The following is a 144,179-nucleotide window of genomic DNA, read 5'->3' on the forward strand; positions in this document are numbered from 1 at the left end:
ATGCACTCTATGTTTGTCTATGATCCTTACTTTGTGAAATAAACCAGTTGAACATAATTTCAATGATTCTAATTTCACACTCCCAAATCCTTATCGAAAAATGTGAGAATTTCAAATTCCTATCATTTATCGAAATCTGTTTAGATTTTAAACTTAGATGCACTGACCCTCCTGTAATGAATATGTACAAAGTCACAATGACTTGCCAACAATCATTATAAGGTATTCCAATGGAGATCAACTCCATGGAAACTAAGTCTCATATTCGAAGTACATTGCTTTGGACATGCTTCTTGCATTAAGTTTTCTAATCTTACACATATAACTTCCACCTATGGAGACAACTCCATATTCTCATTTTTACTATCACTTTTGAATAAGAGATGCCTCTTTTCAGAATATGTCAATATGGTCCTTCCAAAATTAGCACTATACTTCCAACTGTCCCTGAGCAACCAATCTTTGGTAAACCTCAGACTGTCCTCGACAATTGCTTAATCATTTTAGTCATATCCAATTCTAGACCTTTTCCCTTCTTAATGCCTCTGGGCATTTGGAAAAATTTAGAAATGACAAATATTATAGCACATGCAATCGATCCTGTACCCAAAGCAAATGGTACACGATTCATGATGTCTCACATAAAGACATGATTCCAGACCAGTCTTTTGCTACAATATTTTTATTTGCCATGTTTTCAAAATTTGACTATGAAGAGGGATGCTGTAATCATAATCGAATTTTGAGAACGCAATATATAGAATTTCCTTAAGTTGAACCAATCCAACATGAAATTCATATATATATATTCTTGACTAAGGATGATTAAGGTCTCAATCTAAGCCTTTAGAACTGAAATGAAGTATATCCTCTCCCTTAATTATAGCAAAACAACTTTTTCAATCCCTGCAGCCTCACGAATTGAAACTTTTGTTTTTCATAATTAACATTGCTAACTTGCAACACTAACAATAATTATCATGCTCCCACTAATATGATGATTATTAGCATAACACTTATGCTCCCACTAGCTTTGACATGTACTCAGAAATCAGCTAGACTTCTAGAAATCAATACTTTATTGACTTTCTTACCAAAGTTCAGATTTCTGATATGAGACGCTTTGATAAAACTTTATCAAAAGCATACACCTTTCCTTAGATAGCATGCATGTGTGTCTAAACAATTTCAGAACTATGAAAAGGGATGCCGTAATCATAGTCTCAATTGTTTAGACCTTTTGCCATCTGCTTCAAATCTACTTGGTGGAAGTGTTTCCTCACCATCATTTTCATGAATCGGAGAGAAACCTTATGACCCTTAGATTTTATGGTGTATGTGTTCTTATCCATGTGAATCGTCAAAATCATAGTCACAAGACAAGGATAATGACAAATCCAAACTCATATGGACTGAACTTATGCAATCTTAACTTCTTGCCACCTGGCAGTACAGGGCCTGCCATTGCTTCCAAGTTGTTATGCAACCAATTGAGAACTTTCAGAACTCCTATGCAAAGCCAACTTTAACTGGAATGGGCACAGAATATGTCAACACGATGGGTTATAAACCTTAAGTCGTGTGCTAGTGAAGAACCTCAGGTTTTATTCTTGATTAGTTCTTGAAATTCTTTTTAGGATCTTTAAGACTCCCACTATCCTCTTGACATATAAGACTATCTTGCCAAATATTCAAGAGATAGTGCAGATTCTTTATCAAGACAAACACTTCACACAATTGGCCTTAGTTGGTCTTTGTTTTATCCAAAACATCACAACTTACCAATTTCAAATGTACAAGAGTAGGACACTTTTACTCTTACATTTGACAAGTGTTTTAAACCTTTCTTTAAGATATGTCACTCAAGCTACAATCTTGGAGTATGACTCTAAGAATTGTTTTGGAACGAAGTATGACTCATCTTCCTGATCTAACCATTTCAACAATTCATGACTCCTCTTCTTAGTCATAAGAATGCACTAAGATGACCTTTAGAGGACTAATTGTGATATGATTTCTAAATCATTAAGATGATCACAAACATGATACTAAAGTACTCTCCCTTCTTTTCAGATTTGAGAAACTTTTATCTTTCTGCCTAATTTGATTCTTCCCATTCGTTCTGCCATACATTGAGACTTTTCCAATGTTTCAGAATTATACTTAAACTTGTAAGTATAACCATATTTACTAAACTTTAGTAAATCAAATAGTATTAACGAGCTTTGTGGTGGACATGACCAGTGCACTAGAATGTGTACTCGATCCCTTTAGTCCTTCACTTGACTCACACATCCATGTGAACAAGTAATTAGTCTTGATTTTCCAATGCTTGAAAGTTCTCATTCATCACACTATTCAACTTGCATGATTCCAAGTTTCGGTCCAATTGAAACTTGGGTGATGAGGAACTTTCCTGATTTGGTAAATTTAGACACTACCACAAATGAAAGAATCAAATCCATTTTCCAATATTGCTGTCAGTGGAATCATATAAGCAACAATTTTCCACAAATGCCATTGTAAGGATACTTCAAATAAATAAAATTAAACAATTTTCTTTTATTTTAAAACTTTGCGGAAAAACTTATCCTTACAATCCACATGGAAAATTGTTGTTATCTATTCCTTAGCAATATATCATAACTTCTTAAGCAACTGCTCAAAATTCTGATGCGATCGAAATCCACCTTCGCGATCAGAATCAACATATACTTCCTTTAAGATTTCTCTCTATTCTTTGATTCTTAAAACATCAACATGTGACCCAGTCACATCATGTAATGAGGATCTCAGAATAGAACTTAACAGAGTTAGATAATGGGCTCTACCTGATGTAGAGTCAAACTTATTGACTTTAACATCCTTAGGTAAATTTGGCAGCTTTGCAATCAACGCCCCTTCCTTTGGCAAAATAAACATATGGACCCTTTGGTAATGGGACTATCTCAGACTTAGCCTTTCTCTTTACCATTTGGTCAACCGGGTTGACTATGGCCAATCCCTTTCCATTGGGAAGAGAATGCTTTTTCTGGATTTCCAGTGTCACCATTGTCACTGTCCATAAAGTTTTTGGGAAGTTGATCTTCTAATCAAATTTGCTTTACTATCGTTCCAAATCATTGCTGATTCAGCAGCACCAAGCAAATAGATATGATCATTAAGGTTCATGTCATAGTCTGTTTCATAGTAGTCCCAAAGGAACTCACTATGTGACTTAGAAAGTGATTGAACATCCAACTTTCTCAAGACTTTGACACCCAACTCTCCCGGCTTGTCAATATGTGACTTCATCTCTAAGATGTGATCACATATAGACCTTGCTTGCCATTAGGGCTTGAGTGACCTTGAACTCGTGGGTTAGGGAGAATAATTGGAGGAGGTGGAGGAAGAGAAGTATGACTTCCATGAGCCAAACTCGGGAAGTCATATTCATTAGGAAAGCTTGGTTTGGGAAGATCATTGTTGTCTAAACCAAACATCAACAATGGGAGAAATTCACGTAAAGTTGATTTAAGTCCTTAATATAACACCCAATATGATATATTAAGGCTAGGACCCAACAAACTATTTTATAACTTGGAAGAGGGATGCCGTAATCCAAGCTATAATATATTTGAAGGTAGGTGAATGACGATTCACCAATTTCCACCAAGATAAACGAAATGTATTATTAGGTTTTAATTGGTTTTGAAACTCCTAGATTCTTTTGAGATTCATTGAACTTTTCAATGGCATGTTTCAATCTCGAGTGTGCCCTTCAGGTTTTGTGACTGGGATGCCGAGGATCACAAAACAAGGTGTGAAGTAACCATGCAAATATACTTGGTACCGTTAATATTTACCCCTCAATCGATGTGCCGGTTAACCACACACGCTCCAACGATACTATGATAAACATTAAGTTACCCTTTGCCTACCTTGTTAAGTCTAGGTTAGTGTGCCGGTTAACCACACACGCTCCACTAACAGCTTAAACAAAGTGCAAAGTGTAATTTCATGGATTAGTACCTTATTCACATTTTCCTAAGTAACTAAGATTGGGAATTTATAAGTGTTTAGTTACTTAGTATTTATCATTATACTTATAATGAAGGGATAATTATAGTCCTTGTCCTACCTGTTCGGCTAACGACCCTCCACCGGTCAAGGAAGCGGTGAGTGAGAGTGGACACCCATTAAACTGCCATTTTATAGGCAGTAACCTTATACCCCCCTTATAGACCAGCTTCGTGAATGAGGCCTACTAATGGTAAGACGACTTGCTCTTATACATATAATATATTAAACTTTTAATATTATAATAGTATAAGGGTGTATTTTAGACATTTAAAATACTTGGTGGTTTAATCTATTAATTAAACTATACTCTTAATTTAATTAAACTTAAACCATGTCATTATGGAATTATTAATTCTCTTTTAATTAAACACTTTAATTAGCTATTAATAAAGTCCATAAGAGTTAATTGAATTATTCAATAAAAACATCATAATTCCAATTATTAAATTCAAAATTAAAACCATTTAATTAATTGTTTAAGTTATGAACCCAGGAGTTTTAGAATTCAATTCTTTTTTTATCATAAAAAAACTTTTTCCAAATTCCAAAACTTGAGGGCAAGTTTTGTAACTCTTGAAAACTTTTGGATTCCATAACTTTTGGAGTTAAATACTTGTTTTATGATGAAACTTTTCATGTTCCATAACTTAAGAACAAGTTATGGAATTCTTTAAAACATTAACACCAAATTTTGTAACTCCATAAAAACTTTGAATCAATTTTTTTTTTAAAAAAAAAACTTTCATATCCATAACTTATGGAAGTTTCAAAACTCTTAAGATCACAAACTTAAAAAAAAACTTTTGAGCTCCAAAATTTTATGACAAAATATGTAACTCCTTAAAACATTTAGATCAAACTTTTAAAACTAATAAAATAATCATATCATTTTATCTTTTACTAAATTTGACCTAATTCAACTCATATAGCAAATGATTCAAATTTTACAAATAATTAGTTTTTCACAAAAACAAGTAATTATCTTAAAATTTGACAAACGTCATGTTTTTTTTTCTTTTTTTTTCAACTTGAAAATAAAACATTTGCATCAATATAACAGAAAACAACCCATGGCTCTGATACCACTGTTGGGTTTTGAGCATTCTAACACTCCTATGGTGTACATGCAACCCTATAAACCTTGGATCTATGTTTTCTCTATTATACATGCAAATATGAACTATTCCAAGGTTTCATCCTAACTAGCATATTATGAAGCACCTATACTACAAAGTTCTAGTTAGATGACATACCTTTTGATGTAGCTTGATGTCTTTAAACTTTAAGAGCTTAGCCCCAATAGTGTGGAAGCCTCAAATGGAATCACAAATCACCAAAACACCTTGGAAGAACTTGAGAGAATATGTATGCACACTAAAATCGGCCCACTCTTATTTTCACACACTTGTGCCAATTTTGTGAGCCAAGGACCCCTTTATATATTATGGAGGATTAGGGTTACATCCATGTAAACCCTAATACCCATGACCTTTCATTTACATAGGAACCATGGGTTAAAAGCTCCATGGACCATCCATGAAAGCTTAGCCCAACCTAAATGAACTTGGCCCATTCCATATATATAAGAGTCCATATTTAATTAGTTCTTTTTGATCACTTAATTAATTCTAAATTAATTCTTGATCAATACTAATTAAATAATATGATTCCATATTAATATATTAGAACTTATAATATATTAATATAAATCATAAATATACTATTCTCAAAAGACTATCCATATAAACTGTGCTGGTGAAGTGCAACCCAAATGGACCATGCCGGGTCGGGTCAAGTAAATACCAAATATAGTTATGGACTTAGACATTAATCCAACAACATACTCCCGAGAGGTTTCATACACCATCCAAGTTTCCTGGTTCCATCTCGGCCCTCGTTGACTCGAGTACGGATCCTCTGCTTCCAGTAGTACGGGCCCATACTACCTTCAACATCTATTCGTACTTTCCTCAAGGATTGATTCAACTTCACCAAGTCTCTTTGCCGATACCCTTTTCCACTAATCTCATCCTAGGCTTTCCTAGGGCACCCTCCGACCTACTCTCCGCCATCAACTGCACTAGGAGTCCTTACTTCCTTTCCCTAACTAGCTTGCGAATACTGTTACATATCCGCTCACTAGTTAGTTAAAGTCAGCCAGGACCCCTATAGCACAAAGCAAGCAACATTCGTGCATTGAGTAACCACATCAAGCATAAACTAATCAGGCTATCCTACTGCAGACTAGACAGTCCTGGCATGCAGCTCATACAACAGGCATTCAAGGCATCCTCCTAGATCCTTAGCCCTAATCTAGCATGCAGTTCTCAGGATCATATATCAGGCATAAAAGGCATCCTCCTAGATCCTTAGCCCTAATCTAGCATGCAGTTCTCAGAATCATAAATCATATAACGTAACATAACAAGTATGGGTATCTTGGGGAAAACTTACTTGAGCTCGGCCGGTCGCACGCATCACACATCTTGTTCTTTCTCAAAATTCTTTAACTTAAATTTTGGAAAACTGTTTTCTTTGTGAAAAAAATCTTTTAATCCATCGGTTTGAGTCCAGACACCCCCGAGGGTGTGTCCGAATCCCTCAAACCAAGGCTCTGATACCAACTTGTAACATCCCAAATTTCGAGACCAAAAATTTCATTTTTGAATTAATACTGTATAAAACATTTTACCAAAACATTGTCAATAAAACAACACATTACAAAATCATAATGTTGTGTCCCAACCCATGACATCAAAAGTAATGAAAATCAGAGTACAATCCCAGAAACCCAATGCGGAAACCATGTGTGTGTGTGATGCGCTGCTATACCGCCGACTCCTTCCCCTTCGATGATGAGGTACCTGAAACCAAAACCAAAACTGTAAGCACAAAGATTAGTGAGTTCCCCCATCATACCACATACAATATCATATCATCGGTATCTTTCAACCGGTATCTGCCATCGGTATCTTTCAACCGGTATCTGCCATCGGTATCTTTCAACCGGTAATCGCCATCGGTATCTCTCAACCGATACCTGTCATCGGTATCTTTCAACCGGTAACCGGGGACTATTTCACCCCTTACTGCTATCATACAATATCAAGATATAATCATACAGTCAGGCATATTTGGGTACTGACCCACCCTTCGATCCTAACGACCGATGTCAGGGAAAAACTTTTCCCTACTACTACCACTAACATACACATTGCATATCATACAGGCATATCTTATGACCATATCACATAATCACACCAAGGTAGTTATCACAGAGACAATTATCCACCAAATACCCCTGATGGTGGGCCGACATTGTGGCCTTAGACCCACCCATACTAGAAGGTAACTCACCTCGATGTCGTGTAGTGTCTAAACTATCTTCGACGTACAAGTCGACTACCCTCGAGTCCTCGATCCCTACATGACAATACTTCAAAGTTATTCATTTGAGTATGCAACCCTAACCGGGGTCATACCAAAACCAGGGAAGGTCAACATTGGTCAAATTCAGCACCCAGTTGACCTGACTCGCCGATTTGGTCTACCAACTCGTCGAGTCTATACTCCACTAACCCGATCCAACCCCAACTCCACTCGTCGAGTCTAGAAAGAACTCGACGGGTTCTCCTTCATTCAAACCCTTGGGACCATCTTCATCCAACTCGCCGAGTTCTTCCTTGAACTCGGCGAGTTCATCTCCCTCATAAGAATGTGTCCGGTCTACGACTCACCGAGTTGTATGAACAACTCGTCGAGTCTCTCTTCAAAGATTGGGAGATGGCCTTGGACTCGCCGAGTCTGTTCATACGCTTGACGAGTCCGATGATTCCCTGGTCCCTTTTCGTGTCTAAACATCTACGATACTTTCCTCCCTAACAACTGGTCCATCCACAGAAAGGATTTGATGGTCATTACGCTCCGACTCGTCGAGTCCTAAGAACGACTCGCCGAGTCCACTCTTAACCATCACTATACAGTCAATCTAAAGGGGTCTTAACACACCAAAACCATATATCTGGCCTCCTAATGTCCATTTCATACGTAAAGTTTCCAACTTGGTGCACATGCAAGGGGTCTTTGGACCAAAAAGCCATAAAAGGTGGCCTCCAAGGTGCATGGGGTGTTCATGGAAGCAAAATTGGCACCTTTGTGCCATAAAACCCCCTAATAGACCTGGATCTAAAGCATACACTGACTTTTAACACGAAATCCCGAATACAACCTCTCTAGGGCTTAGAAAGATGGAGGAAAAGGCCCAAAAATCAAGATCTATAGACAAAGGTTCAACTTCATACCTCCAATAAGCTTAAAATGAGCTCCAAACTCTGGATCTTTCTATTTCCCCTTGGTCTCACAAGTCTCCTTCTCCTTTCCAAGCTTCAAACACAAAAAGTAGCACCACAAGGCTCAAGAACACAATAAGAACAGCTGGGGTTTCGATATACAGCTTTCTGGGAGTGATAGGGACGATGGAGGCTGAGATAAGGTGTTTAAATAGGGTGCAAACCCTCAAATTTAGGGTTTTACTCAAACATCACCAACTCGCCGAGTCAGTCTTCCGACTCGTTGAGTAGGTCACTTAAACTGTCCGCGGATCTCGACTCTGCTCGACGAGTTGGGCCTCCAACTCGTCGAGTCCCAGAGAAAAACACAAAAAATGCTTGAATTAACTGCGTACCAGGAATCGGGTGTTACACATTCATAACAGTGAGGTTAGGTACTTCAGAATTCTCAGAAATTTTTGTTAAGTTGATAGATATTTCTGGAAATTTATTTGCTTTTAGAGTTTCAAATGCTTGCAATGAGTTTCGAGATTTCAATGAATTGAACCAATCTGATTGGGTGTTAAATGGGTCGTGGTTGAACTTCAATCATCCAGACTCTCCGGTATCTTCTCTCAAAAATTGAGATTGTAAGGGCGAGCCTGTTTTTGATTTACACAGTAACCCAGTTATCACTTCTTGTGACAGTAAGTTTGTAGCTGAAGGTTTATTTTATGATTTATATCAACATCAACCTGATATTGCTGTGGTAAAGGAAGAAAACAGGCTCGTGGAAAAGGAAAACATATATGATGAGGACAAGTTCATACGGGTTGAGAAGGTGATCAAGGAAGATATCTCTAACAAGGAGGATAGAATGGTCCAATATTTCCTACATGTATTCTCCCTATCGTTCTCATCATACGAACTTGATACGAAGTCTGTTGTTGATATTATAGATTTTTATGAGGGCAAAAATAGAAATATTGGTGTAAGAATTGGGATGTTAATGGAAAAGATTTTAGCCATGCAAGCTTGTGGGTTATTAGTTCTGATTACAAAGAGTGTTTATGTACCACGTTTGGAAGAATCTCTGGGATTTCGGATATGGTCTGCTGGTTATTTCCATGAAAATACACTAAGGTTTGCTGATACGGCTGTTAAGATAATTGTATGGGCTGCAAGGCAAAGAGATATGTGGGTTAATGATCCATGGGGTACGAAGAACACGATAAAAAGAACCATCGATTGGCTAAAGCTGAGAGAAACAGATGATGAACAGCAGCAGGAGTCTCTCAGGAAGAAGTTTGAGGGGTTTTTTTGTCTCTTTTCTCGGGTCACTAATGTTATACCTGCATGGTTGGTTGCTTTGGGTTTACCTCTCCTATTTGCCACTACACATGATCAAGACGACAAGCGTGACCCATTCTTTCCTTCACCTTGAGGACAAGGTGAAAGTTTGGGCCGCCGGTATTGTTAAGCCTTAAATTTACAGGGTTATAGCCTAGGGGGTATAAGGGTAGAATCATCTTTTTATTTAAGTATTTGTTTGTTTGTGTCTAGGGTATAATCGTTGCAGGTGGTCCAGTTGTGATGGGGGACAACATTCTCTGTATGGGATTTATTGTCTATCCATGTGGTCCATTGTTAAGAGTATAAGTAGCTAGTTTTTCTTATCATTTGGGTAGCTAAGAATTGATCTGTAAGAGAAATTTGTTCTTCTTTTGGAGAGACTCTCACCTCTAGAATTGTGAGAAAACTATCTTTATGAATATTATCAAGAATTTATGTTAGTAAGAGTTTTACAATGCCTGGGGTTTATGATAGAATCAACAAGGGTCTATCAGATTCCTTGAAAGGACTAGAAGTAGAGCACACATGCAGAAATCAGGTGGATTTTGAAATGGGATCATATCCACATAAAATTAAATTAGAAAATCATTAGGTATTATTTTAATGCGAAAAACTAGCTGGGATCTTATTGATATGCTACAATTACAATCTTTATCAAGTTCAAATATCACACCTATGGTATTTAATTCTTTCATCTAATCAAGCTTGCAAATTGAGCCAATCTCATTGTCTGCCAAAAAATAAAAGAGCACTATATTAGTCTCTCCTACAGATAGATGGAAACACCATGAAAAAAATAAGGTTGTATTATCATTCCAGATTCAAGATTAATGCATGTAGCCTCACAAGACTGCCGACCTCCTCCATGGATTGGAGCATGTTGCTGCTAGGATTAAGGACCTGCTTCAAAAAATAGTTTATAAGATGGATCATGGTAGTGTAGGCACCTGGTGGTACTGGTAGATTACAATTATCTATGTTCACATATGAAGGTAAAGGTATTACTTACGTAATTGATTTTTTATCTATTTATTTATTTATTCCAATATAGATAATGAGCTTATTTTGGTCTTTAAATAAGAAACCAAGAATGGAAATGAATTCCTTCCACCCTCTCAAGTCTCAGGGAATGGTGAAATCCACCACAGTAGCATGTCAATGGAGCACTTTTTTTCTTTGTGAAAATTGAAACAAATGCAACTCACCGTAAAGACAAACACACCCTTCAATCCCTTTTAAGCTTTGAAGCTTGTTCTGCTTAACTGATAACCACTTCAGGTTCACACATTGCTTCAGACCCTAGTTTATCAATCACATGAAAAACACATTACTTGATGTTTATCATTCCTATATAAACAAAAGACAATACAAAAATCAAAAAGAATTAAATACCATAGGTATGATATTTGAACATGATCAAGTTTAAATATCATCACTTCTGTTCTCTTCAACCAACGTCTTCTTAAGAGATGTCGATGACCAATGGAACATATAGATGACATACAGAGGAAGGTAGAACTGGCGGATAAAAAACGATGAACAGCAGCAGCGGACTACTCTCCGCCGCCTAATCGTTAATGTCTGAAGTCCATAAGCCATCATCGTTATATCTGGTTTTGGTATCATATCTTAGATCGTTTTTTATAAAGCTATAACAAAGTGCAAGTAACCGGTAATAACTCTAAAACCAAACGGGATCAACATATATTTGAATGGAAGGAGGAGTACCTTATCAATGAGGTATCTGATGACAGAATCTACCACTTCTTATGAATTTATGGTTCTTCCCGGTAGGTTTCAAGGTTCAACCATGTTCGATCAAAAGCAAAGAGAAGCGACCCACTTCAATTTCTAAACCTATTCTTCTTTAATTTCTCTGTAGGGCGACGAAATTGTACCAAAAAACGAAGGAATACATAAAAATAAAGATTTCACAGTGGGGAGTGCAATTGCAGAAATGAATTGCAGAAGAAGAAGATTAAAAAAGAGAGAAAAAGTCGTGCAGCCGGACGGTTGCGTGAAGTAGAAGAACCATCGACATGGTGAAGATGATAGAAGGAACGGTGGAATGAGAGATAAAAGGAAGACGGTGGAAGGATCGGGAACGTCATCTGGTGCTAGCTAATGGCCTTTGATCGACAAAGAGAGAGAGAGAGAGAGAGAGAGAGGGAGATGATAATCTGTAAGCATTTCATTGGAGAAGCAAATGGTGGAGAAGGAGAAGTCAACACGTACCTGTGAGTAAGCCTTTCCAGCCACCACCACTGACCATATAGTGAGCAGGATGCATACATTATTTGACCAAAGACGAAATTTGACAAAACCCATAAATAGAAAAATCCCAGGGCTAAAATGAAAAAAACCCCTTTGATAGAAATAAACATGGTAACATAAACAGAGGACGAAAATTGCCAAAAGGTTAGGAACTTCACTGTTCCTAAATTTGGACATTTTTAATATATATATATATATATATATATATATATATAATATATATATATATATATATATATATATATATATATATATATATATATATATATATATATATATATATATATATATATATATATATATATATATATATATATATATATATATATATATATATATATATATATATATATATATATATATATATATATATATATATATATATATATATATATATATATATATACTGGGTAGCGACGGGTGATGAGAGATAGGTGATGATAGAAAGTTGATGATAACTAGGTGATGATAGATAGGTGATGATAAATAGGTGATATGAGACGAGAGGAGATGCCATAACCTTGACCGACGATGTGGCAATGTAGTCATCTACCAGAGTATAAATGGCGACCACAGACTATTCTAGATAATCATGTGGAAACACCAGCAGGCTGATAACCTGCAGGTGATGAATTACGAGTTCAGGCGATGTAACTACGTATTCATGCGATGATACTCTTGTTGGATATAGTGTCTAAGTCCATAACTTTATTTGGTATGAACTTGACCCGACCCGGCATGGTCCATTTGGGTTGCATGGCATTGCAATACTTGGATAGACTAAATGAGAGAATAAGGCACTTATGATTATTAATATATATTATAAGTTCTAATATATTAATAATAGTATTATTTAATTAGTATTGATCAAGTATTAATCTAGTATTAATTTGGTGATCAAAATGAGACTGATTAAATATACAGGGTTGATTATGACAATCATCAATTCTTTTATGGTGGATTAATGATCCATGGTTTATGGGTTTGGTTGTAACCATATGGAGCTCCATGGATAGTCCATGGGAGTTACAAACCCATGGGTCATGAGAAATGAAGAATCATGACAATTATGGTTTACATTTGTAACTCCTAATTATGACACACTATAAAAGAAACCCTATAGCATGCAAAGTGTGCACCTAGTGTTTCTAGAGAGGGCATAACCGATTTTGAGGCTAAATGACATTCTCTCAAGTTATTCCAAGTTTTGTGGTGTTGTGTGAAGCATTTGAGGCACAACATTTGGGGTGCTAGGCTCACAAAGTGTTGAAGGAATTCAAGCAACAACAAGGTATGTATTTCTACTAGTCTTTATGTTTTATGTAATCCCCATGCCATGCTAGTTAGGAAATAACCTTGAAAAAGAAATTTGCATGTATATAGAGAAAACATAGATTCAAGGTTATTAGGGTTGCATGTACACTTAGGAAGTGTTAGAATGCTCAAAACCCATCAGTGGTATCAGAGCCTAGGATTGTTTTCTGTATACTTGATGCAAAACTGCTTAAAAATCGAAAATTCTGCACTCTGACGACTGGACTCGCCGAGTCCATGGGGAGGACTCGCCGAGTCCATGAAAAAATTCATCCTACTCGACGAGTAGAATAATGCACTCGACGAGTAGGAGCGTGCTGGGCAGTTTTTTCGAGTTTTGTTGCTGGAAATGGATTAAGATCATTATCCCAATCTGTTTTGGACTTGTAAAATCTGTTTTTCAAAATGATAATGATTATGTTAACCCATTTTACATGACTTTTATCAATTTTCAAGTATCGTATAAGTTTATATGATTTCTTGAAATTGCTTGACATGAATTTGTGTTCTTATGAGTTTTAGAAGATCATAGGAATTATGTGTAACCTCCATGTGTGTTTAATTCATGATCTTAATGGCAATGATGGTGTACATAACTTGTCCTCAAGTTATGGATAACCAAAAGTCATTTCTTTAAATTATGATTAAAGAACTAAAGAGGTTTCATAAAATGAAGAGTCTTCATTTTTTTATGAACCATTAAAACTCATAAGTTACAAATTGAAGAGACTTGGAATAGTTTCAAATCTTGCCTCAAGTTTTGGAATTTGAAAAGTCTTACACTTTAATACTTTAATTCCAAATTAAACCTTAGATTTTTAAAAAAGTTTAAAAAACCAACACTTATACTATTATTATAATTTTATTATATAGATATGTATAAGAATGTCATTCTTACCGTTAGTAGGCCTTATTCACGAAGCCAGTTTATAAGGGGGGTATAAGGTTGTTGCCTATAAAATGGTGACTTAATGGGTGTCCACTCTCACCCACCGCTTCCTTGATCGGTGGAGGGTCGTTAGCCGAACGGGTAGGATACGACTTTAAATACTCGTTAAAAGTATAATGAATTATAAAGTAACTATACATTATAAATTCCCAATCTTAGTTACTTTAGGAAAATGTGAAATTGGTGCTAGCCCATAAAATTACACTTTGTACCTTACCAAGTCGTTAGTGGAGCGTGTGTGGTTAACCGACACACTAACATGGACTAGTAAGAGTGGCAAAGGGTAACTTGACTTTATTATAGATCGGTGGAGCGTGTGTGGTTAACCGGAACATCGATTAGGTAATATTGTTGAGGGTACCAAGTCAATTTGTATGGTTATTCACACCTTGTTTGTGATCCTCGGCATCCCAGTCACAAACTTGAGAGGGCACAATCGAGATTCAAACATGCCATTGAAAAGTTCAATGTATCTCAAAAGATCTAGGAGTTTCAAAACCAATAAAACCTAATAATAAAATATTTCGTTCTTATGGTGGAAATTGGTAAATCGTCATTTACCTACCTTCAAATATTTTATAGTATGGATTACGGCATCCCTCTTCCAACTATAAATAGTTTGTTGGATCCTAGCCTTAATATTTCATTTGGGTGAATTATTAAGGATTCCTAATCTAATGAAACTTGTCTTTCTTTCCTTTCAGATGTCTTCCAACAATGTTTCTGGCTCAAACCCAACAGGCTCCTTTTCCCTTATGAACTTGTGTGGTAAGGTCATCTTTGATGGATCCAATTTCAATGAGTGGATCAGAAACATCAGAATGATTACCCGCTATGAGGACAAAGAATATGTCCCCGATAGGGAGCTTAAGGTTGTGAATGAAGCCACTGCTACTCCTGAAGAGTTTGCAGAGTTTGTTGCACATGAAAAGGATGCTACTAAAGTAGCATGCATCATGATGGCCACCATGACTCCTGAACTTCAAAAATCCTATGAAGATTTCTACCCCTATGAGATGCACCTGGATCTGATGGAAAGGTACCATCAGAGCGCGCGTCAGGAGAGGTATGAAATCATCTCCTCCATGATAACCGCAAGGATGAAGGATGGTGAACCCATCACCGGTCACTTGCAGAAGATGCAAAGGTTCGTTGACCGGTTGCTGAAGCTAAATGTTGACTTTCCTGAGGAAATGGCGATTGACATCATTCTCCATTCCTTACCTCCAAGTTATGATCAGTTTCGTATGACTTATCATATGAACAAGGAGGAAGTCACACTTAGCAAAATTCAAGGACTCTTAAGGACAGCTGAAAGTGGCCTTAAGGTTTAAACGGTTGCTACTTCTACTCCTTCAACAGCCCCTGTTCTGGCTATTGGGCAGGGAAAGGGTAAGAAGAGGAAAAGACCTTCGAAGGGTACCAAGGGTAAGACTCTTGATGGTTCCTCTTCAAGTGGGACAAAGAAAGGTCCCATTACTCCTTCTTCAAACCCAAAGGAAGCACAGTGCTTCTATTGCCAGGATAAGGGACACTTCAAGCGAAGCTGCCCTAAATATCTGCAAGATGTAAAGGATGGGAAGGTTAAACCCACCCATGCAGGTATTTACACAATATTGTCTAATAACTCATCTAATGCTAATTCTTGGGTGCTTGATACAGGTTGTGGTATTCACATTTGTACTGATTTGCAGGCACTAAGAAGAAGTGAGCAAGTGGAGCACGGGAAGATAAACTTAGTCATGGGCAACAGGAAAGCATCACCTGTTACCAAGATATGAGTTTATTCTTTATTGCTTAATAATGGGTTAATGTTAGATTTGAATAAGTGTTGTTACTCGCCCAAAATGGCGAGAAATATTATTTCTTTTCATGGCTTGTACAAACAAGGTTTTTCATTTTTATTTGATAATAAAAATGGTGTTATTAATGTTTATTACAATGATGTATTTTACTTTAAAGCATTACCTTGTGATGGTGTATATGAAGCTGTGAATGTTGTAGACAATCTAGGAAATAATGTGTTGTATATTGATTCTTCAGATAGCTTGGATAAAGCATCCTTGTGGCATTGTCGTCTTGGACATGTTAACAAGAAGCGCATAGGCCAACTCCAAAAGGCTGGAGTCTTGGAATCATTTGAACTCAAGTCAGATGATAGTTGCGAGTCTTGTTTACTTGAAAAAATGACAAAGTCACCCTTCACAGGTACTTGTGATAAAGGTGAAGGTTTGTTGGACCTTGTACACACGGATGTGTGTGGGCCCTTCAGAGTTGCTACAAGGGATGCTAATCGCCATTATGTGACTTTTACTGATGATTACAGTAGATATGGATATATTTACTTAATCAAGCATAAGTCAGAAACCTTTGAAAAATTCAAAGAGTTTAAGCAGGAAGTCGAGAATCAATTGGGCAGGAACATCAAGATGCTCCGATCCGATCGGGGAGGAGAGTATCTTAGCATTGAGTTCCTTGACTATCTTAAGGAATGTGGGATTGTCTCACAATTGACACCTCCCATAACACCATAGTTGAATGGTGTAGCTGAGAGGCGCAATCGAACCTTACTGGATATGGTTCGTTCCATGATGAGTCGAGCTTCGTTACCAATCTCTTTCTGGGGGTATGCCTTAGAGACTGCCGCCCATATCCTTAATCTAGTCCCTACTAAAAAGGTTGCCAAAACACCTCACGAGATGTGGACTGGGAAAGTTCCTAATTTAGACCACATCAAGATTTGGGGTTGTGAAGCTTTCGTGAGGCGTGAGACTCATGATAAGCTTGAACCTCGAAGTGAGAGGTGTATTTTCATCGGCTACCCACAGACATCCTTTGGTTACCTCTTTTACAGACCCAGTGATAACGTGGTCTTTGTAGCAAGAAGATGAGTCTTTCGTGAGAGAGAATTTATAAGCCAAGGGGACAGTGAGAGGCAAATTGACCTTGAAGAGCTTCAAGAGTCAAGTGGTGAAGGAACCTCAAATGCTATCGACTAACCTGAGGAGGAAACTCCTGTTGATCCGATAGATGAGTCTGTACCTCCAAGATGTTCCACTAGGGTGAGGAACACACCTGATTTTTATTATGGTTATCACATCACCACTGAAGGTGATACATTTATTAGTGATAGTACACTAATAGATTTGGATGAACCTAATAATTACAGGGAAGCCATGGCAGGCCCTGAGTCTGCTAAATGGAAGGAGGCTATGGACAGCGAGATTCAGTCCATGTATGACAATCAAGTTTGGAACTTGGTTGACAATGTACCAGGTCGTAAGACAGTTGGGTGCAAATGGATCTTCAAGAAGAAGACCGACATGGATGGGAAAGTACACACTTATAAAGCACGACTGGTTGCGAAGGGCTTTACTCAAACTCCGGGAGTTGACTATGATGAGACCTTCTCACCAGTAGCTAAGATTAAGTCTATTAGAGTATTGTTAGCCATAGCTGCATTTCATGATTATGAAATATGGCAAATGGATGTCAAAACCGCTTTCCTTAATGGAAAGTTGGCTGAGGATGTTTACATGGCTCAACTAGAGGGTTTTGTCGATACAAGATACCCTAATAGAGTGTGTAAGCTTGATAAATCCATTTATGGATTGAAACAAGCATCTCACAGATGGAATCTTTGCTTTGATGAGAAAGTCAAAGAGTTTGGCTTTTCTAGGAGTGAGGATGAGTCTTGTGTGTATGTCAGGGCTAGTGGGAGCATAGTTAGCTTCTTGGTGTTGTATGTGGATGACATACTTCTCATAGGAAACGACGTCCCAACCTTGCAGGAGGTTAAGTCCTGGCTTGGGAAGTGTTTCGCTATGAAGGACCTTGGGGAAGCTGCCTATATCCTAGGGATAAGGATATTGAGAGATAGGAGTAAGAGACTAATTGGACTTAGTCAAAGTACTTACTTGGATAAGGTGCTGAAGAGGTTCAGCATGCAAGAATCCAAGAAAGGGGAATTACCCATCCAGAGTAATGCCAAGCTGAGTAAGACTCAGAGTCCGAGTATAGAGGCTGAGATAGCTGAAATGAGTCATATACCATATGCTTCCGCTGTGGGCTCGATCATGTATGCTATGACTTGTACTCGCCCTGATGTGGCCTTTGCTTTGAGCATGGTCAGTAGATATCAAGGGAACCCTGGCAAGGCACACTGGACAGCGGTAAAGAACATTCTCAAGTATCTGCGGAGGACTAAGGATTGGGTCCTTACCCTCGGAGGCAGTGATGACTTGAGAGTGGAAGGATATAGCGATGCTAGCTTCCAGACTGATAGGGATAATTTCCGCTCTCAGTCAGGCTGGGTCTTTATCCTAAATGGAGGGGCAATTACTTGGAAAAGTTCCAAGCAGGAGACAGTAGCTAATTCTACTTGTGAATCAGAGTACATAGCAGCAAGTGAAGCAGCTAAGGAGGCGATATGGCTAAAGCACTTCATCGGAGACCTTGGAGTTGTACCAGCTATAAAGGAGCCAATGGAAATTTTCTGTGACAGCGAAAGTGCGGTTGCTTTGGCTAAGGAACCGAGAGATCACAGGAGATCTAGGCACATTGACAGAAAATACCATTTCATCAGACATCGAATAGAAGAAGGACTCCTCGTGGCTAAGAGGGTATCATCAGATGAGAACCCGGCAGATCCCCTTACGAAGGGACTGAGCAGGGTTAAGCATTTACAGCATGCGAGGTGCATTGGGCTGAAGGATGATATTAGTTTCAATAATTAGATTCCTGAAACTTGTAAAATGTAATTGACATTTGATGATAAATAAAAGTTGTTATTTATTTATGAGTAAGGTGTTACTATCTTGTGTTGATTGTTTACTATGTTTCAATTTTGCTTGTTTTTACTTCCAGAATAATTATGTTATTATTCAAACCATCCACAGTCAGTCAAACTTTGGAAGTAAGTATTGATTTAAGACTGTCATGAATTTGGCTTGTATGATTTGTCTAAAAGTGCTTTGGACAATGAAATGGTTGCTACAACATTCATGAGTACTCATAAGGGCTGAGTATTGGATCCAACCCACGCTCACTTGCATCACTTCATGGAATTTATCTCGAGTGATCGTGAGACGGTAATATCATATAAATCTTCAAACCTAGAGATATGAGTTGTTGACTATGAGTTGGTTATTCATTGATTGCACGAAAACGCATTGGTAACTCGATGTCATAAAAAGGTGCCTTTGTGAATAATTCAACAAGTAGTTAGTATAAGCATATCAGTCGAAGTTTATCTGTTCCTTCTAGAAATAGAAGCGATATCTGGGCCCCTCGATGATTTGGTTTTGACTTATGTACCGGGCCCGGTCAGAACCTAATTGATGTGTTCAATTTAGTTCTATGTCGAAACAAATCAGAGATCGAGAAACAAATGCTGGACAATAAGTAAGACCATGTTCCATGTGTTTGTCTGGATGATATCATGAGAACAGAGGATTATATGATCACTTATCTTAAATGGCGTATCATCATCATCTCAGGTCCGAGAGACTTTGAAAGAGCTACGATTGCTAGTCGGGTTTTGAAGTCATATTTGCAAATATAGTTATTAGACTTATCCAAGTGGGAGACTGTTGGATATAGTGTCTAAGTCCATAACTTTATTTGGTATGAACTTGACCCGACCCGGCATGGTCCATTTGGGTTGCATGGCATTGCAATACTTGGATAGACTAAATGAGAGAATAAGGCACTTATGATTATTAATATATATTATAAGTTCTAATATATTAATAATAGTATTATTTAATTAGTATTGATCAAGTATTAATCTAGTATTAATTTGGTGATCAAAATGAGATTGATTAATATATAGGGTTGATTATGACAATCATCAATTCTTTTATGGTGGATTAATGATCCATGGTTTATGGGTTTGGTTGTAACCATATGGAGCTCCATGGATAGTCCATGGGAGTTACAAACCCATGGGTCATGAGAAATGAAGAGTCATGACAATTAGGGTTTACATTTGTAACTCCTAATTATGACACACTATAAAAGAAACCCTATAGCATGCAAAGTGTGCACCTAGTGTTTCTAGAGAGGGCATAACCGATTTTGAGGCTAAATGACATTCTGTCAAGTTATTCCAAGTTTTGTGGTGTTGTGTGAAGCATTTGAGGCACAACATTGGGGGTGCTAGGCTCACAAAGTCTTGAAGGAATTCAAGCAACAACAAGGTATGTATTTCTACTCGTCTTTATGTTTTATGTAATCCCCATGCCATGCTAGTTAGGAAATAACCTTGAAAAAGAAATTTGCATGTATATAGAGAAAACATAGATTCAAGGTTATTAGGGTTGCATGTACACTTAGGAAGTGTTAGAATGCTCAAAACCCATCAACTCTAACCCTTACTACGAACTACGAGTTCAGGTGATGTTGTAACTACATATTCATATGATGATATTCTAACCCTTACTGGACACGTATTGAGGGAGTAATCCCCGAATTAGAACTGTCTACGCAATGTAGGTGATGATCCTTAGGAATAAACATATAAGGATATATGATGTAAGGAGATGAGAGGTAAATACGATATAGGAGATGACTCTTAGGATAAATCTTTAGGGAAGATTAAATGAAGAAAATGGGGATGGGTAATATAATTATTTGACATAAATTATGTGAAGAAACAAATTAAATATATTATTGTGGGTTGAAAACCCTATGTTCTCACCAGGTTTCCCAACCTGACCCACTTGTATCACAGGTGTCGATACGAAACTACATTACACTGAGAGATTAAATGAGATGTAAATAACTAGTGTAAATGAATGTAAGGTCTGTTTATGCTTATGTTTCTGTATTGACGATGGCATCCCAAAGTTTTAAAATAAACAAAATACATTTCCTCGGAAATGCTTTGAGAATATATTTATCATGTTTTCTGGGAAAAAATTCCGCAACATTATTCTTTAAAATGAATACTCTAATTTTCAAATATACATAAATAAATTTTTTAAAATGACCATGAATGTGAGAATGTCACAGAGTTTAATCAATAATGAAAAGATCGATAAATCTGATACCATGTTAGATTCAAAGAAATGATATTTTATGAAGAACTTGAACTTGAAGAATTAGAGCTAGCCATAAGAGATTGAATTGAAAAAAATGAAGAATCAATTGAATTTGATCGAGAATGAAAGGATCAATAAATCTGACACCATGTTATGTAAAACCCTGATCTAGGTATCAATCTAAATCACTAGATTGGTGCGGAATCCCAATCAAGTGAATGCCACAAATCGTAGGTATGGAATAAGAACACAAAGATGAATCTTCAATGCACACTATATTTATTAATAGTCTAGTACATAAGACTCTCAATAAATCTCGGTTCTCTCTGTCTCTTTCAAAACTCGAAATCAATGAACTAGAATGACCAACCCTAAACACGGATGAAACAATACTATTTATACCTAGACGTAATTACAAAAGTCCATCCCAAAGCCCAACCGATAGCATCATTAAGCTCACCAAAATCACACGGTGATTTCGGTCTAAACACCACCGAATTCATGGTGTTTTCGGTCCTAGACCGAGAACTCTAAAAGCTATGTAAAGTAAAGTATAAACCACAAATCATGTCCTAATAATCCCCCCTGGTTTATAGCTTTCTTTTCTTTTCAATCTTCTCTTTGTTCTTGACTTTCAGCCTTTATCTTCGATTTCTTCACGACTTCAAGATGAACATATGAATTTCTACATGAATGACAGTATCTTGAACAGTTGGACTTCCTTTAAAATTTGACTTTGAATGCACATTACGTATAGAGGTTTCTTGTATAGGTTCTTGAAAATCAGCACTTTCAGCTTTGAAAAACTTCAGAGATAATTATAAAGAGACCGATTCTTCTGGATCACTTTAGCAGGTTCATAGATAGCAGCAAATTGATTGAGGATAACTTCAAATACAATTTCATCTTGCTTCTGGGGTTGAAAGGTTGTGTGTTGAAATATAATCTTCACTTGTTATTCCTTCGAATGAAAATTCTTCGTCGATCACAGATGCGTCTTGAAAAGTAACCATGACTAAAAAAAAGTCCTTGTGGATCACAGGGACATAAAGACCCTTCTCACCACAGTTGTTCAAGGACCCAACCTTGGCTCAGATGGAGACCACTCGCAACATCTGTGTGAACACGGAGGAACGCACTGCGATTTGTTGAGTATCAGAGAACTACTCATGCCTATTTTTGATGTTAGCCCCTGCATATCCTCGATCAAAGATCTGAATACAGTTTTTCAAGTTAACAAGTTAACTTGGCCCTTGGCGAGGCGTTCAATGGTGTCTGAATCTCAGTTGAGTGTACCATTCTAGTGCCACTGAGAGTTAATTAGGAATAACTCACAAAACCATCTTGTGACAAAAGTATCCAAAGACATATTTCCACAGTTTAGCATGACACGAGGTCAATGCCCTTTGGCGGGACATTCAACGATAATCGTGCCTTGCGAGGTGCATCGCCCTAGTGCCAATAACAGTTAATTCCTTACCTGTAGAGAATGTATCCGAGAATACATTTGAGTCTCCGCAGTTTTGCATGACAAAAAGAATGTCAAGACCCTGGGCGGGATGTTCAGCGATATCTATTTCCCGGTTGGGTGAATCGCCCTGGTGCCATGATAGTTCTTAGGTAAAGATAGCTGACAAGACCAATTTTGACAATCTGTACAGTTTCAAACTTTCAATTCCTCAAATACGACAGTTCTTAGAAAGATACTACCTAATTGACAGTTTGTACAGTTCCATGCCTTCAATTCCTTGAAAACGACAGTTCTTAGAGAGAAACTGCCTAACTGACAATTTGTATGGTTTCATGCTTTCAATTCCTTATGAAAGTAGTGTGAAGTGTAATTGCGTCAATTCCTTTCAAGATCTCTTCTTGCACAAAAAATTCCGACACAGTCTCCTTGAGTCTCTTCTTCTTTTGAATTCGCGTTTTAAGAAAAATGAAAATTTTGAGATAAAAATAAAAATAAAATAAACTTAGTACATAATAAAAATAACTAAGAAAAAAAAATTAAAATATGCTCAAAAGCAATAAAAATATTTTTGGATAATTTTTCTGAAAAAGAAATAAAAACAGAAATAAAATAAACATATTTTTGGAATAAAGAAATACAAAATTTACAAAAATAAGAACAAATTCGTGCTTTTCGTGCATAGAGAAGAAAGAAATAAAAAAAATAAGAACAAATTTAAATAAAACAAAAATAAAATACAAAATTTACAAAAAATTTATGTCAGTCTTCAAAACGAATCATTTTAAGAAAACTCACAAACACATCAAAACGAGCTTTTCCAAAAGGTTTTGTAAACAAATCGGCCACATTATTATCAGTGTGGATTTGTTCCAAATGAACAAGTTTACGCTCAAAACAATCTCGAATAAAATGAACTTTAATATCTATGTGCTTGGTTTTAGAATGTTGAACTAGATTTTTAACAATTTGAATAGCAGCATCATTATCATAGAAGATATGAGTGTCAAGAAAATTCAAACCATAATCCAACAGTTGACATTGCATCCAGATGACCTGAGAACAGCAAGCAGACGCAACAACGTATTCAGCCTCAGCTATCGAAGTGGACACAGTTTGTTGTTTCTTGCACTGCCACGAGATCAGTCTGTCTCCTAAGAATTGACATCCAACACTTGTAGATTTCCTGTCAATGTCATAACCTCCATAATTGCTGTCAGTAAAAGCATAAAGATCAAATTCATGATTTTTAGGATACCAGGGACCCAATTTAGGTCTCCCTTTAAGGTACCTAAAAATTCATTTGACAACAATTAAATGAGAAAGTTTAGGATTAGCCTGATGGTGCGCACATTGACAGACCGCAAAGAGTATATCTGGTCTGCTAGCGGTCAGATACATCAGAGGACCAATCATGGATCGATATGGAGTTTTATCAACCAATTCTCCATACGGATTTGATGTCAACAGAGGTCGTTCAGCCATGGAAGTAAAAGCAATTTTAGCATCCTTGAACCCGAATTTCTCCAACATGTCATCAAGATATTTGCCTTGATGTAGTAGAATGCCCGAAGAATCCTGACGCACTTGCAATCCTAGAAACATCGTCATTTTGCCTAGAGAACTCATCTTAAACCTCATCTTCATGACCTTTTCAAAATCTTTGCATAATTCATCATTTGTTGACCCAAAAATGTTATCATCCACGTAGATTTGAACAACAATGAGGTCTTTTTTCACTCTTTTGATGAAGAACGTCTGATCAATCATGCCTCTTGTGTACCCATGAGTTAAAAGCTGCTCGGTCAAAGTGGCATACCAAGCTCGAGCGGCTTTATGAAGACCGTAAAGTGCCTTGTCTAGCTTGTACACAAGGTTTGGAAATTTTGAGTTGACAAAACCTGGTGGTTGATCAACGTAGATTTCCTCTTTTACTTCTCCGTACAAAAAGGCAGTTTTGACATCCATCTGATATATAGTAAAACCCATGTAGGAGGCGTATGCTTAGAAGATATGAATTGCTTCCAGTCGAGCCACGGGAGCATATAACTCTGTGTAATCAAGACCTTCTATTTTCCTGAAACCACGAACAACCAAACGCGCCTTGTTTCGCACAATCACCCCGCTATCATCTTGCTTATTGCGAAAAACCCATCTTGTGTCAAGAGACTTCTTTTCTTCAGGAAGTTCTACCAGTTGCCAAACCTTCAGCTTCTGAAATTGATTCAGCTCTTCATGCATGGCATCCACCCAACTGTTGGGTTTTAAGAACTATAAAACTCCTATGGTGCACATGCAACCCTAAATGCTTTGGATCTATGTTTTCTCTATTATACATGCATATTTTCAATTTTTCCAAAGCATTGTGCTAACTAGCATACAAATTGCCAAATGAATAAAACATTTAGATAGATGACATACCTTTTGAAGGACTTGTAGTTCTTGACCTTTGAAAGCTTGAGCACCTCAAGTGTGACGCCTCTAATGGTTCACAAACACCAATATGCAAGAGAATGATTTAAGAGAATAAGCTATTTGTCTCAATGAGAAGGTGCAACCGTTTTTGGCTATGGAGGGTTCTATTTATAGTGTTGGACATGCTAGGGTTACACTTGGTAAACCCTAATAACCCATGACTTTCCACATTCTCATGCTCCATGGGTTTAACCTCCATGGACTATCCATGGATTAGTTTAGCCCATAATCATGGATCATTAGCCCACACTACAAGAATGATTGATTTACATAATCAATCCCCATATATTTAATTAGTCTCTTTTGATCACAAAATTAATAAATTAATTCTTGATCAATACTAATTAAATAATTCTGTATTAATATATTATACTTGTAATATATTAATAAACCATAAATAACATTATTCTCAAAATTCATCCTATCGAATTGCACTGGTGAAGGCAACCCAAAAGGACCATGCTACAATCGGGTCAAGTACATACCAGTTATAGTTATGAGCTTAGACACCAAATCCAACAATCTCCCACTTGGATAAGTCTAATAACTATTACTACTAATGTACTTCAGGATCTGACTTAACAATCATAAGCTTTTAAAAGCCGCTGTCGAACTCTGACCTAGTCAGTGACGCGTACTTCAGATAAGTGATCATATACTCCTCTGTTCTCAAGATATCTATGCAGACAAACACATGGAACATAGTCATACTTATTGTCCTGCAATTTGTTTCCCGATTTCTGAATCGTCTGACATAGAATATAACTGAACACATCAATTTAGTTCTGACCGGGCCCGACACATAAGTCAAAAAAAATCATCGAGGGGCCCATGATATCTCTTTTAATCCTCTTAGGATAAAATGAACAGATAAACTTCGATATTATATGCTTGTACTAACTACTCATCAAATAATGCACAACGACATGTTTTATAACATCAAGTTACTGATGCATTTTCATGCCATCAATGCACAACCAACTCGTAGTCAACAACTCATATATCTTGGTTTGAAGATTATATGATATTATCGTCTCACAATCACTCGTGATAAATTCCATGAAGTGATTCAGGTGAGCGCGGGTTGAATCCAATACTCAAATCTTATTTCAAGAGCACTCATGAATGGTGTAGCAAACTGTTGCTATGCCTAACTCCTTAGACAATCTACAAGCCAACTCGTGACAGTCTTATTTCATACTTACTTCCAACGTATGATCGACTGTGGATGGTTTGAATAATAATAATAATAATAATAATAATAATAATAATAATAATAATAATAATAATAATAATAATAATAATAATTTTATTATTCTGGAAGTCAAAACATGCAAAGTGAAACAATAGTAAATAATTGACACAAGACAGTAACTTTACTTATAAATAAAACTCCTTTTATTCAATCATGAAATGTCAATTAAAATTTAGCTATTACAAGTTTCAATTTATCTAATTACTAAAACTAATATCATCATTTAGCCCAATGCTCCTCGCATGCTGCAAGTGCTTAACCCTAGTCAGTCCCTTTGTAAGAGGATCTGCTGGGTTGTCCTCTGACGATATCCCCTTTACCACAAGGTGCCCTTCTTCTACTTGATGTCTTATGAAGTGGTACTTTCTGTCGATATGCTTGGATCTACCATGATCTCTTGGTTCCTTGGTTAAGGAAACCGCTCCTTCATTATCGCAAAAAATCTCCATAGGATTCTTTATGGATGGAATGACTCCAAGGTCTTCGATGAAGTTTTTCAACCATATCGCCTCCTTCGATGCTTCGCTTGCTGCTATGTACTCTGATTCGCACGTTGAATCAGCTACAGTCTCCTGCTTAGAACTTTTCCATGTCACTACTTTTCCATTCAGGGTAAACACCCAGCCCGACTGAGAGCGGAAATTATCTCTGTCGGTTTGAAAGTTGGCGTCGCTATACCCAATCACTCTCAAGTCATCACTCCCACCGAGGTTAAGAATCCATCCTTAGTCCTCCACAGATACTTAAGAATGTTCTTAACTGCAGTCCAATGAGCTTTACCAGGATTCCCTTGATATCTGCTGACCATGGTCAAAGCAAAGGCCACATCAGGGCGAGTACAAGTCATAGCATACATGATCGAACCAACTACGGAAGCATATGGTATGTGACTCATTTCTTCTATTTCAGCCTCTGTACTCGAAATCAGAGTCTTACTCAGTTTGGCATTGCCTTGGATAGGTAAGTCACCTTTCTTGGAGTTCTCAATGCTGAAACGTTTCAACACCTTGTCCAAGTATATACTTTGAGTAAGTCCTATTAGCCTTTTACTTCTGTATCTCAATATCCTTATCCCTAGAATATAAGCAGCTTCTCCAAGGTCCTTCATAGAGAAACACTTCCCAAGCCAGGATTTGACCTCCTGCAAGGTTGGGATGTCGTTTCCTATGAGCAGTATGTCATCTACATACAATACCAGAAAGCTCAATATACTCCCACTAGATTTGACATATACGCAGGACTCATCCTCGCTTCTCGAAAATCCAAACTCTTTGACTTTCTCATCAAAACAAAGATTCCATCTGCGAGATGCTTGTTTCAATCCATAAATGGATTTTTCAAGCTTACACACTCTATTAGGGTACTTTTCATTTACAAAACCCTCTGGCTGACTCATGTAAACATCTTCAGCCAACTTTCCATTAAGGAAAGCGGTTTTGACATCCATTTGCCATGTTTCATAATCATGAAATGCAACTATGGCCAACATAACCCTTATAGATTTAATCTTCGCTACTGGTAAGAAGGTCTCATCATAGTCAACTCCCGGAGTTTGAGTAAAGCCCTTCGCAACCATTTGCGCCTTATATGTGTGTACTTTCCCATCCATGTCCGTCTTCTTCTTGAAGATCCATTTGCACCCGACTGTCTGACGACCCAGTGCATTATCTACCAAGTTCCAAACTTGATTGTCATACATGGATTGAATCTCGCTGTCCATAGCCTCTTTCCATTTTGCAGACTTGGGGCCTGCCATGGCTTCATTGTAGTTATTAGGTTCATCTAAGTTTACCAGTGTTCTATCTCTGATAAATGTATCACCCTCAGTAGTAATATGGAAACCATAAAACTCAGGTGTATTTCTAACTCTACTGGAACGCCTCATAGGTTAGGACTCGTCAATTGGATCAACTGGAGTTTCCTCCTCAGGTTGATTGCTAATGTTTGAGGTTCCTTCACCGCTTGACTCTCCAAGCTCTTCAAGGTCAATTTTCCTCCCACTGTCTCCTTAGCCTATGAGTTCTCTCTCTCGAAAGACTCGTCTCCTCCCAACAAAGACAACATTGTCACTCGGTCTGTAGAAGAGATATCCAAATGATTTCTGTGGGTAGCTGATGAAAATACAACGCTCACTCCGAGGTTCGAGCTTGTCTTTGTTAGGTTTTGCATACTACAACATCCTATGGTGCACATACAACCCTAAATACCTTGGATCTTTGTTTTCACTAATTATACATGCAATGATGTTTCCAAGGTATTAAGCCTATAACTAGCATGCAATTGTCATATACCATACAAGATACTAGTTAGGGTAACATACCTTTTATTTTGCTTGAAGTCTTGATGTATTTGGCCTTAAGAGCTCAGCCCCAATAGTGTGTGTCACACCCCCAAACCAGAACGGCAGAAACGTTCAGGGGCGGAGGACTTCAGGTAAGTATCACAACACATGCAATATAGTAATCAAAGTACAAACAACCATTGCATTAATAAGTATAAGTTTTAAATAAGTGTTTAAACATTACATATTCAAACACCAAAGTAGGTACAGTAGAAGGCAAGAGTCCCGGTACGGTACTAGGTAGTCTTCTCAAAAGCTTCAAGAGTGTACCTGTCTACTGGATTCCTGAGAATACAAGTTATTTTGAAAGAGTAGATCAGCATTTAAGCTGGTGAGTTCATAAGTATTTTAGTTCTATAAAGTATACTCTAAGTTCTTGGAAAAGTTCGCTGGTTCCTCCGGAAAATCCTATATTTTCTGAGGTGATAAACTGATAACCTCAATAGTTCCCTCTGCAATTACTTAGTTTATACTAATTATATATAACCTAATATTGAATGGACAGTTAAATGGGTGTATCTGCCCTAAGCCCACAACCAAACAAGGAACAGGAAGTAAGGCGGAAGTCACACATTTCACTGTCAATCGGATATTACTTATGTATAACTATGATATAAAAACTAAGGAATTATAGAATTAACCACTAACGGTCCTTTATGTTATACTAGTTACAGAGAGTGAATGACTAAGTTCCAATTGTAAAAGTAGTAAAATTCCATAAACCATTTCATTTATAAAAGTGGTTTAATCCCATAAACCGTTTCATTTGTAAAAGTAGTTTAATTCCATAAACCGTTTCATTTGTAAAAGTGGTTTAATCCCATAAACCGTTTCATTTGTAAAAGTGGTTTAATCCCATAAACCGTTTCATTTGTAAATGTAGTTTAGTTCCATAAACCGTTCCATTTGTAAAAGTATTCTTAGTTATATCCGTTCTACAGTAAAACATTAGTATTAATCCTGGAAAATATTAAATTATCCATAATACTGCTTTGTGGTTTTAAATGTTCCAAAACCAGAAGTACCAGTATATTTGCCATACTTGATTTCATGATACGTAGTTTTTATTGTAAGTAAAAACTAACAGAAGGTATATTTGGTCAAGGTGTAATTATCGTTTCTTACTGTTTTAAGAGAAGTATATTACTAAGTAATTTACTCGATGTTTTATCCATGTGAGTTCTATTAACCATACTAATATGACTGATGTGCCTGATGCGATGTTCTTCAGGTGTCGGAAACGATATGATATTTGACACCGTAGGCCTGCCGGCGAAACTGTAGCGAACAGTGAAGGTGCGGGATTGTCAGTCCCATATAGATCTATACACAAATTTACGCCCTCACTACATGAGATTCTGGTTATTAAGTCAGGACTTAAGGTCGTACTTAGATAAGTACACCATGAAGAGTCTCACAAATTTATTGTTTCAACGAGATTTACGATGTATTATTACCCCGAGATTGCTTACCCTGGTACTCTGTATCATACCCTTGTTAATGCAAACCCGGTATGATGTATTATTACCCCGTGATTGCTAACCCTGGTACTCTGTATTGTACCCTTGTTAATGCAAACCCGATATGATGTATTATTACTTCTTTAATACATTATCCATATACTAAAAGTATTGTACATATCCTCATATAGGTAAATGAATTGTTGGTGCTTTCCTTGGAATGTGAATCATACTTGTATATTTAGTTTTTAATCATAAATTGTACCTATTATAATTTATATGTTCTATCTGATTAGCATGATTTCTCATGGTTGAACACCTTTGCTCAGCATGATACAAAGGTAATGATATCGAATGAAGTAACCTTTTATATTCATATATATATATATATATATATATATATATATATATATATATATATATATATATATATATATATATATATATATATAATTAAGAAGGAAACGACCTTTGGACAAATAACACCACCTTAATTCCACATCCAAACAAGGAAAAGGAAATAAGATAATTCATTAGTCCTAAGCCCTTCAAATCTTATTTATATATTTATACATATATAAACATGATTTTGGCAATTATAATTTGAAATAGTTTATAAAACTTTTTTCAAAGAATTTAACGGAGTTTACATGACTTTAAACATTTAACATGGCTTTAAGTCATTTTGGAAGTATTTGGTAATCCTTAAAAACATAAGGAAACCCTTTGTGTGATTATTATCACATACAATTATTAACACAATTTATATTGTGTTCAACTTGTATTCCCCCCCCCCCCCCCTAAAAAGCATTTAAAAACCATTAAAAAGGTAAATTATAGGGGTATGAACTCACTTGATAAGTGGTGATTCGGGCAGCGTTTCGTTTCTATAGATGATCTTTCTCGAAGAAACCGCAAGTTTTTAAGTAAAAACTGGGCTTTATGCGGGCAACACTTCGACTGGAAAGAGGTTAGCTTCTCGAGAATTCCGGGGCTTCGGGGATTGCTTTGGGTTTTAGATACGATATCGGGGCCTTGGGGGGTCGTAAGAAAGTTTAAAGGGGTGAGAAAGGTGAAAAATGGTGAAATTTGGAGTAAAAATGGTGAAGGAACCAGGAGGGTTCGCACCTCCTATTTATAGTCCGAAGTCTCGGACAGGTGGCGAGGGGGAGGAGTCACCAGGCCGAAGAGAAGAGTCACCAGCCACGCGTTCGGTTCGCAGCGAGGGAGGGAAGCCACGTGTTCGGTTCGCAGGGAGCCACGCGGCCGAAGAGAAGAGTCACCAGCCACGCGTCGGACATGCGAAGGGAGGCTAGACACGCGTGCGGAGGCGTTTTACGATTCGTCTTAGACGACGCCTAGGACGCGAGGCGCGTCGGATTCCTACTGGACCTCGGATTCGGACCAATCAGCGATGGAAACGAGTAGTAACAGGGAAGCCTCGCATGTGAGGTGACGTGTCCGGATGCCAGCCATGCGAAATTTCCCGGTTTTCAAGATTTCTCGATTTGTGTGCCAAAAACTTGTGAAATTCATAACTTTCGCATACGAGCTCCGTTTTTGGCGTTCTTTATATGCACGCGCAGGTAAAATTATACTCTACGACTTTTGTTTAAACTTCGTCGGCTAATTTTGACTTTATTTTTAATATTATTATTTTTAACAGCCCGGGACAGGAAATCCGTTAAAAATTCATAACTTCTTCATCCGACGTCCGTTTTCGTCTATCTTTATACCGTTGTACTACTTTTGATGAGACCTTCGATTCTCGTTTAAGTTGTGTCGGCTAAATATCGATCGATTTATATTTCGAATTTTTGGCTGTCTACTGCTAAACCAAAACTTAGAAAAATCATAACTTCCTCATACAAAGTCAGATTTTTACGTTCTTTTTATGAAAGTTCTCGGTTTAACATATTCTACAACTTTCATTTAGATTGTTAAGGCTAAAAAGCCTTTTATCAAAAATTCACATTTTACACTGAATAGTGTTTTGCTAGTTTTGTCGCGGATCTTCGATTGGTCATAACTTCTTCGTTATAACTCGGATTTCAGTGCTCTTTATATTTTTGAAAACCTTGTTACAATCTCTACCACTTGGTTCATCCCAATCACGATTATTGATCAATTTATTTTTGACCTAAATTTGACTGGTGTCACATTATCCCCCCCGTTAGAGGGAATTTCGTCCCGAAATTAAGTCTAAAAGTGATACTCATGGACTAGGGGAAAGATGTGCATATTTTTGTTCTATCTAATCTTCCCTTTCCAATGTGAATTCAGGTCCCCAGTTTGCAATCCAGCGAACCTTCACTAACGGGATAAGACTTTGCTTGGTTCTTTTGAATTCCCTATCCATGATTTTCATTGGTTCTTCTACAAAGTGTAGACTTTTATTTAACTTGATTTCATCGAGTGAAATAACAAGTGTTTCATCGGATAGACACCTCTTTAGATTAGATATGTGAAAGGTGGGATGAATGTTATTAAGTTTTTGTGGTAGTTCAAGTTTATAAGCTACAAGACCGATTCTGGTAAGAATATCAAATGGTCCTATGTACCTTGAATTTATTATTCCACGCTTTCTCAAGCGTATCTTGTCCTTCCAGGTTGAGACATTCATATGACAAGGTCATCAACCTAGAATTCCAAGGGTTTTCTTTTATCGAAGTCGTAGCTTCAATGATTAACTCTGGAAGCTTTATGTCGCTTCCTGATTTGTATTTCCTTTTTAGTAGTTTATCGGATGAATTCTGGACCAACGAAGGTGCTGTGTGGAAATTTGACCTCTAGCTAGTTGGGTGTCACCAACTTTAGTCCAGTGCAGATAGGATCTGCACTTGCGGCCACAGAAGGTTTCGAATGGAGCAACTTAAATGCTAGAATGGTAAAGGACTCAACTAATTGGTAAATGGTATCCCATTCTTTACCATAGTCGATCACATATGCTCAGGACTACTCTAGTTCCCAAAGATTTCTGAAGTGACTGCCTGAACTGGGAGATGATTTTATTATCTCAACGGAGATAACAGATATTGGAACACCGTGCACTCTGACTAATCTCTCTAACACACGTTCTAGTTATCTTCTCTATTTGCCTGTTGTCCTCAAAATTGTAGGAAGTGCACGGACTTGGCTAATCTGACGATGATCACCTAAAATGGCATCAAGTCCACCTATTGCCTTGGTAACTTGATTATAAAGCCCATTGTAATCCGCTACCACTTCCACTCAGGTATCTCCGGTTGTTGTAGTAAGCCTACAACTTTTGCTTCGATAAGACTCATACTTGGCCCATCCACCATCACCTCGTGTACACAAGTCGTATATAATTTAGATTTCACAAAAATGTTCGGATGGGTGACTCTGCCCCAGGTCCACAACCAAACAAGGAACATGAGATAGGGCGGAATTACACATCCTAAATCTTGTTAAGGCTAAATTATATACCACTCTCGTGTATACACTTAGCAGCGATAAATTAACCTAATGAGTTCTTAGTCTCTATTCTTGAACTTGACCTGCGGTACAATCATTTTCCTATGAGATCTATTGGGCTACTTCGGTGGTTACTGCACTCTAAAACTACTTCGGTGCTTTTCGTTTGAAGTTTCCTGTCTACTGAGTAGGCTAGAAGGGTGTGGTACCCTTCGCATGGGTACTTCTGAAGTTTTAAAATGAAAGACAACCTAAGGGTTTGCGTTATGGATTGGAAGATTTTCATCTTACGACTGATTAAGGAAAAAGTTCTCTTACACAGCATAAGAATTTTCACATGGTAAGGGCCAAGCCAAACCATGTCAGATGAAGATGTCAAAACTTCTTGACGAAACAGATATTAAGTCGTTCTGGGATTAAATGATTACTAGGACGACGAACTATCCTATGCACATAAGTTTTCAGCGCTTCTGGTTTTATTCTGTTATTACTGTTACGAATCCCCTTTTTGATTCGAAATTGGCGGGTATTACCAATACGAGGGTTCTAATAATTATGAACTTCCGTGAAATAATCCTTACTAGGTCTCTCTATAATCTCTTGGTGTATACAAGTTATGTATAATTAAGATTGGTAAGACCTTTGACTGAGCAACTCTGCCTTAAATCCACAACCAAACAAGGAACAGGAAATGAGGCGGAATTACTCACTCTAAGTCTACAAATCTTAATTATAAATGACCCTTATGTATATACTAAGCCATCATAGGTTACCTGTTACGGTTTCAAATTTTATATGAATGTTGTGATTTAATTTGAACGGGGGAGTAATCATAATGATAGATAATTATCGGGGTTTGGAAGCATACCAAAATATAGCAGGGTTCTTTGATGCCTTCTCATGCATTGGGGTCAAACTTCTCCTGCTCTCCCGTCGTTCTTCTCTGTTGGATAGTCTCTCTTGTAATGTCCTATTTCACCACAAAGGTGACATATTGGAATGGTTCCGACTTTGGCAGTTGAAGTGATGAACTCAACTGGAGTTCTACAGATGCGAGCGGTGTGCCCCTTCATGTTGCATCTATTGCGATGCAGCTTTCGGCAAACTCCATGATGATGGTAGTTGCACTTGCTGCAGTGTGGGAGGTTTCCTAAGTACGGCATGGTCGGTGCTAGAATAACAGGGCTGATGGGGGTATTGACTGCCCCAGTTCGTTGCCCTTTGTTAGGTTCTTGAGTTGAACAACTCCCTTTCTTGTTCTCGAACTTTTGTTTCAGGATATTAGGTTTAAAGTTCGAAGTGTCCTTACAAATAGGTACTCGTTGCTGTACTTGGTCATGACCACGATCGGGGTTACCGATAGCATTACCACTAACATTTGCGTTGTTAGCATTAAGGTGTGCCATGACAGCTGCTACAGCTGCTGTGACTGCAGCTTGAAACGTAGCCGCATCTATTTGAAGAATCGGTGTTTTGCTGGTGGGTTGTTTACGTTTCTTCGGAGGCATGATTCTGTTACATAATAAGAAAATGAGATCGTGAGCGACTATCGTTGTCTCTAGATGTATTCTAACCATTTGTATCTACGTATAAATCTTTCATTTTGTTATATTGTTCTCAATGATTCGACCTGCATCCCTATGATGCAGTCCTGGTAAGGAACATAAATAAGTTTCTAGAATGGTTATGAACCGAGTCTCATCTGTACTAAGTTACCTTCGATTGGTGGATATCGTTTTCCAACTTTCGAAAATATTCGAAAACAATTCATAACAGTGTCTACATAAAATAGACTTATGAATTTGAGAAGTAATCACTATCAATTGAGATTTCGTGATCTGATTTATTGTTATTAGCCATGACAGGAAAAGAGGATAAGCTCAAAACCTAATGTGAGTGGTATAAATACTAACTCACTAGGTTGTATCATTTATTAGTTATTACTTAAATTAAAAGGCGCTCAAACACTTCACATGAATCATGCGTGGTTTTCCTTTGTTCTTAGTTTTATTCTGGGCGGTAATGATTGGTTCCCTCCTGGTATCTATAGGGTGTCCTTCTCCTCTGTAGGTATATTGAATTTCCGAGCTGTCTTACTTCTGATTCTGACACTGATCCTCATTATTTTGTAATGAAGATTTTGAATCTCGGAAGTTCATGCGTATCTCTCATTGGTGTCCTTAATAGGGTAAGGGCACTAATTGATTTCTATAGTTTATTTACTTCTCATCTGTTTCTTTCTCGGAATTCTCATAATGGAATTCTGTTGGATCCTCCTTGACTCTTCTATTGATTGCTTGAGTGACTACATTTATCTAAGGGGTTTATACGAGAATGGGAATGTCTAAAGAATCTATGAGAAAATTTAAATTTTTACGAAGGTGATCCCTTCTGGTCCTTCTATAATCACATGGTGTTTACCGATTATATATAATCCAAATCAAATAGACATTCGAATAAGTAATCCTACTCTAAAACCACATCCAAACAAGGAAAAGGAAGTAGAGTGAAAATCACATATTCTAAGTCTCTAAAATCTCAACTATATATAACCTTAACGTATCCACTTAGTAATTTTAGACGTACCAGAGAAGATCTTTTAACATTTCCCAAAAGTTTATTTATGGTATTTAAAATACTTCCTTGGTATTATAAGTTTGATTCTTGGACTTCTAGATATAAGAAGTTGACAAGTTTTCAGTTTTCTTGTTATAGCATCCTAAAATACTCCCATAGTATGTTAACCTTTATGTTTGGTTCTTGAATTCTTCTGGTACTTAGGTAAGTTTTAGACTTGTTGCAACACTACAATCACTCCCAAACACATGTTGGTCATATCTCAAATGAATATAGTTGATCAGGCTATATTGATCCCAGATATGATTACGTCACTGTCTAGGTTTAACTATAATGTCCAACATCCAAATACTTTTGTTTTGTTCCTCTTGTGATACTCATTCTAGTATATATATTCTGCATGTACTTATACTTTTAGAAAATATTGTTATATTTTTAAAGTATAACTCTTGGTCAGAGTGTTTTTATCCCAATGGGTTTATAGTTGTATATCTTTTATAACTGATATACTGAGTTCACTATAAACACTGCTCTGATACCAATCTATCACACCCCCAAACCAGAACGGCGGAAATGTTCGGGGGCGGAGGTTTTCAGGTAAGTATCACAATACATGCAATATAGTAATCAAATTACAAACAACCATTGCATTAATAAGTATAAGTTTTACATAAGTGTTTGAACATTACATATTCAAACACCAAAGTAGGTATAGTAGAAGACAAGAGTCGCGGTACGGTACTAGGTAGTGTTCTCAAGAGCTTCAAGAGTGTACCTGTCTACTGGATTGCTGAGAATACAAGTTATTTTGAAAGAGTAGATCAACATTTAAGCTGGTGAGTTCATAAGTATTTTAGTTCTATAAAGTATACTCTAAGTTCTTGGAAAAGTTCGCTGGTTCCTCCAGAAAATCCTATATTTCCTGAGGTGATAAACTGATAACCTCAATAGTTCCCTCTGCAATTACTTAGTTTATACTAATTATATATAACCTAATATCGAATGGACAGTTAAATGGGTGTATCTGCCCTAAGCCCACAACCAAACAAGGAACAGGAAGTAAGGTGGAAGTCACACATTTCACTGTCAATCGGATATTACTTATGTATAACTATGATGTAAAAACTAAGGAATTATAGAATTAACAACTAAAGGTGCTTTATGTTATACTAGTTTACAGAGAGTGAATGACTAAGTTCCAATTGTAAAAGTAGTTTAATTCCATAAACCGTTTCATTTGTAAAAGTGGTTTAATCCCATAAACCGTTTCATTTGTAAAAGTAGTTTAATTCCATAAACCGTTTCATTTTCCAATTGTAAAAGTAGTTTAATTCCATAAACCGTTTCATTTATAAAAGTGGTTTAATCCCATAAACCGTCTCATTTGTAAAAGTAGTTTAATTCCATAAACCGTTTCCTTTGTAAAAGTGGTTTAATCCCATAAACCGTTTCATTTGTAAAAGTGGTTTAATCCCATAAACCATTTCATTTGTAAAAGTAGTTAAGTTCCATAAACCGTTTCATTTGTAAAAGTATTCTTAGTTATATCCGTTCTACAGTAAAACATTAGTATTAATCCTGGAAAATATTATATTATCCACAACACTGCTTTGTGGTTTTAAATGTTCCAAAACCAGAAGTACCAGTATATTTGCCATACTTGATTTCATGATACGTAGTTTTTACTGTAAGTAAAAACTAACAGAAGGTATATTTGTTCAAGATGTAATTATCTTTTCTTACTGTTTTAAGAGAAGTATATTACTAAGTAATTTACTCGCCGTTTTATCCATGTGAGTTCTATTAACCATACTAATATGACTGATGTGCCTGATGCGATGTTCTTCAGGTGTCGGAAACGATATGATATTTGACACCCTAGGCCTGCCGGCCAAACTGTAGCGAACATTGAAGGTGCGTGATTGTCAGTCCCATATAGATCTATACACAAATTCACGCCCTCCCTACAGGAGATTCTGGTTAATAAGTCAGGACTTAAGGTCGTACTTAGATAAGTACACCATGAAGAGTCTCACAAATTTATTGTTTCAACGAGATTTACGATGTATTATTACCCCGAGATTGCTAACTCTGGTACTCTGTATTGTACCCTTGTTAATGCAAACCCGGTATTATGTATTATTACCCCGTGATTGCTAACCCTGGTACTCTGTATTGTACCCTTGTCAATGCAAACCCGGTAAGATGTATTATTACTTCTTTAATATATTATCCATATACTAAAAGTATTATACATATCCTGATATAGGTAAATGAATTGTTGGTACTTTCCTGGGAATGTGAATCATACTTGTATATTTAGTTTTTAATCATAAATTATACCTATTATAATTTATATGTTCTATCTGATTAGCATGATTTCTCATGGATGAACACCTTTGCTCAGCATGATACAAAGGTAATGATACCGAATGAAGTAACCTTTTATATTCATATATGTATAATATATATATATATATATATATATATATATATATATATATATATGTATATATATATATATATATATATATATATATATATATATATAATTAAGAAGGAAACGACCTTTGGACAAATAACACCACCTTAATTCCACATCCAAACAAGGAAAAGGAAATAAGATAATTTATTAGTCCTAAGCCCTTCAAATCTTATTTATATATTTATACATATATAAACATGATTTTGGCAATTATAATTTGAAATAGTTTATAAAACCTTTTACAAAGAATTTAACGGAGTTTACATGACTTTAAAGATTTAACATGACTTTAAGTCATTTTGGAAGTATTTGGTAATCCTTAAAAACATAAGGAAATCCTTTGTGTGATTATTATCACATACAATTATTAACACAATTTATATTGTGTTCAACTTGTATTCCCCCCCCCCCTAAAAGCATTTAAAAACCATTAAAAAGGTAAATTATAGGGGTATGAACTCACTTGATAAGTGGTGATTCGGGCAGCGTTTCGTTTCTATAGATGATATTTCTCGAAGAAACCGCGAGTCTTTGAGTAAAAACCGGGCTTTATGCGGGCAACACTTCGACTGGAAAGAGGTTAGCTTCTCGAGAATTCCGGGGCTTCGGGGCTTGCTTCGGGTTTTAGATACGATATCGGTGCCTTGGGGGAGGGGGGTCGTAAGAAAGTTTAAAGGGGTGAGAATGGTGAAAAATGGTGAAATTTGGAGTAAAAATGGTGAAGGAACCGGGAGGGTTCGCACCTCCTATTTATAGTCCGAAGTCTCGGACAGGTGGTGAGGGGGAGAAGTCATCTGTGAGGTGGAAGCAAGGGAGGGAAGCCACGTGTTCGGTTCCCAGGGAGCCACGAGGCCGAAGAGAAGAGTCACCAGCCACGCGTCGGACATGCGAAGGGAGGTTAGACACACGTGCGGAGGCGTCTTACGATCCGTGTTAGACGGCGCCTAGGACGCGAGGCGCGTCGGATGCCCACTGGACCTCAGATTCGGACCAATCAGTGATGGACACGAGTGGACACGGGGAAGCCTCGCATGCGAGGTGACGTGTCCGGATGCCAGCCATGCAAAATTTCCCGGTTTTCAAGATTTGTCGATTTGTGTGCCAAAAACTTGTGAAATTAATAGCTTTCGCATACGAGCTCCGTTGTTGGCGTTCTTTATATGCATGCGTAGGTAAAATTATACTCTACGACTTTCGTTTAGACTTCATCGGCTAATTTTGACTTTATTTTTAATATTATTATTTTTAACAGCCCGGGACAGGAAATACGTTAAAAATTCATAACTTCTTCATCCGACGTCCGTTTTCGTCTGTCTGTTTACCATTGTCCCACTTTTGACGAGACCTTTGATTCTCGTTTAAGTTGTGTCGGCTAAATATCGATCGATTTATATTTCGAATTTTTAGTTGTCTACTGCTAAACCAAAACTTAGAAAAATCATAACTTCCTCATACGAAGTCAGATTTTTACGTTCTTTTTATGAAAGTTCTCGGTTTAACATAGTCTACAACTTTCATTTAGATTGTTAAGGCTAAAAAGCCTTTTATCGAAAATTCACATTTTACACTGAACAGTGTTTTGCCGGTTTTGTCGCGGATCTTCGATTGGTCATAACTTCTTCGTTATAACTCGGATTTCAGTGTTCTTTATATTTTTGAAAACCTTGTTACAATCTCTACCACTTGGTTCATCCCAATCACGATTATTGATCAATTTATTTTTGACCTAAATTTGACTGGTGTCATAGTGTGGAATCCTCAAATGAAGTCACAACACATCATGAACAAAGGTGGCTCTTGAGGGAGAATCTCCATGCACCAAAAACACCTCCGTGAAATCCAAGAACTTGTGTAACCACAAGTGGCGATTTTGGGCAAAGGAACACATATTTATATGTGGTGGATTCCAAGGGTCATGGGTATAACCCAAATCCATACCCATGGGTTTTATGATCCAAGGTTCATGTGGCCCAAGTCTTTATGTATCCATACATAAACTTGGTCCAACATTGATCATAAGCTCAACACATATAAATATAACTAATTACCATAATTAGTCCCCATAGATTTAATTAGCCTCCTTTGATCACAAAATTAATTCCAAATTAATTCTTGATCAATACTAATTAAAACATATGATTTCATATTAATATATTATAACTTATAGTACATTAATAAATCATATATAACCTTCTCTCACGAATCCATCCTAACAAATTGTCCTGATGATATGCAACCCAAATGGACCATGCTGCTCTCAAGTCAAGTGCATACCAATAATAGTTATGGGCTTAGACATCTAATCTAACAATCTCCCACTTGGATAAGTCTAAAACTATTATTGCAAGTATGACTCCAAAACCCGACTAGCAATCGTAGCTCTTAAAAGCCGCTGTCGAACTCTGACCTGGTCAATGACGTGTCCATTAGATAAGTGATCATATATTCCTCCATTCTAGATATCATATGGACTGAGACATGGATTATAATAATTCTCTCTGTCCATCTGTTGTTTCCCGATTTCTGATTTTTGACGACCGACTAATTGAACAAATCAAATCAGTCCAGGCCCGGCCGAGCACTTACATTTGTCATCACAAAATCATCGAGGGGCCCACATATATCGCTTTTATCCACATGGGGTAAAAGGAATGGATAAAATTCGACCCAAATGCTCGCTTGTACTCACTCATCAAATTACATACAACGATATGTTTTATAACATCCAAGTTACTGGTGCGTTTACACATGTCAATGTGCAACCGACTTGCAACTACAACTCACACGTCTCCGTTTGAAGAGTATAAGATATTATCGTCTCATGATAACTCGTGATAAAATCCATGAAGTGATTCAAATGGGCGTGGGTTTAATCCAATACTCGAATCTTATTCCAGGAGCAATCATCAATACTGCAGCTATGTCTAGGCCACCTAGACAAACTACAAACCTATTCATGATATTCTTGCCTCAATACCTACTTCCAAAGTATGATCCACTGTGGACGGTTTGAATAACCTACTTATTCGGGAAGTCAAAACATGCAAAGTGAAACACAAGACTAATACTAATCCTATATGGCCGCAATACTTGTGAGAGTAAATAAAACACCTTTTATTTAATCACCATATTGATTACTCATTATTCATTGTATAATGTTTCGAATGATCAATTTTATACTTGAATCAAAACAATAGTTATGCCATGCTCCAAGCATTCACACTATGTTTGTCTGTGGTCCTTTCTTTGTGGAATAGATCAATTCAAAACATTTTAATGATGCTCATTTCACAATTCCAAATCCTTATCGCAAATGTAAGAATACAAGATTCTTTGCCATTTACTGAAATCTGTTAGATTCTAAACTTATATGCATTGATCCTTTTGAGATGACTATGCAGAAAATTCACAAAGACTCGACAACAGACATTACAAAGTATTCCAATGGAGAGCAATTCCATGGAAATGAAGTCTCACATTCAAAGTACATTCCTTTGAACATCCTTCTTGCATTAAGTTTTCTAATCTTACACAGATTTAAAGAATAACTTCCACTTATGGAAACATTTCCATATTCCCATTATGACTGTCACTTCTGAACAAGAGTTGCCTCTTTTCATAATATGTCAATATGGTCCTTCCAAAATTAACACTATACTTCCAACTGTCCATGAGTAACCAATCTTTGGTAAGCCTCAGATTGTCCTCGACAATTGCTTAATCACTTTAGTCATATCCAGTTCTAGTCCTTTTCCCTCTTAATGCCCTAGGCATTTTGAAAATTTAGAACGGATGAATATTATAGCACATGTAATCGATCCTATATCCGAAGCATATGGGACACGATTCATGATGTCTCACATAAAGACATGATAATATGTCAATATGGTCCTTCCAAAATTAACACTATACTTCCAACTGTCCATGAGTAACCAATCTTTGGTAAGCCTCAGATTGTCCTCGACAATTGCTTAATCACTTTAGTCATATCCAGTTCTAGTCCTTTTCCCTCTTAATGCCCTAGGCATTTTGAAAATTCAGAACATATGAATATTATAGCACATGTAATTGATCCTATACCCGAAGCAGATGGGACACGATTCATGATGTCTCACATAAAGACATGATACTAGACCAATCTTTTGCTATAATATTTCTATTTCTATTTGCCATGTTCTCATAGTTCGAATTATGAAAAGGGATGTCGTGATCATAATCAAATTTTAAAAAGCAAATAATGTAATCATGACTAAATTTGATTAAAGAGTCACAGTCTAAGCTTTTAGAATTGGAATGAAGTATAATTTCCTCTCCCTTAATTATAGCAAAACAACTTTTCAAACCCTGCAAAGTACACTTTGCAAATTGAAACTTTTGTTTTCTATAATTAACATTGCTAACTTGCAACACCTAACATAATAATCATGCTCCCACTAACATGATAATTATTAGCATAACACTTATGCTCCCACTAGCTTTGACATGTATCCAGAAATCACCTGGACTTCTAGAAATCAATACTTATTGACTTTCTTACCAAAGTCCAGATTTCTGATACGAGATGCTTTGATAAGACTTTAGAAAAATCATACACCTTTCCTTAGATAGCTCACATGTGTGTCTAAACACTTACGAAGAGGGATGCCGTAATCATAACGTTTAGACCTTTTTCCATTCTCACTAACTACTTTGAGAATGCAAATATCACAATTGCTATCTACTTAAAATCTACTTAGTGAAAGCGTTTCGTCACCATCATTTTCATGAATCAAAGAGAAACCATATGATCATAATCATAAGACAAGGTTAGTGACAAATCCAAACTCATATGGACTGAACTTGTTTAATTTTAGTTTTATTGCCACCCGGCAGCACAAGGGTCTACCGTTGCTTCCAGGTTGTTATGAAAACAATTGAGAACTCATAGAACCCGTATGCATAGTCAACTTTAACTGGAATGGGCACAGAAACAAGAAGATGTCAATATGATAGGTTACAAACCTCAAGTCGCGCGCTAGTGATAAACAACAGGTTTTATTCTTGATTAGTTGTTGAAATTTTTTCAAGATCTTTAAAACTCCCACTGACCTCTTGCATATATGTTTCTCATGTCAAGAACCATTGCTTGACAAAACAAATATTCCAGAGTTAGTGCTGATTCTAATCAAGAAAAACACTTCACACAATTTGTCTTAGTTGGTGTTTGTCTTATCCAAGACATCACAACTTACCAATTTCAAAAGTACAAGAGTAAAAAACATTTTACTCTACATTTGACAAGTGTTTTAAACCTTTCTTAAGATTATGTCACTCGAGTTACAATCTTGGAGTATTACTCTAAGACTCAATCTTGGAATGAAGTATGATTCATCTTTTGACTTAACCATTTCAACAATTCACGATTCCTCTTCTTAGTCAAACAAATGCACTAAGATGTCCTTAGAGGATCAATTGAGATATGGTTATTCATAATCATTAAGATGATCATAAAACATGATACTGAAGTACTCTCCCATCTTTACAGATTGGAGAAACTTTTATCTTTCTTCCTAATTTGATTCTTCTCATTCGTCCTGCCATACATTGAAACTTTTCAAATGTTTTAGAATTATACTCAAACTTGTAAGCACAACCATATTTACAAGAATTTAGTAAATCATGACGAATAGCCTTATCGTTCTTTGTGGTGGACCTGATCAGTGCACAACCAAGTGTACCCGATCTCCTAGTCCTTCACTTGACTCACATATACACGTGAACAAGGAATTAGTCTTAATTTTCCAAAGATGAAAATTCTCATTCATCATACAATACAAGTTGCATGATTCCAAGTTTCTATCCAACTGAAACTTGGGTGATGAGAATCCTTCCTTATTTGGTAAATTATGACACTACCACAAGCGAAAGAATCAAATCCATTTTCCAATATTGCTATCAATGGAATCATATAAACAACAATTTTCACAAATCCCATTGTAAGGATACTTAAAATAAATAAAATCAAAAAATTTTCCTTTTATTTTAAAATTGCAGAAAAACTTATCCTTACAATGCAAATACATATGAAAACTATGTTGTTATCTATTCCTAAGCAATCTATCATAACTCTTAAGCAGCAGCTCAGAGTTCTGATCTTCGAATCATGCGATCGAAATCCATCTTCGCGATCAGATTCAACATACTCTTATTCTAAGCTTCCTCTCCTTTTTCGATTCTACAAAACATCAAAATGCGACCTAGTCACATCATGTAATAAGAATCTCCAAAGAGGAACTTAATAGAGTTAGATAGTGGACTTTACCTGAAGTAGAGTCAAATTTTTTGACTTTTACCATCCTAGTGAACTATCAGGTAAACAGGGTAGCTTCACAACCAATGCCCCTTCTTTTGGCAATATAAATTTATGGACTCTTTAGTAATGGTACACGAGACTATCTCAGACTTAGCCTTTCTCTTTGCCATTTAGTCAACCGGGTTGACTATGGCCGATCCCTTTCCATTGGGAAGAGAAGACTTTTCTGGACTTCCAATGCTTCCATTGTCAATGTCCATGTAAGTTTGGGAAGTAGATTTTCCAATCAAATTTGCTTTACCAGTGCCCCAAAATCATTGCTGATTCAGCAACAACAAGCAAATAGGAAAGATCATTAAGGATCATGTTGTGGTCTGTCACATAGTAGTCCTTAATGAACTCACTATATGACTCGGAAGGTGATTGAAGAACCCAATCAATAGTCAACTTCCTTGAGACTTCGACACCCAACTGTCCCAGCTTGTCAAAATGTGACTTCATCTCCAAGATGTGAGCACATATAGACATTGCTTGCCAATAGGGCTTGAGTGACCTAGAATTTGTGGGTTAGGGAGAATAATTGGAGGAGATGGAGGAAGTGAAGTATGATTTAAGTCCTTAATATAACACCCAATATGAAATATTAAGCCTAGGACCGAACACAATATTTTATAACTTGGAAGAGGGATGCCGTAATCCAAGCTAAAAAATATTTGAAGGTAGGTAAATGACGATTTACTAGTTTCCACCATGAAAAACGAAATTTAACATTAGGTTTTAAATGAATTGAAACTCCTAGATCTTTTGAGATTCATTGAACTATTCAATGGCATGTTTAAATCTCGATTGTGCGCTTCAAGTTTGTGACTGGGATGCCGAGGATCACAAACGAGGAGTAAATAACCTTGCAAATTAACTTGGTACACTTAACGTTACAACCACCTAATCAATGTGTCGGTTAACCACACACGCTCCATTGATCTATGTTTAACATCAAGCTACCCTTTGCCACGCATTGTCAGTCCCATATTAGTGTGCCGGTTAACCACACACGCTCCACTAACGACTTAACAAGGTGCAAAGTGCAATTTCATGGGTTAGCACCAAATTCACATTTTCCTAAGTAACTAAGATTGGGAATTCATAAGTGTTTAGTTACTTAGTATTTATCATTATACTTTTATTGAAAGGAGAATTAATGTCCCGTCCTACCCGTTCAGCTAACGACCCTCCACCAGTCAAGGAAGCGGTGGGTGAGAGCGGACACCCATTACACTGCCATTTTATAGGCAGTAACCTTGTACCCCCTTATAGACCGGCTTCGTGAATGAGGCCTACTAACGGTAAGACTAACTTACTCTTATACATAAATATAAATATTAAACCTATAATATTATAATAGTATAAGGGTTGAATTTTAAACTATTAAAATTCTAGGGTTTGGAATTAAAGTATACATGGGGGGGGGGGGAAACTTTACAAATTCCAAAACTTGAGGGCAAGTTTTGAACAATTCAAAAACTTTTGGTTTCCAGAACTTATGAGTTTAAAGTAGTTTAATGAAAAAACTCTTCAAGTTCCATAACTTGAGGACAAGTTATGGAAGACTTTAAAAACATTTAAAAATGAGACTCTTCATTTTCATAACTTATGGAAATTTTTTGAGTTTTAAAATTCATAAATGAGACTTTTCATATAACTTGAGGACAAGTTACAAAAACACATATTATGAACAACTTTTAGATCAATTTGGATCGAAAACAATTATCACATAATTTTTCTATTAGTCTAAACTAACTCATAAGCACAAGATAATTCATATCATCAATCTTCAAGAAATTAGCACATTCATATAAACTAATACAAATCTTGAAATTATGACAATTATCATTTGAATTGGATTAGTATGATCATTACCACATCAAAAACAGGTTTATAAGTTCAAAAACAGCTTAGGGTAATGATGATAGTCCAATTCTGGCCAAAAACCTCGAAAATCTGCATTCTGGAGCACCAACTCGTCGAGTGTATGAACAAAATCGGTGAGTTGGTCAGTTTTTGCCTTGGACTCGACGAGTCCATCAGTGGACTCGGCGAGTCCACAGTCCAGTACAACAGAAAATCGATTTTTAAGGCATTTCCAAGCATGTAGCATCAAGTATAATTGAAAACAACCCATGTCTCTGATACCATTGTTGGGTTTTGCATACTACAACATCCTATGGTGCACATACAACCCTAAATACCTTGGATCTATGTTTTCACTAATTATACATGCAATGATGTTTCCAAGGTATTAAGCCTATAACTAGCATGCAATTGTCATATACCATACAAGGTACTAGTTAGGGTAACATACCTTTTATTTAGCTTGAAGTCTTGATGTATTTGGCCTTAAGAGCTTAGCCCCAATAGTGTGGAAGCCTCAAATGAAGTCACAACACATCATCAACAAAGGTGGCTCTTGATAGAGAATCATCATGCACCAAAAACACCTCCATGAACTCCAAGAACTTGTGTAACGACAAGTGGCGATTTTTGGCAAAGGAAAACATATTTATATGTGGTGGATTCTAAGGGTCATGGGTATAACCCAAATCCATACCCATGGGTTTTATGATCCATGGTTCATGTGGCCCAACTCTTTATGTATCCATACATAAACTTGGTCCAACATGGATCTTAAGCCCAACACATATAAATATAACTAATTACCCTAATTAGTCCCCATAGATTTAATTGGTCTCCTTTGATCACAAAATTAATTCTTGATCAATACTAATTAAAACATATGATTTCATATTAATATATTATAACTTATAATATATTAATAAATCATATATAACATTCTCTCACGAATCCATCCTAACAAATTGTCCTGATGATATGCAACCCAAATGGACCATGCTACTCTCGGGTTAAGTGCATACCAATAATAGTTATGGGCTTAGACATCTAATCCAACAGTCGTGAGTTTCTCTTCTCACAAAAGCCTCGCAACCCCAAACTTTGATGTGGTCTAAGTGGGAACTTTCCCTGTCCACATCTCGTGAGGTGTTTTGGAAACCTTTTTGGTAGGGACTAGATTAAGGATATGGGCAGCAGTCTCTAAAGCATACCCCCAGAATGAGATAGGTAACGAAGCTCGACTCATCATGGAAAGAACCATGTCTAGGAATGTCACACCCCGAAACCGATGGCAGAAACGTTCCAGGACAGAGGACGTCGTGCGTAGTATCACAATAGTTGTATCATAGTAAGCGAAGTAAACACAACCATTACATTATAATAAGAATATTTACATTGTTTGAAAGCATGGTTTATACATAACAGTATATAACAAAAGTAAAAGACATGACTCCAAAATGCTCCGTCTTCTCCAAAAGTTGGTAAGAGTACCTGTCTATTGATGCCCTGAGAATACAAGCAGTTTTAAAATATCAGCATAAAGCTGGTGTTCATAAGCGTTTACTTCTGGTAAAAGAGATGTTTCTTTGATCCTTTGAAAAGTGTTTCCCAAGAGAATCCTGTATTTTCTTATGAAAGATGTTTGATTATCCATTCGTTACTTGTTTAATAGCCTGCTTACGTAAGGTTGAGTTATCCCAGGAAAATCCTATATTTTCCTTAAAAGTTGATAGTTGGTTAACTGTTCTGAAATGAGGTGTACAAGTATCTACCATACTTGTATCGTTAGATGTAGTTTCCTTGAAAAACCCTGTTTGCTCTCTGTGAGGTGTGTTAGCCTTATTACATAAATAAAACTAATAAAATTGGTAGTGAACTAGATCCTAAGGGTATTATCAATACCCTCTAGTAATCAAATCGGTTATTACTTTGAGGTTAGTTCACTTGTTTCATTATTACAAAAGTAAATCTCTGTTATCTAGGTTGCGAGTTTTATAACCATACATTAAACTAGATATGGCGCGTAACGGGGCCAATATCCTTTTATGACTTTGTCACCCGTAGACCTGACCGTCCCACTGTAGCTAGCAGCGAGGTGCGGGGTAGTCAGTCCCGTATAGATCTATACACAATAGTCACGCTCTCCCTACAAGAGATTCTGGTTACAAGGGTTAGTCCTACACTCACGAATCCGGTGGAGTGTTACCAAAGACGTGTCTCCAACTTAAAATAACAAACTTACAAGTAATAATATAGAAAATCCTGTTTATGTTTTGTATGAATCCTTTGTAAAAATATCACATTTCATGACAAGATTCACAAGTTTCCTTGCTTTAGTTCTGAAAACTGTTTCTACGAGTTGATTTCTTAATCGTTTGGTAAAACTATTTTCTGTGTTAAAAGCATACTGAACATGTAAGTATTTTATACAAAATAATATACTTTGAGTACAAGTTTCCTTGTACTTTTGCTTGCTTGTATTCCCCCCTGAAAACATGAAAAACTCGGAAAAGGTGTAGGGGTATGAACTCACTGTTTGACGTGGGATTCGAGTGTAAGTTGCTAGGAATTGTTGAGTGTCAATTAAAGCCACGGACACAAACGGGTCCTATTAAGCATGAAGAAGTACATATATGCATTAGGTGAGGGCATAACACTATTCGTTATGGAAGAAAACCACCTTAGGGACTAGGAAACACTTAAACCTAAGTGTTAGAATCACATGTGATTTGAAAATGGGGAGTTTGTGGTCGTAAAAGGGATTTACGGTCCATGGATTTACAGTCCATGGGTTTACGGTCCATGGGTTTACGGCCGTAAACTCTTGGCGAAAAGTGCAATTTTTGGTGTTCCAAGGTCCTTTCTAGCCTTCTGGAAGTGTTCTAGGCTTATTTTCTACGCTTAGGAGGGTGTTGTGGCAACTTTGCACCATTAAAATAGAGTTTACGGTCAAGGGAGATTGCCTTGACCATAAACACCCTTCTGGTCACAATTTCTAGATGTTTAACAAGTGATTCTTGTATCCAACAAGCTAAGGGTAGAGTACTTACGTAATGGAAGCTTGAAAGGGTGGTTAGAGTCCAAAAACACTAGTGTGTGTTCTTGGTGAGAGAGAAAATCTAGAAAAAGATGAGATTCATGAGATAGGAGCATGGATTTACCACTAGGAGTGAGATAGAAACACAATCAAGGTGAAGAATCACTTACATTCTTGAGGATCTTTGAGCAAAATCGAAGTTTGTAGAGAGAGAAAGAGAGAGAGTAGAGAGAGAAAGCTTCTGGAGTATGTAAAGTGAGAAATGAAGGCCACTCATCCCTTATATAGGGGTGAGTTTATGACCAAGGGGTGGGGTGGAGGGTTTACGGCCGTGAACAGTGTTTACGGTCGTAAACAGAGTTTACGGTCGTAAATAGATTTTGCGGCCGTAAACTCCTCTTGAAGGTTTGTTTGGCCTGAATGCTATGTTTTGACTTAGAAAACCTCGTTTTCGAATACGGAACTCGATCGAACTGAGTTTAGAATATTTCGTTAGACTACAAATAATACTAATGTGAACGGAAATAAATCTGAATTGATTTATTTAAAAGTAAAGTCTTTCCTAAACTATCAAATTTGACGGAATTAATTAAAGACCCAAATTTGATTAACGGAAATTGAGTAAAGATAACGAAAAAAGTTTCAGGTTGTCACATCATCCCCCCGTTAGAGGGAATTTCGTCCCGAAATTCGAACATAGAATACAAATCATGGATTAGAAAAGAGATACAAATACTTCTGTTTCATCTGATCTTCGCGCTCCCAAGTGAATTCAGGTCCCCGCTTGGCATTCCAGCGAACCTTCACTATCGGGATGCGACTTTGTTTCGTTCGTTTGATCTCTCTATCCATGATTTCGACTGGTTCTTCTATGAAGTTCAGATTCTCGTTGATTTCTATCTCGTCGAGAGGAATCGTCAAGGTTTCGTCGGATACGTATTTCTTAAGATTCGAAACGTGGAATATAGGATGAATGTTGCTAAGTTCTTGCGGTAAATGAAGTTTGTAGGCTACGGGACCGATCCTAGCAAGGATCTCGAAGGGTCCTATGTATCTTGGATTTTGCTTTCCACGCTTTCCGAAGCGTATCATGCCTTTCCAGGGTGAGACCTTCAACAGAACACGGTCTCCAGCCTGGAACTCAAAGGGTTTTCGTCGCTTATCTGCGTAGCTCTTTTGTGTATCTCGTGAGGCTTTGAGTCGTTCCCGGATTTGTACGATCTTTTCGGTGGTTTCGCGGATGATTACTGGGCCAGTGAGAGTGCTGTTAGGGACTTGCCCCTTGGCTAGCTGCGTGTCGACCACCTCAGCCCAGCACAGAGGGGATCTGCACTTGCGGCCATAGAGAGCTTCAAAAGGCGCAACCTTGATGCTGGTATGGTAGCTGTTGTTGTAGGAAAACTCGACCAAGGGCAAATGGGTGTCCCACGACTTACTGAAGTTAATAACACATGCTCTCAGCATGTCTTCCAAGGTCTGGATCGTTCTCTCACTCTGCCCATCTCTCTGAGGATGGTAAGTTGTGCTCATATCCAGCTTAGTTCCAAGAGCCTTCTGTAGTGACTGCCAGAACCTCGAAGTGAACCTGATATCTCGATCGGAGATAATGGACACAGGCACACCATGCAGTCGAACTATCTATCGGATGTAGATTCTCGTGAGTCTCTCCATTTTGAAGTTTTCCTTAATTGGCAGGAAGTGGGCGGATTTTGTAAGTCGGTCGACAATTACCCAAATGGCGTCGTGCCCACTCGGAGACTTGGGTAATTTGGTGATAAAATCCATAGTAATTCTCTCCCACTTCCACTCAGGTATCTCCAGCTGGTGGAGTAGACCTGAGGGCCTCTGATATTCGACCTTCACCTTGGTGCAAGTCAGGCACTTGCCCATGAAGGTAACGATCTCTGCTTTCATGTTCGGCCACCAATACAGTTTCTTGAGATCCCGGTACATCTTGTCCGAGCCTGGATGAATGGTGTATCTAGTCTTGTGAGCTTCGTTCATTACAACCTCTCTGTAACCACCGAACCTTGGGGTCCAGATCCGGTCCATGAAATAATAGACTCCGTCTCCCTTGATTTCTAGGTTCTTTTCCATTCCTCTCAAGGATTCACCCGACATGTTCTTAGGTTTTAAGGCTTCTAGCTAAGCCTCCTTGATTTGCGCGGACAAATGGGAATGGATAGTCATGGTCAGTGCCTTCACTCTACGACCTGAGTACTCCTTCCGGCTGAGGGCATCTGCCACCACATTGGCCTTGTCGGGATGGTGGCGGATTTCGCACTCGTAATCACTGAGTAGCTCAACCCATCGCCGTTGTCTCATGTTCAGCTCCTTCTGGTCGAAAATATGCTGCAAACTTTTATGGTCAGTGAAGATAGTGCACTTGGTTCCGTAGAGATAATGTCTCCATATCTTCAATGCGAAGACCAATGCTCCCAATTCCAGGTCGTGCGTTGTGTAGTTGACTTCGTGTGCTTTCAGTTGTCTTGAGGCATAAGCAATCACTTTTCCCCGTTGCATGAGCACACAGCCTAGGCCCTGATTGGATGCATCACAGTAGATAACGAAGTCCTCCGTCCCTTCGGGCAGGGACAAGATAGATGCGCTGCATAGGGCCCGCTTCAATGTTTGGAATGCAGTGTCTTGTTTCTCACTCCAACAAAAGGGTACGCCTTTCTGAGTCAGAGTGGTTAAGGGTTTGGCAATTCTGGAGAAATTCTGGATAAATCTGCGATAGTAGCCAGCGAGACCCAAAAATTGACAGATTTCTGTGGGTGCCTTCGGTGCTGACCAGTTCTCTATCGCTTTGATTTTGGAGGGGTCCACGTATATGCCTTCCTCGCTTACCACGTGGCCTAGGAAGGTTACTTTGCGAATCCATAATTCGCACTTGGAGAATTTCGCGTACAGCTTCTCCGTCCTTAGGGTTTCCAGCACCGATCTCAAGTGTTGTCGATGATCTTCCTCATTTCTGGAATAGACAAGTATATCGTCGATGAATACGATTACGAACTTGTCTTGGAAAGAACGGCACACCCGATTCATCAGGTCCATGAATACCGCCGGTGCGTTGGTTAGACCAAAGGGCATTACTACAAATTCGTAGTGTCCATAACGAGTTCGGAATGCTGTCTTGGGCACATCATTCTCGTGAACTCGCAATTGATGGTACCCTGATCTTAGGTCTATTTTGGAAAAGTAACTGGCTCCCTGAAGTTGATCGAAGAGGTCGTCGATTCCAGGAAGAGGGTAATGATTTTTGACTGTAAGCTTGTTCAGCTCGCGGTAGTCAATGCACATCCGAGAGAATCCATCCTTCTTTTTCACAAACAAGATCGGGGCTCCCCAGGGTGAGGAACTCGGTCTGATGAATCCTTTGCTGAGCAGCTCATTGAGCTGACTGGATAAATCCTACATTTTTGCCGGCGCTAGTCGGTATGGGGATTTAGCTACGGGGGTAGCTCCGGGGACTAAGTCGATGCGAAACTCGACTTGGCGTTCGGGAGGAATTCCCGGGAGATCTTCGGGAAAAAAATCGGGAAAGTTGCAGACTTTGGGGATGATCTCGAGGTCTTTAACTTCCTGCTTCTCGTTAATGACGTGGGCTAGGAATGCATAACACTCCTTTCGCAGGAGTTTCTGGGCCTTGATGCACGAAACGAGACGGATAGATTTTTCGTAACAAAGGATATCAGCATGATTGGGGCTCAACCAATCCATGCCGATGATGACATCAAAGCTTTTTATGGAAACTAGCATAAGGTCGATAGGAAAAGAATGATCGTTCAAGGTAAGGGTACAACCTACGTATATATCATTAGTGCTCTCTTTCTCACCGTTAGGCATCTCAACGGTAAATGTTTCAGTTAGTGGTTAAGGTTTATGTTTGAGAAGATGTTTGAATGCATGACTAACAAAACTTCTCTCCGCACTAGAATCGAAAAGAATACATGCATAAGAGTTGTCGAGGAGGAACGTACCCGTAACAACGGTGGGATCTACAACTGCCTCTTCTTGACCCATCGTTAGCACTATCCCTGTGCCACCTGCTGTTGTTGCCTTGGGGCAGTTTCTCTTATAATGCCCGACTTCCACACAACCATAACAGGCTTGACCGACGCCTGCTCCAGATGCCTGATTGGTTGCTTGGACTGGTATCTTGCAAAATCGAATTGTGTGTCCCTTTTTGCCACAGTTAGTGCATGACATCTCACGACATGGGCCGGGTTATGATGGAAATTGCATTTGTCGCATCGAGGAAGGGTACCAACATATTTACCGGTAGGAGCTTGAGTGGCAGGAGCAGCGGCAGGAGTAGTAGCAGCGTGGACTGCCACCGTTTACTGTTTCTTTGAGGGCTCCTGTGAAGACTGGCCCTTCCGCTGCTTCCAGAACTTCCTTTTCTCACCAATCCCTTTTGCTGGCTCAGGAGCGGTTGCCACTTTATCAAGATCAACTCCATGATCTATGAGAGTTTGCGCCAGGCACTTCGCGCTGTCAAAGGTGTTTGGCCTAGCAGCCAAGATATTTCCTTTGGTGGGTTGTGTCAGTCCCCAAATGTATCTCTCAATCTTTTTGCTTTCCGGGGTGACCATTCCCGGACAGAGAAGTGCTAGGTCTTCAAAGCTAGAAGTGTAGGCAGCAATGTCGGATTCCTTCATCCTTAGGTTCCAGAGTTCGTGCTCTAATTTCTGCATCTCGCCCCGTCGGCAGTACTCAGCTAGCATGAGTTCCTTTAAACTTTCCCAACCCTTAGCATTTGCCACTGGCAGGGTTAGGGATTTAACCCGACCATTCCACCAGGTCAGTGCCTTGTTAGTGAAAGTGCAAGCAGCGAATTTTAGTTTGTTGGCTTCAGAAGAGGAACAGTTTTCAAAAATGGACTCGATATTTTCAAACCATTGAGTCAGGGCAATGACACCTCCTTTGCCATCAAAAGATGTGGGTTTCGCATTCATGAAGTCCTTATAGGAGCACTCCTTTTGGTGTCCCTGACCACCTTCATGATTTTGGGGATGAGTACCACTTCATTGCCCACCAGATCCGCCAGGATTGATCTGTGACATCGCGGCAGCCACAACAGCAGTAACAGCTGCCTGGAACATAACGGGATCGAACTGAGGGGGCGGTGGTGGTGGTGGAGTGTCGTCATTTCTTCTGATGGGTCTTTTTCGGGGAGGCATCTTGTTCTAGAAACAATCAGGAAGAAGAGGATGGTAAGTCCTCAAGATATATGAAACAAAATATATCTCGTCCTGATAATAAAGTGTTCTACCAAGCGATAAGCAAAGAAAGGTTACTAATACAAGTAAGTTATCGTTAAGAAACGAATAGGTAGCAGCACTAGGAATGAATTTCTACAATGTATTCGACTCTGGCTAAAATACTCCTACAGTATTTTAAGTTGCATGTTTTGTTCTTTTGATATCTTGTTGAATGGATACTGGGTAAGTTTTAGGCCTGTTGCAACACTAAAGTCACTCCCAAGCACATGTTGGTCATGTCTCGAATAAATATAGTTGATCAGGCTATATTGACCCTAAACATGATTACATAACTGCCCAGGTTTAACCGCAGTGTTCAACATCCAAAATACTTTTGTTTTGTTCTACTCATGATATTGTTTATGGTATGTAGGTATACTTGTATACTTTATTAAAAATACTTATATTTTAAAAGTATACTTTTAGTTCAGAGCGCTTCAGCCCCTTGGTGTTTATAGTTGTATATGTTGGGTTTTGAGCATTCTAACACTCCTATGGTGTACATGCAACCCTATAAACCTTGGATCTATGTTTTCTCTATTATACATGCAAATATTAACTAATCCAAGGTTTCATCCTAACTAGCATATTATGAAGCACCTATACTACAAAGTTCGAGTTAGATGACATACCTTTTGATGTAGCTTGATGTCTTCAAGCTTTAAGAGCTTAGCCCCAATAGTGTGGAAGCCTCAAATGGAATCACAAATCACCAAAACACCTTGGAAGAACTTGAGAGAATATGTATGCACACTAAAATCGGTTCACTCTTATTTTCACACACTTGTGCCAATTTTGTGAGCCAAGGACCCCATTATGTATTATGGAGGATTAGGGTTAGATCCATGTAAACCCTAATACCCATCACCTTTCATTTACATAGGATCCATGGGTTAAAAGCTCCATGGACCATCCATGAAAGCTTAGCCCAACCTAAATGAACTTGGCCCATTCCATATATATAAGAGTCCATATTTAATTAGTTCTTTTTGATCACTTAATTAATTCTAAATTAATTCTTGATCAATACTAATTAAATAATATGATTCCATATTAATATATTAGAACTTATAATATATTAATATAAATCATAAATATACTATTCTCAAAAGACTATCCATATAAATTGTGCCGGTGAAGTGCAACCCAAATGGACCATGCCAGGCCGGGTCAAGTACATACCAAATATAGTTATGGACTTAGACGTTAATCCAACAGTCTCCCACTTGGATAAGTCTAAAACTATTATTGAGTATGACTTCAAAACCTAACTGGCAATCGTAGCAGTTAAAGCCGCTGTCGAACTCTGACCTTGTCAATGACTTGTCCATTAGATAAGGGATCATATATTCCTCCATTCTAGATATCATATGGACTGAGACATGGATTATAATCATTCTCTCTGTCCATTTGTTGTTTCCCGATTTTCGATTTATGATGACTGACTGATTGAACAAATCAAATCAGTCCTGGCTTGGCCAAGCACTCACATGTGTCATCGCAAAATCATCGAGGGGCCCACAGATATAGCTTTTATCCCGAAGGTAAAAGGAATGGATAAACTTCGACTCATATGGCTTGTTCTACTACTTGTTGAATCATACACAAAGGCACGTTTTATAACATCGAGTTACCAAATGCGTTTTCGTGCAATCAATGTATAACCAACTCATAGTAACAACTCATATCTCTAGGTTTGAAGAATATAAGATATTATCGTCTCATGATCACTCGTGATAAAATCCATGAAGTGATTCAAATGAGCGCGGGTTGAATCCAATACTCAGAACTTATGAGCACTCATGAGTGTTGTAGCACCACTTTGTCCACCAACTTGGACCTCTACAAACCAACCCATGACAGTCTTGATTCTATCTACTTCCAACATATGACCGACTGTGGATGGTTTGAATAACTTAATCATTCAGGAAGAGCGACTTAGTTATTCTGGAAGTCAAAACATGCAAAATGAAACACAAGCATAAATGAATCAAATATGGTATCAAACCCTATGAATATAAATAAACACTTTTATTTATCACCATACTGATTACTCATTATTTATTGTTTCGGTTTTATCAACTTTATACTTGAATTAAAAACACAAGTTGTCCCATGCTCCAAGCATGTACACTATGTTTTTCTTAAAAAATAGCTTTGCCATACACCAAGTATGCACTCTATGTTTGTCTATGACCCTTACTTTGTGAAATAAACCAATTGAACATAATTTCAATGATTCTAATTTCATACTCCCAAATCCATATCGAAAAATGTGAGAATTTCAAATTCCTATCATTTATCGAAATATGTTTAGATTTTAAACTTGTATGCACTGACCCTCCTGTAATTAATATGTACAAAGTCACAAAGACTTGTCAACAGTCATTATAAGGTATTCCAATGGAGATCAACTCCATGGAAACTAAGTCTCATATTCAAAGTACATTGCTTTGGACATGCTTCCTGCATTAAGTTTTCTAATCTTACACAGATAACTTCCACCTATGGAGACAACTCCATATTCTCATTTTGACTATCACTTCTGAATAAGAGATGCCTCTTTTCAGAATATGTCAATATGGTCCTTCCAAAATTAGCACTATACTTCCAATTGTCCCTGAGCAACCAATCTTTGGTAAACCTCAGATTGTCCTCGACAATTGCTTAATCATTTTAGTCATATCCAATTCTAGACCTTTTCCCTTCTTAATGCCTCTGGGCATTTGGAAAAATTTAGAAATGACAAATATTATAGTACATGCAATCGATCCTGTACCCAAAGCAAATGGTACACGATTCATGATGTCTCACATAAAGACATGATTCTAGACCAGTCTTTTGCTACAATATTTTTATTTGCCATGTTTTCAAAATTTGACTATGAAGAGGGATGCCGTAATCATAATCGAATTTTGAGAACGCAATATATAGAATTTCCTTAAGTTGAACCAATCCAACATGAAATTCATATATATATTCTTGACTAAGGATGATTAAGGTCTCAATCTAAGCCTTTAGAACTGAAATGAAGTATATCCTCTCCCTTAATTATAGCAAAACAAGTTTTTCAATCCATGCAGCCTCACGAATTGAAACTTTTGTTTTCTATAATTAACATTGCTAACCTGCAACACTAACAATAATTATCATGCTCCCACTAACATGATGATTATTAGCATAACACTTATGCTCCCACTAGCTTTGACATGTACTCAGAAATCAGCTGGACTTCTAGAAATCAATACTTTATTGACTTTCTTACCAAAGTTCAGATTTCTGATACGAGATGCTTTGATAAAACTTTATCAAAATCATACACCTTTCCTTAGATAACATGAATGTGTGTGTAAACAATTTCAGAACTATGAAAAGGGATGCCGTAATCATAGTCTCAATTGTTTAGACCTTTTGCCATCTGCTTCAAATCTACTTGGTGGAAGTGTTTCCTCACCATCATTTTCATGAATCGGAGAGAAACCTTATGACCCTTAGATTTTATGGTGTATGTGTTCTAATCCATGTGAATCGTCAAAACCATAGTCATAAGACAAGGATAATGACAAATCCAAACTCATATGGACTGAACTTATGCAATCTTAACTTCTTGCCACCTGGCAGTACAGGGCCTGCCATTGCTTCCAAGTTGTTATGCAACCAATTGAGAACTTTCAGAACTCCTATGCAAAGCCAACTTTAACTGGAATGGGCACAGAATATGTCAACACGATAGGTTATAAACCTCAAATCGTGTGCTAGTGAAGAACCTTAGGTTTTATTCTTGATTAGTTCTTGAAATTCTTTTTAGGATCTTTAAGACTCCCACTATCCCCTTGACATATAAGACTATCTTGCCAAATATTCAAGAGATAGTGCGGATTCTTTATCAAGACAAACACTTCACACAATTGGCCTTAGTTGGTCTTTGTTTTATCCAAAACATCACAAGTTACCAATTTGAAATGTACAAGAGTAGGACACTTTTACTCTTACATTTGACAAGTGTTTTAAACCATTCTTTAAGATATGTCACTCAAGTTACAATCTTGGAGTATGACTCTAAGAATTGTTTTGGAACGAAGTATGACTCATCTTCCTGATCTAACCATTTCAACAATTCATGACTCTCTTCTTAGTCATAAGAATGCACTAAGATGACCTTTAGAGGACTAATTGTGATATGATTTCTAAATCATTAAGATGATCACAAACATGATACTAAAGTACTCTCCCATCTTTTCAGATTTGAGAAACTTTTATCTTTCTGCCTAATTTGATTCTTCCCATTCGTTCTGCCATACATTGAGACTTTTCCAATGTTTCAGAATTATACTTAAACTTGTAAGTATAACCATATTTACTAAACTTTAGTAAATCAAATAGTCTTAACGAGCTTTGTGGTGGACATGACCAGTGCACAAGAATGTGTACTCGATCCCTTTAGTCCTTCACTTGACTCACACATCCATGTGAACAAGTAATTAGTCTTGATTTTCCAATGCTTGAAAGTTCTCATTCATCATACTATTCAACTTGCATGATTCCAAGTTTCGGTCCAATTGAAACTTGGGCGATGAGGAACTTTCCTGATTTGGTAAATTTAGACACTACCACAAATGAAAGAATCAAATCCATTTTCCAATATTGCTGTCAGTGGAATCATATAAGCAACAATTTTCCACAAATGCCATTGTAAGGATACTTCAAATATTAAAATTAAACAATTTTCTTTTATTTTAAAACTTTGCGGAAAAACTTATCCTTACAATCCACATGGAAAATTGTTGTTATCTATTCCTTAGCAATATATCATAACTTCTTAAGCAACTGCTCAAAATTCTGATGCGATCGAAATCCACCTTCGCGATCAGAATCAGCATATATGTAACACCTGGTTCTTGGTACGTATTCTTTTATCAAATCTTTAAATGTTTAGCATTTTGGGTCTTGGACTCGGCGAGTTGAAGGACCAACTCGTCGAGTAGAAGCGGGATGGGACGCGGGGTTTAAGTGATGTACTCGGCGAGTCGGGTGCCCGGACTCGGCGGGTAGACCCTGTTTGGACAAAAACCCTAATCCAGGGGTGTGCACCCTATTTAAACACCTTAACTCAGCCTCCTTCGTCCCATTTACTCCCAGAAGACCCCCATAGCAAACCCTAGCCGTTATTGAAGAGTTTTAAGGCATTTAGAGTGATCTTGATGATTTTGTGGTTCAAGGAAGAAGGAAAAGCTTGAAGGATCAAGAGGAGGCTAGGGGGATTCAGTTGTGAGCATCATTTGCGGTCTTCAGAAGGTATAAAGTCTATACCTTGCTCTTTCATTTGTTAGATCCCTCTTTGGGAAGATTTAGGGCTTTTATGAGCCATTTTGGTAGCCAACCATGTTTGCAAACGTGGTTGGGGGTTTGAGCTTCTGAATGACATCATTCAAAGAGTCACTAGGCAGATTTGGGTTGCTTTTGCACCCATGAAAGGTTCCATGTGCCATATGAGCTTGTTTTATGTCCTTATGAGCTCAAAGTCCCATGCAAGCACGTAAAGGTTGTAACTTTACGTGTTAGATCGATTGTAGAAGCTTGGATCTATCTTTTGATCAAAGGATATACATCAGAAAGCAAAGATTGAGGGTATGGACGTGACCAACTCGGCGAGTCCACTATTGAACTCGGCGAGTCTAAGGGTTTTGCCCTTTCTGTTGAGGGTCAAAAGAACCCAGTGGAGTGTGGAAAGGTTTTAAGGGGGTCCCAGGGAGTGACCCAACGTTATGGACTAAGCCATTGTGCTGGAAGTTCATGGGACTCGGCGAGTGCATGAACGGACTCGGCGAGTCCAAGGCAATCTCCTTAGAACTCGGCGAGTTGTTCATCAACTCGGCGAGTTGAGGACAGATCTGGTTCATCAGATAAAGGCCAACTCGACGAGTTGTTCATCAACTCGACGAGTCGGATGAGTTTTCATGGGGCGTTCGAATGAGAGAAGAACTCGTCGAGTTGACGGCCCAACTCGACTAGTAGGGTCACGGATGAGGACGAGTAGAGAGTGAGGGACTCGGCGAGTTGACCGCCCAACTCGGCGAGTCGGGTCAACTGGAAGTTGACTTTGACTTTGACTTTGACTTGACTTGGTTGGGGGTAAATGGTCATTTTACCCTAAGTATAGAGATCAGTTTCTAACTGAGTGTTTATCGGGTTTGTAGCTGGAGGATTTCCGGAGCAGCAGCGGACGGAGGTTTCCCGCACAGATTATCAGCAGCCACTTGTACGAGGTGAGTTACCTTCCAGTAGGGGTGGGTCTACGGCCACAATGCTGGCCCACCAATGGGGAGTATTTAGAAGATGATTGTCTTTGTGATATTCATCTTGGTATGGTTATGTGTTTGGTTATGAGTTATATCTGTATGATATGTTACGTGCATGGTAGGGATAGTTTCCCTGATAGTGGTCCTTAGGACCGACGGGTAGGTCAGTACCCGGATATGCCTGACTGTATGCTTATATCTTGTATTGTATGTTAGTGGTACGGGGTGGAATAGTCCCCAGTTACCGGTTGAAAGATACCGATGAATGGTTACCGGTTGAAAGATACCGAAGAATGGTTACCGGTTGAAAGATACCGATGAATGGTTACCGGTTGAAAGATACCGATGATATAGTATGGTATGTGGTATGATGGGGGAACTCACTAAGCTTTGTGCTTACGGTTTCAATTTTGGTTTCAGGTACCTCTTCATCCAAGGGGAAGGAGCCGGCTGAAAGATACCGATGAATGGTTACCGGTTGAAAGATACCGAAGAATGGTTACCGGTTGAAAGATACCGATGAATGGTTACCGGTTGAAAGATACCGATGATATAGTATGGTATGTGGTATGATGGGGGAACTCACTAAGCTTTGTGCTTACGGTTTCAATTTTGGTTTCAGGTACCTCTTCGTCTAAGGGGAAGGAGCCGGCGGCGTAGCATGACATCACACACACACATGATTTTCCGCATGGTGTTCTCTGGGATTGTACTCTGATATGGCATTTGTTTATGTTGTGGGTTTTAAACATGATACTTGGTTTTTTGAGATGACGTGTTTATACAATATTTTCTAATAAATGTTTTATGAATTAATTAATCAAAAATGAAATTTTTGGGCTTGAATTTTGGGATGTTACAATATACTTCCTTTAAGATTTCTCTCTATTCTTTGATTCTTAAAACATCAACATGTGACCCAGTCACATCATGTAATGAGGATCTCAGAATAGAACTTAACAGAGTTAGATAATGGGCTCTACCTGATGTAGAGTCAAATTTATTGACTTTAACATCCTTAGGTAAATTTGGCAGCTTTGCAATCAACGCCCCTTCCTTTGGCAAAATAAACATATGGACCCTTTGGTAATGGGACTATCTCAGACTTAGCCTTTCTCCTTACCATTTGGTCAACCGCGTTGACTATGGCCAATCCCTTTCCATTGGGAAGAGAATGCTTTTTCTGGATTTCCAGTGTCACCATTGTCACTGTCCATAAAGTTTTTGGGAAGTTGATCTTCTAATCAAATTTGCTTTACTATCGTTCCAAATCATTGCTGATTCAGCAGCACCAAGCAAATAGATATGATAATTCAGGTTCATGTCATAGTCTGTTTCATAGTAGTCCCAAAGGAACTCACTATGTGACTTAGAAAGTGATTGAACATCCAACTTTCTCAAGACTTTGACATCCAACTCTCCCGACTTGTCAATATGTGACTTCATCTCTAAGATGTGATCACACATAGACCTTGCTTGCCATTAGGGCTTGAGTGACCTTGAACTTGTGGGTTAGGGAGAATAATTGGAGGAGGTGGAGGAAGAGAAGTATGACTTCCATGAGCCAAACTCGGGAAGTCATATTCATTAGGAAAGCTTGGTTTGGGAAGATCATTGTTGTCTAAACCAGACATCAACAATCGGAGAAATTGACGTAAAGTTGATTTATGTCCTTAATATAACACCCAATATGATATATTAAGGCTAGGACCCAACAAACTATTTTATAACTTGGAAGAGGGATGCCGTAATCCAATCTATAAAATATTTGAAGGTAGGTGAATGACGATTCACCAATTTCCACCAAGATAAACGAAATGTATTATTAGGTTTTAATTGGTTTTGAAACTCCTAGATTCTTTTGAGATTCATTGAACTTTTCAATGGCATGTTTCAATCTCGAGTGTGCCCTTCAGGTTTTGTGACTGGGATGCAAATATACTTGGTACCCTTAATATTTACCCTTAATATTTACCCCTTAATCGATGTGCCGGTTAACCACACACACTCCAACGATACTATGATAAAAATTAAGTTACCCTTTGCCTACCTTGTTAAGTCCAGGTTAGTGTGTCGGTTAACCACACACGCTCCACTAACAGCTTAAACAAAGTGCAAAGTGTAATTTCATGGATTAGCACCTTATTCATATTTTCCTAAGTAACTAAGATTGGGAATTTATAAGTGTTTAGTTACTTAGTATTTATCATTATACTTATAATGAAGGGAGAATTATAGTCATTGCCCTACCTGTTCGGCTAACGACCCTCCACCAGTCAAGGAAGCGGTGGGTGAGAGTGGACACCCATTAAACTGCCATTTTATAGGCAGTAACCTTATACCCCCTTATAGACCGGCTTCGTGAATGAGGCCTACTAATGGTAAGACGACTTGCTCTTATACATATAATATATTAAACTTTTAATATTATAATAGTATAAGGGTGTATTTTAGACATTTAAAATACTTGGTGGTTTAATCTATTAATTAAACTATACTCTTAATTTAATTAAATTTAAACCATGTCATTATGGAATTATTAATTCTCTTTTAATTAAACACTTTAATTATCTATTAATAAAGTCCATAAGAGTTAATTGAATTATTCAATAAAAACATCATAATTCCAATTATTAAATTCAAAATTAAAACCATTTAATTAATTGTTTAAGTTATGAACCCAAGAGTTTTAGAATTCAATTCTTTTTTTTTATCATAAAAAAACTTTTTCCAAATTCCAAAACTTGAGGGCAAGTTTTGTAACTCTTGAAAACTTTTGGATTCCATAACTTATGGAGTTAAATACTTGTTTTATGATGAAACTTTTCATGTTCTATAACTTAAGAACAAGTTATGGAATTCTTTAAAACATTAAGACCAAGTTTTGTAACTCCATAAAAAACTTTGAATCAATTTTTTTAAAAACCTTTTCATATCCATAACTTATGGAGGTTTCAAAAAACTCTTTAGATCAAACTTTTAAAACTAATAAAATAATCATATCATTTTAACTTTTACTAAATTTGACCTAATTCAACTCATATAGCAAATGATTCAAATTTTACAAATAATTAGTTTTTCACAAAAACAAGTAATTATCTTAAAATTTGACAAACGTCATGTCTTTTTTTCCCTTTTTTTTTCAACTTGAAAATAAAACATTTGTATTAATATAACAGAAAACAACCCATGGCTCTAATACCACTGTTGGGTTTTGAGCATTCTAACACTCCTATGGTGTACATGCAACCCTATAAACCCTGGATCTATGTTTTCTCTATTATACATGCAAATATTAACTATTCAAAGGTTTCATCCTAACTAGCATATTATGAAGCACCTATACTACAAAGTTCTAGTTAGATGACATACCTTTTGATGTAGCTTGATGTCTTCAAGCTTTAAGAGCTTAGCCCCAATAGTGTGGAAGCCTCAAATGGAATCACAAATCACCAAAACACCTTGGAAGAACTTGAGAGAATATGTATGCACACTAAAATCGGCCCACTCTTATTTTCACACACTTGTGCCAATTTTGTGAGCCAAGGACCCCTTTATATATTATGGAGGATTAGGGTTACATCCATGTAAACCCTAATACCCATGACCTTTCATTTACATAGGATCCATGGGTTAAAAGCTCCATGGACCATCCATGAAAGCTTAGCCCAACCTAAATGAACTTGGCCCATTCCATATATATAAGAGTCCATATTTAATTAGTTCTTTTTGATCACTTAATTAATTCTAAATTAATTCTTGATCAATACTAATTAAATAATATGATTCCATATTAATATATTAGAACTTATAATATATTAATATAAATCATAAATATACTATTCTCAAAAGACTATCCATATAAATTGCGCCGGTGAAGTGCAACCCAAATGGACCATGCTGGGTCGGGTCAAGTACATACCAATATAGTTATGGACTTAGACATTAATCCAACAGTATACCATGTATGGTTCGGTATACTTAGTACACTATAAACAATAGCTCTAATACCAATCTGTCACACCCCGAAACCGATGGCGGAAACGTTCCGGGGCGGAGGACGTCATGCGTAGTATCACAACAGTTGTATCATAGTAAGCGAAGTAAACACAACCATTACATTATAATAATAATATTTACATTGTTTGAAAGCATGGTTTATACATAATAGTATATAACAAAAGTAAAAGACGTGACTCCAAAATGCTCCGTCTTCTCCAAAAGTTGGTAAGAGTACCTGTCTATTGATGCCCTGAGAATACAAGCAGTTTTAAAATATTAGCATAAAGCTGGTGAGTTCGTAAGCGTTTAGTTCTGGTAAAAGAGATGTTTCTTTGATCCTTTGAAAAGTGTTTCCCAAGAAAATCCTGTATTTTCGTATGAATGATGTTTGATTATCCATTCGTTACTTGTTTAATAGCCTGCTTACCTAAGGTTGAGTTATCCCAGGAAAATCCTATATTTTCCTTAAAAGTTGATAGTTGGTTAACTGTTCTGAAATGAGGTGTACAAGTATCTACCATACTTGTATCGTTAGATGTAGTTTCCTTGAAAAACCCTGTTTGCTCTCTGTGAGGTGTGTTAGCCTTATTACATAAATAAAACTAATAAAATAGGTAATGAACTAGATCCTAAGGGTATTATCAATACCCTCTAGTAATCAAATCGGTTATTACTTTGAGGTTAGTTCACTTGTTTCATTATTACAAAAGTAAATCTCTGTTATCTAGGTTGCGAGTTTTATAACCATACATTAAACTAGATATGGCGCGTAACGGGGCCAGTATCCTTTTATGACTTTGTCACCCGTAGACCTGACCGTCCCACTGTAGCTAGCAGCGAGGTGCGGGGTAGTCAGTCCCGTATATATCTATACACAATAGTCACGCTCTCCCTACAAGAGATTCTGGTTACAACGGTTAGTCCTACACTCACGAATCCGGTGGAGTGTTACCAAGGACGTGTCTCCAACTAAAAATAACAAACTTACAAGTAATAATATAGAATATCTTGTTTATGTTTTGTATGAATCCTTTGTAAAAATATCACATTTCATGACAAGATTCACAAGTTTCCTTGCTTTAGTTCTGAAAACTGTTTCTACGAGTTGATTTCTTAATCGTTTGGTAAAACTATTTTCTGTGTTAAAAGCATACTGAACATGTAAGTCTTTTATACAAAATAATATACTTTGAGTACAAGTTTCCTTGTACTTTTGCTTGTATTACCCCCCTAAAAACATGAAAAACTCGGAAAAGGTGTAGGGGTATGAACTCACCGTTTGACGTGGGATTCGAGTGTAAGTTGCTAGGAATTGTTGAGTGTCAATTAAAGCCTCGGACACAAACGGGTCCTATTTAGCATGAAGAAGTACATATATGCATTAGGTGAGGGCATAACACTATTCGTTATGGAAGGAAACCACCTTAGGGACTAGGAAACACTTAAAACTAAGTGTTAGAATCACATGTGATTTGAAAATGCGGAGTTTACGTTCGTAAAAGGGGTTTACGGTCCATGGGTTTACGGCTGTAAACTCTTGGCGAAAAGTGCGATTTTTGGTGTTCCAAGGTCCTTTCTAGCCTTCTGGAAGTGTTCTAGGCTTAGTTTCTAGGATTAGGAGGGTGTTGTGGCAACTTTGCACCATTAAAATAGAGTTTACGGTCAAGGGAGATTGCCTTGACCGTAAACACCCTTCTGGTTACGATTTCTAGATGTTTAACAAGTGATTCTTGTATCCAACAAGCTAAGGGTAGAGTACTTACGTAATGGAAGCTTCAAAGGGTGGTTAGAGTCCAAAAACACTAGTGTGTGTTCTTGGTGTTCTTGGTGAGAGAGAAAATCTAGAAAAAGATGAGTTTAATGAGATAGGAGCATGGATTTACCACTAGGAGTGAGATAGAAACACAATCAAGGTGAAGAATCACTTACATTCTTGAGGATCTTTGAGCAAAATTGAAGTTTGTTGAGAGAGAGAGAGAGAGAGTAGAGAGAGAAAGCTTCTGGAGTATGTAAAGTGAGAAATGAAGGCCACTCATCCCTTATATAGGAGTGAGTTTACGGCCAAGGGGTGGGGTGGAGGGTTTACGGCCGTGAACAGTGTTTACGGTCGTAAACAGAGTTTACGGTTGTAAACAGAGTTTGCGGCCGTAAACTCCTCTTGAAGGTTTGTTTGGCCCGAATGCTATGTTTTGACTTAGAAAACCTCGTTTTCGAATACGGAACTCGATCGAACTGAGTTTAGAATATTCCATTAGACTAAAAATAATACTAACGAGAACGGAAATAAATCTGAATTGATTTATTTAAAAGTACAGTCCTTCCTAAACTATCAAATTTGACGGAATTAATTAAAGACCCAAATTTGATTAACGGAAATTGAGTAAAGATAATGAAAAAAGTTTCGGGTTGTCACAAGGAAGGTTCTATTGCGCCTCTCAGCCACACCATTAAGCTGTGGTATCCTAGGTGACGTTAATTGTGAAACAATTCCACATTCCTTAAGATAGTCTAGGAACTCGATACTAAGATACTCTCCTCTTCGATCGGATCGTAGCATCTTTATCTTCCTGCCTAATTGATTCTCCACTTCTTGCTTAAACTCTTTGAACTTTTCAAAGGTTTCTGACTTATGCTTGATTAAGTAAATATACCCATATCTACTATAATCATCAGTAAAAGTCACATAGAAGCGGTTAACATCCCTTGTGGCGGTTCTGAATGGTCCACACACATCAGTGTGTATGAGATCCAACATACCTTCACCCTTTTCACCAGTACAATTGAAGGGTGACTTGGTCATCTTTCCAAGTAAACAAAACTCGCAAGTGTCATCCGTCTTTAAGTCGAATGACTCCAAAACTCCATCCTTTTGGAGTTGGGCTATGCGCTTCTTGTTGAAATGTCCAAGACGACAATGCCACAAGCATGCTTTGTCCAATTCATTGGAAGAATCAATATTCAACACATTATTTCCTAAGTTATATACAATCATCACAGTTTCATATATACCATTGCAAGGTAATGCTTCAAAATAAAATACACCATTACAATAAGCATAAATACCACCATTTTCATTATTAAAAGAAAAGGTAAAACCTTGTTTATACAAGCTGTGAAAGGAAATAACATTTCTCGCCATATCGGCCGAGTAACAACAGTTATTCATTTTTAAATTTAAACCATTACTAAGCATTAAAGAATAAACTCCAATCTTGGTCACAGGCGACACTTTCCTATTTCCCATGATTAATTTTATCTTCCCGTGCTCCACATCCCTACTTCTTTTTAGTCCCTGCAAATCAGAACAAATGTGAATACCACAACCGGTATCAAGGACCCAAGAAATAGCATGTGATGAGTTATTAGATTGAATAGTGTAAATACCTGCAAAGGAGGGTTTGATCTTCCCATCCTTAATGTCTTGCAAGTACTTAGGGCAGCTTCGTTTCCAGTGCCCTTTATCATGACAGTGGAAGCACTCTGCTTCCTTCGGATTGGAAGAGAGATTAACAGAACCAACTTTGGTCCCACTTGAAGAGGATCCATCCAGAGAATTTCCCTTACGGCTCTTGTAGGAAGCCTTCCTCTTTTTTCCCTTCCCATGTCCGATTGCCAGAATAGGGGCAGAAGTAGTAGTAGGAGTAGACACAATCGACTTGCCTTTCAAATTGCTTTCTGCAGTCCTGAGAAGGCCTTGAAGCTTGCTAAGAGTGACCTCCTCCTTGTTCATATGATAAGTCATAAGAAACTGATTATAACAAGAAGGTAAAGAGTGTAGAATAATATCTATGGCTAACTCTTCATCAAAATTGACATTCAATTTTAACAAGCTGTAAGGTCCTGAAAAGGATCTTTACCAATGATCAAGCAACAAACAATCACAGATAGAAGAATAAGAAGAAAAGGAACCATGCTTGCACACGTTGATATTCAGAAAAAAGTCAGGTACAACTCGATGGAACACTTCTGTAAACGCAATGACATCAACAACCACACAATGACCTACACCTCTGCTATTTATACTAGACAGGACCGTAAACAGGGTTTATAACCGTAAACTGGGTTTACGGTCGTAAACATGTTTACGGCCGTAAACTCTGTTTACGGTCGCAAACACATTTTCTCACCAAAAACACATAAACAACTCATAAACTGTATTACAGACTCATACTGAACAAAATATAATGAAAGCCTAGACCAAACCATTAACTGGACCCTTCAATCTCCCCCTTGGTTTGGTTCTAGCTTGGACTCAACTTTTGTCGACCACCAGCACATCGGATTTTCCCATAGCTCCGTTCCACATTTGCTTCTCGATAATTTCACCAACCATCGAAGTGTATTCCTTTGCAGCAGACTCAAAAAGTTCTTCAGCCACCACGATCTGATGACCGGAGAGCTGATGTATATCCCACTTACCAAATTGAAGCAAATCCCTCTTGTCATATAAGCGAATATAATTGTCTTTAAGCTTGATGACAGCAGCAGCTGTGGATTCATCATACACCCAATATAGCATGGATGCGAGAGATCCATCTGGATAATTTCGAAGAACGGGAATCTGCTTAACTTGAGCGGTAGCGGGCCACATCACTAACCGAAGGGGCTGACTTATTTTGGGATCAATGACATTAGAGTAGACCTTGATTATAGACTCAACAGTCTTCATCGAAGGGAAGCCCTTAGCCACTTGATCTTCGAAAAACGATTTGAACTGAGTCGCCCTAGGATTGTTTGATGGATTTGAGAAGGGAACTTTAGACAGCTCCGTAAGATCAATCTAGTAAAGGAATGAAAATCGTGAGCATCTTTGTATAATTCAGTGTTGTCGCTCTTTCTTCTCACCATAAACATATTCATAGTGTCATGGAATCCCCACGAGATGATTCCTGCGTATCACCATAAACGTCCCTGAAACGATGTTCGCCCAGATCCGTAACGGTGATCTGTGGTTGATCCCAGGGGGCATTATGATCTGCGCTCCTTTTGAATAGAAGTTGACCTTTTTCAACTGACTTGGCTAATTTAGCACGTTTTAATGCCATTACACTCTGAGCCTGAGCTGGTTCTTTTTCAAAACGGTCAACAACGATGGTCGTTCTTGTAGGTTGAGGAACTATGGGAGTATGTTGGTCAGGAAGATAGATTTTTGGCTCGTCAACGGATGAATTGAATTTGTCGCCAAATTCTTCTTCAAGCTTCTTCTTTAGGTCGTAGTAGCTGGCGGTCAGTAAGCCAAAATGTGTCTGAAGATCCGTAATCTGTTTCGTCTTCAGAGCTTTATCTTCGATAAGTTCGACCACTTGAATATTGAGCTTTGAATTCTCAGTCCGAAGGTCTGCGACCTTGATATCCAACTCAATATTTCTCTGATCTAAATCAACATTTTTCTGATTTAGAGCATCGATCTCTTTCTGGAGTCCAAGAAGTGAAGGATTCTCTTCTCCTGATCTGCCACCCTCAATAGAAATTCCTTTGCCACGTGAGGGAGGCGTTGTGAATTGTTCTACGGCCAAAAGCCTAGCTAGCTTAACCGAGGTAGCATCATGGTCTGGCCTGGGAGGAGAGAAATCCATGGGGAAGGAAGATCCACCAGCTTCATAGAAGGTACTAGGACCTTCACTGATAGGTTCAGATGAGACGATAACTGGAGTTGTTGTTGGTGGAGCAGTAAAACTTTGAAGTGAACCCGAGTCAAGAAGTCCCTGTCTAGGGTCCAGTCTTCGTCTTTTTGTTGGAGGTTGAGAGGCCTGTGTTGTTGGGTGATCACTTTCCAAAGGCTCAGATATAGGTAAAACAATATCAAGGGGAGGAATCCCTGACACTGTCACCATAGGAATTGCTATTTCCGCCGTTGGATTGGTAGAAGGAGGCGTGGCTTCGAGAACGTCTTCTTTTTCCCTTATCTCCGTTGCTGGATGAGCAAGTTCATTGATATTTTCAAGCAGTGTGTTGAGGTTTACGCCGGTCATGAAATCTTCATTACTACCGAAGTTGAGAGGAATTTCATCATTATCGAATCCTGTGAGGTCGAGGTCTTCGTACAAATCAGTCTCCGTTCCAGACCCCTCATTGTAATCTCCATGTACCTGAACAAATGTCAATTCGTGTTCTTCAGCTACTTGAGCATTAGCAGCTGGAGTTTCTTCGTCATCATGATCTGAAACTGTGATGACATCTTCAGAAACAACTCTCTCGGAGGAAGTGGGCTCAGAAGACATCTTGTCAGACGTTCCATGAGATTCGGAAGATTCATCAATCTCAGCAAATTTTCCGAATTTCACCAGAGGATGTAATCCTTGGAAGACTACTTTGCCCTTTCGATTCTGCTTGATGAGACCAATCGTGTGTGGGCCTAATGACTTTATATCCAGCTTGTCACCATCTTTGATCATCTCTGGGAATTGGTTGTCGATGAACGTCTGAATAAATCTCAGATATAGCAAGAATGCATCTCTGGTCTGCCGGCTTATAGCGTTGATATTTACCAAGAACTCATCCAAAATAAACTTCGAGAAGTTGAATTTGATGTCAGCAGCCAGTGAAACGATTGCCCCTGTGTTCCTGAGAGAGATTTCATCAGCTCCTGATCTCCTTCCCGAGATACAGCTCACGAACACATGCGCCAAAACTCTCCAGTAGGGAGGCAAGAGTTTCTTCACTGTGGGAGGGTAGATGCCCTCATATCCCATCCTTTCGAGAACCTTTTGAACATCATCAATCCCAATTTCTGTAGGAAAATCGGGTTGATCATTGATCAGTAACGTATCTCTGATATACTGCTCAGTGATTATGACCTTGCATCCTTTAACCACAGCTTTAACAGCGAATGCATAATTTTCTTTTGATATCTTGGCCGTCTGGCAAAACTCCCTGACAATGTTCTGATAAATGATTGGATTCACAGTGATGGCACAAGCCAGGCAGCATTCTCTTAGTCTATAGATCATTGATCTTAAATCTCGATGAGCAACAGGAGGTTCATCCAACATAATTGCCAGGTTATGCATGTCAGCAAACTTAAGACTCGCCATTGATCAGCACTAAACCAGGCCAAGTAAGAAAACAAAGTATTTAAACAATTAAAGCTTTGAGTTTTCTTAATTAATCAATTTTTATTTTGGCCTTCAAATTTATTTTGATAAAAAATTTGGAGTTTACGGTCAAACAGTGGTCAACATTGAGTTTACAGTTAACATTGGTCAAACTGAGTTTACGGTCCAAACTGGGTTTACGGCCGTAAACCCAACGCATTGGTCACCTGACCGTAAACTGAGTTTACGGCCGTAAACCCAAAAGGTGTTTACGGTCGTAAACTTCCAGACCGTAAGCCCAACAGTTTATGGTTCTTGAATCTCCCCAAACCGTAAACCCAACAGTTTACGGTTCTTGAATCTCCCCAAACCGTAAACCCCGACGAACACAAAAACGTCGATTAATCCTCCAGTTCCAGTCGAATCGATGAACAGACACCCTTTCCCCAGTCGGTTTTAGCATACCTTCGAAGTGAACTAACTGATTTCGCAAGATCTTCACAAAATTTTTTCGTGGAGAGAGAGTAGAGAGAGAAGGAGTTTGCGGCTGTAAAGGGAAAAGGAAGGTGAAGAGGGTTTACGACAGTAAACCCTACCTTTTATACTTCCTTCGAGTTTAACTGTCTCCCACACAGTATTATGCACAGTCCAAATCCCGATTAAATTTTCAAAAATAAAACTTTTTGAGGATATTAAAATAAAAGTAAAATTAAAATTAAACTAAAAATAAAGTAAACTAATTTCTAAAATTTAAGAATTAAAAGATTTAAAAAATAATTTTTTGACAATTATAAAAATAAAATAAAATTAAAATAAAAATAAAAATAAACACAAACAAAATTTATCTCAAAATTCACTGAAAAAAAAAATTCTTGTGACACTAGGATCAAAGTTGTTAGACATCCTTAATCCACTTGTCGGTACCTTCTATCTTCACGTCTTTGTCTGGTCGATCGCCGGTATTGTGGTCCACTTAAACACGAAAAATTGTGAGAAAATTAGGACATACTACAAAATTAGGACATACTATAAAATTATAAGACAAAGTGATCCTAAGTTCCTAGAAACTATTTCTTAAGGACCATTCAGCTGACGACGACCAGAGATATTGTTGTCCACCTAAATTGAGCAGCGAGATCTATAGACAATCTGTAAGTGTTCAATTTTTAATTATACTAGAACATGGTTCCCGCTTCCTGATATGCTCCTGTAATCAAGGACTTCCAGAATACTCCTTACATCGGGTGAGCAGACAATTATTAAGAGAGAAGATAGATTTAGAATGCATATGCTATACACCCAGGTCGGATCTCTTCCAATCACGCAGAGGGTGAAACATATGACTAACTGAAGTTTTAGAGAGATTGAGAAGTAGAATGATGCATATACTGTGTACCAGGTCGGATTATGAGTCACGCAAAGGAGACAGTATATGGCTAACAGATATAAAGAATTGCATAGATGGAGGATGCAGAGAAATAGAATTGCATATGTTACAGTCCAGGTCGGATTTTGAGTCACGCAGAGGAGGTAACATATGACTAACAAACAGATAGAGAAAGAAAAAATTTTCTACAAACCTAATTCATCGGAATTCACCAGTCACCCCATCAATACCGGAATTAAGGACATAATCCGCACATCGAGGAAAAGTTAATCCACGGTTCCAAGTACAGGTTCTTTAATGTGACTAGTAGATTCCCATATATATCTCCCTGCTCAACCTATCCAAGCGTCGTATTGTCAGGCTAAACGGATCTAACTAGGTCAAGATTTGTCAAGTCTATGAATTTCTTAAGTTCAACTCTGCCTAGTCATGTCCATTTAGAATCTTTCGTGCCTACCAACGCATCAAACCCAGAGCATAGACCCTTCAACTTTGGGTACGTTATGCAGACTCAGATTGCCTGTTATCAATTGATAATAGCACTTCCCAGTACTATATCAATAAGCAAAACTGAAAGCGACAATATTTTTGGATTTTTTTTTATTTTTCAATTTTTTTTGTTTGGTTTTTGTTTATTTCTCCCCCTAAATTTGTGCATGGGTGAGAATGAATGCGAAAATTTAAACTAACCTAATTAATGACAAAAATTTAATCCTCAAAACGAATCATTTTTAAAAATCCCACAAGCACATCGAATCGAGCTTTGTTAAAAGGCTTGGTGAACAGATCCGCCACATTATTGGCAGTGGGAACCTGTTCTAGCCTAATGAGCGAGCGCTCATAACAATCTCTGATAAAGTGAATTTTGATATCAATGTGCTTGGTTTTGGAGTGTTGGACAGGATTTTTAGTAATTTGAATTTCTGCCTCATTATCACAGTGAATTGGGGTTTCTAGATAATTCAAACCGTAGTCCAACAGCTGATGTTGGATCCAGATAACTTGAGAACAGCAGGCAGATGTAGCAACGTATTCCGCTTTTGTTGTTGAGGTAGAGACGGTATGCTGTTTCTTGAACTGCCATGAAACCAGCCTATCACCAAGGAATTGGCACCCTCCTGAAGTAGATTTCATGTCAAGCTCACAGCCTCCATAATTACTGTCAGCAAAAGCATATAAATCAAATTCAGAATTCTTCGGATACCAAAGACCCAATTTTGGGCTGCCTTTGATATACCGAAAAATTCTTTTGACATCAATAAGATGAGAGAGTCTAGGATTAGCCTGATAGCGAGCACATTGACAAACTGCAAACATGATGTCAGGACGACTTGCAGTAAGATACATCAACGATCCGATCATCGATCTGTAGAGTGTCTGATCTACGGATTCGCCATCAATATCTAGATTCAGCAGGGGTCTTTCAGCCATTGGTGTCGATGCGGGTTTTGCGTCTTGAAACCCGAACTTCTCAAGAATATCCTCCACATATTTAGCTTGATGTAGCAGGATTCCGGTTGAATTTTGCTTGACCTGAAGCCCCAGAAACATGGTCATTTCACCCAGTGAACTCATCTCAAACCGCTTTTTCATCACGCCTTCAAACTCTGTGCAAAGCTGTGGACTGGTAGACCCGAAGATAATGTCGTCAACGTAGATCTGGACTAGTATCTGATCATTACCAACATGCTTGATGAATAAAGTTTGATCAATAGTGCCGCGAGAGTATCCATGCTCGAGCAAATGCTTTGTTAGAGTCGCATACCATGCTCGAGGAGCTTGATGTAACCCATACAATGCTTTGTCCAACTTGTAGACATGATTAGGAAACTTTGAGTTAACGAACCCAGGGGGTTGATCAACATAAATTTCTTCTTTCACCTTGCCATACAAGAAGGCAGTCTTGACATCCATTTGGTAGACCATGAAGTTCATGTAAAGGATCTTTACCAATGATCAAGCAACAAACAATCACAGATAGAAGAATAAGAAGAAAAGAAACCGAGCTTGCACACGTTTATATTCAGAAAAAACGTCAGGTACAACTCGATGGAACACTTCTGTAAACGCAATGGCATCAACAACCACACAATGACCTACACCTCTGCTATTTATACTAGACATGACCGTAAACAGGGTTTACGACCGTAAACAGGGTTTACGACCGTAAACTGGGTTTACGGTCGTAAACGTGTTTACGGTCGTAAACGTGTTTACGGCCGTAAACCCTGTTTACGGTCGCAAACACATTTTCTCACCAAAAACACATAAACAACTCATAAACTGTATTACAGACTCATACTGAACAAAATATAATGAAAGCCTAGACCAAACCATTAACTGGACCCTTCACAAGCGGTCCACGAATCTCTGCATTTTCTGCAAGTGGGCCGTGATGGGTTCACCATCCTTCATTTTGGTTGTGATCATGGAGGCAATGATCTCATACCTCTGCTGCCGAGCACTTTGATGGTATCTTTCCATCAAATCATGATACATTTCATAGGGGTAGTAGTCCTCATAGGACTTCTGCAGCTCAGCAGTCATGGTTGCACTCATAAGACACACCACCTTTGTCGCATCCCTCTCATGAGTAGTGTGTTCAGTGATTTGTTCAGGAGTAGAAGTGGTGACATCAATCTCTTTGAGCTCTTTATCTAGGACATATTCTTTGTCCTCATAACGAATAGCCATCCTGATGTTTCGAATCTAGTCATTGAAGTTCGAGGCATCGAAAATGACCCTCCCACATAGGTTAATGAGGGAGAAAGAGCCTGAATGGATTGGGTTGGAAGCATTGTTTGTGATAGACATCTGAAAAGAAGAAGAACAAAGTTTAGATTATATGATAATCCAATTGTATAATATTTGAAGGTAGTTAAATGGCGATTTACCAATTTCCACCATAAAAAACAAAATAAATTATTAAGTTTTAATTGTATTTGAAATTCCTAGATCTTTGAGATTCATTGAACTTTTTCAATGACATGTTTAAATCTCGATTGTTCCCTTCAAGTTTGTGACTGGGATGCCGAGGATCACAAACAAGGAGTGAATAACCATGCAAATTAGCTTGGTACATCCAATGTTACAAATCACCTAATCAATGTGCTGGTTAATCACACACGCTCCATTTATCTATCATTAACACCAAGTTACCCTTTGCCACACATTGCCAGTCCCAGATTAGTGTGCCGGTTAACCACACACGCTCCACTAACGACTTAACAAGTTGCAAAGTGTAATTTCATGGATTAACACCATTTCACATTTTTCCTAAAGTAACTAAGATGGGGAATTTTAATAAAGGTTTAGTTAGTTTATATTTTTATGATTATACTTTTAAGACAAAATTGCAAAAATGGTTCCTGTGGTATGTATTTTTTTGGAGTTTTAGTCCAAACCATGACTTTTTTGGATTCATGATCCTTTTGAGCTAGTTTCGTTGCGCTTTTGGTCCCTTTGAATAGTGAAATGACTGTAATGCCCTTATGATATATTTTTCTTTTTTTTTATTTAATTTAATGTTTTATTAATTAAAAATATAGGACTTCTCTCTCTCTCTCTCTCTCTCTCGCTCTCTCTCTCTCTCTCTCGTCTTCTTCCTAAAGATAATCCACACACACACTAAATGATATCTTCGTCCACCATTGTCATTCTTTTCTGTTCGACTCCCACCCCCTTAAATTCTCTCTCTCTCTCTCTCACTCTTACATTCTTTACTTCCCTTTTTTTATATCATTTCAGTGCTGAAACCCTCTAAAATAGAAGGAATTTACTGGGTTTTTTGGGAACTGTATGTTCGGTCCAAAGGTCGATCCATCTGAAGAACACTTGCAGGTTTTAGGGTTCTAAATTATTCGTCTGAATTTCCTGAAGAAAGTTAAGGAAAACATCCAAGGAGATTCAGACAAGTTTTGTGTTCTTCATGGCCGGTAGTAACGAAATCAACGCAAATGAAGCCAAGGTATTTTCCTCCCAAAATAGTTAATTTCCATTTCATATGTTCAGCTGGCAATTTATAGTCCTGATTCACCTCATGAGTGTGTGTATGTCTTTTAAGAAAGTAAACGAGAAACATGGGAGTATCCCTGTTTTTACCTAGATGTTCTGATCGGAAAAAAACACATCCGCCTCCCTTCTTAAAATCGAAACGCGAGGTCTGATCGAGGTGAAAAATGAATTGAAAAACTAAGAAATAAGGTTTAAAGGGAGATGAACAAGACTTCTTTAATCAAAGGTATGTGTTCTTATTTGCAGAAAAAAACAAAGTGCAAATTGGGGAGTACTACTTGATTATGATAATAAAGGTTGATTCTTGTATACCTTTAAGGCTTTATCAGATGAAGTTTTTCCACATCCACAAAGGTTCAAGATTTTCATTAATCTACAATACCCACGAGCATATACAAGCACAGTTTCAGTAAATGAAGAACATCCATTAATGTTGACCAGAAATCTTCGTATAGATTGCTTCTTCCATGACTGATGTTATCTAAAATCTGAAATTGGGGTTTATAAACTTCAAATTCTTGCATTAATGGGTAATACCATGTACCAATTTGAGTGTGCGTGTGTTTTTCTGAGGAAGAAGATGAAGATGATCGATCAGGTGAAGAAGAGAGAGAGAGAGAGAGAGAGAGAGAGAGAGAGAGAGAGAAGAGAGAGAAACCTTTATTATTTTTTTAATTATTAAAATAAATAAATTAGTATTATATTGAAAAATAAATGAAAAAAATGAAAAATAAATATCACAAGGGCATTAAAGTCATTTCACTATTCATAGGGACCAAAAACGCAACGAAACTAACTCAAAAGGACCACCATACCAAAAAAGTCGTGGTTTGGACTAAAACCCCAAAAAAATGCATACCGCAGGGACCAGTTTTTCAATTTTGTCTACTTTTAATGAGGGAGAATTAATGTCCTATCCTACCCGTTCGAGTAATGACCCTCCACCAGTCAAGCAAGTGGTGGGTGAGAGTGGACACCCAATAAACTACCATTTTATAGGCAGTAACCTTATACCCCCCTTATAAACCAGCTTCGTGAATGAGGCCTACTAACAGTAAGACCAACTTTATCATATATATATATATATATATATATATATATATATATATATATATATATTATTAAACTTATAATATTATAAAGTATAAGGGTTGAATTTTAACTTTTAAAACTCTAGGGTTTGGAATTAAAGTTTCATTATTGAGACTCTACAAATTCGAAAACTTGAGGGCAAGTTTTGAAACTTGTCAAAACTCTTCACATTCATAACTTATGAGTTTAATTGGATTTTAATGTAAGAGACTTTTCATTTTCCATAACTTGAGGACAAGTTATGGAGGTCATTAAAATGCATTTAGATCATCTTTTCTAACAACTAAATTATCACATAGTTCTTGGTCTAACTAAACTCATAGGCAAGATAATTTCTAGTCAACAATTTGAAAGCAATTTTGTTTATCATATAAGAACAACACTTATTTTAAAACTTTGACAATTATCTTGTGGTTGGATGAGTACAAGCACTATAATATCATAAAAAAGATTTCCAATGATCGAAAACAGTTTGTGGTAGTGTTCCAAATCCAAACTAGGCCAAGAAATTCGAAAATCTTCAAACAGAGCCTTCAACTCGTCGAGTACATGAACTGGACTCGGTGAGTTGCTCTGTTACTGAGTGGACTCGTCGAGTTTGTTCATGTAATCGGCGAGTTCACCAGTCAGAGGCCAAAAAATTCGACTTTTTCAACTTTGAAAACTAGTAAGCATCAAATATAATGGAAAACAATCCTAGGCTCTGATAATACTGTTGGGTTTTAAGCACTATAACACTTCTATGGTGCACATGAAACCCTAAATGCTTTGGATCTATGTTTTCTCTATTATACATGCATATTTTCAATTTTTCCAAAGCATTGTCCTAACTAGCATACAAATTGCCGAATGAATAAAACATCTAGATAGATGACATACCTTTTGAAGGACTTGTAGTTCTTAACTTTTAAAAGCTTGAGCACCTCAAGTGTGATGCCTCTAATGGTTCACAAACACCAATATGCAAGAGAATGATTTAAGATAATAAGCTATTTCTCTCAATGAGAAGGTGCAACCGTTTTTGGCTATGGAGGGTTTTATTTATAGTGCTGGACATGCTAGGGTTACACTTGGTAAACCCTAATAACCCATGACTTTCCACATTCTCATACTCCATGGGTTTAACCTCCATGGACTATCCATGGATTAGCTTAGCCCATAATCATGGATCATTAGCCCACACTAAAAGAATGATTGATTTAGATAACTAATCCCTATATATTTAATTAGTCTTTTTTGATCACAAAATTAATAAATTAATTCTTGATCAATACTAATTAAATAATTCTACATTAATATATTATACTTGTAATATATTAATAAACAATAAATAACCTTATTCTGAAAATTCATCCTATCAAATTGCACTAGTGAAGGAAACCCAAAAGGACCATGCTACAATCGGGTCAAGTACATGCCAGTTATAGTTATGGGCTTAGACACCAAATCCAACACCAAGTTGGTTTATTAAGAGCCATTTCAACGTTCTTTGGCTCAATTTTGGATATGAAGCACGAATATAGACATTCGTTAACATATCCGCTCTGGCTTCTGGTTTTGACTTCATCAGCCAGGGAACCTATAACATTTTCGATGGGATGGTTGCGCTGAACCCTTGAAGAAATGTCATGATCCACCGCTTGTGAAGAGACTGGAAGATTCATGATGTTCTCCACCCTGCCTGTGGCTGAATCACTTTTATCCGATGAAAGGAAGTGGTATGAAGTACTTGCCACATACTCATCAGGAATTCTCTCAGGAAAGAGAAAATCCATAAAAGTAGAATTAAAGGATTCTGCAGAATCAGAGATGACGTTTTCAGTAGAGATGACATTATCTTCCAAAACCAGTGAATCGTCAGCCTTTTCTGGAGATTCAGGAGGTGTGTCATCATTTACTGGTAGAGGATCCGGAGTTCCATCATTCAAGCTTGTATTTTCATCCTGTAGTATCAATGGCTTGATATGTAACACCTGGTTTGAATTGGAAAGGATTTGAGCATGGACTCGGTGAGTTGGGAGCTCAACTCGTCGAGTAGGGTAGTATTTCAGGGTCACGAACCGGAAGTGACTCGGCGAGTCAGAAGGCTGACTCGACGAGTCAGGGCTGTTTAATGAAAAACCCTAATTTTGGGGTTTGCCCCTATATAATCCTCATTAAACGCTCTTGTAGCCTCCCTTAACATCATAAGAGACTGTGTACGGCCGCCAACTCCCTTGTGTGTGAAGTGTGTGCATTTGAGAGCTTGAATTTGGGAATTTGGGAAGGAATCCAAGCTTGGAGAAGAATAATCAAAGGGAAAACACTTGATCTAGCATCTACTTCGTCTTGGGCATTGATTTGAGGTATGAATCTGTTACCATAAACATAAATTCTATTTCAGAGTTGTGACCAACTTTGAGGAAATGGAAGCAAGCTTAGATCTGAACCTATCACAAGGATATGGTTCCAGATCTGGACCTTCTTAGGCCCCCAATATCATAAAGTTGCATCTTTTATTGAACTCATTCCCTCTCCATGCATAAGAACCTTGTTTGAAGGTTAGTTTTGGTGTTATGGCCAAGTGAGGCTATGCATGCAGGTAAAGTCTGCAACTTTACATGATATCTTCACTAGGAGAGTATGGATCTGAAGTTTGAAACCTTAAATCCCACTGGAAAGAATTGATTACGTGAGAACTCGTCGAGTCCCTCTGGTGACTCAGCGAGTCGAGAAGGTTCACGGCCACGTATACACGACCAAGGGTTCACGGCCAAGGGTTTACGGCCAAGGTGTCACGGTCAGGGGTGTTCGGTTGGTGGTTTACGACCGTAAATACCAAGGAACTCGACGAGTCCCTCGGGTTACTCGGCGAGTCGACGAGTTAAGCAGGGAACCCGACGAGTGAATGATTGGACTCGACGAGTCAAAGTCAACATGGACTGTTGACCTTCACTATAGACTTTGACTTTGACTAGGGTTGACCCTGGGGGTATTTATGGGATTATGCTGAGTTAATTACTCATGGATTATAGGCAGTTTGGGAGGAGCATCGTGGGATATATCTGATTACAGTTTGCCGGTTCAGCCTATGAGTGGTGAGTCTTCTCACCATATTAATGGGTCTAAGGCACCAATGCCAGCCCATTTTATGAGATACGGTTATTGATTGAATGTGCGAAATGGTAGTATGTTATTTGCATGGAAGACCACGTGGGGGTTCCCGTGGCTTTTGGTGTAAGACCTTGGAGGGTTTCCATGGCATCCTAAATTATTTGCTTGTATAGTTTGCATTCTATTTTGTATGGTTTGAAGACCTTATGGGGGTTCCCAAGGAAGGAAGATCTTGTAGGGGTTCCCAAGGCAGGAAGACCATGTAGGGGTTCCCATGGCAAATAAAGACCACGTGGGGGTTCCCGTCGCATTTGGTATAAGACCCGGGAGGGTTTCCAGGGCTTCCCTATTTGTCAAATGCATGACTTTTGTGACTTATGTAGCGTATGGCTAATACGATATGTGTTATGTGGTTTACATGTGGGATATGCTCTGGGGGACTCACTAAGCTTTCAGCTTACCGTTTGTGGATTTGTTTCAGGTACATCGGATTCCAAGGGTAAAGGCAAGGCGTGATGATGCGGCATGCACTCTATCGCTCTTTTCCGATCTGGGTTGGAGGACACTCTGATGTTCTGAAATTAATAATGTTGTAATGTTGATGGTTTCGAAAACGATTATTGGAATCTTTATGAAAATGGTTGACTAATTAAAAATGAAAAAAAAAATTCTTTGTAAAAATTGGGTCGTTACAAGTTGGTATCAGAGCCTTGGTTTGAGGGATTCGGGCATACTCTCGGGTGTGTCAGGACTCAAACTAAGGAAAGGGTAAATTTGTTTTCAAAAATAACATAAAAATCTTTTGAAAGAAGGAAAAGATGAGAGTGCAACGCGCGTGATCAGCCGAGCCAAGTAAGTATATCCCCAATATGTTAGTCATGCTATTTTGATATTTGAACTTGGATGATCGTATGGAAATTGCTATGTGTATGCTTTTAAAATTATATACGGTTAGGAGCTTATAGCCTTAGAATGATCGATTTGGCCTTAGTTCCTGTTCCTTGTTTGGTTGTGGTCCTAGGGTAGAATCTTTTATTCGAAAGTCTATTTGAACCTCTTCTGTGTATAATTTGCATGCATAAAGGCAAGCTGTGATGATTGGTCTGTTGATGTGGGTAGAGGAAATCTTAGAACAGTCTAGGATGTGGGTTACGCGGTGGTTGGTAGTATATGCTTTATTTGGGACGAATTGGAATTATCAGATCGAGCCTTGGGGAAAGGTACAGGTAGGTGTGAAAGGTAGTATTGGGCCCGTACTATTGGAAGCAGAGGACCTGTACCCAAGCCAATGTTAGATCTGACAGCATGGTAGTGACACGTTTCGGGGCGGGAGGATCAGGATCGGGATCTGGATCGGGTGACACCACAGACGGTATAGATCAGAGGCTGCGCGAGCTTATTGCAGCTGAGGTTACCAGGGGCATCCTTGACGCTACCCCAGTCATTTTTGGGACGGTCAAGGAGGACATAATGGAGATCATGGAGGAGAGACTCAGATCATTCAGGAATGAGATTGCTGCGGGCCAGTTGGGGGCCTGAACTCCCTCATTTCGGGAGTTCAAGGCGTGTGGGGCGCCAGAATGTTTCGGGGTCAGGGACCCCATTGGTAGTCGACGCTGGGTACGGATAGCGAAAATGCCCAGCGCACGAGTTCTTGCCCGGATATGGCAAAAGTTGGGTTTACTTCTTGCATGCTGAGAGATAGGGCCCGAGATTGGTGGGGCGAGGTTACTAGACAGGTGGGACCAGTCGGGGTGGCTGAGATGTCATGGGCCGAGTTTGTTCGACGATTTGATTTGGAGTTTTCACCACCCATTGAGGTGCAACGACTAGTGCGAGAGTTTCATGATTTGCAACAGACCACCGAGACTGTGGAGGAGATCACCACCAAGTTTCGGGAACGAGCTTTGTTGATTCCGAAACACGCTACCGACAAGGAGATGAGGCGGACCCGATATCATTCCATGCTGAGGGACGATATTCCAGAGTTTGTGAGCTTTACGGGGTGCAAGACTCTGAATGAAATGGTGGAGAAGGCCCGGAAACGGGAAATGGAGTTGGAATCCCGCACGAAGCGGAAGCCTGAGCAGGCTCAGGCAGCAGTAGGATAGGCTAAGAAGCCTAAAACCTCAGATACATCTAGTAAGGGCCAGCAGGGCCGTGGCCGGTGTGCCAAGTGTGGGAGATCCCATGGGGGAGGTTGCCGGGGGTCGAACCCGGTGTGTTATACGTGCGGTCAGCCGGGCCATGTAAGCAGGGACTGCCCCAAGAAGGGCCTGATATGTTTCCACTGCAACCAAACTGGCCATAAAAAGGCCGATTGTTTGAGGTTGCAGGGAGGAGGGGGAGCAGTGGCGGCGCCCGCGCCCGCCACAATAACGATTACCGATGGTCGCGCTGCTAAGGCGGAAGCTCCAGCAGTGAGGAACCGTGCATTTCAGCTGACTACCGAGGAGGCACGAGCAGCGCCAGACGTTGTGGCTGGTACGTATTCATTCTTCCCTAATCTATGTAGTTGTTTCACTTATGTATACTATATGCTTGTATAGGGACCTTTTTGTGAATGGTATGTCTGCTCATGTCTTGTTTGATTCGGGTGCTACCTGATCGTTCGTATCTCTTGCGCTCAGCAAGAAGTTCCGGGACGCGCCTGGAACTTTGGATTTATCCGCTCGAGGTTGAGATTGCGAATGACCAAACCGTTAGTGTTGCGAGGGTGTATCGGGACTGTGTCCTGAATGTGCTTGGTGAGAGATTTCGTTTCGACCTAGTCCCGATACCATTGCGAGGGCTGAAAGTGATTATCGGAATGGATTGGTTGGGGGCCAACGGGGCCATGATTGACTGCGAGCACCAGTTGGTGAAGGTTAGAACCCCAAGTGGGGGAGAATTGGTGATACATGGTGATAAGGCATCGTAGGGACCGACCCTCTATTCGGCTGCAAGGGCAAGGAGGTTCCTGCAACAGGGTTGTACGGGATTTCTGGCATATATCTCGGATACAAGGGTAGAGATCACGAAGGATGCAGGCAGTGTGCCCGTTGTTCAGGACTTTCGGGACGTTTTCCCCGAAGAGTTACCAGGGGTGCCTCCAGAGAGGCAGGTGGAATTTCGTATAGATTTGGTACCGGGTGGCGCTCCGATAGCAAAGGCACCATATCGGTTGGCACCACCTGAGATGCAAGAGTTATCTACACAACTTCAGGAGCTGTTAGACCGAGGGTGCATTCGTCCGAGTTGTTCCCCGTGGGGAGCACCAATCCTTTTCGTGAAAAATAAGGATGGATCCCACAGGATGTGTATCGATTATAGAGATCTAAACAAGCTAACGGTGAAGAACCGTTATCCGTTGCCAAGGATCGATGATTTGTTCGATCAGCTGCAGGGTGCGTCTTGGTTTTCCAAGATTGATCTTCGGTCGAGATACCATCAGATGAGGATTCGGGATGAGGATATACCGAAGACGGCTTTTAGGACTCGGTATGGGCATTATGAGTTTGTAGTGATGCCGTTTGGGCTCACCAACGCCCCATCAGCGTTCATGGACCTTATGAATAGGGTGTGTAGACCGATGATGGATTGGTCGGTGATCGTTTTCATTGATGATATCTTGGTCTATTCTAAGACCAGGGAGTAGCACGAACAACACTTAAGGGAGGTGCTGGAGACCCTAAGGGCGGAGAAGTTGTATGCCAAGTTCTCCAAGTGTGATTTCTGGCTGCGAGAGATACAATTCTTGGGGCATATCATCAATCAGGAAGGTATTTTGGTTTATCCAGCCAAGGTTGAGGCTGTGATGTGATGGGAAGTATCGAAGAATGCATCAGAGATTCGTAGCTTCTTGGGTTTAGCGGGTTATTATCAGAGATTTATTTAGGACTTCTCCAAGATTGCGGTGCCATTGACCTGTCTAACCAAGAAGAATGTGACGTTTCGGTGGGGTACGGATCAACAGTTGGCCTTCGAGACCTTGAGGCGGAGATTGTGCGAGGCTCCGATCCTTGTTTTACCAGAGGGATTAGATGTTCTGGTGGTGTACTGTGACGCATCGATTTCAGGGTTAGGTGCGGTACTGATGCAAAGAGGGCATGTGATAGCGTACGCCTCACGACAGTTAAAGCCACAAGAGGCGAATTACCCCACTCACGATCTGGAAGTGGGGGCAGTGGTACTGATGCAAAGAGGGCATGTGATAGCGGTGCACTATTTACACTGACCACAAGAGCGTGAAGTATTTGATAGACCAACAGAACCTCAACATGCGACAGAGAAGGTGGTTGGACGTGCTAAAAGACTATGATTGCGAGATTCTATACCACCTAGGGAAGGCCAACGTAGTGGCCGACGCTTTGAGCCGTGAGACGACAGGTTCCCCGATTAGGAATGTGTGTTTGAGGATGACAGTGATCTCTCCATTGTTGGAGATGATCAAAGAGGCTCAGGTTGAGGGAGTAAAGAAAGAGAATTGGAAGGTAAAAAGGATCCGAGGGCAGTATCCTTTGTTTGTTAAGGATAGTCGAGGTCTCTTGACGCAGTGTGGCCGGGTGTGGGTACCGGTGACTGGGGGATTGAGACAAAAGATATTGGAGGAAGCGCATAAGTCCAGGTTATCTATACCTCCAGGAGCTACAAAAATGTATAGGGACTTGAGGCTAAATTATTGGTGGCCATGCATGAAGCGGGAAATATCGTGGTTTGTAGAGCGGTGCTTTATAGCAGGAAGGTCAAGGCCAAGCATCAGCAGCCTCATGGTAAGGTCCAGCCGCTACCCATTCCCATGTGGAAGTGGGAGGAGATCACGATGGACTTCATTACGAAGTTGCCAAGGACGTCGAGGGGTGTGGATGTCATATGGGTGATTGTGGATAGACTAACGAAGAGTGCCCATTTCATTCCGATATCAGAAAGTATATCCGCTGAGAAGTTGGCAGATATTTACGTGCGTGAGGTAGTGGCTAGACATGGGGTTACTGTGTCGGTAGTCTCTGATCGTGATGTTCGGTTCACATCCAGTTTCTGGAAGAAATTCCACGAGGAGTTGGGCACTCAACTACATTTTAGCATGGCGTACCACCCCCAGACCGACGGTCAGAGTGAGAGAACGATCCAGACACTAGAGGATATGCTACGGGCATGCATGTTGGATTTTAGAGGGACCTGGGATACATATCTCCCACTAGCGGAGTTTTCGTACAATAACAGTTACCATTCCAGTATCGACCGAGCCCCATTCGAGATGTTATATGGTCGTAGGTGTAGGACCCCAGTTTGTTGGGATGAGGTTGGACATCGGGTAATGGGAAGCACTGAAGTAGTTCTCAAGACTACTGGGTTGATTCAGCAGGTGCGCGACCGATTGCGGGTCGCGCAGAGCTGTCAGAAAAGCTATGCCGACCGACGGCGATCAGATCTTGAGTTTCAGGTGGGGGATTTCGTGTTGTTGAAGGTGTCGCCCTAGAAAGGGAACATCAGGTTTCGGAAGAGGGGCAAGCTGGGGCCTCGATATATAGGCCCGTTCAGGATCACGGCCCGTGTGGGCAAAGTAGCATATCGCTTGAATCTGCCAGAGGAGCTTAGTCAGATTCACAACACGTTCCATGTGTTGCAACTTCGGAAGTGTATCACAGACGAGGCTGCGGTTGTCTCATTGGGTGATGTCCAGGTGGATGAGAGCTTGAACTACATTGAGAAGCCCGTTGCCATCTTGGATAGGAAGACGAAGGCTCTTCGGAATAAGGAAGTAAGACTGATGAAAGTGCAATGGCAACATCGGAAGGGCTCCAAATGGACTTGGGAACCGGAAGAGGAGATGCGATATCATTACCCCAATTTGTTTGAATCAGCAGACTTCGAGGACGAAGTCTAGTTCAAGTGGGGGAGACTTGTAACACCTGGTTTGAATTGGAATTTGAGCATGGGCTCGACGAGTTGGGAGCTCAACTCGTCGAGTAGGTTCGTATTTCAGGGGCACGAACCGGAAGTGACTCGGTGAGTCAGAAGGCTGACTCGACGAGTCAGGGTTGTTTAATGAAAAACCCTAATTTTGGGGTTTGCCCCTATATAAGCCTCATTAAACGCTCTTGTAGCCTCCCTTAACATCGTAAGATACTATGTACGGCCGCAAACTCCCTGGTGTGTGAATTGTGGGCATTTGAGAGCTTGACTAGGAGAGTATGGATCTGAAGTTTGAAACCTTAAATCCCACTTGAAAGAACCGATTACATGAAAACTTGTCGAGTCCCTCTGGTGACTCAGCGAGTCGAGAGGGTTTACGACCAAGGGTTAACGGCCAAGGGTTCACGGCCAAGGGTTTACAGCCAAGGGTATATGGCCAAGGGTTCACGGTCAGGGGTGTACGGTTGGTGGTTTACGGCCATGAACACCAAGGAACTCGACGAGTCCCTCGGGTGACTCGGCGAGTCGACGACTTAAGCAGGGAAACCGACGAGTGAATGATTGTACTCGACGAGTCAAGGTCAACATGGACTGTTGACCTTGACTATAGACTTTGACTTTGACCAGGGTTGACCCTGGGGGTATTTATGGTATTATGCTGAGTTAATTACTCATGGATTATAGGCAGTTTGGGAGGAGCAGTGTGGGATATATCTGATTACAGTTTGTCGGTTCAGCCTGTGAGAGGTGAGTCTTCTCACCATATCAATGGGTCTAAGGCACCAAGGCCGGCCCATTTTATGAGATACGGTTATAAATTGAATGTGCAAATTGGTAGTATGTTATTTGCATGGAAGACCACGTGGCGGTTCCCTTGGATTTTGGTGTAAGACCTTGGAGGGTTTCCATGGCATCCTAAATTATTTGCTTGTATAGTTTGCATTATGTTTTGTATGGTAGGAAGACCTCGTGGGGGTTCCCAAGGCAGGAAGACCTTGTGGGGGTTCCGAAGGCGGGGAGACCATGTGGGGGTTCCCATGGCAGATAAAGACCATGTGGGGGTTCCCGTGGCATTTGGTATAAGACCCGAGAAGGTTTCCAGGGCTTCCCTATTTGTCGAATGCATGACTTTTGTGACTTATGTAGCGTATGGATAATTCGATATGTGTTATGTGGTTTACGTGTGGGATATGCTATGGGGGACTCACTAAGCTTTCAGCTTACCATTTGTGGATCTGTTTCTGGTACAACGGAGTCCAAGGGTAAAGGCAAGGCGTGATGATGCGGTGTGCACTCTATCTCTTATTTCCGATCTGGGTTGGGGGACACTCTGATGTTTTGAAATTAATAATGTTGTAATGTTGATGGTTTCGAAAACGATTATTGGAATCTTTATGAAAATGGTTGACTAATTAAAAATGAAAAAAAAAATTCTTTGTAAAATTTGGGTCGTTACATGATAGGTTCAGTAATGATCACTTCTTCTTCATTGACTTTACTTGATCCACACGAGTTTGGATGGGTGCCTGAAACATTATCAGAAAACACATAATATGGTTTAAACAATTCATCATAATCAAATAACCAGTCAGGGCCGACTCAAGCATCTGTCTCATTTTCTTCTAGCCAGCGGACATCCAAGGACTACACAATCTGTTTGGTAGCTTTATTGTAGACCTGATAAGTTGTGCGTCTAGCATACCCAACGAAGTAGCAGTCGTCAGCCTTTGAATTGAACTTTGGAGTGGCTTCGAGATGAAGAGAGTGCATGGGCATCCAAAAGTGTGGAAATGAGCAACAGTTGGTTGTGACCGTAGAGGATTTTGTTGGGTTTTATATACTACAACATCCTATGGTACACATACAACCCTAAATGCCTTGGATATATGTTTTCTCTAATTATACATGTAATGGTGTTTCCAAAGCACTAAGCTTATAACTAGCATGCAAATAACACATGTATAATAAAACAAGTTTTAAACATAACTCTTGATGTTGTTGATGTTGCTAGAAAGACTTTGGCATTTAAGAGCTTAGTGACCCAAGTGTTGCACCTCAAATAGAATCACAACTCATCTAGGACAAAGGTGACTCTTGAGAGAGAATTTCCATGCACCAAAAACACCTCCATGAACTCCAAGAACATGTGTAGGTGTTTTTAGGTTATAGAGCATATATTTATATGTAGGATTCCAAGGGTCATGGGTATAACCCAAATCCATACCCATGGGTTTAATGATCCATGGTTCATGTCGCCCAACTCTTTATGTATTTATACATAAACTTAGTCCAATATAGATCATAAGCCCAACACATATAAATATAACCAATTACCATAATTAGTCCCCATAGATTTAATTACTCACTTTTGATTACTAAATTAATTCCAAACTAATTCTTGATCAATACTAATTAAATCATATGATTTCATATTAATATATTAGAACTTATAATATATTAATAAATCATATATAACCTCTTCTCAAAAGTCCATCTTAACAAATTGTCCTGATGTTATGCAACCCAAATGGACCATGCTACTCTCGGGTCGAGCATATACCAATAATAGTTATGGGCTTAGACATCTAAACCAACAGTCTCCTACTTGGATAAGTCTAAAAATATTATTGCAAATATGACTCCAAAATCCCAACTAGTCAAAGACGTGTCAATTAGATAAGGGATCATATATTCCTCCATTCCTAGATATCATATGGACCGAGTCATAGATTATAATCATTCTATCTGTCCATCTGTTGTTTCCCGATTTCTGATTTATGACGACTGACTAATTGAACAAATCAAATCAGTCCAGGCCCGGTCGAGCACTTATGGTTCTCGTCACTAAATCATCGAGGGGCCCACAGATATCGCTTTTATCCACATGGGGTAAAAGGAACGGATAAACTTCGACCCAAATTCTCGCTTGTACTCACTCATCAAATTACATACAACGATATGTTTTATAACATCCATGTTACTGGTGCGTTTACATATGTCAATGTGCATCCGACTCGCAACTACAACTCACACGTCTCCGTTTGAAGAATATAATATATTATCGTCTCATGATCACTCGTGATAAAATCCATGAAGTGATTCAAATGAGCGTGGGTTTAATCCAATACTCAAATCTTATTCCAGGAGCACTCATGAATACTGCAACTATGTCTAAAACATCTAGACATACTACAGACCCATTCATGACAATCTTGCCTCAATACCTACTTCCATAGTATGATTGACTGTGGATGGTTTGAATAACCTAGTTATTTGGGAAGTCAAAACATGCAAAGTGAAACACAAGAATAATACTAATCCTATATGGCCCCAAAACTTTTGAGTCATATTGATTACTCATTATTCATTGTATAATGTTTCAAATAATCAACTTAATACTTGAACTAAAACAATAGTTGTCCCATGCTACAAGCCTGCACACTATGTTTATCTATTTTCATTTCTTTGTGGAATAGATCAATTGAAAACATTTCAATGATGCTCATTTCACAATTCCAAATCCTTATGACAGATGTAAGAATACAAGATTCTTTGCCAATATGTTAGATTCTAAACTTATATGCAATGATCCTCTTGTAATGACTATGCACCAAAAGTCACAAAGACTTGGCTACAGACATTATAAAGTATTCCAATGGAGAGAAATTCCATGGAAACAAAGTCTCACATTCAAAGTGCATTCCTTTGAACATCTTTCTTGCATTAAGTTTTCTAATCTTACACATATTTAATATAGTTTCCTCCTATGGAAACATTTCCATATTTCCATTTTGACTATCACTTCTGAAAAGAGTTGCCTCTTTTCAGAATATATCAACATGGTCCTTCCAAAATTAACACTAAACTTCCAACTGTCCATGAGCAACCAATCTTTGGTAAGCCTCAGATTGTCCTCGACAATTGCTTAATCATTTTAGTCATATACAGTTCTGGTCCTTTTTCCGCCTTAATGCCCTAGGCATTTAGAATATTCAGAACACATAGAAATATTATTGCATATGCAATCGATCCTATACCCGAAGCATATGGGATACGATCCATAATGTCTCACATAAAGACATGATCCTAGACCAGTCTTTTGCTATAATTTTTTTCTTTGCCATGTTATCAAAATTCGGACTATGAAGAGGGATGTCGTAATAATAATCGAATTTTGAGAACGCAATTAACATTTCCATATATAGAATCTCCTTATGTTGAACCATTCCAACATAACATTCGCATATATATATATATATATATATATATATATATATATATATATATATATATATATATATATATATATATATATATATATATATATATATATATATATATATATATATACTTGACTAAATTTGATTAAAATCTCAATCTAAGCTTTTAGAATTGTAATGAAGTATAACTTCCTCTCCCTTAATTCTAGCAAAACAACTTTTCAAACCCTGCAACTTTGCTAATTGAAACTTTTGTTTTCTATAATTAACATTGCTAACTTGCAACACTTAACATAATAATCATGCTCCCACTAACATGATAATTATATCCTTATCAGCATAACACTTATGCTCCCATTGGCTTTGACATATATCCATAAATCAGCTAGACTTCTAGAAATCAATACTTTATTGACTTTCATTACCAAAGTTCAGGTTTCTGATACGAGATGCTTCGATAAGACTTTATCTAAGCTTCCCAAAATCATACACCTTTCCTTAGATAGCTCACATGTGTGTCTAAAAAATTTTAGAACTATGAAAAAGGATGCCGTAATCATACTCTAAAATGTTTAGGCCTTTGCCATTACTCAAAATTCGTATTATGAAAAGGGATGTCGTAATCATAATTGAATTTGAGAATACAAATATCACAATTTCTATCTCCTTAAAATCTTCTTAGCGAAAGCGTTTCCTCACCATTATTTTCTTGAATCGAATAGAAACCTTATGACACTTAGATTTTATGGTGTATGTGTTCCTATCCATATGAATTTGTGAAAAACATAACCACAAGAGGAGGTTAGTGACAAATCCAAACTCATATCGACTGAACTCGTTCAATCTTAACTTCTTGCTAGCTGACAGCACAAGGGCCTACCATTTCTTCCAAGTAGTTATGCAAACAACTGAGAACTCATAGAACTCACATGCATAGTCAACTTTAACTAGATTGGGCACATAGACAAGAATATGTCAACACGATAGCCTATAAACCTCAAGTCGTGTGCTAGTGATAAACAATACCCTTGATTAGTTCTTGAAACTTTTCAAGATCTTTAAGACTCCCACTGAACTCTTGACATATAAGATTCTCTTGTCAAGAACCATTCCTTGACAAAGAAAATATTAAAGAGTTAGTGCGGATTCTTATCAAGACAAACACTTCACACAATTGGCCTTAGTTGGTCTTTGTTTTATCTAAAACAACACAACTCACCAATTTCAAATGTACAAGAGTAGAAAACATTTTACTCTACATTTGATAAGTGTTTTAACCTTCTTAACATTATGTTACTCAAGGCTCGATCTTGGAGTATTACTCTAAGACTCAATTTTCATCCGAAGTATGACTCATCTTCTTGATTTAACCATTTCAACAATTCACAATTCCTCTTCTTAGCCAAACAAATGCACCAAGATGTACTTAGAGGATCAATTGTGATATGGTTTTTCATAATCATTAAGATGATCATAAAACATGATACTGGAGTACTCTTCCATCTTTTCAGATCGGAGAAACTTTTATCTTTCTGCCTAATTTGATTTTTCTCATCCGTCCTGCCATACATTGAAACTTTTCCAATGTTTAAGAATTATACTTAAACTTGTAAGCACAACCATATTTACTAAAATTTAGTAAATCATGACGAATAGCCTTATCGTTCTTTGTGGTGGACCTGATCAGCGCACAACCAAGTGTACCCGATCTCCTAGTCCTTCACTTGACTCACATATACATGCGAACAAGGAATTAGTCTTAATTTCCCAAAGATGAAAATTCTCATTCATTATACAATACAAGTTGCATGATCCCAAGTTTCTATCCAACTGAAACTTGGTTGATGAAAATCTTTCCTTATTTGGTAAATTATGACACTACCACAAATGAAAGAATCAAATCTATTTTCCAATATTGCTATCAATGGAAACATATAAACAACAATTTTCACTAATCACATTGTAAGGATACTTAAAATAAATAAAATAAAAAATTTTCCTTTTATTTTAAAATTGCGGAAAAACTTATCCTTACAATGCAAATACATATGAAAACTATGTTGTTATCTATTCCTAAGCAATCTATCATAACTCTTCTTCTAAGCTTCCTCTCCTTTTTCGATTCTACAAAACATCAAAATGCGACCTAGTCAAATCATGTAATAAGAATCTCCAAATAGGAACTTAATAGAGTTAGATAGTGGACTTTACCTCAAGCATAGTAAAAATTTTGACTTTTACCATCCTAGTGAAGTTTCAGGTAAATAAGGCAGCTTCACAACCAATACCCCTTGTTTTGGCAAAAGAAATATATGGACTCTTTAGTAATGGTACATGGGACTATCTCAGACTTAGCCTTTCTCTTTACCATTTGGTCAAATGACTTGACCATGGCCGATCCCTTTCCATTGGGAAGATAAAGCTTTTCTGGACTTCTAATATTACCATTGTCAATGTCTATGGAAGTTTGGGAAGTAGATCTTCCAATCAAATTTGCTTTACCAGTGCTCCAAATCATTGTTGATTCAGCAGCAACAAGCAAATAGGTAAGATCGATAAGGGTCATGTCGTGGTCTGTCACATAGTAGTCCTTAAAAGAACCCGCTATATAACTTAGGAAGTGATTGAAGAGCCCAGTCAACAGCCACCTTCCTTGAGACTTCGACACCCAACTCTCCCAAATTGTCAATAAGTGACTTCATCTCCAAGATGTGAGCACATATAGACATTGCTTGCCAATAGGGATTGAGTGACCTTCCACTTTTCAAGAACTTGTAGGTTAGGGAGAATAATTGGAGGAGGTCGAGGAAGTGAAGTATGATTTCCAGTCCCATTAATACGCAACAAAGGGATTAATCTGTCACCATGATTGCCATTTGGGATATCATCTTCATTAGGAAAGCTTTATCCAAAAGGTTAAGGAAGACCATAGTTGTCATAACTAGACATCTATGAGGGAGAAATTCAAGTTTAGTTGATTTAAGTCCTTAATATAACAACCAATATGAAATATTAAGGCTAGGACCCAACACAATATTTTATAACTTGGAAGAGGGATGCCGTAATCCAAGCTACAAAATATTTGAAGGTAGGTAAATGACGATTTACCAATTTCCACCATGAAAAACGAAATTTAACATTAGGTTTTAAATGAATTGAAACTCCTAGGTCTTTTGAGATTCATTGAACTATTCAATGGCATGTTTAAATCTTGATTGTGCCCTTCAAGTTTGTGACTGGGATGCCGAGGATCACAAATAAGGAGTGAATAACCTTGCAAATTAACTTGGTACACTTAATGTTACAACCACCTAATCAATGTGCCGATTAACCACACACGCTCCATTGATCTATGATTAACATCAAGCTACCATTTGCCACACATTGTCAGTCCCAGATTAGTGTGTCGGTTAACCACACACGCTCCACTAACGACTTAACAAGGTGCAAAGTGCAATTTCATGGGTTAGCACCAAATTCACATTTTCCTAAAGTAACTAAGATTAGGAATTTAATAAAGTTTAGTTACTTTGTATTTATCATTATACTTTTAATGAAGGGAGAATTAATGTCCTGTCCTACCCGTTCGGCTAACGCCTCTCCACCAGTTAAGGAAGTGGTGGGTGAGAGTGGACACCCATTAAACTGCCATTTTATAGGCAGTAACCATATACCCCCCTTATAGACCGGCTTCGTGAATGAGGCCTACTAACGGTAAGACTGACTTACTCTTATATATATAAACATTAAACCTATAATACTATAATAGTATAAGGTTTGAATTTTAAACTTTTAAGATTCTAAGGGTTGGAATTAAAGTACACATGGGGGGGGGGTAACTTTACAAATTCCAAAACTTGAGGGCAAGTTTTGAACAATTCAAAAACTCTTGGTTTCCATAACTTATGAGTTTAATATGGTTTTTATGGATGACTTTTCAAGTTCCATAACTTGAGGACAAGTTATGGAAGACATAAAACTATTTTATGATGATATCTAAAACAATACCTTTCTATTTTCATAACCTTTGAACTTTAATGAGTCTTTTAAAAGGAAAAACTCTTCATTTTCCATAACTTGAGGACAAGTTATGGAGTTCATAAAAACCATTAAGATCAATTATTCCAATTAACACAATAATCAAATAATATTTCTATGAACTAGATCAAACTCATAAGTAAAGATAATTCACATCAACAATTTTCAAGAAATTAGCTAATCACATACACTAATACAAATCTTGAAACTTTAACAATTATCCTTTATTTGGATGAGGATCATCACTACCATATCATCAAAATCAAATTTTATGTACAGAAACATTTTGTGGTAATGATTCTAATCCAAAACAGGCCAAAAACCTCGAAAATCTGCATCCAGGACAGCCAAATCGTCGAGGGCATGAGCTGAGTCGTCGAGTTGGTTAACTTTGTGAGTGGACTCAGCGAGTCACTCATCCAACTCGGCGAGTCCAAGGAAAAATGTCACACCCCCAAACCAGACGGCGGAAACGTCCGGGGGTGGATGACTTCATTTGTAGTATCACAACACATGCATCATAGTAATCAAAGTACAAACAACCATTGTATTTAAAAAGTATAAGTATTTACATGTGTTCAATCACTGTATATTGACACCAAAATAGTTATACAAAAAGAAGAAGACATGAATCAAAATAGCTCCATCTTCTCAAAAGCTCGGGGAGTACCTGTCTACTGATTCCCTGAGAATACAAGTAATTTGAAAAGAGAGTACAACATAAAGTTGAGGGAGTGCATAAGTATTTAAGTTTGAAAGAATGTTTTCTGTTTCTTGAATAAGTAAACTGTTCCAGAAAATCCTATATTTTCAGCTGTATATGAAAAGTAGTTTTAATCTCATAAAACCGTTCTGTTTGTAAACCAATGTTCTGTATTTGTATTCCTTTTGTAAAACTGTAATTGTGAGTGTGCCTGGTTCCACCAGCTGTTATTGTAAACTGTAATGTAATACTGTAAATTGTATCTTGTAAACTAGTTCTTTGAAAATGTACTTATGTTTAGTTAATTATACACTAATGTATTGTTAATATCTTTTTAATGAGTTATTATAACCATACTGAGACTAGATGGTCTGAGATAACGCTTTGAAGGCGTTAAAAACTGTTGATAACAACTGTCACTCGTAGGCGTGTATGCCTGACTGTAGCTAGCAGTCTGAGTGCGGGGTTGTCAATCCCAATATAGATTTATAAACACTTGTTTCGATTCCCGACCGGAGATTTTGGTTATAATGTCAGGACTTTAACTATGTTGTTTAAATGAACTAAACAACCTGAACCAAATGACTCATAAAAAGCATATAGACGTTACATGTATAATAGTTATGAAAACCCAATCATTCTGAAATGAATGATTGATAGTATGCCCCTGAATTAGTATATGAAAGATGTATACTCTTGATTAGTTTTGAATCTAATCCCTTTTTCTTGTAAAACAGTCTACTTCAGTATACCTGAATCGTCAATTAATGCTCTATGAATCATAAATTATACCTATTATAATTTATATGTACTTTCTGAATTGATACTAACTGTTCATGAATGCAACCCCTTGCTCAAGATGTTACAAAGGGTATTTGAACTAAATGAAATAACTTTTATATTTATATACATATACAAATATATATAAGTAAAGTTTAAATAACATTCAGACAAATAACCGATACTATAAGCCCACATCCAAACAAGGAAAAGGTACCAAAGTGAGTTATCAGTCCTAAGCCTTTTAAACCTTATATATATATATATATATACATATATATATATATATATATATATATATATATATATATATATATATATATATATATATATATATGTATATATATATATATATATATATATATATATATATATATATATATATATATGATTTTTGGGAAAAACATAAGTTTATAAAATCATTTAAAAGAAGTTAAATATTTTGAAATACTTTTGGTGACTCGATGTCCTTTTAACACAATCTTTGAAACCATTTGATTTGATGATAACTGAAATCCATTTTGATAAGATATTTTGAAACCATTTGTTTGTAACACAAAATCTTTGTGTTAGACTTGTATTCCCTCCCCCCCCCCCCCCAAACACTAAAAACTATGAAAATACGGGGGTATGAACTCACTTTTTGGAGGGTAATTCAAATGATGATTTGGTATAGGATGTTTAGTTCCACAAGTGAAATCCTGCAACAAAACAAGTCCTATATAATAATTTGTATAACATATATGCATCCAATTAGCTAAAATAATCATAGGAATGATTGGAAATTGGATTAATTTGTAAGTATAAATTACAAATTGGAGTGTTAGAAGCTAAAAGGGAAGTTGATTCTGTTCACGGCTAGGAGCGGGGTTCACGGCCCAAGATTATGAAGGGTTCACGACCCTGAAGGTGTTTACGGCCAGAAGTTCTTGAGGAATGAAGAACACTTGACGGTCTTAAACATATTCTAAGAAGATTCAAAGGTTTTCAGGTGCTTGTTCTTCGTGTTCTTCGTGTGTTCTTTGTGTTCTTCGTGAAAAATAGATGAAGTTAACGGGTTTCAATCTAATATAAGAAGATTGAAAGATGTTTTTGAAGTGTTAACAAGATGAAGAAATGATACCTATTAGATCTTGTGAAGAACTAGTGATTTAACACTTGAATATGATGAGAAAGGATGAATATAGCATGAATATATATGCGAGGGTTCAGGGACAGAGTAAATCCATTGATTTAAAAGAGTTGCGGAATTTGTCGCCAAAACAATACATGATAAAATAAGGTTTATCAAAGCATTTCTTAAAGAAATGTATCTTCATTATATATCAAAAGTCGGGATGTCATGTCCGGATACAGACACAAATGCATAAACAATAAAACATAGACCTTACACAGTTATATTCAACTACAGGTCTATAAACAAAAACATCTTCACAAGTTCTCCAACTTATGCTCTCGCGCCACTACCTGTAATACAAAGAAACTGAGTGGGTCAGGCTTGGGAGCCTGGTGAGCATATAGGGTTTTTAACCCACAATAAATAATTATATTTAATTTCACCAACCAACAATAACCCGATTACCCATTCCCGTTATCCTCACTTTACGTCCCTATGACAACAACTAATACAAGGGACCTAATCTAGGATTTTCATCAGGACGGACACTACTGCGAAGGGGCTTCCTCAGCAATGAATGTCCTAAGGCAACCATGAGGGGGATAGAATACAGCAAATGAACACCCAAGTTCACTAACACCTACAGGTTATGAGCCTGCCAGCGTTCCACAGAACTGTCTAGAAAAGTCCGTGGTCATCATCCATATTCTGCCGGACGACTGGATCACAATTACATCGAGGCCTCTCATCATTTTTATTTCATCACACATCACTATCTACCCATGTTCTACCCAACATAATTTTATATAAAATATACTTGTTTATATACAGCTTAAAACCGGTATAACATATTCATTCAATACTCATACCACAAAACAGATAGTATATAATCACATAGCACGCATTTCATAGAGTATAATTCTTATACGTGTATTATAGAAAGCAACTACACACTTATTCATATCATATATCTAATACATTCATCAATACTTGTATTAGAATCGTGTATATGAAAGGGACTATTCACTCACTTGATAAGATGATGCTCGGACAACACTACGGCTCTTAAAAATGGAATTCTTCACTGAAACTGTGATCTCTTCACACACCGGGCTTCGGCTCGAAAACTCTTTTCTTCTCGGGATCTTTGGAGCTTCGAGATTCGCTTCGGGTCTCAGGATGATACCGGGGCTTCGGGGGTATAACTTGCACGTAAATCGAGGTAATATGGAGTGAGAGGAAAGAAATTGGCAACCCTAAACGGTTGGCCTCGCTTTCTATTTATAGGAGGCTGAAACCCTAATGCTCACGTCGTGAGCCACTAATGCTCACGTACTGAGCTCGATACTTCATTGCGTTCGTCATGTCCACTTGCCCTGGAAGATGTCAATCACCTGCTCACGCCTGAGCCACTGTGCTCACGTCATGAGCTCTGACACAGGGGTTGAAGTTCGTGCCCTGAACTTCAGAAATTCATATCTTTCGCATACGAGCTCCGTTTTTGACGTTCTTTATATCCACGTGTAGGTGAGATTATTCTCTACAACTCTCGTTTAGACTCCGTCGGCTAATTTTGATTTTATTTTTATTATATTATTTTTAGTAGGTCGGGACAGGAAAACTTCGTTAGAAATTCATAACTTCATCATCTGACGTCCGTTTTCGTCGGTCTTTTTACCGTTGGACTACTATCGACAAGATCTTCGATTCTCGTTTAGATTATTTCGGCTAGAAACCACTCGATCTCAAATTCGAGTTTCGGGCTGCAAACTGCTAAGCTGAAACTTAGAAAAATCATAACTTCCTCATACGAAGTCAGATTTGGACGTTTTTTTTATGCACGCTCTCAGTTTAATGTATTCTACGACTTTCGTTTAGATCACTAAGGCTAAATATCGCTCTATTGTAAATTCACTATTTACGTCACGCAGTGTCGTACCGGTTCTGTCGCGAAACTTCGACAGGTCATAACTTCTTTGTTATAACTCGGATTTCGACATTCTTTATATATTCGGAATCTTTGTCACGACCAGTACGTCTTCATGTATCGATATCGGGTTTATTTAATATTTTATTTTAACCCTTATATTTATCCTTAATTCATTTAAGCCACACAATTAAGCATAAAACACGTAATACTCAAATAATACATTCTTATTATTTCAAAACGAGTTACAAAGGTTAACCTAGACTATTACACCATCATTAATGCCTAGCCTAGAAACACGGGAGTTACACGGTCACCAACCTGGAATTCCAAAGGTTTTTTTCTTTTGCCAGCGTAGCTTTTCTGTCTATCTCTAGAAGCTTTAAGTCGCTCCCGAATTTGTACGATTTTCTCCGTAGTTTCACGAATGATTTCTGGACCAGTGAGAGTACTATCAGGAACTTGACCTCTAGCTAGCCGCGTGGCACCCACTTCAGCCCAGCACAGAGGTGATCTGCACTTGCGGCCATAGAGGGCTTCGAAAGGAGCAACCTTTATGCTAGTGTGATAAGTGTTGTTGTAAGAGAATTCGACAAGGGGTAAATGAGTATCCCATGCCTTTCCAAAGTATATCAAGCAAGATCACAACATATATTCTAGAGTTTGAATCGTCCTCTCACTTTGTCCGTCAGTTTGTGGATGGTAGGTTGTACTCATATCCAGCCTAGTTCCCAGAGAGTTTTGTAAAGACTTCCAGAAACGAGAGGTGAATCTACTATATCGTTATGAAATAATAGATATTGGCACACCATGCAGTCTAACAATCTCCTTGAGGTAAGTTCTTGTTAGCTTCTCCATCTTGTCGGTTTTTTTTTATTGGCAAGAAGTATGCGGATTTGGTCAATCTATCGACGATCACCCAAATAGTATCATAACCACCCGATGTCTTGGGTAACTTAGTTATGAAATCCATCGTAATCCGCTCCCACTTCCATTCAGGGATTTTAGGTTGTTGCAATAAACCTGAAGGTTTCTGGTTCTCTACCTTAAATTTGGCACAAGTAAGGCACTTGACCACAAAGGTAGGGATTTCGGCCTTCATATTAGGCCACCAATAAAGTTTCTTGAGGTCCAGGTACATCTTGTCTGAACCTGGATGTATGGAGTATCGGGTTTTGTGTGCTTCGTTCATAACCACGTCTCTGTAACCACCGAACTTTGGTGTCTAGATCCGGTTCATGAAACAGTAGACTCCATCATCCCTGAATTAGAAGTTCTTATCCATTCCTCTTAGGGTTTCACCTGCCATGTTTTCGGGTTTCAAGGCCTCGAGTTGAGCCTCTTTGATCTATGTGGACAGATGTGAATGGATTTTCATGGTCAACGACTTTACTCGGCGTCCCGAGTATTCTTTTCTGCCAAGGGCGTCAGCTACTATGTTGTCCTTACCGGGGTGATAACGAATCTCACATTCGTAGTTGTTCAGTAGCTCCACCCACTGTTGTTGTATCATGTTCAACTCTTTTTGGTTGAAGATATGCTGAAGACTTTTATGGTATGTGAATATTGTGCATTTCGTGCCATATAAATAATGTCTCCAGATCTTCAGAGCAAATACCACTGCTCCTAGTTCAAGGTCTTGTGTTGTATAGTTGAACTCATGCGTCTTAAACTGTCTTGAGGTGTAGGATATAACCTTTCCTCTTTGCATAAGAACACACCCAAGCCCTTGATTAGAAGCATCACAGTACACTACGAAATCCTCTGTCCCTTCAGGAAGAGACAGGATCGGTGCGCTGCATAGAGCTTGCTTCAGTGTTTGGAACGTTGTTTCTTGTTTCTCTCCCTAGTTAAAAGTTACACCCTTTTGCATAAGGGTGGTAAGAGGTTTAGCAACTCAGGAGAAATTCTGGATGAATCTGTGATAGTAGCCAGCAAGACCTAAGAGTTGACGGATTTCTGTAGGTGTTTTGGGTGCTGGCTAGTTCTCGATTGCCTTGATTTTGAAAGGGTCCACATGTATTCGTTCTGAACTCACCGCATGACCTAGGAAATCAACCTTCCTGATCCAAAACTCGCACTTTGAGAACTTCGCATAGAGTTTCTCTGTTCTAAGAGTTTGCAATACTTGACGAAGATGTTGGCCATGCTCCTCTTCACTTCTTGAGTATATAAGAATGTTGTCAATGAAGACTATGATGAATTTTTCGGGGAATGGACGACACACTCTGTTCATCATGTCCATGAACACAGCAGGTGCATTCGTCAATCCGAATGGCATCACTACAAACTCGTAATGACCATAACGAGTTCTGAACGCGGTTTTGGGAATGTCCTCCTCCAAAATCCGTAACTGGTGATACCCGGATCTCAAGTCTATTCTCGAGAAGTAGCTTACTGATGGGTTTTGAGCATTCTAACAGTCCTAAGTGTACATGAAACCCTAAATACCGTGGATCTATGTTTTCTCTATTATACATGCAAATATGATTATCTAAGGTATTATCCTAACTAGCATACCAAAACATTGATACTAGGATACTAAAATAGATAGAATACATACCTTGTTGTTGTTGCTTGACTCCATGAAGCTTGAGAGCCTAGTGCCCCAAGTGTGACACCTCAAATGGTTCACACAACATCATGAACTCTTGGAAGAACCATGAGAAGAAGACATACATGTTCAAATCGGCTAGCCCTCAAAATATGTATCACTAGTGCCAATTTCTTGAACTAAAGGGGTTCTTATATAGTGTGGCTATTAGGGTTACAGCATGTAACTCATGACTTTACCCATTCCTTATGCTCCATGGGTTTTAACCTCCATGGAGTATCCATGGATCACCACATTGGTTAAACCCAACATAAAGGAATCTTGGATCATAAGCCCACATATATAAGAATGAATGATTTACACAATCAATCCCCATATATTTAATTAGTCTCTTTTTGATCACTAAATTAAGTCCAAATTAATTCTTGATCAATACTAGTTAAATAACATGATTTCATATTAATATATTAGAACTTATAATATATTAATATGTCACAAAATGTCTTTTCCTCATAAACGGTCTATCCAAATGTTCCGATGCCATGCAACCCAAATGGACCATGCCGAGTCGGGTCAAGTACATACCAATTATAGTTATGGACTTAGAAACTAATCCAACAGTCTCCCACTTGGATAAGTCTAAAACTATTATTGCGTATGACTTCAGGAACCAACTGGCAATCGTAGCTCTCAAAAGCCGCTGTCGAACTCTGACCTTGTAGATGAACTCTGACCTTTGTCAATGACTTGTCCATTAGATAAGGGATCATATATTCCTCCATTCTAGATATCATATGGACTGAGACATGGATTATAATCATTCTCTCTGTCCATTTGTTGTTTCCCGATTTCCGATTTATGACGACTGACTAATTGAACAAATCAAATCAGTCCTGGCTCGGCCGAGCACTTCCATTTGTCATCATCAAATCATCGAGGGGCCCATAGATATCGCTTTTATCCCAAAGGTAAAAGGAATGGATAAACTTCGACTCATATGGCTTGTTCTACTACTTGTTGAATCATACACAAAGGCACGTTTTATAACACCGAGTTACCGAATGCGTTTTCGTGCAATCAATGTACAACCAACTCATAGTAACAACTCATATATCTAGGTTTGAAGAATATAAGATATTATCGTCTCATGATCACTCGTGATAAAATCCATGAAGTGATTCCGATGAGCGCGGGTTGAATCCAATACTCAGAACTTATGAGCACCCATGAGTGTTGTAGCCCCTTGTCCAACATCTTAGACCTCTACAAGCCAACCCATGACAGTCTTGATTCATATCTACTTCCAACATATGACCGACTGTGGATAGTTTGAATAACTTAGTCAATCAGGAAGAACGACCTAGTTATTCTGGAAGTCAAAACATGAAAAATGAAACACTATAATAATAGAATCTAATATGGTATCAAAACCTATGAACATAAATAAAACACCTTTTATTTATCACCATATGATTACACATTATTCATTGTATACTGTTTCAGCTATCAACTTTATTCTTGAATTTAAAACAATAGTTGTCCCATGCTCCAAGCATGCACACTATGTTTTCTAAACACTAGTCATGCCATACACCAAGTATGCATGCTATGTTTGTCTATGATCTTCACTTTGTGAATTAGATCAATTAAACATAACTCCAATGATCCTCTTTCACAGTCCCAAATCCTTACTGCAAATGCAAGAATTCCAAATTCATGCCATTTACTGAAATCTGTTAGATTCTAAACTTATATGCATTGATCCTCCTGTAATGATTATGCACAGAGTCAGAAAGACTTGACAACAACCGTTACAGAGCATTCCAAGGAGATCAACTCCTTGGAAACATCCTTCTTGCATTAAGTTTCCTAATCTTACACAGATTGAATAATTTCCAACTTTGAAACATTTCCATATTCCATTTTGACTATCACTTCTGAACAAGAGTTACCTCCTTACAGATTATGTCAATATGGTCCTTCCAGAATTAACACTATACTTCCAACTGTCCTTGAGCAACCAATCTTTGGTAAACCTTAGATTGTTCTCGATAATTGCTTAATCCTTTTAGTCATATCCAGTTCTAGACCTTTTCCCTTCTTAATGCCCCAGGCATTTGGAAAATTTTAGAAAGGATAAATATAGCACATGTAATCGATCCTATATCCGAAGCATATGGGACACGAGTCATGATGTCTCACATAAAGACTAAACCAGTCTTTTGCTATAACATTTCCATTTCTATTTGCCAAGTTCTCATAATTCAGATTATGAAAAGGGATGTCGTAATCATAATCGAATTTTAGAACGCAAATAATGGACCCATATATAGAATTTCCTTATGTTGAGTCATTCCAACATGAAATTCATATATATATCCTTGACTAAATACGACTTAAAACCTCAATCTAAGCTTTTAGAATTGAAATGAAGTATAATTTCCTCTCCCTTAATTATAGCAAAACAACTTTTTCAACCCCTGCAGCCTCACGAATTGAAACTTTTGTTTTCTATAATTAACATTGCTAACTTGCAATCTTTATCATAATTATCATGCTCCCACTAACATGATGATTATTAGAATAACACTCATGCTCCCACTAGCTTTGACATGTAATCAGAAATCAGCTGGACTTCTAGAAATCAATACTTTATTGACTTTCTTACCAAAGTTCAGATTTCTGATACTAGATTGCTTTGATAAAACTTTATCAATATCATACACCTTATCTTAGATAGCTCACACGTGTGTCTAAACAATTTTAAGAACTATGAAAAGGGATGCCGTAATCATAGTCTCGATTGTTTAGACCTTTACCACTTCTCACAAGTCCATGTTAGTGTGCTGGTTAACCACACACGCTCCACTAATGACTTTGAGAATGCAAATATCACAATTACTATCTAGCTAAAATCTACTTAGTGAAAGTGTTTCCTCACCATCATTTTCATGAATCGGAGAGAAACCTTATGACACTTAGATTTTATGGTGTATGAGTTCCTATCCATATGAATTTTGTCAAAACCATAATCACAAGACAAGGTTACTGACAAATCCACACTTATATGGATTAAACTTGTGCAATCTTAAATTCTTGCCATTTGGCAGCTCAAGGGCCGTCCATTGCTTCCAAGTAGCTGTGCAACCAATTGAGAACTCTCAGAACTCCTATGCAAAGCCAACTTGAATAGGCACAGACATGTCGACACGATAGGTTATAAACCTCAAGTCGTGTGCTAGTGAAGAACTTCAGGTTTTATTCTTGATTAGTTCTTGAGACTTTCAAGACCTTTAAGAATCCCATTGTCCTCTTGACATATAAGACTTTCTTGTCAGATATTCAAGAGATAGTGTGGATTCTAATCAAGACAAACACTTCACACAATTGGCCTTAGTTGGTCTTTGTTTTATCCAAAACATCACAACTTACCAATTTCAAATGTACAAGAGTAGAAAACTTTTACTCTTACATTTGACAAGTGTTTTAAACCTTCTTTAAGACATGTCACTCAAGTTACAATCTTAGAGTATAACTCTAAGAATTGTTTTTGGAACGAAGTATAATTCATCTTCTTGATTTAACCACTTCAACAATTCATAGCTCCTCTTCTTAGCTACCAGAATGCACTTACAGGATGAATTGTGATAAGGTCTCTTAATCATTAAGATGATTATATAACATGATACTAAAGTACTCTCCCATCTTTTCAGATTTGAGAAACTTTTATCTTTCTGCCTAAGTTGATTCTTCTTATTCGCTCTGCCATACATTGAAACCTTTTCCAATGTCTCAGAATTACACTTAAGCTTGTAAGTATAACCATATTTACTGAATTTTAGTAAATAATGACGAATAGTCTTAACGATTATTTGTGGTGGGCTTGATCAGTGCACAAGAATGTGTACTCGATCCTTTACTTGACTCACACATCCATGTGAACAAGTAGTTAGTCTTAATTTTTCCAATGCTTGAAAGTTCTTATTCATCATGCTATACAACTTGCATGATTCCAAGTTTCTATCCAACTGAAACTTAGGTGATGAGAATCTTTCCTTATTTGGTAAATTTAGACACTACCACAAATGAAAGAATCAAATTCATATTTCCACTCTTGCTCTTAATGGAATCTTATAAGCAACAAAAGTTTTCACAAATGCTATTGTAAGGATATTTTAAAATAAATAAAATCAAAAAAAAAATTTCTTTTATTTTAAAACTTTGCGGAAAAACTATCCTTACAATGCAAAAGCACATGAAAACTTTGTTGTTATTTATTCCTAAGCAATATATCATAACTCTTAAGAAGTAGCTCAAGAATCCGATCTTCAAACTATGCGATAGAAATCCATCTATGCCATCAGATTCAACATATTCTTTCTTTAAGTTTCTTCACTTTTTCTTTGATTCTTAAAACATCAACATGTGACCCAGTCACATCATGTATCAAGAATCTCAGAATAGAAACTTAGCAGAGTTAGATAGTGGACTTTACCCTAAGTAGAGTCAAACTTATTGACTTTAATATCCTTAGGTAAATTTGGCAGCTTCGCAACCAATTCCCCTTTCTTTGGCAATAGACCCTTGATAATGGGACTATCTCAGACTTAGCCGTTCTCTTTACCATTTGGTCAACCGAGTTGACTATGGCCGATCCCTTTCCATTGGGAAGAGAGAGCTTTACTGGATATCCAATGTCATCATTGTCAATGTCCATAAAGTTTTAGGAAGTTGATCTTAGCAAATAGATAAGATCATTAAGGGTCTTGTCATAGTCTGTTTCATAGGAGTCCCAAAGGAACTCACTATGTGACTTAGAAAATAGTTGAGTCACCAACTTTCTCAAGACTTTGACACCCAACTCTCCCGGCTTGTCAATATCTGACTACATCTCCAAGATGTGATCACATATAGACCTTTGCTTGAGTGACCTTAAACTTTTCAGGAACTTGTGGGTTAGGGAGAATAACTGAAGGAGATGAAAGAAGTATGATTTCCATAGGACATCATCTTCATTTAGGAAAGCTTGTTTCAAGAGATTTGGGAAGATCATCTTTTGGGAGATATTCAAGAGAGTTGATTTAAAGTCCTTAATATAACACCCAATATGAAATATTAAGGCTAGGACCCAACAACCTATTTATAACTGGAAGAGGGATGTCGTAATCCAAGTTATAAAATAGTTGAAGGTAGGTAAATGACGATTTACCAATTTCCACCATGAAAAACGAAATATAATTAAGTTTTAATTGGATTTGAAACTCCTAGATCTTTTGAGATACATTGAACTTTCAATGGCATGTTTGAATCTCGATTGTGCCCTCTCAAGTTTGTGACTGGGATGCCGAGGATCACAAACAAGGTGTGAATAAGCATGCAAATTGACTTGGTACCCTTAACTTTATCACCTAATCGATGTGCCGGTTAACCACACACGCTCCACAAATCTATAATAGAGTCAAGTTACCCTTTGCCACTCTTACTAGTCCTTATTAGTGTGCCGGTTAACCACACACGCTCCACTAATGACTTGGTAAGGTACAAAGTGTAATTTCATGGGTTAGCACCTTTTCACATTTTCCTAAGTAACTAAGATTGGGAATGTACAAGTGTTTAGTTACTTAGTATTTATCATTAATACTTTTAATGAAGGGAGAATTATAGTCCTTTCCTACCCGTTCAACTAACGACCCTCCACCAGTCAAGGAAGCGGTGGGTGAGAGTGGACACCCATTAAACTGTCATTTTATAGGCAGTAACCTTATACCCCCCTTATAGACCGACTTCGTGAATGAGGCCTACTAACGGTAAGATTGACTTTATCTTATACATATCTATATAATTAAAATTATAATAATAGTATAAGGGTTTGAATTTTAACTTTTAAAATTCTAAGGGCTAACTTGGAATTAAAGTATTCATAAGAGAAAACTTTTCAAATTCCAAAACTTGAGGGCAAGTTTTGAAACTATTCAAAACTAATTAATTTCATAACGTATGTGTTTAAAGTAGTTTTAATTAAAAAAAAACTCTTCAAGTTCCATAACTTGAGGACAAGTTATGGAAGACTTTAAACTAATAAAAGAATGTAACTTTTCTTTATTTTGTAATTTATGGAATTAATTAAGGTTACATATTTTATTACTTAATGAAGTGACTCTTGAACCTCCATAACTTGAGGACAAGATTCTTCATTTTTGTAACCATTACCAACTTTTATGAGTTTTATGAAACTTAAATGTGACTTTTCATATAACTTGAGGACAAGTTACAAAAACACATTTTAGAATCAACTCTTAGATTAAAATGGATTGAAAACACATAATCAATTAACTTTTCTATTAATCTAAGCAACTCATAAGAACAAGATAATTTAATCAAACTTTTTCATGTAATTAGCCTAATCACTAAACTAATACAAAACATGAATCTATTGACAATTATCTTTGAAATTGGATTAGTATGAACATTACCACATCAAAAACAGGATTATAGGTTCAAAAACAGCTTATGGTAATGTTCCTAGTCCATTTCTAGCCAAAAAACTCGAAGATATGCTGTCAGAGGCTCCTACTCGTCGAGTGTATCAACCTACTCGCCGAGTAGGATGATTTTCTCCATGGACTCGGCGAGTTCATCAGTGGACTCGGCGAGTCAAGTGCCCAGAATGCCCGAAATTCGACTTTTTCAGCTTTTTTCAGCAATTTGCATCAAGTATAATTGAAAACAAGCCTAGGCTCTGATACCACTGATGGGTTTTGAGCATTCTAACACTCCTAAGTGTACATACAACCCTAAATACCTTGGATCTATGTTTTCTCTATTATACATGCAAATATGATTATCCAAGGTATTATCCTAACTAGCATACCAAAACATTGATACAAGGATACTAAAATAGATAGAATACATACCTTGTTGTTGTTGCTTGACTCCATGAAGCTTGAGAGCCTTGTGCCCTAAGTGTGACACCTCAAATGGTTCACACAACATCATGAACTCTTGGAATAACCATGAGAAGAAGACATACATGTTCAAATCGGCTAGCCCTCAAAATATGTATCACTAGTGCCAATTTCTTGAACTAAAGGGGTTCTTATATAGTGTGGCTATTAGGGTTACACCATGTAACTCATGACTTTACCCATTCCTTATGCTCCATGGGTTTTAACCTGCATGGAGTATCCATGGATCACCACATGGGTTAAACCCAACATAAAGGAATCTTGGATCATAAGCCCACATATATAACAATGAATGATTTACACAATCAATCCCCATATATTTAATTAGTCTCTTTTTGATCACTAAATTAAGTCCAAATTAATTCTTGATCAATACTAATTAAATAACATGATTTCATATTAATATATTAGAACTTATAATATATTAATATGTCACAAAATGTCTTTTCCTCATAAACGGTCTATCCAAATGTTCCGATTCCATGCAACCCAAATGGACCATGCCGAGTCGGGTCAAGTACATACCAATTATAGTTATGGACTTAGACACTAATCCAACACTTACACCTTGAAGTTGGTCGAACAGATCGCCAATGCGAGGCAAAGGGTATCAGTTCTTGATGGTAAGTTAATTCAGCTCGCGGTAGTCTATGCACATACGGAATGATCCATCCTTCTTCTTCACGAACAAAACCGGTGCTCCCCAGGGTGAGAAGCTTGGTCTTATGAAACCTTTGTTAAGGAGTTCGTTCAGCTGGCTGGATAATTCCTGCATTTCAGAAGGTGCAAGACGATAGGGGGATTTGGCTACAGGGGTAGCACCAGGGATTAAGTTGTCACACCCCCTAACCAGAATGGCGGAAACATTCGGGGGCGGATGACTTCACGTAGTGTCATAACAGTTGAATATTTGTAAAGAAAGTAAACCCAACCATCATAAATATAATAAAAAGTTACATTGTTGCATGTAATACATGTTTCAAAAGAATATTACAAATATGATGATTTAAAATGTTTTGATAACTGATGCCTTAGCGTTCCTTCTCCAAAAGCTGATGTTTACCTGTATTACTGATTCCCTGAGAAATACAAGTAGTTTTGAAAAAAAGTGTCAACAATTAATTTGGTGAGTTCATAAGCGTTTTTGTGGTAAAATTTGTATGTCTTTCAGTAAAAATAACTGAACGTGTTATTCCAGAAAATCCAATATTTTCTATGTATGTGTGATAGTTTGAAAAAAAAGTTCCAAAGGCTGGAATGCAATAGTATCTTTCATGCTAAAATGGTGAAAGTGGATTTATACTTATATAATGTAATTACTGAATGCATTTAAGAGTCTCGTAAATCAAAAATATTTCGATACTCCGTGCGAGTTTTATAACCATGCTATTGACCCAGACTGCATGTAACAACGTTCTTCAGGCGTTGTAGTGTTATGACGTTTGTCACCCCAGACATGTCGGTCTAACTATAGCTAGCAGTTTAGGTGCGAGATTGTCAATCCCGTATAGATCGATACACAAGTATCACGCTCTCCCTACAAGAGATTATGGTTTATAATACACGACTTGAAATGCGTACTTGAGAGTACGTGAAGCCGGATGTCTCACAAAACTTAGTACCAATAGATTTACGGAATGAAAAGTCCACGTTTCTTGTAAACGAAAGTGTTTCCTTTTTAAAGTGTTTACGTAAAGATGTCATGAATAACTCGTAAACTATACCCATTATAGTTTTTCAAAAGTGTGTTCGATTTGGTGATAAAAACTGGATGTAATACCAACTTTGCATGTAAAGTGTAACGTTGGTATTAATGTTGTTTAACATTTATAAACAAAATGTTGGTAAAGTATTTGAAACCATATATAACGATGCGTAAGTTTTTCTCGTGTTTCACTTGTATTCCCCCCCCCCTCCCCCCCTTAAAACATGAAAAGGACGTGAAAATGTAGGGGTATGAACTCACCTGGAAAGTGTGGTGATTTGAAGAAAACGAGATTTTCTCGGGCAGCACTTCGACCGGGAAGTGGTAAGTTTCTCGGGATTCTCGGAGCTTCGGACCTTCGTCGGAACTTGGATATGAAACCGGGGTGTCGGGATAGTTTCGGGAGGGTAGAAGTATGAAGTTTGGGAGAGAAGATGGTAAATGAGCAAGTAAAAGTCGGAAGTCTGGCATGCTATTTATAGGAGGGCTGGCAGGCTTCGTACGCGGGGCGTACTCCGAAGAACGCGGGACGTACCTCGTACGCTGGGCGTACCCTCGTACGCGGGGCGTACGTCAGCAATGATGTCTCCGTTCGCCGGTCTTCGGATGGGACGGAAGTAGAGGGTTTAGGGGCGACGTGGCCGATCCGAGGCCATGCATTGGGTACGGTGGGCGTAATCCGAAGTACGCGGGGCGTAATCCTTCGGATAAGCCTCGAAGTGTGTGCCCAAATCTTTGAAAATCCGTAACTTTCGCATACGAGCTCCGTTTTCAACGTTCTTTATATCCACGCGTAGGTGATAATATAATCTACAACTTTCATTTAGATTCCGTCGGCAAATTTTGACTTTATTTTTAATTATATTTTGTTTAATAGGCCGGGACATGATAAATCCGTTAAAAATTCATAATTTCTTCATCCGATGTTCGTTTTCGTCTGTATTTTTACCGTTGTACTACTAATATCGAGATCTTCAATTCTCGTTTAGGTTGTGTCAATAAAAATTGTTCGATCTTTATTTCGAATTTTTAGCTGTCTACTGTTGTTCTGAAACTTAGAAAAATCACAACTTCCTCATACGAAGTCAGATTTGGACGTTCTTTTTATGTATGCTCACGGTTGGTTATTATCTACGACTTTTGTTTAGATACTTAAGGTTAAAAAGTATTTTATTGAAATTTCACTTTTTACGCTTAACAATGTTTTACCGGTTGGGTCGCGGATTTTCGGTTGGTCATAACTTCTTCGTTATAACTCGGATTTGAGTGTTCTTTATATTTCTGAAAACCTTGACACAATATCTAACATTTTATGTATCCTAATTGAGACTTTAGAACAATTTATTTTTGACGCTGTTTTTAATGATTCCTAAATAGATTATAACATTTGACTTTTGAACAATACATTGACTTGGAATATCGGGTTGTCACATCATCCCCCTGTTAGAGGAAATTTTGTCCCGAAATTAATTCTACATTAAGTATTTAATAACTAGGGAAAAGATGCGGGTATTTTTGTTTCATTTAATCTTCGCGCTCCCAGGTGTATTCAGGTCCTCACTTGGCATTCCAACGGACCTTCACAATGGGTATGCGACTTTGTTTTGTTCTCTTAATTTCCCGATCCATGATTTCTACAGGCTCTTCCACGAAGTGGAGACTCTCGTTGATTTAAATTTCGTCCAGAGGGATGACGAGGGTCTCATCGGATAAGCACTTCTTTAGGTTCGACACGTGAAAGGTAGGGTGTACGTTATTGAGTTCCTCTGGTAATCGAAGTTTGTATGCCACCGGGCCGATCCTGGCAAGGATCTCGAAGGGTCCGATATACCTTGGGTTTAGTTTCCCACGCTTTCCGAAACATATTAATCCATTCCAGGGTGAGACTTTTAGTAGCACCCGGTCCCCAACCTTGAATTCCAAGGGTTCCCGTCTTTTATCCGCATAACTTTTTTGTCTGTCTCTTGAAGCCTTTAGTCGTTCTCGGATTTGGACAATCTTCTCGGTAGTTTCCCTTATGATTTTCGGGCCAGTGAGAGTGATGTCGGGTACTTGACCTCTAGCTAATTGTGTGTCACCCACTTCAGCCCAGCACAGAGGTGATCTGCACCTAGGGCCGTAGAGGGCTTCGAATGGAGCAACTTTGATGCTAGTGTGATAGCTATTGTTGTACGAGAACTCGACCAATGGTAACTGGGTATCCCAAGCCCTACCAAAATCAACCACACAAGCTCTTAGCATATCTTCTAAGGTTTGAATGGTTCTCTCGCTCTGGCCGTCGGTTTGCGGGTGGTAGGCAGTACTCTTGTCTAGTCACGTTCCTAGGGATTTTTGTAGTGACTGCCAGAACCACGAGGTGAATCTATTATCTCAGTCCGAGATAATGGATATTGGTACACCATGCAGTCGTACAATCTCCCAGATGTATGTTCTAGTTAGTTTCTCCAGCTTATCCGTTTCCTTTATTGGTAGGAAGTGCGCGGATTTGATTAACCTGTCGACGATCACCCAGATGGTGTCAAGTCCACTTGCTGTCTTGGGTAACTTGGTTATGAAATCCATGGTTATCCGTTCCCACTTCCACTCGGGTATTTCTAGCTGTTGCAACAATCCCGAGGGCTTTTGGTACTCTACCTTGACTTTGGCGCAAGTCAGACATTTGCCTACATAGGTAGCAATTTCGGCTTTAATGTTGGGCCACCAATACAGTTTCTTGAGATCCAGATACATTTTGTCTGAACCGGGATGTACAGAGTATCGAGTGTTATGGGCTTCATTCATGACAACATCTCTGAATCCGCCAAACTTCGGCGTCCAGATCCGATTCATGAAGTAACGAACTCCGTCATCCTTGACTTCAAGATTCTTATCCATTCCTCTTAAGGCCTCCCCCGCCACATTTTCAGATTTCAAGGCTTTTATTTGAGCTTCCTTGATTTGTACGGACAGGTGTGAATGGATCGTCATGGTTAAGAATTTCACTCGGCAGCCCGAGTATTCCTTTCTGCTGAGGGCATCAGCTACTACATTAGCTTTTCCGGGATGATAACGAATTTTGCATTCGTAATCGTTCAGTAGTTCTACCCATCGTCTTTGCCTCATCTTGAGTTCTTTTTGATTGAGGATGTGCTGGAGGCTCTTATGGTCGGTGAAGATTGTACATTTCGTGCCGTAGAGATAGTGTCTCCAGATCTTCAGAGCGAAAATGACTGCTCCTAGTTCGAGATCATGCGTGGTATGGTTGACCTTTTCCTCGTTGCATTAGGATACATCCAAGGCCCTGGTTTGACGCATCACAGCAGACCACAAAGTCTTATGTTCCTTCTGGAAAAGATAATATAGGTGCGCTGCATAGGGCTCACTTTAATGTTTGGAACGCACTGTCTTGCTTTTCTCCCCAGCTGAATGTTACACCCTTCTGAGTTAGGGTGGTAAGTGGCTTAGCAATCTTCGAGAAGTTTTGTATGAACCTCCTGTAATACCCGGCAAGGCCCAAGAATTGTCGGATTTCTGTTGGAGTCATTGGAGTTGTCTAGTTCTCGATTGCCTTGATTTTGGAAGGGTCCACGTGTATCCCCTCCTTGCTGACCACGTGACCTAGGAAATCTACTTTTCGAATCCAAAATTCGCACTTTGAGAATTTCGCGTATAGCTTCTCTGTCCTTAATGTTTCGAAGACCTGTCGGAGGTGTTGGCTATGTTCCTCTTTGCTCCTTGAATAGATGAGTATATCATCTATGAACACGATCACAAATTTGTCTAGGAAATGACGACATACTCGGTTCATCAAGTCCATGAACACCGCCGATGCATTTGTCAATCCGAAGGGCATTACTACAAACTCGTAGTGACCATAGCGACTTCGGAATGCCGTTTTGGGGACGTCTCCTTCTAGAACTCGTAGTCGGTGATACCCAGATCTTAAATCGATCTTTGAGAAGTAGCTCGCTCCTTGTAGTTGGTCGAACAGATCGTCTATGTGTGGTAAGGGATATCGGTTCTTGATCGTGAGCTTGTTCAGTTCCCGGTAATCGATGCACATGCGAAAAGATCAATCCTTCTTCTTTACGAACAAAATCGGTGCTCCCCAAGGTGAGAAGCTTGGTCTGATGAATCCTTTGCTTAGAAGCTCGTTCAGCTGGCTGGATAATTCCTGCATCTCTACCGGTGCTAGCCGGTACGACGATTTTGCTACGGGGGTAGCTCTGGGAATCAAGTCGATTCTGAACTTGACTTGACATTCTGGTGGGACTCCTGGAAGCTCTTCAGGGAAAATGTTGGGGAAATTTCCGACTTCCGGAATGTCTTTAATGTCTCTCACTTCTCGTTTCTTGTCTACCATGTGGGCTAGGAAGGCATGATATTCTTGGCGCAGGTATTTTCGGGCTTTGACGCAAGAGATGATTTGTAAATTGGTACCGGGTTTGTCACCATAAATGACAAGAGTTTCGCCACTTGGCAGATTAAGGCGAACCGCCCTTTCGTGACACAAAATATCGGCATGGTGAAGGCTTAACCAGTCCATACCGATGATGACATGAAAGCTTCTTACAGTGATCGGCATTAGATCGATTTGGAAAAAGTGTTCATTTAGAGCTAGTGTGCAGCCTACATACAAATCGTTTGTGCTTTCTGTTTTACCATTTGCCATTTGTACTGTAAATATCTTATTGAGTGCTTGGGGTTTTTGATTGAGTAAGTGTTTGAATTTATGACTCACGAAACTTCTCTCCGCACCACAATCAAAGAGTATGCACGCATAAATGTCGTTAAGGAGAAACGTACCCGTAACCACTGAGGGATCGGCTATTGCCTCGCTCTGCCCTATTACCAGCACTCTTCCTACGCCGCCAACATTCTTTGCCTTAGGGAAATCCCTCTTGTAGTGCCCAGTTTCCCCACACCCATAACATGCCTGGCTCACTCCAGCACCAGGAACATGGGTGATTGGTCGCACCGATGCCTTATAGAAACGGGCAGTGTGCCCTTTCCTGTCGCAGTTTTGACAGTGCATCTCCCGACAATTCCTGTTGTGATGGTAATTGCATTTGTTGCACTTTGGTAGGTTCCCAGCATATTGTTTCGCTGGCGTAGGGGTAACAGGGACAGCAGTGGGGGCAGTAGCGGGATGGACCGCCACTATCTGTTGTTTCTTTGAAGGTTCTTGTAAAGATTGACCTTTCCTCTTGTTCCAGAACTTCTTCTTGTTGTTGTTGTTATTGGCATTGATGTTATTGTTGTTGCTTCCTTTGGTTGGTTCTGGGACGACGGTCGTGACATCTTGGCAGACCCCATGATCAACGAGGGACTGTACTAGTTGTTTGGCACTGTCGAACGTCGTGGGTTTGGAAGCTAGTACACTTCCTCGAAGATGGGGCGGCAACCCCCAGATATACCTTTCCACCATCTTGCTTTCTAGGGCCATCATCCTTGGGCAAAGTATTTTCAAGTCACTGAACCTATTCGTATAGGTTGTGATGTCCGAGCCCACCATAGAAAGGCCCCAAAGCTCCTGTTCAAGCTTCTAAATCTCGCCCCTTGGGCAGTACTCTCACAGTAGCATTTGCTTCTGGTTCTCCCAACCCATGGAGTTTGCCACCACCAGAGTTAGTGACTTGATGTGGCCATTCGACCACGTTAGGGCTCGTTCGGAGAAAGTACAGGCGACAAATTTTACTTTGCTCTCTTCGGGGCATGGGCAGATTTCGAATACGGCTTCCGTTTTCTCTATCCATTGGGATAGAGCCATTACTCCCCCGGTTCCATTAAAGGGGATGTGTTTGCTGTTGGAGAAGTCCTTGTAAGTATATTCCCCGGAACGACCCTGGTTTTGGCCATTAGTAGAGCTATTTATTCCTCTTCCTGATCCGTTGTTACTCATTTGTGCCATTGTTGCGGTTACGGCAGCCGTTACAGCAGCCTGAAATGTAGCAGCATCCATTGATGGAGGCGGTGGTGGAGGTGGTGTTGGTGCTCCTGTAGTATTGAAGCGTCGAGGATTCCTTCTTGGCGGCATGATTCTGCCATAACTTAGGAGACGAATTATTGATAAGTCTTCAGAAATGATTATGGAAAGTCTTAGTATTATATGTTTTGCGTTCCGAACATTACCGAATTTGTAAGTTAATGGAAACTTTCAATAATAAGTGTATGATTTCCTTGGTATTTGAAGAACTTAATGGAATACTCAAAGAAATAATAAATGCGTGTCAATTTCATTGATATTATTATTTGATACAACGATCAGGAAAATTTGACCTTACATGGGTCTAGGGTACGTCAATGAAAATGGGAAAATTTGACAGCATTCGGGCCCCCGAATTGTGCACTCACAATCCGTCGGGTTTACATTTAAAAAGAAAGAGTAACACCAACACTTAGTCGATAAGTATATACATAGCGCCAGAAGTACGCGCTCTACTCCGAGCGGGTAGCACGCTGCGGACCATGGTATGTGGTTGTGGAATTCTGAGCTCGGGCTACTTGACGTTCAGCCTCGATGATGCGCCTCTCCATTGCGGCTTGGTTTTTACGGAACTCCCTTACTTCGGCTCTAGCATCAGTAATGTCCTTCTGAACGGAAAAGGTGTGCTCTATTGTTCGCTCATATTCTTCGTCCAAACGACGAAGACGTACCGCAATGACAGCAGCGGTGGCCCCAATGTCCAAGAGTTGGCTGGCATTCACTCCTACTTGCTTGCCTTGGTTGGCAATGCGACGAACCATGACAGGGAGTGCCCTGTCAGCTGAACCCCCGTTGCTGAGGTTATAAAAGCCTCGTCCCATGCCGTAAGGTGGTCATTGTCCTTGTTCCTTGCTCCATCGTTTCAGGTCTACAGCCCAGCGGGGCGGCGGGCCCTGAAAGTTCCTTCGGGGAATTGTTGCTTCTCGGGGAGGATTGTAGATCTCCGGTTCCGAGTCAGTGCTCCCACCATCCCCTTCCTCTTCCGACTCTTCGTGTGGGTCTTCCTCGGGATCCTTTTCAGAATCCTCCTCTGGCTCTTCCTCAGGAATCTCTTCGGGATCTTCCTCTGGGTCTTCCTCAATCAAGCCTCCATTACCCTGGTTGGGGTAGTAGGGATCCCCGGGAATGTGAAATCCTGCCATTTTGTCTGGTCGAGAATAGAGGCAAGAGAAATATATATAAAACTTGGGAGTAAAAGGTAGTTTTTGATAAGTGAAATTTTATTTATTTGAATATTCCTAATATTTAACTAGTTATCGAGGTTCGTACAATTATTATAGTTCTTATAGTTTTACAAAATACTCCTATAGTATTTCAAATTTGTAAGTTCGATTCTAGAATTTTATTTGGTAAGTTTTTGACTTGTTGCTCAGTATGACCATTCCTCGACACACGTTGGTCACATCTAGGACAAATATAGTTGATCAGGCTATATTTATTCTCGATCTGATTACATACCCCGAGGCCTAATCATAACTTCACAACTTACCTTAACACTTTTGTAAAATTTTGGCTATGATACTAGACCGATGCATGCATGTACTTATACTTTTATAAATAAAAAAATATATATCATTTTAATTGATTAAAAGTATAGTTTGTGAAAACGTTTTGTCAGAGGGTTTTTAGTCCCTTTGCATTTATAGTTTGTATATCTTATGTGGTTTGATATACTTAGTTCACTATAAACAATGCTCTGATACCAATCTGTCACACCCCCAAACCAGAATGGCGGAAACATTTGGGGGCGGATGACTTCACGTAGCATCATCACAGTTGAATATTTGTAACGAAAGTAAACCCAACCATCATAAATATAATAAAAAGTTACATTGTTGCATGTAATACATGTTTCAAAAGAATATTACAAATGTGATGATTTAAAATGTTTTGATAACTGACGCCTTAGCGTTCCTTCTCCAAAAGATGATGTTTACCTGCATTACTGATTCCCTGAGAAATACAAGTAGTTTTGAAAAAAAGTGTCAACAATTAAGTTGGTGAGTTCATAAGCGTTTTTGTACTAAACTTTGTATGTCTTTCGGTAAAAATAACTGAACGTGTTATTCCAGAAAATCCAATATTTTCTATGTATGTGTGATAGTTTGAAAAAAAAGTTCCGAAGGCTGGAATGCAATAGTATCTTTCATGCTAAAATGGTGAAAGTGGATTTATACTTATATAATGTAATTACTGAATGCATTTAAGAGTCTCGTAAATCAAAAATATTTCGATACTCCGTGTGAGTTTTATAACCATGCTATTGACCCAGACTGCCTGTAACAACGTTCTTCAGGCGTTGTAGTGTTATGACGTTTGTCACCCCAGACCTGTCGGTCTAACTGTAGCTAGCAGTTTAGGTGCGAGATTGTCAATCCCGTATAGATCGATACACAAGTATCACGCTCTCCCTACAAGAGATTATGGTTTATAATACAGGACTTGAAATTCGTACTTGAGAGTACGGTGAAGCCTGATGTCTCACAAAACTTAGTACCAATAGATTTACGGAATGAAAAGTCCATGTTTCTTGTAAACGAAAGTGTTTCCTTTTTTACAGTGTTTACGTAAAGATGCCATGAATAACTCGTAAACTGTACCCATTATAGTTTTTCAAAAGTGTGTTCCATTTGGTGATAAAAACTCGATGTAATACCAACTTTTCATGTAAAGTGTAACGTTCGTATTAATGTTGTTTAACATTTATAAACAGAATGTAGGTAAAGTATTTGAAACCATATATAACGATGCGTAAGTTTTGTCTCATGTTTCACTTGTATTTCCCCCCCTTAAAACATGAAAAAGACGTGAAAATGTAGGGGTATGAACTCACCTGGAAAGTGTGGTGATTTGAAGAAAATGAGATTTTCTCGGGCAACACTTCGACCGGGAAGTAGTAAGTTTCTCAGGATTCTCGGAGCTTCGGACCTTCGTCGAAACTTGGATATGAAACCGGGGTGTCGGGATAGTTTCGGGAGGGTAGAAGTATGAAGTTTGGGAGAGAAGATGGTAAATGAGCAAGTAAAAGTCGGAAGTCTCGCATGCTATTTATAGGAGGGCTGCCAGGCTTCGTACGTTGGGCGTACTCCGAAGTACGCGGGGCGTACCTCGTACGTTGGGCGTACCCTCGTACGCGGGGTGTACGTCAGCGATGACGTCTCCGATCGCCGGTCTTTGGATGGGACGGTATTAGAGGGTGTAGGGGTAACGTGGCCGATCCAAGGCCGTGCATGAGGTACGCTGGGCGTACTCCGAAGTACGCGGGGCGTAATCCTTCGGATAAGCCTCGAAGTGTGTCCCCAAACCTTTGACAATCCGTAACATTCGCATACGAGCTCCGTTTTCGACGTACTTTATATCCACGCGTAGGTGAGAATATACTGTACAACTTTCATTTAGATTCCGTTGGCAAATTTTGACTTTATTTTTAATTATATTTTGTTTAATAGGCCGGGACAGGATATATCCGTTAAAAATTCATAATTTCTTCATCCGGAGTCCGTTTTCGTCTGTCTTTTTATCGTTGTACTACTAATGTCGAGATCTTCAATTCTCGTTTAGGTTGCGTCGGCTAAAAATCGTTCGATCTTTATTTCGAATTTTCAGCTGTCTACAGCTGTTCTGAAACTTAGAAAAATCATAACTTCCTCATACGAAGTCAGATTTGCGTCGGCTAAAAATCACGGTTTGTTATTATCTACTACTTTCGTTTAGATACTTAAGGCTAAAAAGTATTTTATTGGAATTTCACTTTTTACGCTTAACAGTGTTTTACCGGTTCGGTCGCTGATTTTCGGTTGGTCATAACTTCTTCGTTATAACTCGGATTTGAGTGTTCTTTATATTTCTGAAAACCTTGACACAATATCTAAAATTTTACGTATCCCAATTGAGACTTTAGAACACTTTATTTTGTACGCTGTTTTTAATTATTCCAAAATAGATTATAACATTTGACTTTTGAACAATACATTGACTTGGAATATCGGGTTGTCACATAAGTCGATTCTGAATTCGACTTGTCGTTCGGGAGGTACTCCTGGAAGATTGTCGGGAAAAATATTGGGAAAGTTGCAGATCTCAGGAATGCTCGCAATGTCTTTCACTTCTTGCTTTTTGTCTACCACGTGAGCTAAGAAAGCACAGTACTCTTTGCGAAGGTACTTTTGTGCCTTGATGCAAGAAATGATCTGAAGGTTCGTTCCGGGTTTGTCGCCGTAGATAATAAGAGTTTCGTTAGTTGGAAAGTTCAGATGAATGGATCTTTCATAGCATAGGATGTCAGCATGGTTAGAGCACAACCAATCTATACCTATTATGACGTCGGAACTTTTGATAGAGACTGGCATATGGTCTATTGGGAATGAAAAGTTATTCAAGGTAAGGGTACATCCTATGTATATATCATTGGTGTATTCGGATTTCCCGTTAGCCATTTCGACTGTGAAAGTTTCAATTAGTGGTTGGGAGTTTTGATTTAGCAGGTGTTTGAAATTATGGCTCACGAAGCTTTTGTCAGCACCACAATCAAATAGAATGTATGCATAAGTATTATTGAGAAGAAACGTACTCGTGACCACCACAGGGTATGCTACTGTTTCTTCGTGACCCAATGCTAGAATTCTCCCAACTCCACCGGCATTTCCAACTTTCGGACAATCTCTCTTGAAATGCCCCACATCATCGCATCGATAGCATGCTTGACCTACTCCAGCGGCCGGTACTTGATTAATCAGTTGGAATGGTGATCTATATAATCGGGCATTATGCCCTTTTCTGTTGCAGTTACGACATTGCATTTACCGGTAATTTCCATTGTGGTGAAAATCGCACTTGTTGCATTTGGGGAGATTACCAGCATAAGGCTTAGCTGGTGCAGGGTTAGCAGGAACAGCAGCAGGTACAGTAGCAGCATGAATTGCCACTAATTGTTGTTTCTTTGAGGGTTCCTAAGAAGATTTGCCCTTCCTCTTATTCCAACCTTTCTTCTTACTGTTGTTGTTGTTTCCCTTGGGTTGTTCTGGGGCAGTAACCACAGAGTTTTGACGAGCTCCATGGTCAATGAGCGACTGTGCCAGCTCTTTGGCACTATCAAAGGTAACAGGCCTGGAAGCAATGACACTGGCCTGAATCTGGGGCGATAGTCCCCAAATATACCTCTCGATCTTTTTGCTCTCCAGAGCAAGCATTTCTGGACAAAGTATTGCTAAGTCACAAAATCTATTTGTGTAGGTTGTTATGTCTGATCCAACCATGGTAAGACCCAGAGCTCTTGCTCAAGTTTCTGAATTTCCCCTCGTGGACAGTACTCCCGCATCAGCATGCTCTTTAAGTTCTCCCAACTTATAGAGTTAGCCACTACTAGGGTCAGTGACTTAACATGGTCGTTCCACCATGTTAGGGCTCTATCAGCAAAGGTAAAAACAACGAATTTAACCTTGCTACTCTCCGCACAGGAGCAGATTTCGAAAATTGCCTCTGTCTTCTCAATCTATTGTTTTAACGACATCACTCCTCCAGTCCCGTTAAAGGTCCTGGGTTTGGCATTCGATAAATCGTTATAGGTACACTCTCGTGAATGCCCGTGGTTAGAAGGATGCGCACCAACTCCTGATCCACTTGCGCCAGTGGTGTTTATATGTGACATAGCAGCTGCAACAGCCGTTGTGACTGCCGCCTGAAACATGGCAGCGTCGAATTGAGGAGGTGGTGGCGGAGGTGGTGTTGGCGATTCATTAACATTGACACGCCTTGGGTTTCTCCGAAGAGGCATATTTTACTATAAAAGTTAAAATTTGAAAAGATGGTAAGATATCAAGAGTGAACATGAATATGATATCTCTGAACTAAAACACTTAGTTCAACATGAATTTTATAAGGAAATAGAAGTCTAATGCAAGTACCACTTGCAACAGGATAATATGAATTTGAGTGGTTATTTTTCAAAGAGTATGAAAATTCATGTCGATTATATTGGTATATTGAGTACATAGAGTCTGGAAAACTTGACCCTAAACAGGTCTACAATACACCAAAATACTGAGAAAACATCGATACCAAACCGACCTACCGAAAATGAAATTTTTCGTGGTCGTACTGTAAGACATGAAAAATAACACTAGAGCATATCCGCAGACTTAACTATAACCAAAAGAGTAAGTAGTAAACGAGTAGAGTATAATCTACTTCCTACTAGATCCGGCCCTGGATTTAGCTAACTGGCGTTCTATTTCGTATATACGCCTGTCTTGTGTTATTTGTCGTTCTCGCAGTTCCCTAACTTCAGCCTGTGATGCCGCAAGTTCTCTCATCAAGTAATTAGTACGATCTCTTGTCGCCTTATGACTGTCCTCTAAGTTACGAAGGCGAACAGTGTTGACTCCTGTGGCAGCATCAACCTGCATGACTCGGTCGATAACAGCTCTTCCTTGTTCGTCATTACGTGCCACACGGCGAATTAACACCGGGAGGGCTTTGTATGCTAAGCCTCCTGTGTCCCGATTGTAAAAGCTTCGGTCTCCTTGGTAAGGATGGTTCTGACCCTGTTCGTTACTCCACCTGTTTAAGTTTATCGCCCACAGAGGTGTCGGGCCCTAGAAATTTTGTTGTGGAGTAGGATTCTGGGCAACCGATGGTGGATTATAGGCTTCTGTTAGAATCTTCAGGAAAACTTTCTGCAAAATCATCATCTAAGGGGATTTCATGATCTTTTTCTGGCTCATCCTCAAGCCATCCTCCATTTTCCTGATTGGGGAAGTACGAGTCTCCGGGTAGATGAAATCCATCCATTGATATCTAAGCGCGAATAGGGATAAGAGATATAGAATATAATTAGTAACGATAGATTGCAAATACAAGTTTCTACGAGAGAAACTTACAGTTAACAAGTAATGTATTCTGTATGACTTGTTTTGGATATTACTATAACTACAAAGTGTATACTAATTATATATAACTTGGGTATAATCCGACCTTCGATTAAATGACTCGACTCTAAATCCACAACCAAACAAGGAACATGAAATGAAACTAGATCACATATTCTAAGTCTATATAACTTAAATTATATGTAATTGTAATTTACACTTAATATTTATAGTTCTACCAACAATGGTTCTTTTGTTTTCACATGTTTGTTATTAGTATATAGTGCCTAAATACTCCTATAGTATTTTAATCTTTATGTTCTGTTCTAGAATTCTGCTGTATATGTATGGTTGGTAAGTTTTAGACATGTCGCAACACTACCATCACTCCCCACATGTTGGTCATATCTCAAACCAATATAGTTGATCAGGCAATATTAATCTCTGATATGATTACATAACTGCCCAGGTTTGACTGCAGTGTCCAAATTCCAAATACTTTTAAGTTCTTATGACTGTGATATTGTACTTGTAGGAATGAGTGTTAGTATACTTCTTGTAAAAATACTTAAATTCTTAAAAAAGTATACTTGTCGTCAAAGCTCTTAGCCCCAATGTATTTATAGTTTGTATATCTTTTATGGATTGATATACTGAGTTCACTATAAACAATGCTCTGATACCAATCTGTCACACCCCCAAACCAGACGACGGAAACGTCCGGGGGTGGATGACTTCATTTGTAGTATCACAACACATGCATCATATTAATCAAAGTACAAACAACCATTGTATTTAAAAAGTATAAGTATTTACATGTGTTCAATCACTGTATATTGACACCAAAATAGTTATACAAAAAGAAGAAGACATGACTCAAAATAGCTCCATCTTCTCCAAAGCTCGGGGAGTACCTGTCTACTGATTCCCTGTGAATACAAGTAATTTGAAAAGAGAGTATCAACATAAAGTTGAGTGAGTGCATAAGTATTTAAGTTTAAAAGAATGTTTTATGTTTCTTGAATATGTAAACTGTTCTAGAAAATCCTATATTTTCTCATGTATATGAAAAGTAGTTTTAATCTCATAAAACCGTTCTGTTTGTAAACCAATGTTCTGTATTTGTATTCCTTTTGTAAATCTGTAATTGTGAGTGTGCCTATTTTCCACCAGCTGTTATTGTAAACTGTAATGTAATACTGTAAATTGTATCTTGTAAACTAGTACTTTGAAAATGTACTTATGTTTAGTTAATTATACACTAACATATTGTTGATATCTTTTTAATGAGTTATTATAACCATACTGAGACTAGATGGCCTGGGACAACGCTTTGAAGGCGTTAAAAACTGTTGATAACAACTATCACTCATAGGCATGTATGCCTGACTGTAGCTAGCAGTCTGAGTGCGGGGTTGTCAATCCCAATATAGATCTATAAACACTTATTTCGATCCCCGACTGCAGATTCTGGTTATAATGTCAGGACTTTAACTATGTTGTTTAAATGAACTAAACAACCTAAACCAAATGACTCATAAAAAGCATATACACGTTACATGTATAATGGTTATGAAAACCCAATCATTCTGAAATGAATGATTGATAGTGTGCCCCTGAATTAGTATATGAAAGATGTATACTCTTGATTAGTTTTGAATCAAACCCTTGTTCTTGTAAAACAATGTACTTTAGTATACTTGAATCGTGAATTAATGTTCTACGAATCATAAATTATACCTATTATAATTTATATGTACTTTCTAAAACTGTTCATGAATGCAAACCCTTGCTCAACATGTTACAAAGGGTATTTGAACTGAATGAAATAACTTTTATATTTATATACATATACAAATATATATAAGTAAAGTTTAAATGACATTCAGACAAATAACCGATACTATAAGCCCACATCCAAACAAGGAAAAGGTACCAAAGTGAGTTATCAGTCCTAAGCCTTTTAAACCTTATATATATATATATATATATATATATATATATATATATATATATATATATATATATATATATATATATATATATATGATTTCTAGGAAAAAACATAAGTTTATAAAATCATTTAAAAGAAGTTTAATATTTTGAAATACTTTTGGTGACTCGATGTCATTTTAACACAATCCTTGAAACCATTTGATTTGATGATAACTGAAATACATTTTGATAAGATATCTTGAAACCATTTGTTTGAAACACAAAATCTTTGTGTTAGACTTGTATTCCCCCCCCCCCATTAAAACAGTAAAAACTATGAAAATACGGGGGTATGAACTCACCTTTTGGAGGGTGATTCAAATGATGATTTGGTATAGGATGTTTAGTTCCATAAGTGAAATTCCGCAACAAAACAAGTCCTATATAATAATTTTTATGACATGTATGCATCTAATTAGCTAACATAATCATAGGAATGATTGCCTAAGATTATGAAGGGTTCACGGCCCTGAAGGTGTTCACGGCCAGAAGTTCTTGAGGAATGAAGAACACTTGATGATCTTAAACAGATTCTAAGAAGATTCAAAGGTTTTCAGGTGCTTGTTCTCCGTGTTCTTCGCGTGTTCTTTGTGTTCTTCGTGAAAAATAGATGAAATTAACTTGTTTCAATCTAATATAAGAAGATTGAAAGATGTTTTTGAAGTGTTAACAATATTAAGAAATGATACCTATTAGATCTTGTGAAGAACTAGTGATTTAACACTTGAATATGATCAGAAAGGATGAATATAGCATGTTCTTGAGGAGAAAGGTTGTTCTTCGTGTTCTTGGCTGATGATACTTGAGAGAAAAAGACTTGGAATGGTGTTTGAAAGTGTAAAAAGTGAAGAAAATGTGCCTGAAATGAATATATATGCGAGGGTTCACGGTCCGAGGGGTTCACGGCCGTGAACCTCGTTTACGGTCCGAAGTCGGCTGGCGTTTATGGTCCGAAGGCGGTTTGCGACCGAGAATGTGCCACAATGCGATAAGGTTCGATTTCCAAGGCGATAAGATCCGAGGTGTGTGCGGCCGAAGCATGATTACGGCCTCGTTTACGGTTGCGAGGGTTCACGGTTCGAGGAGTGTACGACCGTGAACCTTTTGCGGTCCGAAGTGTACGGTCCGAAGAGAAGAGAAAAGGAAAAGAATGTGAAGTTTTTTAACTTTTATAATTCCCTTCTTAAACAAATAACACTTTAGAATACAAGATGTAAACACTTATTAAAACATCATTCTAACTTATTTAAGATAAAATGAGATTTAAGTTGACTTTAGTTGACTCAAGTTTGACTTTGGTTGACTAGAGTTGAGTTTACATATAGAAAATAACGGTATTTGACACTAAAACCATGCAACTCGGAGAGTTAATGAGTGAACTCAACGAGTTCAGCTGTCAGACTGTAGAAAAATTGATTTTTTTGCTTCGAAAACCAATAATAACATGAAATATAATAGAAACAACTATTGTATAATAAAACCCTAAATGCCTTGGATCTATGGTGCCACTATTGGGTTTTATATACTACAACATCCTATGGTGCACATACAACCCTAAATGCCTTGGATCTATGTTTTTCTAATTATACATGTAATGGTGTTTCCAAAGCATTAAGCCTATAACTAGCATGCAAATAACATATGTATAATAAAACAAGTTTTAGACATACCTCTTGATGTTGTTGATGTTGCTAGAAAGACTTTGGCCTTTAAGAACATAGTGCCCCAAGTGTTGCACCTCAAATGGAATAATAACTCATCTAGGACAAAGGTGACTCTTGAGAGAGAATTTCCATGCACCAAAAACACCTCCATGAACTCCTAGAACATGTGTAGGCATTTTTAGGTTATAGAGCATATATTTATGTGTAGGATTCCAAGGGTCATGGGTATAACCCAAATCCATACCCATGGGTTTTATGATCCATGGTTCATGTGCCCCAATTCTTTATGTATCCATACATAAACTTAGTCCAATATGGATCATAAGCCCAACACATATAAATATAACCAATTATAGATTTAATTAGTCTCTTTTGATCACTAAATTAATTCCAAACTAATTCTTGATCAATACTAATTAAATCATATGATTTCATATTAATATATTAGAACTTATAATATATTGATAAATCATATATAACCTCGTCTCAAAAGTCCATCCTAACAAATTGTCCTGATGTTATGCAACCCAAATGGACCATGCTACTCTCGGGTCAAGTACATACCAATAATAGTTATGGGCTTAGACATCTAATCCAACAGATTTCATATGGAGTCTTCATTTGATGTTTGTTGATTAATATCCGGATCTGAACATAACAAGCCGTATTGATGGCCTCAGCCCAGAAGAACACCGATAATTTTGAGTCACACAACATTGTTCTAGCAGTGTCAATTAAGGTTCTATTCCTTCTCTCAGGAACACCATTTTCTTGAGGTGTGCGAGTAGCACTATATTGGCGTTGTACCCCTTTTTCAGCATAGAAATGGTCCAGAATAGCATTCTTGAATTCTGTCCCATTGTCACATGGATGCCTTTCACCTTTTCATTGGCCTGATTCTCAATCAGGACGATGAACCTCTTGATCAACTCTGTTATCTCACTCTTTCTGTTATCTCACTCTTTCTCTTTAGAAAGAATACCCAGGTAAAACGTGAGTAATCATCTCTTATAACCAGGACAGTACGAGCTTTTGTTGATGCTAACAATAGTGACTGGTTCAAAGAGATCCATATGAAGCAATTGAAGAAGTGTGTCGATTGAGTTGACCAGTTTTGGCTTGTGCTGTTTTCGATGATGCTTTCCCTGTGCACATGCCACACACTTCTTGAAAGTGACAAAATCTTTAATAGGCAACCCTCGAACAAGATCATTTTTTCAAGACGATTCAGATTCTTTGCATTTGCGTGACCTAGGCGACGATGCCAGAGTATAGCATTCTGTTAAGAAGTCTTTGAAAATAGTGAAGTAACATTCTCCGAGATGTTGTGATTCATGTCGATGATATAGGCGTTGTTTTGACGTTCTGATCTCACCAATATCCATTCTTCTGGTATGACGATACTAGGCTTTAGAATTAAGCACTCCTTCTTGGTGAAATGAGTTGAGAAGTCTCTATTGCAGATTTGAGAGACACTCAGCAAACTATGTTTCAATTCAGGAACGAAGTTGACTTTTTCAAAATTCAACACATTTGTAACGGTCCCCATTTAAGTGATCTTCTCCTTTTCTACTCCCGCAGAGTAGACATAACCACCATTAATGTTTTGAATGTCGTGCAGTTGAGATATGTCTCCTGTCATGTGCCTGGAACAACCACTATCAACATACTAAGGTCTGATGATATTCCTCCATAGCTGTTCCTGCACAAGTTGCGGGATCAATTAGTTTTGGGAACCCAGTCCATCTTGAAACTGGGTGGACGTTTACTATTAACTCGGGATACTCTTTCCCATACCATATCTTGTTTATCAAATAATGATTTCAAAGAATCTGAAGACCTTTTTGGACCAATTGATGATTTGGAAGAAAGGACTTTGGGTACCCATTGGTAATTTTGGTTTGTGTACTTCCTTGTTGGACCGAATGGGACCTTTTTCACTTGCCTTTGGGGTGGGACTACCTTTCAAGTTAGGCTTGTATTGTAAGTGTGAGCTAGAGGACGACCCTTGAGATGACTTTGAGTCACCTGATTTGGTTTGGTTGAGCCATCTCTCGACTCAGTTTTTGTTTTGTCCTTGAAGGCCTGATTCTTGGCCTTGTCATCATTCCAATTGTTATTACGGGGACGTAACCTTGAAGGATTTCTTTTGGGAGATCTCCCCATTGGCACATTCGTCCATCCAAATTCAGAGACGGGAGCATGTGAATGATGTGGACAGTTTCTAGCAATGTGACCAGGAGTCCCACAATTAAAACAAGTTTGTCTTTTCAAGAAAGTGTTATTGGAGCTTGGTCCTACTCCAAAAGAGTTTTGTTTCAAAGAATTTACACATGCACATATACATTTATCAAACTCTTTCACAACTTTACGTGGCTTAAATTTTTGAAAAACAAGACTATTTGAATTTGAATCAAAAGCAACATCACCACAATTTTGAAAAGAATATAAAGCAACGTTTTTAATATATTTCTTCACACAATTATTTGAAATAGAATAAAAAGAAACGTTAGTCTTTGAAAGATTTTCAACAGAGCTAGGATTATTAATGTCCTCCTTGTCCTCATCTTCCACTAATACCTGATCAACACATGAGGTAGATACGTCAGTATCGTTCACCTCAACACTTTTAGTGGGGCCAGATTGTTCAGTCTTATCTGAAATTGATACAGGGGGCTGGCCATATTGAGCAGGTTTTTCTCTTTCTATAGTCTCAAAGGTAGAAACGTAATTACCGTTAAAAGGAGGTGGAACACTATGATACCCTAGGCCATTTTTCTGGTTATCTTTCCATTTCAATTGTTTTTCTATCATAGATTCAACTATCTTACTTAACACATCAAATTTCTTAACGTTAAATTCAGCATCTTTAAACGCATCAATTTAGCTTTTAACGCATCAATTTCGGCAATTAATTTGGCAATTTCCTCTTTAGCATAACGATGATGAACACATTTGGTGCTATATTCCTCCCTAATCCTAATTAAATCTTTATTTTGAGCATCTAGATTTCATTTTTAAGATTGAAAACTTCTCTAACTAATAACTCGTAAAGCTCACGATATTTATTAACTTTATCTAGACAAGATTTAGAGCATGAAACTTCACTAATTTCTTTGGTGGTAGGAGTGGTGGAGACCATGAAAGCGAAATGCAACTCCATCATCTTATCCTCAGCCAAATCAGCATCCTCACCATCTTCAATCTGGGCAAGATTAGCTCTTCCATCTTCAGTAATATTGAGAGCCAGCATATGATCTTCCCACAAAAACTGCTGTGCCACCATAGCATTCTCATTATTCAGAGGCGCTTCTCTATTGTTTCCAGCTGGAACCAAAGCCCTCTCAGCATTATTCTCCACTCTTGGCTTGGTGCACTCATGAGCAATATGACCTGCCTCGTGACAGTTGTAACACCCTACCTTACTCTTGTTGAAAGCCCACTTTCTTATCCACATTCACTCCCCAGTTATTCTTTCCAGTTTGCTGAGTGAACTTCTTCACCCTGAACACCACTGTAGCAATTTGCAATGATATGTCCATTTCTTCAACATCGTCAGGATGAATTTGATCGAGTTCTCCAATCATAAATAGAGGAACTAATTCACCAGCAACAAAGGCATTGTAGTAGTTCATGAATCCAGCCATCATAGCCATGTTTTCTTCAGCTCCTTTGGCAGCGGCTATAGTCTACGAGGTGGATTTGATGGTGGAACTGGACGCAGAAGAGTTAGGAGATGCCATTAAAGGATGGAGGAGCATGATGCAATGGTACAACTAAAAATGCATTGTTAGTGGATGCTCCTAAGCTTGTAGTTGAGTAGGAATTGACATGATTAATTTCTCTCTACTTGTCATCCATGTCAGATCGCTTGATTATAGCCATCACTTCGGCAAGAGAGAGTTTCTCAGGTCCTTTGTTTTCTTGATCACAGACACATTCATATCCCAATTCCTGGGAAGTGAATTGAGCATCTTCTTATTTATCTCAGAGCGAGACAACACAATTCCGGCAGTGCTCATTTCTGTGTTAAGAGTAATAAAATGCTGCAATTGGACTTCCAGAGTCTCCCCAATAACATGATTAAACATGTTGAATATCTGACGAAGCAAATATTGTCTACTTTGCATGATATCCTCATTCCCTTCATACACCTCAATTAGGGCTTCCCACAGAGCCTTAGCAGATTTATACTCCCGGAAACCTTGAGCAATATCAGGGGACAAAACCATGGTAAAAATAGCCAATGCTTTCTCAACATCTTCAATCTTGTTGAAATCCTCATTAGTGTAATCTTTGATTGGCTTATCAACCACGGTTTTAGCTTCTTCATCCAAGTTGGTTGTGATCTTGACTACATCTCTCAGGAAGCTTCTCCACACTTTGCAATCCTTCATCTTTACATACTTCTCAAATCTAAATTTCCACTCAAGAAATCCATCAGCAGTTAGCAACGGGGGAATTCGAGTTGTTGTTCCCATAACTGAATCAAGATCACTTTGCATTATTGAAAGAGAGGTGTTGTATGAGTCCATTGTAAGCCGAAAAGTATATGATTTAACCGAAAACTACTAGGTTTGACCGAAAAGTCAAAAAGTCAAGATTGTTGAGCTGGTAAATGTGCAGTGGCGGCACCGAAAGGGCTTGGAATGGACCTGGGAGCCGGAGGACGAGATGAGGGAGCATTACCCCGAGCTTTTTCAGGATCGAGCAGTAGACTTCGAGGACGAAGTCTAGAATAAGTGGGGGAGATTTGTAGCACCTGATTCCCAGTACGTAGTTAATTCAAGTATTCTTATCTTTTTCTCTGGGACTCGACGAGTTGGAGGCCCAACTCGTCGAGTAGAGTCGGGATCCGCGGACATTTTAAGTGACCTACTCGACGAGTCGGTAGACTGACTCGGCGAGTAGGTGCTGTTTGAGTGAAACCCTAAATTTGAGGGTTTGCACCCCTATTTAAACGTCTTATTGCAGCCTCCATTGTCCCTTATGCTCCCAGAACATCTCACATCGAAACCCTAGCCGCTTTGAGTGATCTAAGGCCATTTTTGGTGCTTTTGGGTGGTTTTTGAAGCTTGAAAGGAAGGAAGAAGCTTGGGAATTCTAGTTGGGGCTTGTAGATCCAGAGATCTTATTCCATCTTCAGCTCAATCAAGGTAAACGCCCCCTGTTTTGGTCTTCCTTTTCGTTGTTCATATTTAGGGCTTAGATTTTGGGTGCATTTAGGGCTTTCTAAGCCATTTTCAGATTTGGGAAGTGATTCATGGGGTTCTACTTTCAGATCTGAGTCATTGGAGGGGTCTCATGGCATAAAGGTGCCAAGTCTATGGCCATGAGAGCCCCATGCACATTGTAGAGCACCTTTTATGGATTTTTTAGCCAAAAACCCCATGCATGTACACCAAGTTTGGAACTTTGCGTATAAAATGGACATTAGGAGGCCAGATCTATGGTTTTGACGTGTTAAGACCCATTTAAATCGACTGTATAGTAAGGGTCAAGAAGGGACTCAGCGAGTTGTTCTTGGAACTCGGCGAGTCGGTGTGTAATGACCACTAAATCCCTTCTGTGGTTGGACCAATGGTTCGGGAAGGAAGTCCCGTAAACGTTTAGACTCGTTAAGGGACCTGGGAATCATGGGACTCGACGAGTGTATGAACAGGCTCGGCTGGTCCAAGGCAATCTCCCAACCTTTGAAGATGGGCTCCACGAGTTGTTCATACAACTCGGCGAGTCATAGACTGGACACGTTTTTATGAGGGAGATGAACTCGCCGAGTTGAAGGAAGAACTCAGCGAGTCGGATGAAGATGGTCCCGATGGTTTGAATTAAGGAAAGCTCGACGAGTTCTCGTTAGACTCGACGAGTGGTGTCGGGGTTGGATCGGATTAGTGGAGCATGGACTCGATGAGTTGGTAGACCAACTCGGCGAGTCAAGTCAACTGGATGTTGACTTTGCCTGGTTTTGGTATTGACCCTGGTTGGGTTGTATGTTCGGTTTGATGACTTAAAGGTTGTCGTGTAGGGATTGAGGAGTCGAGGAGAGCCGATCTTCACGCCGAGGACAGTTCAGATACTACACGACATCGAGGTGAGTTACCTTCCAGTAGAAGTGGGTCTAAGGCACCAAGGCCGGCCCACTAGTAATTGTTAGTTGGGATAATTATCTTTGTGATAATTGTCTGGTCTATTATTGTTGGATATGTGAGTATGCTAGATTGCTAGATATGTGAGTATGCTAGTTGCTACGTTATGTGAGATAGTATCAGTAGTAGGGGACTAGTCCTCGATCCGGTCGCTAGGGCCAATGGGTAGGTCGGACACCGCAGATATGTCTGACAGCATGATTATGATATGATATTATGTGTTAGTAGTAGGGGTGAAATAGTCCCCGTGTTCGGTTGAGATAGACCGGAGGGTAGGTCGGCACCCTAGAATGGCTTGACATGGGTAGGTCAGCACCCCAGAATGTCTTGACATGGGTAGGTCAGCACCCCAGAATGGTTTGACATGGGTAGGTCAGCACCCCAGAATGGCTTGACATGGGTAGGACGGGCGCCCCAGAATTGCCCGATAGTTTGTATGCTATGCGTTTGTATGGTATGTGGTATGATGGGGGAAGTCACTAAGCTTTGTGCTTACAGTTTCAGTTTTGGTTTCGGGTACCTGTTCATCCAAGGGGAAGGAGCCGGCGGTGTAGCAGCACATCACACACACACATGGTTTCTGCATATAGTTTTCTGGGAATGAACTCTGATTTATTTTACTCTTGACGATATGATTTTTAGACACTTTGTTATGTTTCTTTTCACAATGACATGTCATGGGAAATGTTTTGGTAAACTGAGTTGTGAAATACTTAATTTAAAATGAAAATTTTGTCCTTGAAATTTGGGATGTTACAGAAACCCTGTCTGACCGAAAACTAGACTTTTGACCTAATTGCTGACCGAGAACTCCAGTAGCCGCCATAATCACTTGACCTAGCCGAGAACTTGATGTTTGCCGCCGAAAACGTCTAGACCTGACCGTAAAACTCCCAAAAAAACACCAGAAACACGAAAGTGGTAATTTATTAAGACCAATTTCGATAAAAGTCTCCAATTTAGTGAAGAGCACGAAGAACAACACCAACAATTTTTCGTCAAAAAGAACTCAAAAACACTAAAAACACTAAGAAAAAATCCAAGAAACGTTTAATATTTTGCCAATTCGATTTATACCAATCCTTGCTCTGATACTAATTGTAAAACCTTGATCTAGGTATCAATCTAAATCACTAGATTGGTGTGGAATCCTAATCAAGTGAATGCCACAAATCGTAGGTATGGAATAAGAACACAAAGATGAATCTTCAATGCACACTATATTGATTAATAGTCTAGTACATAAAACTCTCAATAACTCTCGGTTCACTCTGTCTCTTTCAAAACTCAAAATCAATCAACTAGAATGACCAACCCTGAACACGGTTGAAACAATACTATATATACCTAGTCCTAATTACAAAAGTCCAGCCTAAAGCCCAACCGAAAGCGTCATTAAGCTCACCGAAATCACCATGTGATTTCGGTCCAAACACCACCGAATTCATGGTGTGTTCGGTCCTAGACCGAGAACTCTAAAAGCTATGTAAAGTAAAGTATAAACCGCAAATCATGCCCTAACATGTTAGATTCAAATAAACAAAAGCGGTGAAATGAATTTCATTATTCTGTTAAGAACAAATTATAAAGAAGATCAAGATATAAATATCCTTCTAAATATCTCTTTAACAGTATCCTAACTAACATAAGTTGGCTTAACAAAATAACTAACTTTGAACATTTTAACGTATATTCAGAATATATTTACTTTCCTTGTATATGTATTGTAATTAGACTTTTCCTAAGTTATCTTCACTGTTTAGTCTATATATTTTAGTCTAGATCTCATTATAATTTACCAATATACATACAATTCGATCTTTTATATCAAAAGCTTTCATGGTATCAGAGCCCATGGATCTCTTGGAAAACTAACCTCGCCGGAACCCTAGTATCTCTGGTGCTGACTTCGCCGGAGACACACAGACCACCTAAATCTGACGTGTTGTCGCTGCTCCCTTCACCAGAGACAACCCATTGTCTCAATCGTTGCTTGAATCTTCCTTCCTGTCAAACTGAAGTCCCATTATCGCTGCTACTTCCCTCTGAATCACCGCCAGTCACCACCACATCAAAAAAGGCCGCTTCTCTTCTCAACATCAAAATAAATCTCTGGTTTGAAGCTTTATTTATCCCCTTTTTCAACTTTTCTTTTATTTGAGACTTTGCTTCGATACTACACTATCCAATTTATTCCTTGGAGTTCTCGTTTACCCATAAGACCTTAACCAGGTTCCATTTTGGCATTAAATACTTATTTTACACCCTTTTGTATTATTAGTCATTTTGTCATATTGCCTGTGGTATAATTTTCTTACTTTCTCCATGTCAACCATCTGTATCACATCACGACCCATTAGTACTGTTTTCAATGGTACAAATTATGTTGCTTGGGCTCATCAAATGACGACCTACCTTCAATCCAAAAAATTATGGTGTGATGTAACAGGATCATTATCTCGTCTAGAAATCAAAGAAAAAGAAGACAAATATGCATTTGATCTACATGAAGAAGATTGGTTATGCAAGAATGGTGAAATCATTACAGTCATATGTAACTCGTGTACCATTGAAATCACTCAACAATTTGGATTGTATACCACAGGAAAAGAGACCTGGGATTTTTTGGCCAAAAGATATACCACCACCAATCTTGCACATCAATATCAGTTGCTTCGGACTGTCCTTAGCAAACGCCAACAACCTAATCATTCGATAAGTGCATTTGTATCCGAGATGGAAAGCTATTGGGATCAACTCACATTGGTTGCACCTACCACTAAATGTCACGAGGATGCAATCATAGCCGTAAATCACCAAAAGCAACTTCAACTTATGATTTTGCTAATGCCACTTCAAGATCATTTTGAACCTGTTAGAGCATCTCTCTAGCACCGTTCTCCTCTCCCTACCTTGGAAGCAGTAATAACTGAATTGATTTGTGAAGAAACAAGAATTCGAGCACCGACCTCTCCATCTGACGAGGTTATGGTTCTCTCTGGTTATAAAGGCCACAAGAAGTCCTCTGGTTTCACACCGCTCAATAACAATACAAATAGGAACACTAGTGAATGCAATTATTCTCACCTCAAAGGACACCAGTTGCTCGATTTCCCTCACATAATTTTCAAATTTTGTGAAAAGAAGAACCTGAAAGACTATGGTTCAGACTGCATGAAAAACCTGAATCGCAACAAAAGCTTTGCAGGTTCTAATTCACATTCAAACTCCTCACCAAATCCATTGATGGTGGTACCAGGGACTGCTTCAGTTACTCCAGATGATGTGATCGCCCTCATGAAGCAAGTTATGTGTGGATTATCGCATTCCATGGCCACATCCCAAGGTACATCATGGTTATTTGACTATGGATGTTGCAATCACATAGCACCAGACACTGACATATTTTCTACAAAATCGTCGAGTAAACCCTTTTCTCATGTTACTATAGCTGATGGTACACAAGTACCTGTTTAACATAGTGGTTCTGTTTGTACTTCCCATCTATTCTTACCAAACACCCTATGCATTCCTAAGCTTTCTATTAGCCTTATTTATGTTGTTCAGTTATGTGACATGGGCCTTAATGTCAATTTTACTCCATCTGATTTTTGTGGGCAATATATAAGGATGAAGCAGATCTTTGGGGTCGGCCGAAGGATGGGATGGGTGTACGAGCTTGTCTAACTTCTCATACCCAAATCTTTTACCCCCACTTCACTCTCAACCTTACCTTTTACGAATTTGCTTGATATTTGGAATTCTAGATTAGGTCATATTTCTTATGATAGACTCAAATTACCTATTTCTTCTGGTATTTTAGGAAAGGTCAAAACCAAAAATTTACATTGTTTACCTTGCCAACTAGGGAAACAACATGATTTACCTTTTAATCCATATGAAATGAAATAAGTTGCACCTTTTGACTTAATTCATTCTGACGTATGGGGTCCCGTACCTATCCCACCTATTGGGGGACCACGTTACTTCATAACATTCATCCATGATCACACTCGATTTACATGGATATACCTAATGAAACGACGATCAGAGTTGCCCCAAATTTACATCACTTTTGCTTGTATGATTCAAACTCAGTTCACCAAACCAATCAAAATTCTCAGAAGAGACAATGCCATGGACAAAGAATCATCCTTACTAAATTTTCTTCACCAACAAGGCACTGTCTTACAATATTCTTGTCCCGACATGTCTCAACAAAATGGACGTGCTGAGAGAAAACATTGACACATTCTAGATAGCATTCGCACCCTTCTCATATCCTCTCAATGCCCTGAACGCTTTTGGGGCAAAGCTGCACTCTCTGTAGTGTACACCATTAACCACCCCCACACCCCAATTTTAGAAAACAACTCCCCATACTTCATACTTCATGGTACACTTCATGCCTATGACCTCCTTAAGGTGTGGGGGTGTGCCTGTTTCGTTGTCCTTCAACCTCATGAACATACCAAACTTCAAACTTGCTCATGACTATGTTGTTTCTTAGGTTATAGCCTTGAAGATAAAGGTTATATGTGTTAGGATCCTATATCCAATAGACTTCGAATCTCTCGCCACATTGTGTTTTTGGAACACACTATGTTCTCTACCCTTTCCAAATTTTGACAACCTAATAATCTGACTCCTCCCCTATTCATTGATGCATCCATTCCCATCACCCATGAGTCGGTAATTTCAAATCCTTCCCCTGCTCACCCTTCCTCTCCTACCTCATCTAGTCCTGATCACCTTGAAGAAACCGATATACCTGAACCTATTTTGATCTCTTTTTCATACTACACACCTACTTCCCCTCCTACATCACCTACACATGTTCCATTCTCTACGGATGTTCCCGATGCATCTGATTCCTCCAAAGATCTTGCTCTCGATGTGTCACCTGAAGTTACTGAACATTTCCACTCCACACGAGTAAGTAATGTTCATTCTCACCTTCGGATTATCAATGTTATAATATATTGTTCTCCACTCATACATCATCCTCTTATAAAGAGGCTTCCACTGATCCTCTGTAACGCCCTGTTTTGAATCGTTACCCATTTGGGCGTGGGTGATGAAATGTAGATGGTTCGGGCGTTCAGAAGTGGTTTTGGTGCTTAGGTGCATTTTGGTAATTTGGCAGCGAGCTTTTATGGAAATTGGATTTTGTGTTCAGGGAACTTTAAGTCAAGTATGAGTTGATAATAGTGTTAAGCTTTTCGATACCTTTTCATGGATATAAGGATGGTCGGAATTGGAGTTGTATAGAGAAAGTTATGGCCTTCAGAATAAATTAGGGTTTAAGGGTAAACCCTAGTACACGGGGCGTACTTGTGCGAGGGGTTCCATGCCTTGCATAAGGGAGTGTACGCTTAGCGTACTTCGAAGTTGGGTTCGAGGTACGATACATCGTACGATGGGCGTACGAGGGTTGGTGTAAAACCCTAATTTTCGTATTTGTACCCTATATTAGGTTAATGTTAGCCCATTTCCTTCATTTCTAAGTCAGTCTCCACACTCTAAAAACCCTAAATCGACCTTGTAGCCTCTTGGTGGTGTTCTTGAGCTCTTAGAAGGTTTTTGAAACACATTTTACCCTTGGAAAGGAAAGAAGAGAAGCATGAAGCTGTTTGGATGGGTGGAAGGACTTTGGATCCAGAACCATCATCTAGTGGGGAAGCTTTTTGAGTTATCAAGTTTGCATCTTGGCTTGTGTATGATTAGATCTCTTCATGGCTAGTTTATTATGGTTTTTGGTCTCCTTTTTGGTTTATGGATGAGTTAGGTTGTTTAAGGGTTCATCCTTTAAGATCTGAGTTTATTTTGGTATCCTTGAGCATGAAGGTGCAAGCTTTATGTGTATTTTGGAGTCATGCATGCTTTAAGTCAACAATTAAGTCCCTTTTAAGCTTAAGTGCTTCTTTTAGCCATATATGAACGTAAAGTTGGCAACTTTACGTGGTATTCTAGTCCAAGGAGGTCAGATCTATGGTTTGGAAAGCTTTGTCTTAATGGATTAAGTGAAAATCGGGTTTGGGATGAATAGGGGTGAGTACGCTGGGTGTACAAGCAAGTACGCGCAACGTACAAGCCTTCAAGCGAGTATGCTGCACGTACGTGCCTATACACCCCGCGTACTCGGTCTGAATGAGCTTGGTGTGTTTGGGCTATCTTTGGGCTTAGATTGCTTGGGGCTTTGTTGGGCCATCTGTATATAAGTGTTTGGATTGGGGAAATGCTAATGGGCTTTAGGGTAAGGTCCATGTAAGGGTTTGGGCCTAATTTGGAAAATTGGGCCATAAGTGGGCCTTGGATGATTATTGGTTTTTGGGCATTTATGATTAGGAGTTTGGGCCTTAATCTTGGACCAAACTAAGCGAGGGGTAAATGGTCTTTTTACCCCATATATGGATTATTTGGATTTGGTTTGGAACCCAATTGTTAACTGGGTGTTATTTGTTTGATAGCGCGGGGATTCTAGCGGATCATCAGCCACAGATTTATTCGAGGGTTCAGATGTCGAGGTGAGTCTCCTCATTGTTTTATGAGATGAATGCACAAATGCTGGCCCATTTGGTTTGAGTATTGTAGGAAGACAAGGGGGTGGCCCTTGGCAATCTGTATACAAGACCAGAGTTTGAACTCTGGCAGTTAATTAATTAAGTTGTTGTAGATTGTATGCTAGTTGTATTTGTGACGCTTGAATGGAAGATCAGGAGATGGCTCCTGGAACTTGTCTGTAAGAGCCAAGGTTTTGGCCCCCGGCCTGGCAGGGAAGACCACGATACGACTCGTGGCATAATGACAAGACTATGGTTGGCACATAACACTTTCTATTGATTGTTGGATATGAACGATATGTATGGCTCGTATGATATGTATGGTATGTGGTATTTGGGGAACTTACTAAGCTTTGTGTTTACAATTTGTAATTTATGGTTTCAGGTACTTCCGGTTCGAAAGGGAAGGGCCCGACTTGATCGTAGTGCATACACCCGTGTTTTTCCGTAATTCGTGATTTTGTGATTTTACTCTGATAACTGTTTTACTTTGGAATACTTTTAAATGTTTTGAATAAAGATAAATGAATGTTTGATTATATATTAAAAATGAAATTTTTACCCTATGATTTTTGGGATGTTACACCCTCTTTGGCAACAAGCTATGAATGAGGAATTGCATGCTTTAGATCGGGCCCAAACATGGGACATTGTTCCTCTTCCTCTGTCACAACTAGCATTTTCAACTAGGAAATTCTATTTTCCATGTAAACATCAGCTACTGTAAAAACTTGTACTCTAAGTGAATATCATGCTATATGGTAACATGAAATCATCCATTTGAAACCAAACTCTTGATTGAAGTATAAAACCTAAAACAATACATCTCATATGTTCAACTATGGATTGAAAACCCTAAAAATCCCGATTCAAGTTTATTATGGACTATGATCCTTTTATTGGGCCTAATGGACCAATAAACTTTCAATTTGACTATTTTGGGCCATTTGGGCCTCATGATTTCGAAATCAAGCAAGTAGGGCCCAAAACTTTTCCTTTCTCCAAAAATCTCGACCCATATATATATATATATATATATATATATATATATATATATATATATATATATTGGTAAAAAAAATGAAGAAATCAAGTAAATTACAAGCTTGACACCTAATTTTTGTTTAGTGGTAATCTAGGCTATGATTTCTTAATCCATCATGTAATAACCAAAATCAACTCCCTCCCCTCTCTCCTTAATTCTCGGCCGAGAGCACCCACAAACACTTATATTTTCACTTTCAAACTCACTCGTAATTCCTCTCAAGCTCAAGGAAAATTCCCTCATTTCCCTTGTCATTTTCGTGACTTTGGTGTGTGTTTACAATAGGTTTTTCATCAAGTTCATCACTCTTCGTAAGTCCTTGCCTAAACCTATGGTTTAACTTCAAGATTACATAAAAAATCTCTTTTTAGCCCACATCATTTCATGATCTATACTCTTGAACTTCATAGATTTCGAAAACCTCCTCAAGGAAACTCCTAGGGCCGAAAATCTTCTTCAAACTCTTCATCAAACCGAGAACAACAACCCAAGGTGAGTTCATACCCCCTTGTTTTTCGGTTTTACTATGTTTTGGGGGAGGATACAAGTTGCTTATGTGATAGATCTATGAACTTATGCATGTTTATGTGTGTTTTCTAAGTTTTATGTTGTGATTATGTGAAGAAACTTCATAGATCCCGAAAACTCAATCAAGTCTTGACAATATTTGTACACTAAACACTTTATGAAACTTACCATAAGGATGAAAATGTTAAATATGTTAAGGATGTTGAAAAACTAAACAAAATCTTGTAAACGGACCATTTTTGACAAATAAACAAAAAGATGAAGCTTTTTATGATACTTACGATTTTTCAAGGACCAAAGAGTCATTTTTGTATAAAAAGGGCTTTTTATGATATTATGGTTTTAAAAAGGGCCAAAAGAGTAAATTTATCACAAAATGGGCTTAAATTGGACCTTCACAGTATTTTGGGCCAAAATTAGAAAACTTATGACTTTTGTGGATTAAATTGTCATTTTAAACAAATTTGAGCCAAAGATGTTGTTTTTCTGTTAAAAAGGGATGAAAATGACAATTTTATTAAACTGGGCCAAAAATGTCAATTTTTAGTAAATTGGGCCGAAAATGTCAATTTTTATATAATTTGGCCGAAAAGGTCAAGTTTCATGATATTGGGTCGAAAATGCTATTTTAAACAATAGTGGGCTAAAAATGTCATTTTATTTGAAATAAGCCCATAAATGTAAACTTTTGGTCTTAAGGGACCTAAAGTGTCAATTTTATCAAAAATATGCCTAATTTGTAAATTCTCAGCCTAATGGGCCAAAAACGTCATCATTAAAAAAGTGGGTTTTTTATGCCATTTTAGAAAACAATCAAGCTAAAACAAACAATGTAATAATAAACGAACTAAATTCATCGATTACATGTTTATTGGGCCTAATACTTACAATCCATGTTTCTTGGGCCTTAGTGGTCCATTTACATGCTTATTAGGCCTGGATTATACATTACATGTTTATTGGGCCTTAGTGGTCAATTTACATGCTTATTAGGTCTGGATTATACATTACATGTTTATTGGGCCTTAGTGGTCCATTTACATGCTTATTGGGCCTGGACTATACATTACATGTTTATTGGGCCTTAGTGGTCCTTCTACATGTCTGTTGGGCCTCGTACATTCACATACATACTCGTTGGACTTTTCAAACATAAAACATACATGGAAAATGTTAGACATAACATGATATAATATTCGCGTAAACTCAGTTAAGGATCTAGTGAGACATGTCGGTTGACACCTCTAGAGTGTACGATCGTAGCCTGTAGTTATAACTAGAGTCTCCTGGAGGGACAACGAGAGTTTGTGTATAGA

The sequence above is a fragment of the Lactuca virosa genome, chromosome 5 (assembly GCF_052849685.1).
Source record: "Lactuca virosa cultivar CGN04683 chromosome 5, Lactuca_virosa_CGN04683_v6, whole genome shotgun sequence".
NCBI lineage: Eukaryota > Viridiplantae > Streptophyta > Magnoliopsida > Asterales > Asteraceae > Lactuca > Lactuca virosa.